The sequence below is a fragment of the Trachemys scripta genome, chromosome 3 (genome assembly GCF_013100865.1).
Source record: "Trachemys scripta elegans isolate TJP31775 chromosome 3, CAS_Tse_1.0, whole genome shotgun sequence".
Taxonomy (NCBI): Eukaryota; Metazoa; Chordata; order Testudines; family Emydidae; genus Trachemys; species Trachemys scripta.
This window is the reverse complement of record NC_048300.1, coordinates 157114122-157248551: the sequence shown is the minus strand read 5'-3', so window position 1 is coordinate 157248551 and position 134430 is coordinate 157114122. Positions and strand designations below refer to the sequence as shown.

The following is a 134430-nucleotide window of genomic DNA, read 5'->3' as shown; positions in this document are numbered from 1 at the left end:
TGTGTGTTGGGGGGTGTGGGGGTGCAGGGCAGAAGGCTGGGTGTGTGTTGGGGTGTGAGGGGTGCAGGGCAGAAGGCTGAGTGGGTGAGGGGGTTCAGGGCAGTGGGATGGGGCTGTGGGGGTGCAGGACAGAAGGCTGGGTGTGTGTTGGGGTGGGGTGGGGGTTCAGGGCAGAGGGCTGGGGTATGTGTGGGGTGCAGGGCAGAAGGCTGTGTGTGTGTGGAGTGGGTCAGGGCAGAGGGCTGGGGTGCTCGGCTCGTGGGGGTGCTCCTGAGTGGCTCAGGGCAGGGGGCTGGAAGGGATATGCCCTGTTCCACCCCCTTCCCCCAGGCTCCGTCCCTACCTCTCTCTGCCTCCTCTACGGAGCTGTTTGCATGCTGCCGCTCTTCCCCCTCTCCCTCGCTAGGGCCATCAGCTGATTGGCCAGGGAGGGAGAGGAGGCGGGGCAGGAAAATACCACGCTGGGGGAAGAAGCGTGGGAGGGGGGAAGCTTGGCTGCTGTAGAACCAAGCTTCTGCCTCCTGCCCCCTCAGGGGAGAGCGGTGGGCGAGGGGGCTGAGTGGGGGTGGGGGCCGGGACCGCGGCAGGGGAGCTGTGTGCCACTCAGAACCGGCTTGCGTGCCGTGTTTGGCACGTGTGCCGTAGGTTGCCAACCCCTGTTCTAGACAGATCACACAGGGCAAATAAGTTAAGGGAAGAAAAGACAGAAGATTTAACATCCTCAAAATCAGTAACAGACTAATTTGATGAATATATCTATTATAGATTCTACATTATTTAGTCTTCCTGTTATAAAGCCATTTTGTCCGCTTCATATGAATTAAATGTGTAAGAAACTTGAACTTCCACAAGGTTCAGCCCCCAACACCAGTGGATCTCAAGTTCTGCACAGATCTCAGGACATCCAAAAGACACGGTCAGAAGTTCTGTGCTTCAACTAGATTTTCTAGTGCTATGATAGTGAAACTCCTGCTACCTGGATAAGATGATACTGACAGGATTTGCATTAATTTACCTGTTAAAGACCTGTGTCTTTGAGGCAGGGATTATGTCATGGAGAAACACCATCCTTCTCGGTGCAGTTTCTCCTACTCTTAGCCCACTCCACAGACTTCTTTCATAAAGCAATTTGAGATCTACTGATAAAAATGCCATATAAGAGCTATTAATTATGATTACCATTATTCTCAGTTTATATATATAGGTATGGTCTAAAAATACTAAAGCTGTCCCTGTTTTTAATGAAGTCACCAATTTCTATTACAATGTTTTCAGATGTCATTCAAAAAAATTAGAGTTTAATAGAAAATGAGACCTATATGACACATTGTAAGTCAATAAAAGTGGAGATTTTTGGAGAAAACCTCTTTAATGAGGGACAAAACTATTGACCTTACGTTAGGACTTTTGGAAAGAAATATCCTCCCAAAGGTCCACATTCTCCTACATCATTGTCAACCACTAAACGGTCAATTCACTTAAAGGCCCAATGGAACAGACAAATCTGTGTTGCATACAGTACTTCTGTCAGACTCCTCCTGTTTTTCAGCATCAATACTACATAGGTGTGACTCACACCACCTTTTAAATTCATGTGAAATATTGATTAGGCATTAATCAGAGCAGTTATATTGTGCCAAAGATCTTGTTATTGCAGCGACAAGATGAATTGTGTTAAAGATTCATACCCCAGTGTTTCAAGCCACTAGGCCTCCTTGATGCCTCAAGCAGTCTTCCAAGTACTATCATAAAGTGAGTGGCCATGTTTATTTGCATATGCATTTTGCATTAAATTTTAAAAAATAACATGTTATTTGGAATGCTAGAATATTTTATTTTTAACTGTGATGCATTTTGGTATAGGGGGGTTGTTTTAGCACTGCGACTGTCCCTGTTACAGTTGGGCTAAAAGTGACGGAGTAGGATTGCCACTAAGTACCTGAGTAATAAAATTTGTAGGTCCAAATTCTCCTCTCACTTTCCACAGGCATGGGAAACTTGCTCCTCAGCATTCTCCTCCAGCCTCGTGGAAGCTCTTCTTGTTGTGGGAGCTCCATGAGGAACTGGATCCGTGGCTAGGGAGCCAGGGAGAGGGCTGGGAGGACAGCGGCTCACCAGGGCATCACTACACTCCAAAACCATAGGGCATACCAAACCAAGCGCAAACTCAGTTTCCAGCCTCCTTCTGAGAATAACCTATAGGGGTCTCTACTTCACTTTAGAGGTTTTTCATTTTCACATCTAGTAGATTATTGCAGAATTCAGTCTTCTGTTAACTGCTTTCTTCTCCCTAACTTAATTACAATGTAATTAACATTACAATGCCTTAACAATGCAAATACAGTAATATCTGCATAAATCTAGATACTGTATAACAAAAACTATATGCAGTTACGAACTATCACAGTCTACAAAACATCTCCTATAAACTTTTCAGAAAGTGACAGAAACACTGTTATATGTTTTCGCAGACTGAAAGTTCTCCAGGAGCCAAATTCATGTTTCAATATTAGACGCAACCCCTTACCAAATAGAGCTAGTCATATAATATTAATGAAAGGTATTTGACAAATTTACTGGTTTTTGTCACATAATTTATTCTCCAGGTGTATTTTGCTCTATTCAAATAGCTCTAAAGTTTATCAGAAATGCTTTGCTGAATATATTATTCAATTGTTGTTCATTGTTTGTATTGCAGTTGTGCCAAGAGGTCCTATTTATGGACTGGAGGGGCCATCTGTACTAGATAATGTATAAAGCTAAGACTATAACCAAACAATGGGCCCTGCTCCAAAGAGTTTACAATCTAACAGATACCTTGGAAACTAATTGAATATCATATCCACCAGCTTCAGTCCCAAATACTGGCAAACATGAGATACCCAGCACATGTTAATAGCTTGTATCACTAAACAAAATCAGGGTTTCACAGATATACAACTTAAACAGAGGCACCATGCCAGGAAAATTCTGGCCTTGGATAGGGGATTCTTGGGAATCACAGTGGGGCTGCAGGTGGACAGGCAGTAAATACATCTGAAACATAAGAAAATTTATTTTTATTCACTTAAGTGTTACACTGGAGGGGGCAGATTTCGATCTGAGAGAGGGGTTTCAATTGTTTCTTCTGTAGCTGCCACTTCAGAATTCAGCTTTCCGTCTCTGAGTCTTAAGTCAATCTTTCAGACCATCATCCGTTGTAGCCAGTTTGCATATTACATTGATCCAAGTGGCAAACAATCGAGGATTTGGACTTTTTACTTTTTATTGATCTGAATATTTTACAAGACATTCTGTGTGGTAGTAAAACAGAGATTACATACAATGTAGTATAAACAAAACTACACAATCCGTAGTCACCAAAAACTCACAGATACAAAATTCTGACTGGTCCCAGAGAAAAAATAAAAGCATTAACAGTAAAGGACATGTAGTCTATTGTCAACTCCTATCTATGACTAAACACTGACGGTGAGATTTTGTGCTGCGCCTCTAAGAGGGGCAGCACAGAATTCACAGTCCGGGACATGCCTGATCCTGGGCTGCTCCAGTAGAGTGGTCCCCAGCATATTTAGACCACCTTGGAAGCTTGTCTATGTTACAGCAGCATCCCCACACTGCTGTGTGAACCACAGTGCTGTTCAGAATCTTATCAGAGCAATGCTGTACATTACGGCCTCACCGCTAACACATCTCTACATTCACCAGTCCTACCCCTGGCATGCCCTTTACACCAGGGCTTACAAATGAGCCCTTGGAAAGCAGCCTTACAGCTGTCTTTGACAATGCCTGCACCAGGGGAACTCCCCCAACCAAATACAGGACATTTAGAATATGCAACACAGCAATGTAAGCCTAGGGTAAGTGGGGCTCAAGACAGCTGACCTACGTCAGGGAACCCTGGTCTTGAGCATCTACCTTGCATTTTAACCCCAGGTTAAGAATTTTCTGATCCATGCTCAAACCTAGGGTTCTGGCATCCACACTGCAGTGCACAGACCTGAGACAAAGTTAACATATCCCAAAGTGCCTAGTGCCCCCTGACCAATGTCGACACTCTAGCCCTAAAAACATGGTGCACTGCAGGAAAATTCTACTGTCCACCCACTTCCCCAACTGTGACAGTGTTACTGATGGGTCTCAGGTGTCCATAAGGAGCACACGAGTACCCTAAAACTGCATAATTAGCTCCACTGGTGGCAGTCTCAGTAGAATGACTGTAGTTTGAGAAGGCTTTACACTGAACTACCATCTAATCTGAGAATTGGGCTCTCCACCTCTAGGCTGAGTCACATTGGCAGAAAAATGCCCCTGTGGACCTGTTCTGAGGATAATCAGGACATCAGTCTCCAGGGCTGTCAAACTATTAAAATGAAACTTTGTAGTTCTTCATTTTTAAAATGGGACGTTCAATGAAAGAGTTTTTGTTTGACTGTGTAGCAGGGTGAGCACCAGCTGCAGCCGGAAGGGATTGGAAAAGCCCTGCAGAGGGCTGGGGCTGGGAGCAAAACCCCAGGTGATTGGGGGAAGTGGCTGCAGATGGGGCCACGCCCCAAACAGACTAACCAGGCCTTATAAGAAGGCCAGGGCAGCCAGAAGCTCATCAGTCTCTCCTCTAGCTGTGGAGGGAGACAAGCCTGGCTGTTGGAAGGTTGAGTGGTACTTGAGAGTGAGGCAGGGCTGGGGAAAAGCCAGAGGAGCAGGGGTGCTCCAGGCTGGTGGCTCCCCAGGCTGTAGGGCCTGGTTTCAGGCCCATAGAGGTACTGGGTGATAGAAGAAGGCAGCAGGTCAAACCCCCCCTTGCCAATGATGAGCGGCATACACTGCAGTCTGCCCCAGGGAATGGGGGCTAGTTGGTGACTGGCAGTAGCCTTACATGGAGGCAAGGTGGGAATAGGGGGTGGGGGTTCCCCTGGTTGGGGAGACCCTGAGACTGAGGGGTTACTGCCAGAGGGGCAGCACCCCAGAGAAAGGGGCACTGGGGTCCTGGGAGGGACATGGGGGGCCAGCAGTAAGGTGGATCACCAGCCTGCAGAGGGTGCTCTGGAAGCTGGATAAGCTAATTCCTGAAAGAGACCAGCAGGTAGCACCGCAGGGTTGAGTCCACTCGCTTACAGGCTGGTTTATTTGTTTTTGAAAATCTAGATTTCAGATGAAAACACACACCTTGGAGGACTTCCAGGACCTGAATCAAGCACACAGGAAAGCAATAGGGCTCAGACCCTAGATCCCAGTTTAACACTGGCTTGGACCTTCCAGTCCTGTAGGGTCCTGGGAGCTCTAGGTTAACACAATTAGTGTGTGGGTGCAAGGAGGATTAGGCTTGAGTCCAAGCTCAAGCCCAGGTTTACACTACTGTGTAGACATACCCCTAGGGACCCTTTATGCTGCACTGATCCTTGTATCTGGTGTAAAGGGGCTGGAGAGGAGATAAGGATCTCACCCTACAGTGTTCTAGTCAGGTAGAAGATAGATTACCTCAGAATTCTAACTGTAACCTGGTGTCAGGCTGTAAGATCCTGTAGGGAAGTGTAGAGCTGAACCGCTACTCATCTTTATCCAGAACAAGTGGATTTCATTAGCTTCATTAAGGAATGGAAAAGGCCAGAGCCCCTCTGAGGCAAAAGAGGGGATACAGAGAGGAGCAGGACTTCTGGCAGAGACAGACCATACTCCTCATTCAGGAGGGTTTGGGACTAAGGCTTGTGAACCTGATCCTGCAATTCTGTGACTGGTCATAGGGGTTTACTAACAAAGTTCTCAGGACCTAGACTGGTAACTACAGTCTTGTCTTAAGGTTTTGTTACTTTAATTATGAATAAAGATTAAACCCAGGAAGGGAGGCTTAAGTTTAGCAGTATCAGCTGCATGGGTAATGTATTTGCTGCCCCTACAGTTTTGGTGTCATCCATAAATATGATCACAGTTGAATTTATGCTAAAAGAAACATCTGACAAAGAAAGAAATGATGCAGACATATAGGATAAAAAGATGTACTCTATATTTTGTAGTTTAATTGGTCCAGTAATAATCCAAATCCTATTACAGTATTTGAATACACTATACATTGTAAGAAGCTTGAAAACTAACAGACACTACACTAATCTATTATGATACCTGCTACTCCCCAAGCCTCTTGGAAGTGCTCCACTCCCCACCAGTGGTCTATGGGTTATTACTTGAGAACCACTGAGACAATAGCAAGTGAAAGAATTTCCATATTTGTTTTTCACTCCTTGGATAACAATAAGGCAACACACAACCCAAAAAATATAAATACACCTGCATGGATAGAATACAATTTACTGTATTGTAAGTTTTTGCTATTTCTCCCAAGAATGAGAGGGCCCCTTAAAACAATCACTATGCTTGTCTACAGGGGGAGTTATTCCTGACTAACTCCATTTGTGGATGGAGAATAATAATAGTGCCAGAATAAGAGTGCCTTATTGCAAATAAACTTAATCCACTTCCAAAGTGGATTCACAGTGGATTAAGTTAATTTGGGATAAAACACTCTTATTGTGGAATATTAGCATCTACACATGGAGATAATCAGGAATAATTAATCTGTTTTAAATTTACACACTATTTTATTCTGGATTAATCTTCACGTGTAGATTATCCCTTTGTTATCTGTATTACAAACCATGTGTCAATTCACTATAATCGGTCTTGTTTCATGAAAGCAGCAATAGCCTCAAACAATGTTATAAGACTATCTGAAAATCGGAAAGTATATTTTTCAAAAATTCACACAGGTTGTGAAAAAGAATATAAACACTATATACATTATAAGAAAAGGAGACATACTTGGTCTCCATTGTGAATGCTCATAGAGTTTAAGGCCAGAAGGGACCACCAAATCATCTAGTCTGATCTTCTGAATATCACAGGTCACCAACACCACCCAGACCAGTACACTAAACCCAAGAACTGAAAATAGACCAAAGTATTACAGCTCACAGAATACTAATCTATTACATGCCACAGGCAGAGAATAGGAGGGACCAAAGTGAATCAATGCCCAAGGTCCCTGCAATGGCAGCGAATTAATTTTTTTATATCCATCTCTTTTTTTTTCTTTTTTTTCTTTTTTTCTGGCCTGATGATCCACAAACTTTGCTGCTTTCTTGCTTCCTCTGCTGCAGTAAAGATACAAGTATTCCTGAAACTATGAGAGATGGAGCTAGATATAATACTATCATAACTTTCCCAATTGCTTTTTAATAATTAAAAGGGAAGGTCTTTTGGCAGTATTTTAAAATAATACTTACCATCCCTTTTTAAAAAAATGCATTTATATCCAATCCAATGCCCATTGAAACCAATGGGAAAATTTCCACTAATCCAATGGATGCTGATCAGAATGTATAAGAGCTAAGTACTGTTATTTTTATTTTATTAACAAGAGTATTATCTAATCAAGTATCACAGTATCTTCATAATGTAGATTCTTTTTCCTTTAAAAAGTACTTAGTAATAATATCCTAGATGGATTGGGCTATACACAAAATTAAAGACAATCATGTCATTTTTTTTTATTCCTTGACCACTCATTCCTAAAGTTTTCTGGCCCTAAAAAGTCTGTATCAACCACTGATTTAAAAGTACTTCCAACATCTGTGTGGTCAAATACAAATCTATATTGATTCAATTACAACAACAAAGGAAGAAGCCATAAATAAAATAACAGTATTAGTTGAGGTGTCCTCTAAGCACTAAAGTTTGGATATTTGGGCAGTAGGCACAAGATGAACCTCTGAATTCTTTTATATATATATATATATATATATGCCATTGCCCTGCCCAAATTTCCACTAATGCAAAGGGAAAAAATATCTCCGGGATAATTATTTCCAAAATGGTCAACTGATAATGTAAAACCATACTCCCAAATTAGAAAAGAGATTTTAAAGATCTCAGTAGATCTATAGCCCCTTCAGGACACCTCCCCAAAATAGAGTGCAGGGAAGGGAGCCCAAGAAAAATCGAGCAGATAATGTAATGCTGCAGTAACAACTCATGCACAGGCCAATAACCAATTTATTCTGGTGGCACTGCAGGGAGCAAATTAAAAAAAAAAAATTCAAAATCCAGGCCACAATTCAGATCTACAAGTGCTTCACTACTGGGTCCCAAGCAGAGAGAAAATAACTTCATCTGAAAACCATCAGGCTGAGGAGAGACAAGGAAAAAGAGAGTGCCAAAGGAGGAAATGAGCTAAAGTTAAATAAATAAACAGACTCTGTCGCTCAGAAATTAAGAGCAGTAGGAGTCTCAAAGCTATTTTCAGTAACCCCTAGTTTAGATATTAATTGTCTCAACAGTGGTTCGCCAGCTCCTCCGCCCAGTACTCAGGACACAACCGCATCGGCTCCTGTTTCCAGCGCACAAGATCAGCAGGATGACGACTCACCGGCTCCTCCCACAGCAGTTGAGCATGGCGACAGCACTCTGGCTCCTCCTCCTCCCAGCACACAAGCTCATCAAGGTGGTGTCACACCAACTTCTTCCAGCATGGAGTCTCAAAGCAGAAACTCATTGGCTCCTATTCCCAACCAGGGCTGCAGACAGGATTTCAGGAGCTCCGACAAGAAGTAAAAGTGGACCCTTCATAGCGGTTCAGCCAGACACTGGAGGATGGGGACAGTGGAAAATGGGCAGGAAGAAGTGACACTTAATAGTGTGTTCTGAACCTAGCAACAGTTGGCAAAGATACTGGAAGAGGAATAGAGGTCTGGGACTAATTTTTTGATTTGTAATGAAAATCCCACAGTGTAGAAGAAAAATTCAAACTGCGTCAATATCTTCAGATTTATGATATTATAAAATACATGCATGCCCTACTGTAGTTCAGAATGGATTATAACTTGTTCCAAAATAATACAAATGTTCTTTATAACCAGATAATAGACACACTGTTTAAGATAATGCCAAAAATAAAACCACGAGGAGCTTCACAGCCCAGACCAAACACCCATCTATACATTTGAGAGAGAGATCTTTAGTCTTCTAGACAGAAGAAGGTTCTTTACTATAATCCAAGGGATCCAGAGAGGTTTGAAACAAGGACAGAGAGTGTTATGATGCAGATAGTGTTAGCCTTCAGAGGGATGGAAAAACAGGGACTCAAGGACCCAGATCTACAGAGACTAGGCACCTAAACCCCAAAGGGGTTCCCTTTCTTGATCCAGGCCAAGGATACTGTTGGGTCAGCAGGGAGTGCTTCTCACAGGAGCTTCTGTTTTTGCCCTAATAAATAAATAAAGGGAGTGGGGGAGAAGAGGGAGCTAAGGCTCACTTTTATCTCTAAGGAGTTGGGAAGAGGCTCAGGTTTCTTTTGGCCTAGATCAGAGGTCGGCAACCTTTCAGAAGTGGTGTGCCGAGTCTTCATTTATTCACTCTAATTTAAGGTTTCACGTGCCAGTAATACATTTTAATGTTTTTAGAAGGTCTCTTTCTATAAGTCTATAATATATAACTAAACTATTGTTGTATGTAAAGTAAATAAGGCTTTTAAAATGTTTAAGAAGCTTCATTTAAAATTAAATTAAAATGCAGAACCCCCCCCCAGACCGGTGGCCAGGACCCGGGCAGCGGGAGTGCCACTGAAAATCATCTTGTGTGCCGCCTTCGGCACGCGTGCCATAGGTTGCCTACCCCTGGCCTAGATGCATGGAGGACCTGGAGCATCTTTTCTCCTCTGGAGATAGTAGGGGTGTGGTTGCCAGTGTGTAAGCATTTTGCCAGGGCAGTTCTCCATATTAGTCCCCAGAGGGTCCTATATGTGATCTGGTGAATTTTAGATTATTTCTTAGAAGGGTGAGAGAGAAAAGGCAAATTACAGTAACCCGAAGACAGATAACATCGCCTGGCAGCACTCAGAGTCCTGTCTAATTTGAAAAAGTGTCCCTTAAACAAAGTTGTGTGTCTTTCTCCACTCCATTTCCCACAGCTTCCCACTCTGTTTTACTTCATGGGAGGAGGTGCAGGGGATAGACACCTGATTCTGCTGGCTGAGGTCATGATCGCCTCTTCAGGCCTCCTTTCTGCTAGTGCCCTGGCTCTACGAAGTTTAGTTGATTCACAAGTCCCAAATATCCCTTTTTTCACTGAACATGAAGAGTCCCTTCCCTTTTTCTCCAGGGACTAGAAAGCAGGTTATGAAGGGGGAGAGGGGCTCCTGCTTCTCTTGATCTGGAGGGCAGTTCTCTTGAGGAAGGGACTGTGGAGGACAAAGATAGCAGCTGCTGCTGCCCACGGTGTCTGACATATCTCCTCTTGCTGGTTTGGAGAGACAGTAGGACAGGGTCTGACAGGAAGTATGTTCCTGCTGTGGGTGCTGTAGCTCCTTGGTAAACATGGTCCCTGCCTTTTAGAATTGACCACCCCCTTTAGCCTGGTCCACTGAATTATGAGTATTCCACTGTGGCTGATCAAAGAGAAGCAGCTGGCAGGCCAGTTTGACTTTGAATCATAGAATCATAGAATATCAGGGTTGGAAGGGACCTCAGGAGGTCATCTAGTCCAACCCCCTGCTCAAAGCAGGACCAATTCCCAACTAAATCATCCCAGCCAGGGCTTTGTCAAGCCGGGCCTTAAAAACCTCCAAGGAAGGAGACTCCACCACCTCCCTAGGTAACGCATTCCAGTGCTTCACCACCCTCCTAGTGAAATAGTGTTTCCTAATATCCAACCTAGACCTCCCCCACTGCAACTTGAGACCATTGCTCCTTGTTCTGTCATCTGCCACCACTGAGAACAGCCGAGCTCCATCCTCTTTGGAACCCCCCTTCAGGTAGTTGAAGGCTGCTATCAAATCCCCCTCATTCTTCTCTTCTGGAGACTAAACAATCCCAGTTCCCTCAGCCTCTCCTCATAAATCATGTGCTCCAGACCCCTAATCATTTTTGTTGCCCTCCGCTGGATTCTTTCCAATTTTTCCACATCCTTCTTGTAGTGTGGGGCCCAAAACTGGACACAGTACTCCAGATGAGGCCTCACCAATGTCGAATAAAGGGGAACGATCACGTTCCTCGATCTACTGGCAATGCCCCTACTTATACAGCCCAAAATGCCGTTAGCCTTTTTGGCAACAAGAGCACACTGTTGACTCATATCCAGCTTCTCGTCCACTGTGACCCCTAGGTCCTTTTCTGCAGAACTGCTACCTAGCCATTTGGTTCCTAGTCTGTAGCAGTGCATGGGATTCTTCCGTCCTAAGTGCAGGACTCTGCACTTGTCCTTGTTGAACCTCATCAGGTTTTTTTTGGCCCAATTCTCTAATTTGTCTAGGTCTCTCTGTATCTGATCCCTACCCTCTAGTGTATCTACCATGCCTCCTAGTTTAGTGTCATCTGCAAACTTGCTGAGAGTGCAATCCACACCATCTTCCAGATCATTAATAAAGATATTAAACAAAACCGGCCCCAGGACCGACCCTTGGGGCACTCCACTTGAAACCGGCTGCCAACTAGACATGGAGCCATTGATCACTACCCGTTGAGCCCGACGATCTAGCCAGCTTTCTATCCACCTTACAGTCCATTCATCCAGCCCATACTTCTTTAACTTGGTGGCAAGAATACTGTGGGAGACCGTATCAAAAGCTTTGCTAAAGTCAAGGAACAACACATCCACTGCTTTCCCCTCATCCACAGAGCCAGTTATCTCATCATAGAAGGCAATTAGATTAGTCAGGCACGACTTCCCCTTGGTGAATCCATGCTGATTGTTCCTGATCACTTTCCTCTCCTCTAAGTGTTTCATAATTGATTCCTTGAGGACCTGCTCCATGATTTTTCCAGGGACTGAGGTGAGGCTGACAGGCCTGTAGTTCCCTGGATCCTCCTCCTTCCCTTTTTTAAAGATGGGCACTACATTAGCGTTTTTCCAGTCATCCGGGACCTCCCCCGATCGCCATGAGTTTTCAAAAATAATGGCCAATGGCTCTGCAATCTCATCCGCCAACTCCTTTAGCACCCTCGGATGCGGTGCATCCGTCCCCATGGAATTGTGCACGTCCAGTTTTTCTAAATAGTCCCAAACCACTTCTTTCTCCACAGAGGGCTGGTCACCTTCTATACTGTGCTACCCAGTGCAGCAGTCTGGGAGCTGACCTTGTTCGTGAAGACAGAGGCAAAAAAGCATTGAGTACATTAGCTTTTTCCACATCCTCGGTCACTAGGTTGCCTCCCTCATTCAGTAAGGGGCCCACACTTTCCTTGACTTTCTTCTTGTTGCTAACATACCTGAAGAAACCCTTCTTGTTACTCTTAACATCTCTTGCTAGCTGCAACTCCAAGTGTGATTTGGCCTTCCTGCTTTCACTCCTGCATGCCTGAGTAATATTTTTATACTCCTCCCTGGTCATGTGTCCAATCTGGATAGGATAGGGAGGGATAGTAGGATTGAGAGGGACCTCTGTCTTTGGAAACCTTAGAGACAGACTTACCCCATAATTCTCTGCAGGATTGTTGTTGACTCCTGGCTTCCCAAGAAATCTGTTAGTGACACATGGGCCAGTGTAAGCTTGGGTGCAGGAAGCATCTGAAATATTGCTTTTAATTTTGAGCATCTCATTCCCAAAAAGATATTGACAAATTGGAGGGAGTTCACAGAAGAGAAACAGTTATTGAAGAACTCATTTACAGTGGAAAAAAACTAACAGAGCTCCATATTTTTTCCTGGCTAAGCAGTGACTAAGGATCAGAGCATATAGTAAATGTTAGGGTCTAAATGTGGAGGAGATAGAGACGTTATTTAGATTGGTTTAAGGGGATATAAATATAAGTAACAGGATGAAGTGAAGAAAGAGAATATTTAGGGTGAATGTCAAAAAAAAATGTCCTGACAGTAAGATGTAATAGGCTGTGAAATGGGATCTCCCAACGAAAGTGCTGAAAGCCCAGTTTATATGACAATGCACTAATAAATTCACTGTAAAGAAGATTCTTGCATATGCAGGGGAATGGACTAGGTGTTCTAATAGGTCTTTTCCATCTTTGACATCTCTGGTTTTCCTTGTAGATAAGTTGAAGATGAAAGAAGATAAAACAACATGCCAGAAGGCTCTGGCTCATGGTGTTAACACCATAGATGAAATATAGGTGAAAAGATGTTTTGCTACCGTGTATATATTGTACATAAACCTGTATGTATTGCATTATTAATGTATATACTTAATCATATTTTTGAAGCAACTTTCTATAAAAATACAAAAATTAAAACTTACTGTCTTAATGTCATATTTTGTTCTTCTGCATTCTCCTTTTACATCTGAATATTTCCTTTCATCAGCCTCTTTCCTTGTTCTCCAAACTCCTCTCATCTATTTGCCGTAGTTCATTCTAAGCCCCAAAGCTAGAGGCCCACAAAATCCATGGCTAGTGGAGGGCTTAGCCTGGATTATAAAGGATCCCTGACCTGAAAGGCCTCCTCAGAGCTGCCTGTGGCTGTGGTGCATTTCCTTTGCTGCCAGCCAGGCTTTTGGACATGGGCAGCAGCAGTTCAGCCAAGGAGCTTTACAACATCTGAAGGCAGTAAGCACAACAGATGGAGTCAAACACAAATAGCTTTCTCTTGGCACAGGCAGATAACAGCCCTGAAAGATGTTGCTACACTCCTGATTATCACTACAAAGGTTTTTTTTTCTCCTGCTGACAATAGCCCACCTTAACTGATGACATTTGTTATAGTTGGTATGGCAACACCGATTTTTTCATGTTCTGTGTGTGTGTGTGTGTGTATGTATATATATATATATATCATCCTACTGTATTTTCCACTGCATGCATCTGATGAAGTGGGTTTTAGCCCACGAAAGCTTATGCTTAAATAAATTTGTTAGTCTCTAAGGTGCCACAAGTACTCCTTGTTCTTTTTACTCCTACAAGGTTATTTCCAGGGGCTCTTCTAATGCAGAAGGCTGGTGGGCAGCAAAGGAAGAGATAATGATGCAATGCAGAGGGAAGAGCGCTGGAGAACTTAGAGGGCAGTGGTGAGAGAGTGAGGATGCTGGGAGAGAGCTGCAGGAATGGGCCAATTCTTGGTTCCACTTTGGGGTTAGGAGAGAACAAAGTAATGTGTGGAGCCAACTCCTTTTCCCTCTCCAAATAAAGGGCCAGAGATACTCCTTTGAACATACACAACTTCATGGTTAGTACATTTTTATTATTCACATTCCTTCATTGTTCCCCTAGTAATAATGATGGGGAAGGGGTACTGGGAATCCAGGGGGGCTTCCTCACTTCACAACAACCCAGATTTACTGATCTTCAGGGCAAACTGAAAGACACATGCATCCTTCTCGCAAGCTTTTCCTGGGGAGCAGGAGGATGATTGACGGAGCGAATGTTACATGCTCATTTCAAGTTATAAAGATGAGGTGACATCACATCGTGGTGTGAAAAGAGGAGGTTCTAGAACCAATCTATATAATAAATGGCAAGTCAACAGGAATGAATGGTAGACAAAGTATTCTGAAGAAATTTGAAAATGTAGTGGCTGAGCTGCTAATGAAAGTATGCTCATATTAAATCATCTTACACTAGCAATGAATTGGGCAGTTGCAAGTATTATAATTATATTTTAAAAGATGTTGGGGTGACTCTGGGAATTACAGACTATTGAGCCTTCAGTAACAGAAAAAATGGTGAAATGATATTTAAATGCAGTTAAATTATGTCGATCTAGGTATTTTATGAGAAAAAAAATGAAAACGTTTTCCCATCTACTATGATTGTTTGAGTATGACAACAAAACTGAATAAAGAAGAACTTCTTGGTATAATTATTTGGCCTTCCAACAAGCCCTTGAGAAAGTTCCTTGCACTAGATGATTAAAAAACTAAATAGTTATGGATTAGAAACAGTCTAAGCGACAGAAAACAAAAAGCAGGCATAGATGGTCAATTTTCATCATGGCAAAAGTTGTTAGCTCTAGGGCCTCCAAGCATTTGCATTAGAACCAATGTTATTTAATATATTCATTCATGATCTGATTAATGGGGTGGCACCAACCTCTCATGAGCACCCCTTCCGGTCAGGTTTGTCTGCAATGACTCCTGTCGGTGGTTTCTCAAGTGGTTTTTCAGTGACTCAGCCCTCCAGCCAAGTCACACATATTGTCTGTATGTGACTCAGAAGAGACCCCTTCCAGGGTGTACAGTCCACTAGGTCCTATCTCAGTACCCCTCGGTTGGTGTCTCTCTAGCCCTTTCCGGACTCAGTCTTTAAGTAGTCCCAGCCCTGGTATGGGGCCGTACTCCCAGGACTTCCTCCCTGGAGACACTACCTTCCTGCGGCCCTCCCCAGGATCAGTTCTTACTCAGTCCTAGCAGCCAGCCAGGAGCTCTCTTGCTCCCCGGTCCCTGCCAGCACTGAGCTGTCCTTGGTCTTGCTGCTCTTTCAGCAACCAGGAACACAGGCCTCTCTCCTTCAGCTCCAGGAAGCAACTGACTGCTCTGGTGCTGCTGCTTCCTTTTAGGTGGCCCTTCTGGTCCCTGACTGGTTGCTCCAGCAGCCCCTTCGATTGGTTGTCACTGAGCAGAGTGCACCCCTGTGAGCCCCACACAGTCCTCATCATACTCCCAAAAGTAACATGTTTAAATATGCCCCCACTTTCCACACAAAGCAACTTATGACAAAAGAGGTTGGTGGCACTGCAGAATATGGAGGCTAATCCTTTTTTACTATGACCTCAATGTGCTCACATATCTTGCCAAAGTCATATTCCATCACCAAACAGCATGAATCAGCAGTTCATGTCATAATAAGTGCAATGTCACTAATTAGCTGTTGTCTGTTACAGTTGTTGATGAAAAGGTTGTTTGAGTACACTCACAGTTAATTCTCAATAACCAAACTTAGCTACATTTATTGTCTAAAGACAAAGCAATAGAATACGAAAATACATACCTTCCTTCTGAGAAGCAATTCTTATCTCACAGCGTGTTCATTTAATGTAACCTATGTAGAGGTGAGGTAAATCAATTTATTTACTAATTCTGTGCTACACAGTTCCTCTCTCTGACACAGTATTTGCACAGAGCATGAATTCTTATCCTTGCAAGAGACTACAGCTGGATTTTCGATAGGAAACTTTCCAAATACTAAAATGGGAAATTATAATAGGATTGACTTTCTTTCTCTTCTTAGGAATCCAGTACGAGTCTTCACCATAAGACAGTTACACACACAGAGAATTAATCATTTCAAATTCCTTTTTATGTACAACACTCCAAATATGAACCATTAAAGCACAGCAGCTACAATGCACCCTAGCTAGACTAACATCACTAACTAGAGATTTGTTATTTTTCCTTTAAAATTAAGACTATAACACAGGACCTAAACCCCCAATATTTATTTATAATACCTTACAAAATCAGTATAGGCTTTGGGCCTTCTGACAATCAGAGATCTGCTTTCACATAGACTCACTCTGGGTATTATATTGACAATTAAATAAAACATTAATTGTACTACATAACCAGTTGTTTCAGCATCAACATTACTGAGCACATGCACAACTTAAAATAAGAAAGAAAAAAACTTTACAATTACTGTACAATTACTGTAGCTCTAGAGGTCCCAGGTTAGATCCTGCCCGCTGACGACTGGGATCTGTCGGTGTTACAAGTGGGGGCTCATCTGGGACCTCTGGAGCTAAATACATGAGCCTCTACTGCATGAGATAAAACCCATATGGTGGTCTTGGTGCCACTAGATGGGACAGAACACCACACCTAGGAGGCGTGTGGGTTACACTTACAAGTTCATTGTTCGGTACATGAACGTGGCAAAGTTGTTGTTAGTGTTCTAGGCACTAGATATTTACGTAAATACATTTTAGAAGTCTAATACAGATATACCCCAATCTAGTACAAGATAAAATGGTCTGACAGAACAATTAATAAGGATGTTGTGTCCGAGATATCAGGAACAAGTGGAGGCATCAAACTGATGTCATGAAAGGCATAAAGTGGTATGTAAGTTGTTTATCCCAGTTGTTTGTCTCGGTCTATAAATGTCAGGGTACCTCGCCTTAAACCCTTGTGTGGCCTAGGGGACAGCAGAGAATCCCGCTGCTGACTGAGCCATTCCTTGCCACTAGGCACTTGTGTTAGTGTACCTGTAACCACAGAGCCAGGACACTAGGACAGTGCCTTGAGGGCAACACAAGTTCCATAACTTGTTGTTTTGTTCTGTACTTTTCTTATCTCTGTTTTGAACACTACGTTCCAAACCAGTCTGGCATAGAGGTACATCCCAACCTGTGCTAGGACACACCATTCATGTATCTTGGCTTTGACAGGCTTTCTATTTTCTAATGCCAAAGCTGACTTCAGCTTTGCAAAGTGTTGTGGGATACCTGGCATGGATGAACAGAACTGTGGAGAGAGCATAATACAATCAGTTAGCATAACTTCCCAACACTTATATATGTGTAATGTATATTAATACTTTGTGCAAAATACCCATTAATATGGTGTATACTACCGCCTAACATGTGTGTTGGCTCACATGGTATTTTTTAAATTCTGTTTTTAGAATTTTACCAGCTAAGGTCCCAATCCTGCAAACACAGGATTTACGTATGTGAACATTCCACTGAAGCCAAGAGGATTACTCATTTGCATAAAATTAAACATACATACATGTCTGCAGGATTGGGGCCTAATTTTTAAAGAGCCTCTCAGAGTTGTGATCAAATATAACTATGAATGAAAAAAGGATGAAAAAACCACAATGTAGATGTAAGTGAGACACAATTATTTGATGCAATAAAACTGGAACAATGTTAGTATTTTATGTAGCTTTTACCATTTGAATTTCTGCAATTAAATTATTACAATAAATATTAAATATTGTATTAAAAGAGCAGGCATATCCTTACCATCCTCAAATGACTGAATTCATAATTAGAAAACAGCTATGCCATCATTTGTATCAATGCAAAAATATCTTTTGTTTCTTTTAATTGAATGATTACAAACTGAAAAAAAGCTGATGAGGTGAGACATCTCCTCCACATATGTCCAGGGTCTCGTCTGTGGTTAGTGTATGTGCAGTACAGGGAAAAACTGGAAAATGGCACACATGCTTTTCTGCAAGAAAAACAGAACTTCCAGGAGAAATTCAAATGGTTCTACCACAGAAACCCTGATTTGTTGTTCTGGAGACTTTTGTTCACATGCTGGAGCATAAATATTGATAACTTCAAAGACCCAGCCAAGGACAAACCTGAATGGATAGCATCTATCAACACTTCGAGAAAGATCCACATAATTTTCAGTTTTGAAATGTGTGCTGAGTGAATTGTTGCTCCCGCAGTGTAATGTGGATCATATAGGTGTGGTAGTAAGTACAAAACATCTTTAGACAAATTCAAGGAACTTGGTAAAAGGAAATTGAAAAAAAGGGCTAAGCATCATGCCATGTCTTCAGTGGCAGCCTACACATTTCTATACAACATCTGTTTACAATCTTGTTCCTCACAGATTGGACTATACAGCCACAAGAAAACATACAAGAGGCTGTGACAGCGTCATAATATGATGGACAGCCATTAAGCTCATATACTGTAAATATTATTTAAGGCATCAAACATGGATCTTGTTCATCCAAATTTCTTTATGAGAACTATACAATACCTGTTTAACTATCAGTTTTTAAAGTAAATATTGTTTATACAACTAACAGTAGTGATTAAGGTATATGTTAGCTATTACATTTTAATATATAGTTAAACAGTAAAAATACAGGACATATGGCATAAGGAGATGATATATTGCTTCAACTACTTAGTTTAAATGAATGTGTACAATATCAGAAGCAGATAATTAATGGACAAATATATAAGCACTTAAGATATTGAAAGACACAAAACCAGAGCACACAATAGTCCCAAGTCTATTCTCAGACACACAGCTGCAATCCCTATTGAATCCAATTGAACTTGTGCATGTGTCAATGAGGAGAGAATTGGGTCCTAGAGGTCATAGGTAAAGAAAGGCCTAAAACTATCATAACACAGCAACCCAGTTTTTACTTTCAGAGGGATAATGCAAATTATAGTAACAGGAAATTTGCTTATTGTCAGATTACCATATGATGTGCTTATACCCTAGAGTCCTTTGCATACAAAACTTCCGTAATAGTAGGATACTACATTGTTGTTTGTCCTTCGAGTGTGAAGATGACCATGACATCATTGGTTGGTTTGGCTTCTGTGAACACGAGTCACTGATCAGGCCAATTTAAGCTTTGAACTGTCTGTGGCACACTGAACAAGAGATGTTGCTATGGGTTACTTGAACAACAGTGGACATGCTGCTGTTGCGAGCTATACGCTGATGGCACTTCTGCTCACCTCAGCAGTTCTCCTCTACTCATAGACTGTAGCTCCAGTATGGATGAGGCTTCACCAGGTAAAACGATGATGAGCAAGATCTTTCCCAAAACTCTGGGTCAATGTTGAAACACCCCAAGGATAACTTGAGGGAGTCCTTGAAACGTTTCTTCTGGCCTTCCAGAGAGTGCTTTAGCTCCTTTAGCTTGCCATAAAAGATCTTCTTTGGCAGTTACTCATCTGACATTCTGGTGACATAGCCTGCATGTCTCATCTGTGATTTCATCAACAGAGTATGGATGCTTCGAATGTCTACTAGTATGAGAACCTAAGTATCTGGAACCTTGTCTTGCCATCTTATTCTCATCAGTTTCCTCAGACAGCCCATATGAAAGTGATTCCATAATATTAGGATACTACATATCGTATATGAAAACCACTCTGAATTATATATATATGTACACACACACACAGTTCTTTTCATTTTTTTCTAAAACAGTTAATTAAATAGTGTTAATATTTGCAAGCAGAAAAATATGTTGCTAGGTTGCTGGTTTGTTCTCAATACAAAATGGCTTTGTACCAGGTACTTTGTCCTTTCCAGAGTTACTGCACAGGGAGGATAGAGAGAAAATTAATCCAGAAAGTTAACAAAAGTTACATGCTGTTTTTTGCAAGTTGAGGTATAATCACATTAGAGATTTACTAAACTTAGGGTGACTAGATGTCCCTATTTTGGGGTCTTTTTCTTATATAGGGTCCTATTACCCCCAACCCCTGTCCCAATTTTTCACATTTGCTGTCTGGTCACCCTAATTAAACTTAATAGTTTATCAATTTGCTTTTTAGCACTTTTAAAGTACTGACACATTTATCAATTAAAATGATGCTATGGGGCTTGTTAAAATGTATACCTCTAAGAACAGTTCCTTTAAAGGTGTCACAGGGTGGCTGGCGCCCTGTGATTGAAATAGGTCCAGTGCCCCTGTCATAAACATACAGCTAAGGGTAGCATAAAATCCCTCCTTTACCTGTAAAGGAAGCTCAAGTAACCTGGTTGGCACCTGACCAAAAGGACCAATGAGGGGAGAAGATACTTTCAAATCTGTGGGGGAAGGTCAGGAGCAGCTCGAGGCACCAGCACAGCAAGCGCGTGCCTGGGGTGTCAAGCCACGGGGGGAGGGGGGCGGTATGCCATTCGCCGTGAGGGCGGCAGTCAGGCAGCCCTTGGCGGCATGCCCATGGGAGGTCCACCAGTCCTGTGGTTTCGGCAGCGGGTACGCCGAAGCCACAGGACCAGCAGATCACCCGCAGAAACGCCGCCGAATCCACGTGACCGCAGATCGCCCGCAGGCATATTGCCGAAGGCTGCCTGACTGCCGTGCTTGGGGCGGCAAAAAACATAGAGCTGCCCCTGGGGAAGGTTTTTGTTTTGTGTTCCTTTGTTCTTTCTGGGTCAGCGAGGAACCAGGGCAGGGAAAATACAGCTCCCTAAGCCATATCTGAACTAAGCATCTAATATTACAGAAATAGTAAGTAATAGCAAGGAAATCGTTTGTTTTAGCTTGTGAATTTTCCCTGTGCTAAGAGGGAGGTTTATCCCTGGTTTTGTAACTTTAAAGTTTTGTCTAGAGGGGAAATCCTCTGTGTTTTGAATCTTTTTGTTACCCTGTAAAGTTATCTTCCATCCTGATTTTACAGAGGTGATTCTTTTATCTTTTTTAAAAAATAAACTTCTTTTAAGAACCTGATTGTTTGTCAGTGTCCTAAAGACCCAGGGGGTTTGATCTGTGCTTACTTTGTAACCAAATGGTTAGGATATTATTCTCAAGCCTCCCCAGGAAAGGGGATGTAGTGGTTTGGGGGGATATTTTGGGGGAGGTAGGGCTCCAAGCGGCCCTCCCTGAATGTTTGTTTAAATCACTTGGTGGTGGCAATGATACCAAGGGCAAGGAAGGAATTTGTGCCTTGGGGAAGTTTTAAACCTAAGCTGGTAGAAATAAGCTTAGGGGTTTTTTCATGCGGGTCCCCACCTCTGTACCCCAGAGTTCATAGTGGGAAGGGAATCCTGACAGCCCCTCTGTCAGAGCAGGTGCTCTCAGTTGAGACAATTAAGGGGGTGTTGCTGCACCTGCTCTATAAGGGGTCAGAGGGAGTTCAGTGAGGATAGGAAGGGGACTGTCCGGAGGGGGGTCTTCTGAAGTGAGGGAACTGAAAGGGTCTCCTGCAGTGGTCCCTGAGGAAGAAACAGTGCCTCAGAAAGGCGTTGTGCTCAGCTGGGTGGAAGATTCTTTTGGGTTTGTTTTAGGGATCTTTGTTGTGTTAATAAAATAAATAAACAACCCAAAGAAGGGTTGTTATTGGAAGGAAGACTGGGTGGAGTTTATTTAACAAATCTTGAAGATAGGGAAAACAGAAGCAGGGTACTGCAGAGGTACCCTGTCACAAGGGGGCACTTGGGCGCTGGCCACTCTGTTACACTAGGATATTAAAAATGGTACTGCACTGTGGTTTAAGTAAACTGATTTTTCAAAAGAATAAAGTATACAATAAGTATTTGGAGGTTGCACTAGATGACCTCTTGCAGTCCCTTTGAGCCCTACATTTCTGTGGTGCTATACATTATATTTGTAATCAGTGTGTGTGGTTCTTACAACTTATGACATTAATTTATAACATCATAATTCATTATACTTCTTGGCTTACATATCCAGTGGAGTGCCAATTCTCACAACAGCCCTGGGCTTGAGATTACTTTAAATATATAAATTCTAACTAAATCCTTTTATTTTGATGAATAATTTTCAGTTTGGGAATGTGTTCTGGTGTTTCTCTCATAATGTAAAGTAGACCATGTAGTAGGGTTACCATGCATCCGGGTTTTCCCGGACGTGACCTCTATTTCGGTCCTCTGATCTCTGTCCGTGTGGATTTTTGAAATATGAGCACATGTCCGTGATTTTTCCTGGCTTGTCCCTTTTCCAACATTGGTTCTGGAAGAACTGCAATTCTGGCGTGCCTTAATAGAGACGTGTGTGTTTGCTGGGCCGCCAGAGAGCAGTGGCTGCTGGGCAAGCGCCCAGCTCTGAAGGCTGCACCACCGCCAGCAGCAGTGCAGAAGTAAAGGTAGCACGGTATTGACTGTTGAGTCGTTGAAAGGAATCCTGCTTGTACAGTACAACTTCAAGCACACATCTTGCAGAGACTTTCATGGCTACTTGATGAACAATCAACCACTGCTGAGAAAGATATGCTTTCCAGAGAAATGTGCATTGGCACAACAGGAAGAAGTACAGCAGAAAATGACTGACTGCATATAAAAATGTACATTAAAATTTGATTTACCTTTATTTTTGAGGCTATTACACTTGTTATTTATAAATGTTAGATATTCAAAGTAGAAAGAAACTGTACAGTAGAAACTTTACCCCTTCTTCAGCCCTGCCCTCCTCCAATGTCCTCTATTTGGGAACTTGAAATACGGTAACCCTACCATATTTGGAAGTAATTACAAAACATCTTTATTAGAATTTAAGGAAATTGTTAAAAGGAATATGTCACACTTTGAGGGAGGGGATCTTACTTACAGTTTTCAACCAGAGATGGTCCACAATATAAATATCCACTATGTATCTGAAAACCAATTGCCTTTGTGTGTATGTGTATAATCTGCTCAAGCAGTTGTATCTAAATATTCAGGTTGGGTATCTGAAACTCATACTAACTTGACAGGTACTGGATTAAATATCACCTCGTTGTGACACAGCAACTACTATTATAGAGGAGGGGGGAAAAACAGACATAGGAAGAAAGGCTCTTTTCCACAATAAATATGGTGTGTGGTTTTCAATGCAGAATTAGCCCAGGGTAATTAGAAACCTTTGCGTGCTACTGCTAACTCGCATTGACATTTGGATTCCCTCCTCTCCCGCCCCCACACACAGAGAGAAGATATCTACCATTGTAGAATCACCTTTTCAGTTTTGTTCTTTTTTCCAAAATTGGATCAGTAAATCAAACTCTGATTGGATATCACTCTGCAGTTTGGGCCTCACCTAAAGTCACTGACTTTAGTGGGCTTTGGATCAGGCATTTAGCAGCATATCACATTCATCTTGCACTTCAGTTAAGAGAGAAAGCATTGCAAGGTCATTACTGGTTATGAATTACCCAAGGAGTCATTCAGTCAGATGGAGGGTGAAGTTCTACCTCGTAGTCAATACCTCCTGTTGGAGCAAGATTAGTGCTCATAAACACCAAAGTTTACTTTGTGTGTAAGAGTAACCACCAATGCAATAGGGTGAAACAGGAGGTCAGGACAGTAGGACTAGGAGAAGTAGAACAATTTAACAAAGCATTTTAATAAGCAGCAACAGTACACACCTAAAAGGAAATAGATAATAAAATGCCTATACTAACAATTAGTATTAACTGTCATCCTGTTTCTGTAGTTTCAATAACAATAGCTGATTTTGTAAACAAACACTTCATTCATAAATATTTACAAAATCTTAAAATTCCTACCTAAAACTCTCCTTTGCCATGATGCCTATAAAACACTTGACAACAGATAGCAAGCTGGTGTGCTGATATTGCAGCCTATCATCTAACCAATATTATCCCTGTTTCCTTGTACTCTCCCATAATAAATAATAATAATGTCTTTCTGTATCCATCTGTTTTCTCTTTTATTATACTTAGATTGTAAACAGTTTTGGGACAAGGACTATCTTTTTGTTCTGTGTTTGTACAGCACCTAGTCCTGGTCCATAAATGGGTTCTTAGGCACTACCACAATACCATTCATACTTTCACAGGTTTGTTTACAATTATTAATATATAAGATTCAAGTTCTTTGGATTTTTTTCCTTAACTTTATAGATTATACTTACAAACTGCTGACAATAACATGTAGTATTCATTGACCAGTGACAAAAATATATATATTCATTCACTGTAGAAAAGTCTCCCCTCCAATTTCCTCAGATGTGGGCAATAATGATTATCACAGGTACAGAGCTAGCTTTACCTCTGACCCCTTCTCTACTATCTCTGACTGCACCCACTCACGTCTGACTTCATGCCTTTGCCTTTCCTGGGGTGAAATGCTACAATTCTCCCACTCTTAGACCAGGTCCTGGGTTACAGTACGCAATGGATCAACTGTGTTTACTCCAACAGGTTCAACTGATTTGAATACCTGTGATTCATCCATTTGGGAGCTTGTGAACAGTGATAAATACAATGACCCAAAGCAGTCTTCTTAAAACAAGGTATAATTCAATCTTAACAGTAGGAACAAGGGATAACAAAAGAGAAACAACACATAATCTATATGCACATCTCCCTTACCCGAGGCTTACCATCCTCCTGGAAACCTAGGAAAGCCTAGTTCTTTTAGACCCCACATGGCTGTTTGTGTCTGTCAGTTTGTTCGCCACAACTAGCTCCCAAACAACAGCCTCCCCTCTGGATATTGTAAATATTTATATTTATATTTTCATCTGTTGGTTCCCTGCATCTGAAAAACAAGCTGTGTAACTTGGCTAGAATAGCTCAGGCACTGTCTCTTAATCTCCCCCTTCCTCCCCTCCCCCCAGTAGTGTTTACCTGGAGGTGTCTTACGTGGAGCCATTGTCTTACCTTTCTGCTTTTTTCCCCCAACAGCCGCTAATAAACTAATTCAACATATTCATACAGTAAACATTCCTTTAATTAGCTTATATGCAGTATTCATAAATTATTACAGAGCAGCTCCAGGACCTTTGCAAAGATGACCCTGGAATTTTTTTGGAAAAATTGAGGTTTTGGATTCTTTTTCCAAAAGAGGGGTTCCCTTCTTTATTTCATCTTCTTAAAATTCACAGTTACAATTACAAATTCACAATAGTTCACTTTTGGGTAAGTCCCATGCTGCAGCATGCCCAATGATTCCCATGATGCACTGCCTCTCATCTCCAAGACAGGATATTGTGGTAATCACAGGAGATGCAGTCTGACCAGGAAATTTAACCTATAGAGGATGCATCCGAAGAAGTGGGCTGTAGTCCACGAAAGCTTATGCTCTAATAAATTTGTTAGTCTCTAAGGTGCCACAAGTACTCCTGTTCTTCTTTTTGCGGATACAGACTAACACGGCTGCTACTCTGAAACCTATAGAGGATGGGGACAAGCAGCAATTCCGAGAATATTTTTGTTTTGCCCCAAATATTTTTGTATTTGAATTTTCACTTAAGCATTGAAATTTGTGATGGAAAATTTTGACAAAAACATTTTTTCCATTTTCTTCAACATTTTCAATAGAATAGCTGTGTGCTAATTGGGCCGCATGCGTCCCACAGGCCAGGGGTTGAGAACCGCTGGTCTAGACATAACAAATCCTAAATCTTGGCAGGGGGTTAGACTAGATGACTGGTGCGATCCTTTCTAATCCTATGGATCTAGGATCTGCATCTGTGAAGCTTCAGTGGTGTGTGGAGCAATTGTGGAAACATCGCCATGGATTCTGAGTTTGGTAGAATAATAGTGGGGAACAGAAAGTCTGTGCAGGCCACAAAGTGAAATTTTACCTAAAGAGAATGGGACAGAGCCAGAGAACTAAGCAAAAGGGAAGCATCTATGGCTACACTAGAGAGCTTGTTACATCCTGCAGCGGCACCAACAGCTAAGAGCTCTGGACAGGTTCTGACTTCGGATGCACGTCTTACCTTATTCGGTGCACCTCTGGGCTAGGTTAATACACCTCACGGGGCAGGGTAGTCTGATGCACCTGCCCACTCACATTGTGATGTCTATGCTGTACACACCTAGGCGACGAGGCTGTCAGGTGGGTGTCTGCGCTCGCTGGGAGAGCAGATCCCCGCCCACGTGTCTCACGGAGCTGGCAGCGCCCGCCCAGCAGGGAGGCAGGATGCTCCCAGCCGCGGCTTGGCACCTGCCTCTTCCCGTGTAACACGTTATGAAAGGAAAAGTCCCAGCAGCAGTGAAGAGGGCCGGGCCGGGCCGGGGGGAGGCTGCTTGGAGCCCTAGCTGCGAGTGGCTGATAGCGCCGCGTCGCGGTTCCCGCATGCCATCCCTGCTGAGAACCACACTGACAGCCGCCGCTCCGGCGTGGGGATGCGCTGGGAACTACAACTCCCAGCGGGCAGCGCGGGTCTCCGCTGCCCGGAGTTCGGAGGAAGCGGAGCGCGCGCTGGCCGACGCTCACGCGGAGGTGCTGCCTGCTGGGGTGTATGGGCCGCTTGGGAGCCGAGGCGCGCGCGGGCTGGCAGCTAAGGGAGCTGATGCGTCCGGCGGCGGGGCGGGCCCTGACAGCGCTACGGTTCCGTGGTGAGCCTCGGTTTAAGGGGCCTGTGATCTCTCTATGAGCTTTGGCTGCTGCAAAGTCCCCTGTGGTTGTAGCACAGCAACCACTGGCCTCCCCGTGTCTGTGCTGCTCAGCTGTGGGCAGGGCCTGGTGGTCAGCAGCCAAGTGCATCCGTAGCATTACGGTGAGAGGGTCCGTCCGGCATTATGAACTCTCGGGCAGTTTCTTAGCAACCTGCCCTTGTCACTAGTTTGGGGTCTCTTTAACTGGCAGCTAGGGCAGTGAAAGGCTCATGCTTTTCTTTGCCACTGCTGCTCCTCTCCCCTTCTTCCCTCTGCTTATCCTCCCATTAAGCATGTTAGCTGCTTTGATGAAACTGGAATGGAACTATTGATGCCTTGTTATTTTGTGTCACATCGTATTGTTTCCTCTGTCCCCCCTAGACTAATACGTTCTTGCAGGTAAGAGAATGTTAAATACAAACTCAACTATAGCTGTCTAATACTGCAGTGCGCTGGCTAATCTGTACCTCTGTTCTGTTAGTATCAAAGCTGCTCACCTATGTGACCCAGGCCTGTACTGCTAAAAGCGTATAGAGAAATTTTCCTTTAGCTCAACTGGTCAGGTCCTGTATTTTTGGAGGAAGAGCAGCTATCCCAAGTTAATCACTGTTGCCATAAAGTTCACAATCTCTGTGGTCATACTGACAAACATGAAGTTCCTAGCTAGCTTTCAACTTGTTATAACTTGGGTCTTGTAGGATGCATCGATACTATAAAATTTGATACCTGTATTGTAGCAAGGATGCAATTGCACTGATGCTGTTGCTAGTAGAGATAGAGCTCTGTCTTCTGTACCACCGTGTTATGAAAACATGACTGAGCGAGTTTTCATAACATGGTAGTAGAAATGCCTGAGCCCTGTCTGTAATAGAGCTTACAGCATTGCTATCACTGGGAATACAGGTACCAGTAACTTTTTCTTGTGTAGAAAAGGCCATATTTTACACAGTTCTCGGAAGATGCAGATATTAATAGTCACTGAGTTCAAATTTTAGTTCAAAGAATGTCTTTTCTCCTGTTCACTTGCTGCTTTCTATTTTTGTTGTTTATCTTTAATTACCACTTAACAATGTGAAGTGTTCGTTTTTGTTTTGGGATACAGATTGGATGGGGGGGAGAGCTATTCAAAATGGTATAGAACTGCATGGTTATACATTGAGGAAAATGAAGTCAATGATGAAGCATATTTTGGTTTATTTTTGTCCAGATAATGGAGTCTCTCAGCTCTGCTAAGGCTCGTAAGTGTGAATCAGCAATGCAGGATGAAAGTGAAGATGACATTGAGTTTATCTGTGTAAGTAGAGGTTGGCTCAATAACTATAGATACTTTTGCTAGTTAAATATATAAAATGTTTTAAGGTTTGAATATGCAATGTTGATGATCTCTACTATATGTTAAATAAAATATTGGTGTCATTTTAAAAACTCAAATTTTCAAAGCAGAAGAAAATAGTTTAGTTTTCACTTTAAAAAAGTAGCTTAATTCTCAACCTGAGCTGACATGCCTGTGTCAAGAGAATCTGTATTAAAAAGGGGTTTGGATTTGAGGCCCTAGTCCTACAATGACATTGGTCTGGGTGAGCAGGGGTGACTTCAGTGGGCTCTGCTGAGACACAGTGAGCCTTTGCACACCTCATTACAGGTTGGGGCCCTAATGAATTACGCATCTCAGCTAGAGCTGAATAGGAGAGTCGCAGAACAAAGCTAGTTTTTGTCAGACACGCATATGGATAGACTGTGGGTCATATTCTGATACCCTTAATACAGTAGAATGGCATATTACTGCAAGAGTAATCCACTGAAGTCAATGAGACTACTTGTGAAGTAAGGTGTGCAGCTCATTGTGTAATGGCACCAGAATCTCCCCCGTGTTACCTGATAGAAATAAGAGAGACAAATAGGAATAGAAGCCTAATAGCAGTTTAGTTAGGATGTGGAGTACTATTTAACCCACACAGTGCAGAATGGATTATAGAATGCTGTTGTGTGGCTTCTGACTCTGAATCCTTCCTGTGACATCAGATTTTGTACAGGGGCCCAACTGTGCCACAATAACTGGTTTTCTGATTATATAAAAGGCAGGACCTGTGTTAGGGGGTAGCAAGCAGGGCAGTTGACTGGGACTCCATGCTACAGGGGGCCCTGCAAAGCTACATTGCTCAGGCTTTGGCTTTAGCCCCGGGTGGTGGAGCTCAGGGCCCTGGGCTTCAACCCCATACAGTGGGGTGATGGCTTTCTGCCCTAGGCCCAAGTGAGTCTAATGCTGGCCCTGCTTGGCAGGCCCCCTGAAACCTGCGTGCGGCCCCCTAGGAGGCCCTGGACCCGTGGTTGAGAACCACTGATGTAGTTTGTGTGTGCATATTACTTAAGGCTGTCAGAGCCTGACTACAACTTTAAGAAACATGCATTGCTAAAGTTATGAGGAAAGTGGGACATGTATAATACTACATGGCAGTGGGCCTCAATCCTTTGTCAATGAAGCAATGCTATGATGGAAGGAAATATGGAAGAATGGAGGGACAACTTTCCTTTACAGGAGAACAACTTATGACCAGTCTTGCGTGCACACAATAAGGAAATAGAGTACAGATTTGGGTATGCAGTAGATTCAAGGACTGTGTGAGGAAACTCTAAGTAAAATAGTAATCCCCACAACATTATAAAATAGATAGTGTAGATCAGCGGTTCTCAACCCCCCCATTTTTGAGGTTGCCAGGGTTGACTTAGACTTGCTGGGGTCCGGGACCAAAGCCTAAGCCTGAACCTTACTGCCTGGGCCCAAAGCCAAAGCCCGAGGACTTCAGCCTGGGGTGGTGGGGCTCAGATTACAGGCTCCCTGCCTGGGGCTGCAGCCCTTGGGGTTTGGCCTCTTTCCTCCCCCCCCCACCACTGCCTGGGGTGGTGGGGCTTGGGCTTTGGCCCCCCCTACCTGGTGGGGCAGCAGGGCTCAGGTGAGCTTGGGTTTTGATCCCCCCCAGGGGTTGTAATTTTTGTTGTCAGAAGGGGGTCGCAGTGCAATGAAGTTTGAGAACCCCTGGTGTAGATTTTAATGAGTCTGCTCTTTAGTGACCCTTGTCCTCACTTGTTTGAGGACAAGCGTCACTAAAGAGCAGACTCATTAAAATCTGTGCACCCAGTAATGATGTTTGGTACTGAAGGAAGCTGTAACTCGGAGCAGACAGGCAGGGACTGAGGTACCACACTAGGTGTCTTCTGTAGAGAGTGAACATTCTTTTTTGCCTGTGCTGTTACCCCTTGCCAGCTTTAGAAGTCACAGAAAGGGTAATGGTTGTGGGGAGCCTTGAGTCCCAACAGCTTGGTGGGAAGATTGGATAGTGTCCATGGATTTTAGTTCAGTTTGATCTTAAAGTACAAGGGGTTTGGTGCTGCAACTGATAAACACAGCAACAGATGAGGCATGTGAAACCTGGACAACTGCTAAAGTGAGAGGGTCTCTCTGTCATCACTTCCCCTTTTCCTCCTTATTAGTTAGGGTTGCCAACTTTCTAATCCCTGAAAACTGAACAGCCCTGCCCCGCTCCTTTCCCTGAGGCCACACCCCCTACTCTGCCTCTTCCTCTGAGGCCCTGTTGCTCACTCTCCATCCCCGCCTCTGTTGCTCGCTCCCCCATTCCCCTGGAACTCACCTGCTGTCTGCAGAGCAGGGCTGGGAGGAGCTGATGCAAAACCTCCCCACCAGTCCAACTGGGACATGGCAGTGGTCAGTCTCCAGTACAAGGGGCTGGGGTGAGGAAATTGGAGCACAGCGGGCGGGGTGGTCCCTGGAGCAAGGGACTGGGGTGGGGAAATCGGGGCACAGCAGGGCGGGGTTGAGAAATGAGGGCACAGCAGGTGGGGGTCTGTCCCTGGAGCGAGAGGCTGGGGTGGGGAAATCAGGGCACAGTGGGGCAGAGGGGGGCATCAGTCCCTGGAGCAGGGAGTGGGGAAATTAGGGCACAGCGGCGTGTATGTGAGGATTGGTCCCTGGAGCAAGGGGTCGGGTGGGGAAATTGGGGCACAGAGGGGCGGAGGGGGGCAGGTGGTGGAGACAGGTTACACACACTCACACACACGTCCTGGGTGGCATTGGTACGTACTTTGGAGCCCTGTCTGGGAGCCAGGCATTTCTCTCTGTCAGGCTGGGGGTGCGGGAAGAGCAGCAGCTGCTAAGCAGAGGTGCTCCTCCAGGCTCCAGCAGCAGCTGCTGCTGCTCTTCCTGGCCACCTCCCCCCCTAGTGGCAGAGGCCAGTTACTGACACTGCCAGTTTCCCTTTTCAACTGGACATTCCAGTCAAAAACCAGATACCTGGGAATTAGTGCAACACCTTTCTTCCTGCCTTTCTCCCAGAGAGGGCAAGCGCTATTAGCTGTGAGAAAAGCATTTACTTTCCCTTTACACAAAAGTGATGGATCAAAGACTTTAACCTGGGCCCACTCTCCAGCAACGGGCCCAGGTTTCACATACCTAATCTGCATTTGTGCTCACCCTCTCCTGCTTGAGCATTCACAAGCTGATAAATAAAAAGTCCTCTGCCCCCAATTTATGTATTGTTCTTTTCTTTCTAAAATAGGCTATCAGCTTGGTAAGCAGGCGTTGAGCTGTCTGCAGGTGCTTCTTTCTCCTGCTCCAGTCACCATCAGTAGGTGCTCAGGCAAACCTTGTTCTCTATCAGGAAATGACGGACAGCTTCACAAACTCCAAACTTGATCTAAAAACTAAATAGTCAATTGGAAAATAAGTTTAAAAAAAAACCCAAAACCCCATTTGGGGTTAATTTTAAAAGGACTGTAGAATATGAAAAATAGGGGTGGTGACAGCAATCCTTTTAAAATATAGCATGTTATCCTGTATTTTCATTGGACTTGACTTAGATTGGCTGCTCATCAGAGACTTAATTTACAATGTGTAAATGTGGCGTTGACTCCTGCTGAATAGATGTAAAGTACTTTAGAAGTTGCAAGCACAGTTTCTGAAATCCTACTGTATGCATTTGTGTGGAAACTCTTCCTACTGCCCAGGGCACTGAACTAATTGATTTAAATCAAAGCAATTTAAATCACCAATTTAAATCATAATTTAAATCAGCAAGTAGGGAACCTCGATTTAAATAACTGATTTTTGAATCTTGTTTTTCATATGTACTTTATTTTTTTGTTTTGTTTTTGTTTCTGAAGTTTCAAAGAAACATTGAACTGGTGGAAGTCACTGGCTGAGCTCCTGGAACCAGAGTTTGTTGAAGTACAAAACGAGCCTTTAACAGCAGTAATCCCATCTGCATGTGCAGAGAGACGTTTTCTTCATTTCAGTTTGTTCAGCTAGTTCAGTTCAATGACTAATTCATTCAAAATTAAGAAACCAATTGGGAATTGAAGATGTAGGAACACTTGTTTTCCTCTTCCAAGCTATGAATAAAAAAGAGTGTGAGAAGATGAGATACACTAGTTTTAAAAATTTGAAGGACCCAAAGCAACCAGTTCAGTTATCTACAGATAATCCATCCTTTGCTTAATAAATCATTATCTTGAGCAAAACAAGTTTTGCATTTAAATGTTTAACTATTAATTTATATTGTTAATTAAATATTTAAACATTTAGTATTTTTATTTAAATAATTTTAATAATTATAGTGTGTTCAGGCTTTAGTACACATGGTAATAATTTCAAATTTAATTTTTAAATAGACTTTTAAAAAGATAATGTATTTAGTTTAAATTAAAAAAATCTGATTTCAATAAAAACATCCCACTTTTATTTTTGTATTCATTGATTTTTACCCACTCCGGTATAAAAAAAATTACAACCTTGCCCACTCCTCTCTTCTGGACAGTCACCAGTCTTTTGTAAATAGACCTGAATCCTGGGCCCCTGGTGCTTCTAAGCTACCCCAGGGTCTGGTAGTTACCGGTCACTGTTCCTAGCTCTGGGTGTCTCAGGTGCAATCCCAGGTGTAGACCCCATATCTGACACCCTTCTTGGGCAGTGGGACCCTGTGATCTGGCTGCCTTAGGTCTCCAAATTAGTGCCCTAGCCGCCCATAGGCCTGCAGTTGCTTAGGCATGTTCCTCCAGAGTCATCCTGGCTGTGGAAGCTCTGGTTTCTTAAACTCATCTAGCAAAGGAATTTCTTAACCAAAGACACTTTACTATTAATAAAGCATATTAAAGAGTTACTGATCTTGGAAAACAACAAAATCTTGAAGGTACACCCTTCCTTAGTCTAGTCTCATCCCTCCTGTGAATCCTGGGTTTGATCAGCGTTTTTAGACTAGGTAGCTCTTCCTTGTGTCCTGAGGCTGGCCGTCATGCATGTTGTGATGGTCTGGCCCCTTGCTCCGAGAAACACCCCTCTTTTTAAACAGTCTCTGTCCCTTTTTGCCCATGCGTTTCAGCTTGCGGAGAATCATTCAAAGTCCGTGGCTCTACAGGTAGAAAACCCACTGTTCGACTAGGGAAAGTCATTCAACGCTGATGGCCCTTGATGGTGCTCTCATTGTAAGACCTCTCTGAGGTATCCCATGCCTTAGCATGAGCAGGATAGGGGCTACAATAGCTTTGTCACAACCAAGTTAGTTTTTTCAATGCAAACTGGATGTCTTAATCCAACATGGAAGTTACGATGCAAAGTGAAGGGCACCATTAAGGTTACAATTAAAAATGTTGTTCACAGAACAAAATGGAGTTGAAACTTTGACTTAGACATATCCCCAGTCTCTTTCACATTGTTCACTCTGCTTACAGCAAATAATGAAGTGCAGTTTGATTTGTGAAGGTTTTGTTTTGTTTTTCTTTTCAGTTGATGAAACAATTTATATCTAAATTCTTGAAAAAGGAATAAAAAACTTTGGACTCCTCTTAAGGGCTTCTTGACAAAAACGATCTTTGCAAAGGGTAAACACAGTAAACAAAAAAATTACATAGCTTAATTATTCCATCTTCTAGGATCCTATCTGTTTCATCTTTGCCTTTCAGTTTAGAAGTTCTTTGAGCAAGTAGAGCCCTTGGTTTGGTGGTGATCCTGCAAGGACTTATGAACATGTTTAATTTTCTAAATACTCCTATGAAGCTCAGCTTAAAGTTGAGCTTGTGTGTCAGTCTTGGCAGGATTGTAGCCTTTGCATCTTGTGCAGCACCATGTATAATTAACATCCATGGACATTTCTATAAAATCAACTATACGACATTAAATTATGACATCGTATGATCCTATCTGAAAGAAATTGTCTAAATTTGTACAGTGCATACTGTAACTCTTCTGTGGAGAGTTGGGTTCTCTCCCTTTCTTTCTTTCTTTGCTCACCACTATGGTAATTGGAACTGAAGTATTGAATCTGAATGAAAACTCGGGAAGACAGAATTCATAGAATTTACACGGCGGTTTTCCAGAATCACAGGAAACTTGTGTGCTCCAGAACAAACAGTGAGATTGACATTGCTCTTCTCTTTCAAATTCCTCCTCAAGCTTCGTTAACTTAATTGAGCCATCTTGTAGTGACCTCTACTCATGTCTTCTGAACTGGCTGATTTTTCTTCTCCAGTGAGATTTTTCAAAAGCACAGTGTGAGGCACCCAACTCTTGTTGACAGTCAATGGGAATTGAGGTCTAACTGCCACTTGGGCCTTTGAAAATCTCCCCCTCAAAAAATAATACATTAGAACAAAAATAAAGAGGAACTAACAGGGAGTATACCTCACAAAAGAGAATTTGTTCTGTAACAATTCCTCTTTGTTCCGTAACTATTATTTATCTCTTACAGTGCTATGTCTAATTCTGACTGTCAGTTTCTCTGAGCAAGAAATTATCTTCATTTGTCTGTAAAGCATCATGCATGCTTATTGTGTTGTAGAACTAATGAATTAATTCATGAACACAGTTTGAACGGCAAAGTAAAATAGGTTATTCAGGATGGAATATTCTTTTAAAAATGGAACTCTATCCCAAATCATGCTAATAGGATAGTGACATAAAGAACCTGCAAACACTCACTTCTAAGAATAGTCCTACTGGACTCGGTGTTTATAAGATGGGAAACTACGAATATGAAGAATGAATAGCCAAAATATATAAAGACAATTATTTCTTTAAAAAGTACGTCAAGTAGTAGGTCCTTGAGAGTTAGTGGATCTGCTAAGTTAGGGGTCCTCAATTTCTTTCCCCCCACCCCTCCAAAATAACCCAGTGGTCTGTGAAACAGTTGTGGAGAGGTGGCTGGCTAGATGGTATTGGACCTCCTCTTTGTTTCCATCTGCTATGTCACTTTAGAAAATGTAATGTAATTAGAAATGAAAATACATTACTAACTCTGTTCTTCCAAGTAAACAGTTTCCGGTAATTTCTACAGCTTGACTACAAAATCTCAGCCAGATTCTAAATCTCGGAAACAAGGAGTGATAGTCTTGCAGACACTCCTGTGGAGGTAAGGAGTCAAGTGCAAGACTTGGAAGATGATCAAGAAAAGCAGTGAGACCTGCTGATGTGTTCATAAAGAAAATGGCTGCCTTCCCATGAGACCTTGAGCATTTGGAGCATTATTCATATTCTTAGAATATAATTACAGATATTGTATATTTTCCCCAGGGAAAAGATGCAGACAATTTTTTTTATTAGTAAATGGCTTCCCAGGATCTAAAGATGGACATACAACACATGGTTCTACCACATATCAAAATCTAGCTGCTTGCTGAAGTACCTTTCATTTATTTTCAAAGGCTATCTTTCCTATCCATTTGAATCACTGTGTACTGAATAGACAAACTCTCAAGTATTTGTCTTTCTGGATTTAAGTTGCACCACATGGATGCTGAGGAAATCTTTGGTGCTGGGCGGAGCAAACTCTGGACTAAAACTGCCATTTTTATTCCTGACCAAACTCTGACAAGTACTTGGATTTTGTATTTACTACCCTAGAGAAAGCAGAAACACTACTAGATGCATCTATCCACAATCCAAGCTAGTCAGTTTGAAGAAATAGACTTGAACTAAATAGGAAATCTTCTTTTGCTATAAAATGGTGAGCACAAATAATCCAATGGCAGTTTTGTAGTTTAACACTTGATTTTCAGTATACTTATAAAGTTTATCCTTGAAAAATAAGCATATGTCACAGATGCAAACTCTGTTCATGGATGTCAAAATTCAGTTCAATTCTATATTTATTTTGTTGTATATGTGTTTATAACTATATTCATAGCACAGTTAGGTTTTAGCATAAACTGGCACATGCTGTTTCTGAGGCATCAATTTGATGACGTACGTAAATGCATACATAGATACATTTTCCAAAAGGTTTGAAAAATTAATAGACACCTGCTAGCCAGAGGCTGATACAAAATGGGAGGGACAGATGCGCAGATCTGAGGTTTTAGGGGAATGATGATGTGAAGCCCAACCCCACTATCCCAAAAGCTTCTTGAAAAGGAGGTTCCCCGGAGTTCTTAGAGGCTGATCCAGGCTGCATCTTTCTCACCACCTTCTGGCTAAGCAAAGTGCAGCTGAGTTTTTTTTTCACTAATAAGATTCTGAATAGTAGCAGTGAAACTAATTAGTTTTTTGTTAATTAAATTCTAATGTTCTGGGACAAGCTATGAATTGCTACAGACACACTATAGCTGCCTGGAGACTGAAAAGACAATCTTGCATCATTTCAGATTTAGAAGCTCTAGACACTTTTAAAAAAATGATTATAGATTCTGCAGAAATTAATGTTTGATGTGCTACATATATAGGTTTACTTATCCTATTCTGGCCTGATTCAAACAATATGGGATACTGTAAACCACCGTATGTATGTCTGTTATTCAGAAGGTCAGACTACGTCATCATAATGGTCCTTTTCCCTTAAAATCTATTAACGTTTTGTCACAACAAGGAAGACTTAAGCTCTAGACTTAACTTTGAATGACCTTTTTTTAAACAATGGCATACTACCTTTATTTATTTTGTTCCTGCATTGTACTTTGGAAATTTGTTCCTGTCCCCATCGTTAGTTCACTTATAGAATTCCTTGGCAGTCTGCCTTTATGTGCTGGTTTGTGTTATGCTGATGTTGTGCTGACTCACAATGGCATGTCAGTTTTCTTTATGGGATAGAGATCTACCACGATGGGCAATCGGCAAGTGAATTCTTTCTAGAATCCTCACTAATAACGTACTGGTGTCCCATCCAATTCCTTCTTACATCTGATAAAGATTTAATAAAACAAATGAAGAAAACTCTTTCTATTCATTAGCTTATGTAATGCCTTTTGTGTACATAGACATATGTCAGGGTACAGGTCATGTAGACAGAAGTAATATATAGTGCATATTATGTATGAAAAAACTATTGGGGGGGCAACTGTGTGATACTATTTCCAGTGTTAAGTGTTAACAGTCTTTAATGCTTAAGAAGGAATCTGTGGTAATGCTTCGTTCCCTGAGTGTTGAACTCTTAACTTTTCTGATACAAGCATTTGTTTTGTGGGCTGAGCATCACTTTGTATAGTGAGATCTAGTATTCCATCTCTTGATAATAGACTGATGCCTAAGTACAGTTGGAGAAATAGGGTGGGATATTTGTTTCACTGACGTGGTATTCGTTAAAGCATGTGAACGTGGTAAACCAAAAACCAATGAAAAGGAAAGTAACAGAAAGTTGGGTGGTGAGGGCACGAACAGAGAGAATGGTAAATAAAATGAACAATTTCAAGCTGATTACTTGACTTTTATATACAGAAGAAGCAATGGAGAAGAGGAAGACCAAGAGAGAATTGTGGGCTGCAGGATGCTAAGTAAAAAGATTTTATCACAGCATGTGTTTGAGAAACCCATTAATAGCATTTCTGAACACACCATGAAATGACTGGCCAGTGTATCCATATATTTGTGATATACTAGATCCCAATATATTAGTGTATAGAAATTTAACTTCAAGAAAAACAGCCATGCTTTTTTAAACCTCTTTTAGGAAGGGCCTTCAAGACCTGTGCTTGATTGCATTGACCTTGTCAGTAGTGATGATGAAGAACCTAGCAGCAGCTCTAATGTTCATGTGAGTATGTTATAATATTTCATTCTTGGACATTATCAGTTTCTTTATGTAGAATTTTAATAGTTTAGACTCAGTGTTGGTGTATAAACCAAAGCAAACATGTGTAAGGTGACTTGCAGTCACAGCAGGGCTGGCTCTAGGCACCAGCAAAACAAACTGGTGGTTGGGGCGGCACATTTTAGGGGCGGCATTCTGGCGCGGGCCATGCCGCCCCTAAAAATGTGCCCCGGCCGCCCTAACTCACCTCCGCTGCTGTCACTCGCGCGCCGCTGCTCGCCCTCCCTCCCAGGTTTGAGAGCCTGGGAGGGAGCGGGAGACCCCCAGTGGCTGCGGCGCACGTGCTGCTTCTCCCTCTCCCTCCCTGCTAGGCTTGAGAGCCTGGGGGGAGGAGGCAGGGCTGGGGATTTGGGGAAGGGGCAGAGTTGAGGCGGGGCCGGGGGTGGGGTAAGAAAAAACGGGGTGGGGGAGCGCGGCCAAAATTGTTTTCACTTGGGGCGGCAAAAATCCTAGAGCCGGCCCTGAGTCACAGCTGTCTTTTGTGGATTTAATAAATACTAATCTTTGGGATGTCGTTACACCCTCAACTAACTGCAGGAGTATTGTGAATCACATTAATTTTAGTAGCTTGGGCTAATATGTGGTCATTCCCTATATGAAAATGTTTTTACTCCATAGTCCAGACTGCAATATTTTCTCCTGACTGGTTGTAGGCCCAGTATGCTGGTGCTGTGCAAATAAAAATACTGTGTTTTCTGTAACTCATTCATAGAACCCCATTGTAAAGCAACCTGATCTGTCCTTCCCCCATGGTTGCTGATATTTTCTTTCTTTAAAAAGAGGTGCTGCTTATTTGGATTGTTTAATTTGCTAGTTTAAAAACAAACAGGAAAAAATCCATTTTTTTTGTGCTTTATCTAAATTTCCTTTGCCATCATGACTACTGTTCCAAGATGGAATAAATCCCATCTTTCCATACGTAATTGCTTGATTTATTCAACTGGTCCACAGTCCAGTTTTTGCAGCATCAATCCCTTATATGGGAATATTTTGTCAAACCCTCAAGTATGACATTTAACAAACCGAACAGGAAGTAAAAATTGATTATAAGGATGAACCTTTTGTTAGCAAAAGTGTATTAGTGTTATCAGTAATAAGGAAGGGAAGCTTAGAAAAAGTACAAGAAAAGGCTTTGCTGAAAAGTGATGTTTTTTCTCAGTGTGAAGATGGTCTCTCTAATGTGGAAATTGTTTTCCTTCAATTCATATTCAGCTTGACAGCTGAGTTGGGGCACCTACTCTCTATGGGGAGGTCATGGTTGATTGGCTTTGATCTTCTGTTTGAGTGCTTAGTCAAGGAGCAAAGCGAGGCCTCATCTATACTTAAAAATTAGATCAACCTAGCTATGTTGCTCAGGGCTGTGAAAAATGTCATGCCTTGAGCACTGTAGTTAGGTTGACTTAATCCTCAGTGTGACTAGATCAATGCAGGAATTCTTCCATCAACCTAGCTGCCACATCTCAGAGACGTAGATTAACTACATAGATGGAAAAACCCTTTCTGTTCATGTAGCAATCATCTATACTACTACAATGGCACAGTTGCAGAGCTGTGGCTATGCCGCCCAACCAGTTGTAATGTAGACATATCCTGAGATACTGAAATCTTCATCTACGTCTCCGTAGAAACTGAGTAGATGGTATGTTTGAGAGACAGGAGGGCAAGTCCATTAGCACAAGCCGCATGAATAACTGAAACAGATCCAAAAATTCTAAATACACTGTAGCTTCTGGCTCAGATTGACGTATTTTGGTGAAGTACTTTGTAGAACTGTAACATACTGTGAATCTCATTTGAATGTATTTTAGGCAAGGCGTTTAAGTAACATGCTGTAAAGAGGATGAAATGTTGTGAAGTCTACATCCATAAAAGACTTTGAACATGCAAATTTATTATTTGTGTAAATAAAAATATTACTAGGGGAAAGGAAAATGGTTGTACTGTAACAGATTCTAATGCTAAATTGTCCTTAAACTTTAATACATTTCAGTTTCAGCACTTAAGTTTACAATTTAGTACATTACACTTTTGGAAAATGTTTATGCGCAGTGGGTAAAATGTTCTTCTGCTTGGTTTTTTGAATGGGAATAACTTTTTATCCTCAGTTTTATTCCTACAGATGTTTCAGTGCTGCATTCCCAAAATGCACAGACAAATTATGCCTAAAAAATATCGTAGGTTAGACATGGTGGATGAGGTAATACCTTTTATTGGACCAACTTCTGCAGGTGAAAGACAAGCATTTGAGAACTCTTCTTCAGGTCTGGGAAAGGTACTCAGAGTGTTATAGCTAAATACAAGGTGGAACCTACAATTAAGCATAAGGAGTTAACATAGGTTGCAAGAGACTATTCAAGATGAAGTGTGCAATTAACACCTTTGCAGTCACATGACAAAGGATAGTTAGTGGATTATGGCTTGTCGTAATGAGAAACAAAATGGTGTCTCTATTCAGTCCATGGCTTTTAGTGTCTACAAAGTTATGAATTTCAGCTCCCAAGCTCATCTTTTGAACGTGTTGTGCAGGTTTCCTTTTGTGATGAGGACTCAGAGGTCAGATACAGAGTGATCCTTGTGTGAAAAGTGCTTGCTCGTGGGTGACAGGGTATTTTTGTCTTTTATCATTTTTCTGTGAGAGTGCATTTCAGAGCATAGTGATTGTCTTGTTTCACTCACATAATCGTTGTTCGGGCATTTGATGCCTTGGATAAGGTACACCACATGTTGTGCTAGGCATGTGTAGGTCCGAGGGATATTGAAAGATGTGTTTTGCGGGGTGTTGATCATCCTAATGGTGGAGATACATCTGCAAGTTTTGCATCTGTTGGTCTGACAGGGTCTGGTGCTGCTTTGAGTTGGTATGTTCTGGTCTGTGGGGAGCTTGCTTCTGCTGATGACTTTGGCAAGGTTGTTTGAAAGTCAGAAGAGGGGGGTTGGGAAGGTTTTTTTTTTTTTTTTTTTTTCAGTATGTGAACCCCACTAAGTTGGGGTTGTATTTGTTAGATGATACCCTATAGAGGTTCCAGTGTGGGGTGATTGGTGACAACTGGTGTTTTGCAGTTGGTGGGATTTTTTTTCTGTATTGAAGTAGGTTCTCTTGGGGTATCTGGGTAGCCCATTCCATGATACAGTCTACTCCTCTGGTGGAGTGCCCTTGTTTGGTGATGGTGGTTTTGAGTATGTCAAGATGTATATCCCAGACTTTCAGCGTGGAGCCTATTCTGTGATATCTGAGTGCCTGGCTGTAGACAACAAATTTCTTGGTGTGCCTGGGGTGGTTACTGGATCTGTGGGGGCAAGTGTGGTGATCCATGTAGAAGGGAGCTTTTGGCCCCTTACTGAAACTTAGCGGGGCTTTTTGGTTGGACCTCTCCCAATACCAGGAGCAAGGAGAAGGGCCAAAGAGGAATCAGGATCTTGAGACTGACAGGTCCCCAGGACCAGTGGAGAGAGGCCAGCATTCCAAGTCAGCTGGATGGAGAGGGTAGGCAAGCCAATGAGGGAGTCAAGAGCCCAGGGCCTGTCCTCGGTGTGAGCTGGGGCTGCCAGGGCAGAGTAAGGCAGAGCCAAGGAGAGCATAACAGGCCGGAGCCAGAGCTGCAGCCCAGAGCAGAACCAGGGAGGGTACAACAGCCAGAGGAGCAGCCCAGAGCCGGGGAACCAGAGCAGCAACCGAAGATGAAGCAGCATTGGAGTGATAGTACTGGTTGAGTCTCTTGCTCTTGCAGCAGGTTTGTGTGTACTTGTGTAGTGGGGGAGGAGGAGACAGGCCCTTTCCCAAAGTCTGCTGAGAGGACATAAGTGCCAGACCCAGAGGGGAGTGTGGCCTGACTGGAGGCCAGAACCGAAGGTGGAGAACAGGTTCTTTCACAGAGCCCAAACCCATCCTGGGTGAGTGCCACACCAGCAGCGTCACAGCAGCACATCCAGGTCCAGGAAGAGGACACCAGACTTGTAAATTTGTTGTTAATGTAAAGTCTATTGCATTTTAGAGACTGCTGCATTGAATCTTACCCAAGCCATTTCCTTGCAGTGCTTACGCTGTGATGTGCTCTTTAATCCCCAGAGAGATGGTTTTTGGTGTAAATACATTGTGTATATATGTTTAAGTGAATTGCAGTGTGTGACCAGGGTCCTGGGGGGGCGGGAGGGATACTGAGAATGCTCAATTAAGGCAAACTGCAAAGAATGGGACAGACAATCCCTCAAAACTGGTGGTTATTTTAATACTTAAATTCACCAAGCCAGCGACCAAACAGCTTCTACAGTACTTTACTGATTACACAGCTCCCAGAACAAAGCAACTCAGCTTTGGGCACCCACCCAGACAGCCAAGTCAAATATGATGGAGATTATTGAAACTCTTGTTAATCAGATGAAAAGTTCCACCAATCCCAAGGGATTGGACACACTACCTCCCAGGTTAATGAATACTTCACATTTTACCCATATACATGCTTACAGCCAATTTTTATTAATTAAACTAAAATGTATTAAAGAAGAAAAGAGGGAGAATATTGGTTAAAAAATCATTAAGCATACAGACATAAGTACAGTTCTCAGATCAGTTTCATAGTAGCGATGCTGAGCTTTGGAGTTGCAAAGAGGTCTTAGAATTAAGTCCTAGGGTTGCCAACTTTGGTTAGACAAATTCCTGGAGATTTCATCACATGACATAATCTTTAATTAAAGATTCGTCTTTAATTCTTGGACACTCCAGGACAATCCTGGAGGGTTGGCAACCGTAGTTAGTCCAGAGGTTTAGTCCAATACCAGAGTGATCCAAATGAAGTTGGAGACCTTGGTTTTGCAACTCATGCTCCCCCTGATGAAGCATAAACAGATTTGAGATGAAAGGAACAGGTCCCAAGAGTCCTTTATACAGTTCCTGGGCAGCACAGAGTCCTTGGGTGAACAATAGGCTTTTGAAGTAATCTCCTGTTTCCTAAACATCACTGGTAATTAACTACATGGATTAACATAAGGTAGTTATCCATTAAGCAGTTTATAGACAGTTTACCACAAATTTTAAAAAGACATATAGACAATAACATTATTTCACCCAAGTTTCATCTAAATGTTAATATTTCCTTTTGATCTTTGAATTAACAGAATACAGCTCTAGACAGGAACTGTTTGGTTACATTGTTAACCTTTACTACAATTACTATGTTTATCTATATCTTGTTAGTCTGTCTGTTAAAGAATTTTAAGATAATGCAAGTTTACATTTTAAAGCTCTAACCTATTTAACATGGAATGGCCCTAATTACTATTCACATACTTTCCTAACATGTCTTTAAAGGTTGAATCTGGGTCAATTAGTCTGTAAGTTGCTTAACTCTTTCTGGCCATGTGTCACACACTGATTATGGGTTAAAAGGGTAACAAGTGAGTAGGGGCATCCTCGTCCCCGCTCAGAGTTGCCCATGGAGAAACTGGGGTAAACACCCAGCAACTCCTGGGCTCTGCCCTTCCTGTGTGGTGCGAGTCCTACTCACACGGGGGCTGAGAGGGAAAGTCAGGGTGGGTGGGTATGAGGATAAAGTTAATTGGGGCAGAGACTCAGATCTTTTGGTCACTCGATTCAGCTGGGGTACTGTGCAAATAGAGAAATTCCCCTACTATGGCGGAACAAATCCCCCACTTACATGTGGAATTCTTGTATATAGTCTGTAGGGTTCCATTGTTGAAGCTGAACTTAGTGTCCAGGAAGTTGATGCTGGTGTGGGGGTGCTCTAGAGAGTTGGATGGATGGTGGTTGTTGAAGATGTGGTGGAAATATATGAGGGAGTTTAGGTCATCTCTCCAGAGGATAACTTTATTAGAGCATAAGCTTTCGTGGACGACAGCCCACTTCTTCGGATGCATCCGAAGAAGTGGGCTGTCGTCCACGAAAGCTTATGCTCTAATAAATTTGTTAGTCTCTAAGGTGCCACAAGTACTCCTGTTCTTTTTGCGGATACAGACTAACACGGCTGCTACTCTGAAACATCTCCAGAGGATGGAAATCTCATTGATGTATCTGTCATATCATTGGTTTAGTGATGCATATTTCCAGAAATTCTTCCTCAGTGTGGCCCATGAAGAGGCTGGCTCATCAGGGAGCCATTCAAAATCCATGGCTGTTCCCAGGGTTTAGACAAAGTGTTTGTTGTTGAATATAAAGTTGTTATGGGTGAGGATGAAATGGCGATGTTTGCGGTGGATATAGGAGTGTTGTCCATTATCTTGTAGGTATTTGAGGCAGGCAGCAATGCTGTCCCAGAGGGAGGTATTGGTGTATAGGGAAGTGACGTCCATGGTGCAAGTATGGTTTTTTGAAGGAGGTTGTTAATGTTGCGGCTTTTCTGGAGGAAGTTGGTTGTGTCCTGGAGGAAATTGGCCTTTTGTGTGGTGAGTGGTTTGAGGATGGTTTCTGAGAGTCCTGATATTCCTACAGTGTGACTGCTGTGGTCAGATATGGTGGGTCTTCCTGGGTTCCCTTGTTTGGGTGTCTTGGGACGTAGAAAGGTCCTTGGGGCGGGTTCGTTGGGGGCAGAGGGGGGTGAGGTTGTAAAGCAGAGGTCTCAAACACGTGGCCCGCGGGGCTATTTCCTGTGGCACGCGCCCCTCCTCCCCCTCCGGCCTACCTCCAGGCCAGGGGTGGGCAAACTACACCCGTGGGATTGCCCCCCTCGAGCCCCGCGCCAGCTGGCATCACGTCCTTGTGGCCGAGGGGGAGGGAGGGGGAGAAGCAGAGGGTTCCATCCGTGTGTTGCCCTGGCTTCCAGGCACTCCCCCCCCCCTTCCCCCACCCCCCGCAACTCCCATTGGCCGGGAACGGGGAACCGCGGCCAATGAGAGTTTCAGGGGAGGTACCTGGAGGCGCGGCAAGCAGCGTGCGGAGCCCTGCGTCCCCCTCCTCCAGGGGCCGCAGGGACATGGTTCTAGCTACTTCCCGGAGTGGAGTGGGGCCGGGGCCGGCAGCCTGCCCTGGCTCCGGTCCCAGTGTGCGCCACTGCTACCCTGGAGCCCGAAGCCCTCCTGCACCCTGCCCCCCAACTCCCTGCCCTGAACCCCCTGCTGCACCCCACACCCCTTCTGCACCTCAATTCACTGCCCTGAGCCCGCTGCCTGCATCCCAACCCCCTGCCCTGAGCCCCCTGCCATATCCCACACCCCTCCTGCACCCCAACTCCCTGCCCTGAGCCCCTTGCTGCATCTCACACCGCTTCTGTACCCTGAGCCCCCTTCCTGCACCCCAACCCCCTGCTGCACCTCAACTCCCTGCCCTGAGCCCCCGCCACACCCCTCATGCACCTCTGGGGGCAGGGAGGGGATGGAGTTAGGGTGGGGACTTCAGGGAAAGGGGTTGGAATGGGGGAAGGGGTGGGAAGAGGCGGGGCCTCATGGAAGGGGTGGAGTGGGAGCAGGGCTGGGGGCAGCGAGGGGTGTGTGTGTCAGTGATGCGGCCCTCGGGCCAATGAACTAGCCATCATGTGGCCCTTAGGGTCATTTGAGTTTGAGACCCCGTTGTAGAGTTTCTCCTGAAGTTGTTGGGGAAGGATTTGATGATACCCTTAAATTCCTCTGTGAATAGTGGTGTGGCATCTTCTCTGAGGTTTTTATTAGTAGGTGGTGTCCAGAGAGTTTTGGACCAACCACAAAAAGATATTACCTCATCCACCTTGTGTCTCTGAAATCTTGGGACCAAAATGATTACAACACTCCATGAAACATATAGATACTATCTTATTTTTGGACAAGTAACGTTTAAACTAGCTCTCTAAAATCCCTTACAATTCCTCTTATTGCCGAGCTGAAGGCAAAAGTACCTACTTGCTTCTATGAATGATTTTCACCTTGAAATGGGAAGCATTTACTTCAAGTTCCTGATTTGCTTTAGTCTTTGTTGTTAGTTTTTTTACCAGTATAATGAAGTAAAAAGATGAAGGAATTGACCTCTTAAGGAGAAGCAAGAGAATCTGTTGCCTCTTCACTGTATAACATCTGTACTTCTGGTCCTGGCTGACTTCATTCTACTGGGGTATTGGCAACAGTGCTCTCAAGCTAAAATTGCCACTGGTTGGAAACTACTGTCCTTTCCAGTGCTCTGGCCAGTTTAGGGGAGGGCAAGCATCACCAATACTAATTTGGGGTAAACTCTTTCTTTTACAGAAATTACAGGTGCTCCTAAGTTGATAAGACCAGTCACAAGGTAGCTCACAGAAACTTAAATTGGTGCATCCGCACTGAATTATGTCCTTGTGCCTGGATACCACCTCCGTGTGACTGCGCTTGTTATACCTTTTTACTCTCTGGAGATTACAAAATAACAATTTGCTTTTTAATTGTAGAGAAATGTAAAGCGTAAAGACCACATTGACTATCAGAAGGAAAGGGTTGCTTCAACCCTGGACCGCCTAGCACGCCACGTGGAGGTAGAGAAACAACAAAAAGAAGAGAAAAACAAAGCTTTCAAGGTACAGTGGATATTTTGTTTTAATAGAGACATTTGCTGCACAGTTTGAGTCCCAAGTGTGTGTTCCATATTTATCTATTAAATATTTTAAAGAGACTTAAAAGTATATTTTACTTTTGGAAATAGATCAGTCTGTGAGATTGGTATATTTGGGAGACTAGCAACTGGAGTCTTTTGTTCTTAGGTCATTGGTAAGTACAGCACAACTTGGTAGAATCCAAAGTCCTTGGCTGTTCGGTGGCCTTTGAGTAATTAATCTCAGTCCAGTTCTTCATGCGCAACTGTCAACTTCGCACACTTTTGGCATACTCAGCAGAGAAATCTGGATATAAATGAGCATGGAGATAAAGACTGTCATCACAAAAATGTTTTGACAGAAGAAGAAAAATACTGAATGGTGGTTTGACCTAACTTTACATTACCAAATTGATTTTGCCAAGGACTACAAGTTGTATGAAGTTGTCTTTAGGGGATATAGGCTAATGTTTTATCAATTAATGAATTAATCTTGGTATCAGGCAATATTTTCTGATGATTAAACTGGAACAGACTTTTCCAAATTTGCAGTTTCAAGCAGACATCAAAGGCCATGGATTTGTCTGATTCAACAGACTTTATGCATTATTCACTATTTTTTTTTAAAACATTTCTAAAAAGGACAATTCTAGAGTGTTACCTTCCATAATGCATTCTTTCTTTCTAATCTAGTTTGAACATATTAATAGCTTTCTCCTGTAGGTAACTGAATTATAATAATTAGAGATGTGCGAAAAATTAAGATTGTCAGATATGGTCAGGAGGACTGGATTCTACTTCTATCGTAGACTTTAAGGTCAGAAGGGACCATTATGATCGTCTAGTCTGACCTCCTGCACAACACAGGCCACAGAATCTCGCCCACCCACTCCTGTATCAAACCCCTAACTTGTGTCTGAGCTATTGAAGTCCTCAAATCGTGGTTTAAAGACTTCAAGGTGCAGAGAATCCTCCAGCAAGTGACCCGTGCCCCATGCTGCAGAGGAAGGTGAAAAAAACCCAGGGCCTCTGCCAATCTGCCCTGGAGGAAAATTCCTTCCCGACCCCAAATATGACGATCAGCTAAACCCTGAGCATGTGGGCAAGACTCACCAGCCAGACGCCCAGGAAAGAATTCTCTGTAGTAACTCAGATCCCACCCCATCTAACATCCCATCACAGGCCACTGGGCATATTTACTGCTAATAGTCAAAGATCAATTAATTGCCAAAATTAGGCCATCCCATCGTACCATCCCATCGTACCATCCCCTCCATAAACTTATCAAGCTTAGTCTTGAAGCCAGATATGTCTTTTGCCCCCACTGGCTCCTTGGACGGCTGTTCCAGAACTTCACTCCTCTGATGGTTCGAAACCTTCATCTAATTTCAAGTCTAAACTTCCTGATGGCCAGTTTATATCCATTTGTTCTTGTGTCCACATTGGTACTGAGTTTAAATAATTCCTCCCCCCCTCACCCCCCGGTATTTATCCCTCTGATATATTTATAGAGAGCAATCATATCTCCCCTCAGCCTTCTTTTGGTTAGGCTAAACAAGCCAAGTTCTTTGAGTCTCCTTTCATAAGACAGGTTTTCCATTCCTCGGATCATCCTAGTTGTCCTTCTCTGTACCCATTCCAGTTTGAATTCATCCTTCTTAAACATGGGAGATGAGAACTGCACACAGTATTCCAGATGAGGTCTTACCAGTGCCTTGTATAACGATACTAACACCTCCTTATCTCTACTGGAAATAACTTGCCTGATGCATTCCAAGACTGCATTAGCTTTTTTCACAGCCATATCACATTGGCAGCTCATAGTCATCCTGTGATCAACCAATACTCCGAGGTCCTTCTCCTCCTCTGTTAGTTCCAACTGATGCATCCCCAATTTATAACAAAAATTCTTGTTATTAATCCCTAAATGCATGACCTTGCACTTTTCACTATTAAATTTCATCCTATTACTATTACTCCAGTTTACAAGATCATCCAGATCTTCCTGTGTGATATCCCGGTCCTTCTCTGTATTGGCAATAACTTCCAGCTTTGTGTCATCCGCAAACTTTATTAGCACATGACCACTTTTTGTGCCAAGGTCAGTAATAAAAAGATTAAATAAGATTGATCCCAAAACCAATCCCTGAGGAATTCCACTAGTACCCTCCCTCCAGCCTGACAGTTGACCTTTCAGTATGACCCGTTTTAGTCTCCCCTTTAACCAGTTCCTTATCCATCTTTCAATTTTCATATTGGGCCCCATCTTTTCCAATTTAACTAATAATTCCCCATGTGGAACCATATCAAATGCCTTACTGAAATCGAGGTAAATTAGATCCACTGCATTTCCTTTGTCTAAGAAATCTGTTACCTTCTCAAAGAAGGTGATCAGGTTGGTTTGGCACAATCTACCTTTTGTAAACCCATGTTGTATTTTGTCCCAATTATCATTGACCTCAATGTCCTTAACTACTTTCTCCTTCAAAATTTTTTCCAAGACCTTGCATACTACAGATGTCAAACTAACAGGCCTGTAGTTACCTGGATCACGTTTTTTCCCCTTTCCTTAAAAATAGGAACTATGTTAGCAATTTTCCAGTCATAGGGTACAACCCTGAGTTTACAGATTCATTAAAAATTCTTGCTAATGGGCTTGCAATTTCATGTGCCAGTTCCTTTAATATTCTTGGATGAAGATTATCTAGGCCCCCCGATTTAGTCCCATTAAGCTGTTTGAGTTTGGCTTCTACCTCAGATGTGGGAATATCTACCTCCATAGCCTCGTTCCCATTTGTCATCCTACCATTATCCCTAAGCTCTTCATTAGCCTCATTAAAGACTGAGGCAAAATATTTGTTTAGATATTGGGCCATGCCTAGATTATCCTTAATCTCCACTCCATCCTCAGTGTTTAGCGGTCCCACTTTTTCTTTCTTTGTTTTCTTCTTATTTATGTGGCTATAGAACCTTTTACTATTGGTATTCCTTTTGCAAGGTCCACTCTACATGGTTTTTGGCCTTTCTCACTTTATCCCTACATGTTCTGACCTCAATAAGGTAGCTTTCCTTGCTGATCACTTCCATCTTCCACTCCTTGTAGCTTTCTGCTTTTTCTTAATCACCTCTCTGAGATGCTTGCTTATCCAGCTTGGTCTACAATTCCTGCCTATGATTTTTTTTCTCCTTTCTTGGGATGCAGGCTTCTGTTAGTTTCTACAACTTTGACTTGAAGTAATTCCAGGCCTCCTCCTGCCTTTAGATCCACAAGTTGTTCAGTCCAATCCACTTCCCTAACTAATTTCCTTAATTTTTTAAAGTTAGCCCTTTTGAAATTAAAAACCCTAGTCACAGATCTATTTTTGTTTATCCTTCCATTTGGTTTTAACTGAATTAGCTCATGATCGTTCGAATCAAGGTTGTCCCCTACAACAATTTCTTCTATGAGGTCCTCACTACTCACCAAAACCAAATCTAAAATGGCATCCCCTCTTGTTGGTTCAGCATCTACTTGGTGAAGGAATCCCTCAGCTGTTGCTTCCAGGAAAATCTGAGCCCTATTATTATTATTACTAGCATTTGTCCTCTAGTCTATTCTGGGAAGTTAAAGTCTCCCATGATCACACAATTCCCATTAGTATTTACGTCATTAAAAAGATTAAAGAGGTCTCTATCCATATCTAAATCAGATCCCAGTGGTCTATAGCACACCCCAAGCACTATCCCAGGGGAGGCACTAGTAGCTTTCTTCCCCAATGTGATTTTTGCCCATACAGACTCTTATCCATTCCATCACTTCTTATTTCTTTACAGTCTACCTCATCATTGATATACAATGCTACTCCACAACCTTTTGCCTTTATTTCTGTCTTTTCTAAATAGCACATACCCTTCAATACCTGTACTCCAGTCATGACTACTATTCCACCATGTTTCTGTTATCCCTATAATATCTGGTTTCACTTCCTGCACCAGTAACTCTAGTTCCTCCATTTTGTTACCTAGGCTGCTCGCATTGGTGTACAAACATCTTAATTTTTGCTGTTTGGCTTCACTCACATTCTTTACCCTATTAGGCGCAGACATTCTACCACCAGTATCACCTATTAGACCGGTATCTACACTACCCTTCCTCCTTATGTCCATTCCCCTACCCACAGCTGTATCCTTTCTTACTTTGTTTTCTTCCCTCTCAATGTTAAAATCCGGCGTGGAGATTACATCTCCCAACCATCTCCCCCCAATTCCTAGTTTAAAGCTCTCTTAATCAGTTGTGCCAGCCTCCTTCCTAGAAGTCTATTTCCCTCCCTCCTCAGGTGAAGTCCATCCCGAGAGAACAGTCCTCTGTCCATGAATGCCTCCCAGTGGCCATACATCCCAAAGCCCTCCTTATAGCACCACTGCCTGAGACATCTGTTGATCATCATCATCTTGTCACACCTTTGTTGCCCTTCTCTAGGAACAGGCAGAATCCTACTGAAGATCACCTGAGCCTCGATTTCCTTAAGCGTCTTCCCCAGCCTGGCATAGTCTGCCTTGATACGTTCCAGCGAGAATCTAGCCGTATCATTTGTTCCCACATGAAGGACAATCAGTGGATTCTTTCCCGCTCCCATTAGGCTCCTCTTCAGCCTCAGGTCCACATCCCGTATCTTAGCACCCGGAAGACAGCACACCCTTCTGTTCTCTGGATCAGCTCTGGTTACAAGCCTGTCTATCCTTCTCAGTAAGGAGTCCCCAATCACGTAGACCTGCCTTTTCCTGTTCATGGTGTGATTCTCTGGTCTATCCCCTGTTCCCTCTGGCTGCAAGTCCTCTCGATTCCTATTTTCCCTTGCAATCCTCTGCAACCCATCCTGTATCCTCCTGGGGCTCATATTTGGTGGTGTTATCTCCATTGACTCTACCCCTCTTCCTGTAGGACCAGCTACTCTTCTCTCACCTTCAGTGACCACCTGCTGTGCCCCTTCTTCATTTTCCAACTCCAGAAACCTGTTCCTGAGCTCTATTTCTCCTTTACTAGCCCGTCTTTTCATCTGTCTGGTTCTCTTAGTCACATGCCTCAACTGTCCACTTTCCTCACCCAGCAGTCTCCCCTCAGAGTTCTTTGGTCTTGCTTCCATCTGCAAGTCTGAGCTTTTCCCTTCAGCCTCCTCGTGTCTTTGCTCCATCACCTGCTCGAACCCCCTTCTAAACTCAACCAGAGTTTCCACCTGCATCTCCAATCCTTGGATCTTTTCTTCCATCAGCTCTATCAGGCGGCACTTCATGCAGACGAAACTCTTTTCAGGTACCCGCTCCAGGTTCATGCCACAGCTTCCACATCCAGTCATCTTCATTGTGTTTTCCACTGCTGGGGTCACTACCACTGCTGCCTCTGTATCTGTCATAGCCTTCCAACCTAAATCCTTTAAGTCCGGGAAACACCAACCAAACCAAAACACCACCACCCACAGCAAAACAAACCCCCAATGAGCACCAAAACACTGCCAGACCACCACACACTCCCTTCACTAGCCTGTCTGTTCCTCTGCCTGCCTCTCTTAGTCTTCCCCCAAACTCCCACTCAAACTCCTCTGTTTACAGTTCTGTTTGCTGGCTCCTGTGCCGCTGCAGCTGTCTGTGTTACTTGTGTGAATTTGGAAGTCACTTAAAGTCTATGCCTCCATTTTGTCATCTGTAAAATGCAGATAGTGATGTTTATCTGTCTTTGTAAAGCAATGAGAGGGCTATAGATGAACAGCATTATATTAATCTTAAATATTATTCGGTTGCACAACTTCTCTCCTCATTCATCTCTTATGGGTAATGCCACCCACCTGTGGAATTCAGAGATGATCCACTGATGGAGGCCCCAGACCTAAACCCACTCTTCAGCTCACACCATCAGATTTTCTGTCTCGCAGGGGTAGAACAAGTTAGCAGTTCAGTTTCTACTATCCATCTTGTTTTGTAACTTTAATTTGTATTTTTGTGTGTGTGTGGTAGTAACTTCATTTCCCTCTCCTGAGGTAAGGAATCACTGGAGTAGTGGGGCTCTAACTCTTGGGGTTTCCCTGGCACCTCTTGATTTGAATCCCTCTATCCCCTACCACAGCCGTAGAGAAGCCCTGCAGATGTTGAGCAGAGTCCAAGAGGTGCTTAGGCAGCGTTTCAGGTTCCTCCGAGAACAGGGTCTGCCCTGCTGCCACAAGCAGTCAACCTTTGCTCTGCCAGGGCATGAAGTGTGGGAAAGCGACCTCTGTTTGCTGCCACAAGCCACCAGTCTTTGTTCTGTCAGGGCTTTGAGTTGAAAAGGCGCACTGGGATTTGGCAGTCTCTCAAAGCCACGACTCCACTGTGGGAAGTTGGATCAGGAACCTGAGGATTCCCACAGAGGAGAACCCCTCACAGCCTGCTCAGCGGTAAGTTTGACAAACTCCAGAGACTTCAGATCCCAAAAAGATAAAAGTAAGGCAGCAGTTCATATTGCTAATGAGAGAGTGGATAAAAATCAAGGTTTAAATTCTTTCTTCTTTGCCTTCCCACCCTGAGGGAGTGTTTGCTGGGGCTTTTCTAGTCACAGATTCTCCCTGACAGTGCTTTGTAGCAGGCACACCATGCCAGCCTGACCTTGGAGCTTGTCTGTACATGGAGATAAGCCTGTTACTGGAGCTGGTTAGAAAATGCTAATTCGTCAAAAGTGAAACGTTTCACAGAAATGAATCAACTTCAGTGAAACTTGATTTAGGGAAAAAAAATGCAATGGAGCTTTCCAGTAAAGTTAAATAAATAAATAAAAAAAATTAATGGAGATATCCTACCTCCTAGAACTGGAAGGGACCCTGAAAGGTCATTGAGTCCAGCCCCCTGCCTTCACTAGCAGGACCAAGTACTGATTTTGCTCCAGATCCCTAAGTGGGCCCCCTCAAGGATTGAACTCACAACCCTGGGTTTAGCAGGCCAATGCTCAAACCACTGAGCTATCCTCCCCCCTAAAGTTAAAATATTCTGTTGTGGAATTTTTTGGTAATGTAATATATCAATTCTCTACTTTGAAATGGCATTTTATAGATTCATAGATTCTAGGACTGGAAGGGACCTCGAGAGGTCATAGAGTCCAGTCCCCTGCCCTCATGGCAGGACCAAATACTGTCTAGACCATCCCAGATAGACATTTATCTAACCTACTCTTAAATATCTCCAGAGATGGAGATTCCACAACCTCCCTAGGCAATTTGTTCCAGTGTTTAACCACCCTGACAGTTAGGAACTTTTTCCTAATGTCCAACCTAAACCTCCCTTGCTGCAGTTTAAGCCCATTGCTTCTTGTTCTATCCTTAGAAGCTAAAATGAACAAGTTTTCTCCCTCCTCCTTATGACACTCTTTTAGATATCTGAAAACTATCATGTCCCCTCTCATTCTTCTCTTTTCCAAACTAAACAAACCCAATTCTTTCAGCCTTCCTTCATAGGTCATGTTCTCAAGACCTTTAATCATTCTTGTTGCTCTTCTCTCGACCCTCTCCAATTTCTCCACATCTTTCTTGAAATGCGGTGCCCAGAACTGGACACAATACTCCAGCTGAGGCCTAACCAGAGCAGAGTAGAGCGGAAGAATGACTTCTCGTGTCTTGCTCACAACACATCTGTTACTTTACATTTTAAAGTAAAAAATCAGAACAAAATGTTTCTATTTTCTCAAAACAATGTTTCAATCAACAGAAACAATTTTATTTCCTGAGAAATTTAGAAATTTTTTATTTTGTTACGGAATGGGGGGAAAAGTGAAATTGTGGAATTTCCTACAAAACAGAAAATCCAGTTCCTGCCCAGCTCTTTCTGTTGCTCCTATGATGCCCTGCACCAGGCTGCAGTATAATCGGAATTGTACTTCCCTATAGCCCCTCACTGTGCCAGGGAAAGGAGCTCAGAATCTGAAAGGCAGAAAGGGGGGGAGAGGTCGTCTTTCTACAGCCCTCTCCTTCTCCATGCGCTGCCTCCACATGAAAGCCTAAGGAATACTTCAGGCAGTCTATGACCAGAAGAGAGGCACATGGAAACTCCATTCCCCATGCAGCTACACTATCCGGTGCAGTAATTGCTTCCGGTGTTCAAAATGGCTCCTGCTTTATGGAGTGATGCCCCAAGTAATATTAGGTCACTCCTAATATACTTACATGCCAAGCTGGAGGAGAATAAATGTATTTTTTCAGGCTCCTGGGGCTATTTAGCAGGCTATTCTCACAACTGAGGTGTTTGTCCCAGCACTCCTCCTTGGTTGAGTGGTCCCCAGGCCAGCATGTTACCTCCCCCTGTAAACATCCAGGAGAAGTACGATAGAATCTCAGAGTTATGAAAACCAGTGTTATGAACTGACCAGTCAACCACACACCTCAATTGTAACTGGAAGTATGCAATCACGCAGCAGTGATGAAAAGGGGAAAAAAAAGCAAATACTGTACAGCACATTTTTCTTCTGCACAGTAAAGTTTCAAAGTTGTATGAATGTTCCGTCATAAAAATTTGAAAGAACAGCCATAACGTTTTCTTCAGTTACGAACAACCTCCGTTCCTGAGGTGTTCATAACTCAGGTTTGCTGTACCTTATGCACTCCCCCAACCAAAAAGAAAAAAAACCAACAAAAATCCCAACCCTAACACACAAACCCACCAAAACAAAAATTGTAGGACTTTTCCAGGACAGGAGACCAGTGGCTTACAAGGAGCTCATTAATATTAATAAAACATATTCCCCTTCAAATTTTATAGGATACATGGTTTCCCATAGACTTTGGGGATATCATTAAATCTAAATGAGGTCTTCTGGTTAAAACTAATGTTAAACTAAAATGTTGCATTTAAAAAATGAAATTCCATAAATTTTGGGAACCTAAGATTGGTGAAGCAGTAGCTCCACCATTGAAATACAGCCACATCTTCAGAAGAGGACTTGCTTCCAAAAGATCCCCGGAACCATCAAAATGTGGACACACTGCACAGCAATTTCAAAGCCTCGGCTATAGCCATTCAGTCCAAAAGTTTTTCCTGTACTTCATTAAAGAGAACCTATTGCATGACACATAAATGGCTCATTGTGTGGGGGTCTGATCCTTGCTTGAAGTGAGATGTCTTGAGTTCTGTCCTGATGAGACTAATTTGAGACAAGATCAGTGGCTCAGAACTCTGTCTACAAGGAATCACACCCAGGAATACCAATTAATCATCATAAGTAGATACCTTACGCATCTAAATTTGCAGGCAAAGAACTGTTCTGGGAAACATTAGAGAATTAGCAGCTGAGATTGCTGAGGTGCCTTGATGCTCCCTTTCAAAGCCAGCATAGCCATCCATTGGTTGCTGCCAGCACCAAGACTATCAAAGAAGAAACTGTTTCCCTAGCAAAGAGAAAAATCTGAAGCAGAAGCTTCCAAGGAATTATTTTCCCAAATCAACAAAATCCTCAGGCTGACAAAGACAAAATCATCCTTTTTGTGTACAAGACTTTTCCTTTGAATCGACCCTCTAAATGCATTCTGCTGTTAGTAGAAACAGCAAGGCTCCAGTCACAAGTTACATGTCTATATCCATTCAAGGCCCACATCCCCAAAAGCGCCCTCTCCAAAGAAACAGATTCATTCATAACTGGCCAGATGCTAGAAGGGGTTCATATCTACCAGCTGTTCAAAATCAAGAGGAACTTTTTGATCCCAGTGCAAAGAATTACTCACCTAGGGGTCGAGATAGGCATGATTCTTTCCATACTTTTACCACCATAGTAAAGGTATACAGAGATCCAAACCTTCATCACATTAGTCACTTGCTGGCAGTGGTCATCTATATCTAATTATCTCCAGTTCTAGGATTGCTGGTGTCATGCAGCAGTACCATCTCTTAAATGGTGTTTCTCAAAATCTGCCTCCTGAAATTCCTTATGAGGACAGAGAACCACACACATGATCCAGTGCAAAATTAGATGTCATTCTCATAGTTTCATAGATTCTAAGGCCAGAAGGGACAATTGGGATAATCTGTTCTGTTCTTACATCATGTATAACACAGGTCATAGAACTTCCCTGAAATATTCCTGTTTGAACTAGAACATTTCTTTGAGCAAAATATCTAATCTTGATTTAAAAAATGCCAGTGACAGAGTATGCACTATGACCCTTGGTAAAATGTTCCAGTGATTGATTACCCTCACTATTAAAAAGGTGCATCTTATTTCCAGACTGAATTTGTCTAGTTTCAACTTCTAGCCATTGGCTCTTGTGATACCTTTGTCTGCTAGACTGAAGAGCCAGTTATCAAATTTGTACATCATGTAGATGCTTATAGACTCTGATGAAGTCCTTAATATTTTCTTTATTAAGCTAAATAGATTGAGCTCCTTGAGTCTATCACTCTTGGGCATATTAACTAATCCTTTAGTCATTCTCGTGGCTTTTCTCAGATCACACCTGAATGTCCCTTTGTGGGCAGGTAAGTACAAACATGATGAAAGCTAACCCATGTTCACTTTAAACTCCTGCATATTGTCTATGGAAGCCAGCGTCACAGTGTGGGGAGCATAGTGAGGGCTGGTCTACACTGAAAACTTATCTGCATAGTTACATTTTTCAGGGGTGTGAAAAACCCACATTGCTATGTCAACCTAACCCCTGGTATACAGTGCTACGTTGATGGAAGAATTCTTCCATTTATCTAGCTATCGCCTCTTGGGCAGGTGGGATGGGAGTGATGGGAGTACCTGTGCCTTTGTAGCATTTTAAGTGTAGACACACCCTAAAAGGCAGATTTCCAGATACAGAGTGCACATCCTTTTAGTTCAGTTCAACTGCTCTGTGGTATGTTTGAACAAAAAGATAGGCATGGCCATATGGAATTGGACCAGCAGTCCATGATGTCCCGTATCCTGTCTGATGTTGTCCAGGACCAGATGCTTCAGAAGAAGGTTCAAGAATCCATGTAGCAGGAAGTTATGGTGGTCCCCAGGGAAGTCTCTTCCTACCTCCCAATAGAGGTTGGCTTATGATTGAGGCATGCATGTTTATATCCCTTCCAAAACTAGGGAGTAATCAGAGGCCAAAGCTTTACAATGGCAAAGGAAATAATGTCCTGGGTGGAGAAGAATTTGCTGCATTTCAAGACAGTTTCACATAAAGGACAGAGGAAAAAGGAGACTTGAAGTCATCGTCATCCTCTTACTCACCTTTACTGGCCCAGAAGGCTCTTTAGATTTGATAGGAAAAACAAGGAACCCCCACTGTGTCTGTGGAAAAGACAAAATCTCTCAAAGCACAGCCTCCATCTGGACTAGAACTCCCCACCATTAACAGCCTGGGCATTGGAAAAGAAGTGTAATTCAGCAGGGATTCTCCATTAGCGTCACTGATACACTTTGCTATCCAGAATTTAACCAGTAAATTTCATTCCTTGATCTGGTCAAGTTTACATCTCTGGTCCCAGAGGATAGAACGCTCTTTGGGGCAGGGACTGTATCTTTGTTTGTACACTGCCCAACACAGTAAGGCCCTGACTTCTAGATACTATGGTAATACAAACATAATCATGTTTTGGTGATCTCAACTAACTATAGTTTTTCCGGTACTGATGACTGGAGTACTACAACCATGCACCATAGAAACATGGGTATGAGACCTAGCAGTGTTCTTTGGCAGGCACATTGGACTCCCCATCTAAATATCGTCAGATGGCAAGATTAATCAGAGTGATAGGTTAGACAAGCCTGTGGCAGGCTCTTCTAGCCTCTGTTACCTCGTAAAGACAGGTTTTGGAATTCCTCTATCAATACAAGAACCACACTGCTGCTGTTGTGAGTTAAAGACTATAATTATAGCAGCTCCAGAAACCTTTTCGTCCAAGTTCTTTCCATAATTTCTGGGAAATAATTCTCCCATCATTTTGTTCTAATCCTTGGCTTTTCTTTGGAAGGGTGTGGTATAAATTGGTATTTCTGGAGCTCTAAAGATCTCGATCATATGAATTTTACACACCAGTTGTACCCTGTTCATCTCATTCTATCCAAAATGCCATGGCCTTACAGTCTAAAAGTTGCTGTGGGCAAGAATGTTAAAATCCTGCACTAGTTGACATGATAGACATTTGGGAAACTATTCGTGCAGTAGGAATCATAGGTCCCACTATGAGGTCTCTAATGGTTTGGGGGGGAATATATGAGCCTCAACTGAGGAAAGTTTGCAACGTTTGTTTCTGTTGCTCTGCAGAAGCGTCCTTTGGTAGAAAGGTGCTAGTGGGCTGGTTCCCACAATATTCCTTAAATTAAAAATCTCTTGTTTTATGTAGGACAATTGTGCCTGTTATTCTCTTGTAATTATTAAAACTCCATATTCTTTCCCTCCCCCACTACTTCTGTGAGTCACTGCTTTCCGTTAGTGATGAATGAGGAGAGAAGCTGTGCAGTGGAATGAGGCATTTCTTACCTGATCATTTTCTGCTAGCATGCTCTGATCTCATTCAACCTACCCTTGTAGTCTGGGAAATGACCAGAATATAATTGAACAAATTGAAATTTTTTCTAAAGGTGACATGGACACACAATTGCCTAAAGGTTAATTAATATAGGGTATCACATTGTTGTCTTAAGACTAAGAATTGGTTGCTTGAGAGTTAATACAGCTTTGAAGAACTCTTTTTTTTTTGGTGGCCTGAGCTGAAAAGTGGGACTCTAGTTCTGGAGCCTCTAGCAACAGTGTTGGACTGCCTCCTAATTCCACAGGTAGGGGGCATTACCTATTAATGATGAATGAGGAGAGAAGCTGCTAACAGAATTGTCAGGTAAGAAATTTCTCATTATGGTTATGACAAATTATCCTACCAGTGCAGGATTATTTGCTCCAATATATTTTCTAGTATGTTGTCCAGTCTAGTTTTAAAAATCTCCAGGGATATGGTTTCCATGACTTCATAGGGGAGAATATGCTACAGCGTCATAGGCTTTCTCTGCATGAGAAAGTTGCATTATGTAATTAAGCTGTTTGTGAATCCACACTGCTGTGTGTGCATCAATTTAAGCTACTTTGCCTGTGAAGCACTGTTTCCATGCTGTGCTGCTCTATGGTGATGTGTGTGTGTGTGTTGCATTGTGGGTAGATACCTCAGCAGCAGAGTGTCTACTGCTGGTGTAAAGTTCTCTGCATTCAAAGTAACTTTCTCAGAAGATTGAGGAATATGTATTAAAGCCCAGGGTAACTGTGGGATTTGAAGTCAAAAGTCCTCACAATCCCTTCCCACTGTGTCCAAAAAAATTGCTTGGTTCTTGCTAGTCCTTGCCATTTTCCAACATTTGTCAGACAGCATGGAATTTGCTGAATTGTATAATGGGGAATACTTGAACCTTTTATGACGAGACTAATGTGAGTTTTTTCGAAGCTATTGAAATGTTTGAAAATTATCTACAAGTTTGGAAGCCAACATTTCCAGACTTCTCATGAAAAGGAAGCATTTGTTGATAATACTCGAACAAAACCAACCAGAAGAACCTCCACCCTTCAAAAGATACTGCAGGATATCCAAGGTGCTCATGGTACAGGCATATACTTTCTTTACAAGTCCAAGGGTGCTTATAAGGAAGCGACCACATAATATATTTCTTTAAAATATACATATAATAGAAACAGCCACTGGTGCAACACCTGATCCTGGTGTGGAGTGTGGGATACAAGAGCTACCTTAACACACAGCCTGTTACATGCACCATTCCAATGCTTGGTATGTTTTCAATAACCGATTTTTGCATTACAAGTACATACCCTCAGTTGCATTTTATAACCAGTATAAACTCAGATGTCTTTTTATCTATGATTAATGTATTGAATCCTGTAAATCCCATGTCTGCTCAGGGCAATGTCCAAATTGTGATGATATGCCTTGGCCAGTGAGAAATTACGATAAACAGGATTTTGATGTGATGTGTGTTTTACCATATGTTTCCAGCTGCTTTCATGCCATTTTGTGCCTGGCTACATGGTGTTTGTGAGGGGTGGGGAACCTAATCAGTTTGGGGGTGTAGTGGATAATGGTGATGAGAGTGGTTGTTCTTGTTTTGTTTTAGAGACCAATCTATTGGGGAGGGGGAAGGATGGAGGCAGGGAAAATAGCGACTGAGAGCAACTCTAAGGGAGGTGCTCAAGGATGGATATTTCTGCCCTTTCCTGTAGCTAAATTCACCTGATTATAAAGGTATGGCATTACACAGTCAGCGTCTAGAACGGGGTAGGCAACCTATGGCACGCGTGCCAAAGACAGCACACGAGCTGATTTTCAGTGGCACTCACACTGCCCGGGTCCTGGCCACTGGTCCGGGGGGCTCTGCATTTTAATTTAATTTTAAATGAAGCTTCTTAAACGTTTTTAAAACCTTATTTGCTTTACATACAACAATAGTTTAGTTATATATTATAGACTTATAGAAAGAGACCTTCTAAAAACGTTAAAATGTATTACTGGCACGCAAAACCTTAAATTAGAATGAATAAATGAAGACTCGGCATAACACTTGTGAAAGGTTGCTGACCCCTGATCTAGAAGAAGATGCCCGGGACCCGTCAAAACCCAGACCAATGGGGCATATTGATTAAAATTACATTTACAAGATGAGTTCCCCTCATCAGCATTGTCTGTTGCTGCTGAGCTGTCTGATGTCTCAAGGAGGTCCTAGTTATTTAGGGGACTTGACATCCTCTCTGGTCCAGGGGCTGTTCAGACCCCTATCATTCCGGCTTGCTTGCAGCCCCCAATGAGACTGTGCAGTATAACCAGGGATTAGTGGTGCCCTTCTAGGCAAAATCGTATCCTGCTCTTCAGAATAGACCCATGTAATGTGTGCTGCCAAAGGTAGCATTCCTTTCTATTACGAAGGTTTTTGTCACAGCTCCTTGGCTTTGCTTCAGCACAGGAAATTGTCCTGGGAGTAACCAAGTTCTTCATTTGTTGTGATGGCTGCAATTAAATCTTCGTGCTTTTGGAGCGAGAAGTCTGGATGTGCTCCTCTCCCAAGAGGACAAGAGTCCTGGACCTCTCTATAGGATTGCACAGAAACACAAACCTTAGTAGTGGCAGCAGCTTCAGGACCTGAGCTCTTGCACCAAAAAGCAAGTCCAAAATAGAGACTTTTGGACTCTCGTATGTGTCATTTAAATAAAAGGGGGACATCTGGTCCAGATTACCTTGAAGCAATGGAGTACAGACAGGTGACCAGACAGATCACTTCAGATCTGAACCAATGCAATATCGTATAGCAATGAGGAAGACTAAATTAATCAGTGTAGTTATATCAAAATCCATATTGCTTTTACACTAACATTGCTCCCGCAAAAATAGAGGTAAGTGGATTCAAAAGGAGTGGAGGGGAAATGTTTCCAGTGCAACTTTTTGGTGTAAACAGCCTCAGGCGTTTGATGCCAGGAAGATTCTCCTAACAGTTACCAACAGCCTGAGTTTTCCTTTTTTCCTTCTTTCTTATATCCTAGTTAGTTATACCCCCTATGCAGCCCCAAATAATTCTGCTCTCTCCTTGGTGTTTACACCTTTCAAATAATTGTAGCTGTAATTATATCACCGAAGAAGAGCAGTATACTGTCACTAGGTTATTTATACATTTTACTTTTCTTCTCCTCGGTAGAGCACTCCGACACCATGATATGGGTGTTCTATAAAAACCTAAATAGGAAATTCCATAGCAGGATTATATTCCGTCATTATTGACACCTGCAGTATATTCGCTTACCTTAGATAATTTTCTTCGCTAAGAACAGTGAAATGGAGTTTTTGGAGAAATTAAGATCAGACGTCAAATTGAGAGTTTCATAACTAACATGTCTGTCTCACAAAAGAAATGAAGGTCATTTGAAGTCACAAGTTCTCTATAATGGATTTTAGGTGAGAAAATTCCGTATGGTGAGTGCACCACAGATGGTGGCGGTGTCGATAGATGATGGAAAGGTTGGCAGTCAAATTGAGATGGTTTTTCCTGTATTCAGTAGCCAATAATGAATGAGTGTGTCAGATTTCAAGAGCGTACCTCACTGGGGACATGGAAATTAACCATAAGTCATTCACTTAACTTGGTATGAGCACCTATATTCTATTGTATAATTGTCAGTGGAATGTATCTATTCTAGGCTTCTCTTTGTAAATCAGAAACTTTCATCCACATTTGAGTACTGAGTGTTAACTAGAGCTAATTCAATGTATCTAATCAGAATAAATTCATTGTCTTTTTATCTAATCTGTTCACCCTTTAGGAAAAAGTGGACTCCCAGCATGCTCACGGATTGCAGGAGCTGGAATTTATCCGGGGACATAGTGACACAGAAGCAGCAAGATTGTGTGTAGACCAGTGGCTAAAAATGCCAGGTATTTAATTAGAAAGGGTGGGAATTTAAAATACGGCATTCACAACTGTTGAACAGCGAATACTCATAAGAGCAATGAACATTGCTCCAGTAATATGAAGTCAAATAACTATCAGCAACATGCGTTTTACACCACTTTTATTTCCGTCAATATTGGTTATTTTTAAATGTTACATTACACAATAAATCATCCAGTAATTGCATTAACAATGTCAGCAATGAACATATACTTGACTCCCTAGAGATTCTCCAATACCAATTTTGTGCAGTGTGGCATTTAAAATTTCTCACACAGTGGTTGCTATAAAAATTCTCTCAAATTCTTTTGCAACCAATTAACTTTAATATGATATTCCCAGTGGTAAGAATAGTGCAGTTAACATAGCTACTTGCAAAGGCAGAATTGTTGCATGGAAAACTTTATATTGTGTGACTGTCACTAGTAGGAGAAATATTTGTCTCTATATAAATGTAAGTGTTGGTAAGTACACTTCAGACACAAGGAAGTTCAAAGGAGATTTCAAAGAGCAACACTACTAAATCATATGGCGTAAATTGAATAGAGGTTAGCTTTATACAGTGTACAAATCACATTTTTCTCATAACAATTAAAAACTGTAAAACTGATCTTCTAAGTAGTGGGATTAAAAAAACCCTAAAGAGATCAAACTTCCTCTTGTGCAGCTTGGCTACTTTGTATTGTATTGCCAGTATAATCTGGTCCTTGGATATTTGATTTAAAAAAAAATGTCTTCTGAAATATAATCAAAATTGTATGTACTTAGGTATTTTGTTCTACCATGTAGGTCTCAAACCAGGCACCATTAACATGGGAAGAAAAGCTGTGCCCCACAGAACCGGCCAAACACCAATCAACAGCAATCCCATTTTATGTCCTGTAATGCACTGCAACAGAAAGTTTGATAATGGTCATCTTCTGTTAGGTCACCTGAAAAGGTAAGGCCATTTATCGTAGATCAGAATAAAAAGCACCACTGAGCCGTCGGAATTCTAGGGCACTGTGCTTTATGTTGCATCAAATTTCTGTCATCCTGCCCTGTAATCCCAATGTTCCTTGGGGAGAGAGGATGTCAGTGTGTTATTACAGATATTTTGCAGACTTGATGCAAGGAACTTTCCAATATTTCTTTCTGCAGTTGTATTCAAATTCAAAATGGGTGTTTCTTCCCCTGATTAAGCAGTTCTGTTTTTTCCCTCTCCAATTGGCCATTAAAATGGCTGGCTAACCTAGTGAGGAGGGCTTTAAACTAGGTTCACCGGGGGAAGGAGACCAAAGCCCTGAGGTAAGTGGGGAAATGGGATCCTGGGAGGAAGCACAAGCAGGAGAGCGCAAGACGGGAGGACTCCTGTCTCATGCTGAGAAAGAAGGACGATCATTGAGTTATCTTAAGTGCCTATACACAAATGCAAGAAGCCTGGGAAACAAGCAGGGAGAACTGGAAGTCCTGGCACAGTCAGGGAACTATGATGTGATTGGAATAACAGAGACTTGGTGGGATAACTCACATGACTGGAGTACTGTCATAGATGGATATAAACTGTTCAGGAAGGACAGGCAGGGCAGAAAAGGTGGGGGAGTTGCGTTGTATGTAAGAGAGGAGTATGACTGCTCAGAGCTCCGGTATGATACTGCAGAAAAACCTGAGAGTCTCTGGATAAAGTTGAGAAGTGGGAGCAACAAGGGTGATGTTGTGGTGGGAGTCTGCTATAGACCACCAGACCAGGGGGATGAGGTGGACGAGGCTTTCTTCTGGCAACTAGCAGAAGTTGCTAGATCGCAGGCCCTGGTTCTCATGGGAGACTTTAATCACCCTGATATCTGCTGGGAGAGCAATACAGCGGTGCACAGGCAATCCAGGAAATTTTTGGAAAGTGTAGGGGACAATTTCCTGGTGCAAGTGCTGGAGGAACCAACTAGGGGCAAAGCTTTTCTTGACCTGCTGCTCACAAATAGGGAAGAACTAGTAGGGGAAGCAAAAGTGGATGGGAACCTGGGAGGCAGTGACCATGAGATGGTCGAGTTCAGGATCCTGACACAAGGAAGAAAGGAGAGCAGCAGAATACGGACCCTGGACTTCAGAAAAGCAGACTTTGACTCCCTCAGGGAACAGATGGGCAGGATCCCCTGGGAGAATAACATGAAGGGCAAAGGGGTCCAGGAGAGCTGGCTGTATTTTAAAGAATCCTTATTGAGGTTGCAGGAACAAACCATCCCGATGTGTAGAAAGAATAGTAAATATGGCAGGCGACCAGCTTGGCTAAACAGTGAAATCCTTGCTGATCTTAAACGCAAAAAAGAGGCTTATAAGAAGTGGAAGATTGGACAAATGACCAGGGAGGAGTATAAAAATATTGCTCAGGCGTGCAGGAGTGAAATCAGGAAGGCCAAATCACACTTGGAGTTGCAGTTAGCAAGAGATGTTAAGAGTAACAAGAAGGGTTTCTTCAGGTATGTTAGCAACAAGAAGAAAATCAAGGAAAGTGTGGGCCCCTTACTGAATGAGGGAGGCAACCTAGTGACCGAGGATGTGGAAAAAGCGAATGTACTCAATGATTTTTTTGCCTCTGTCTTCACGCACAAGGTCAGCTCCCAGATTGCTGCACTGGGCAGTACAGCATGGGGAGAAGGTGACCAACCCTCTGTGGAGAAAGAAGTGGTTCGGGACTATTTAGAAAAACTGGACGTGCACAAGTCCATGGGGCCGGATGCACTGCATCCGAGGGTGCTAAAGGAGTTGGCGGGTGAGATTGCAGAGCCATTAGCCATTATTTTTGAAAACTCATGGCGATCGGGGGAGGTCCCAGATGACTGGAAAAAGGCTAATGTAGTGCCCATCTTTAAAAAAGGGAAGAAGGAGGATCCGGGGAACTACAGGCCAGTCAGCCTCACCTCAGTCCCTGGAAAAATCATGGAGCAGGTCCTCAAGGAATCAATTATGAAACATTTAGAGGAGAGGAAAGTGATCAGGAACAGTCAGCATGGATTCACGAAGGGGAAGTCGTGCCTGACTAATCTAATTGCCTTCTATGATGAGATAACTGGCTCTGTGGATGAGGGGAAAGCAGTGGATGTGTTATTTCTTGACTTTAGCAAAGCTTTTGATACTGTCTCCCACAGTATTCTTGCCACCAAGTTAAAGAAGTATGGGCTGGATGAATGGACTGTAAGGTGGATAGAAAGCTGGCTAGATCGTCGGGCTCAACGGGTAGTGATCAATGGCTCCATGTCTAGTTGGCAGCCGGTTTCAAGTGGAGTGCCCCAAGGGTCGGTCCTGGGGCCGGTTTTGTTTAATATTTTTATTAATGATCTGGAGAATGGTGTGGACTGCACTCTCAGCAAGTTTGCAGATGACACTAAACTAGGAGGCGTGGTAGATACACTAGAGGGTAGGGATCGGATACAGAGGGACCTAGACAAATTAGAGGATTGGGCAGAAAAAAACCTGATGAGGTTCAACAAGGACAAGTGCAGAGTCCTGCACTTAGGACGGAAGAATCCCATGCACTGCTACAGACTAGGGACCGAATGGCTAGGTAGCAGTTCTGCTGAAAAGGACCTAGGGGTCACAGTGGACGAGAAGCTGGATATGAGTCAACAGTGTGCTCTTGTTGCCAAGAAGGCTAACGGCATTTTGGGCTGTATAAGTAGGGGCATTGCCAGCAGATCGAGGAACGTGATCGTTCCCCTTTATTCGACATTGGTGAGGCCTCATCTGGAATACTGTGTCCAGTTTTGGGCCCCACACTACAAGAAGGATGTGGAAAAATTGGAAAGAGTCCAGCGGAGGGCAACAAAAATGATTAGGGGTCTGGAGCACATGACTTATGAGGAGAGGCTGAGAGAACTGGGATTGTTTAGTCTCCAGAAGAGAAGAATGAGGGGGGATTTGATAGCAGCCTTCAACTACCTGAAGGGGGGTTCCAAAGAGGATGGAGCTCGGCTGTTCTCAGTGGTGGCAGATGACAGAACAAGGAGCAATGGTCTCAAGTTGCAGTGGGGGAGGTCCAGGTTGGATATCAGGAAAAACTATTTCACTAGGAGGGTGGTGAAACACTGGAATGCGTTACCTAGGGAGGTGGTGGAGTCTCCTTCCTTGGAGGTTTTTAAGGCCCGGCTTGACAAAGCCCTGGCTGGGATGATTTAGCTGGGAATTGGTCCTGCTTTGAGCAGAGGGTTGGACTAGATGACCTCTTGAGGTCCCTTCCAACTCTGATATTCTATGATTCTATGATTCTATGAAAATGAAGATACTTCCATTGTGACCACATCTTTGACAAATATTTGAATTGACATGGCCAATATTAAATGAAGCTATATATTAAATAGTCTTGTCATGTTCACTGCTTTAATGGAAAGTCGTCAGTGTTGGACTATGGTTTTGCCTGATTCTTCAAATGTTACATTACACAATAAGTCTTTTCTCTCAAAACCCCCTGTTATATTACTTACAGAGTGGGCTAATTATGTTGGGAATTTTTTCTTTATAGGTTTGATCATTCTCCATGTGACCCAGCAATTACACTACGTGGACCTCCAACTAATGCTGTTGCCTGTGTGGTATGCTGCAAAAGATTTGTCACCTCACAGCAGTATAGTGATCACCTTTTATCTAAGGCAAGAACTCATGGATAGGTATTCACCTGACTGAATATTATGTAGCTACAGATAATCTTGCATTTTAACCTACCTTTACCCCGGGTTCACTGAACCTTCCTAACTTACAGAATTTTTATTGTGATGGTGTCTCTTAGAGTTCAAATTATCCTGAAAACATTTCTATAAATATTGCCATAAAACTTAATTGTTAAGTTGTGATTTGCATTCCAAGTATGGTGTGAAAGTTGGTTCACCTGTCTTGAAACCTTCCTTCCCGCACCATCTCTCCTGATGCTGGCAGTACAGACTAGTGGGGGAAGGGGAAGAAGCAGACTCCTAAAAAGGAGGGAAAACAACAGAAAAGAGAAGCAACTATGGTGATTCTGATATTATCTATCCTTACTCCACTGATATCTCCATGGACCACCACTAATTGACCTTTGTATCCCACTAGATTGGGCCTTGAATTCAGTTTGGTCTGCGGAATGAAGGAATTCCAAAGAATTCATTAGTATTAATTTATTACTGAATGTAAGTCAATTGGCTTGGTACATGAGGAAAAACTAAGCAAGTCATTTGTCCCAGTCTTTCTCCCACACTCATTTTATTGATTTATTCATATCATAGCACTCAAGAGCCCTAGTCATGGATCAGGAGCCGTTTGTGCTAGGTACTGTACAAACAGAAAAAACAGTCCAGCACAGGGAAGGGGGGGTGTGACTCAGCAGCAGAGTGAACAGTGTGAAGGTGCCAAAGGTCATGTTAGTTCCACAATATTTTATTTTTTAGGAGGGGATCAGAAAAATGGAAAAGGAAGGGCAGGGGAGGAGAGGAGAAGGGGACATGTGCAGAGTAAAGCTGAGGTGAGGTGACTGCGAGGGAGGGGAGGGTTGGAGCCAAGAGCCCGTCAACACAGGTTAAAGGAACGTCCAGTCAAAACTGGAGAAAGCTGGAGAAAGTTCTCCAAGGAACAACAGTCCTGGCTTTGGCTGATTTTTGCCCCTGCCAGCTAGAGACATTGCCCATTGTTACGAAGCAGTTCTGTCTTTCGCCTGGATGGCCCTTGCTCTGTTCCAAAAGTAGGGTCTTCAGCTAAATGTAAGAAAATCCATGTTGATTCCATAAAGAAGATAAAGGGGCTTCTTTGGACACTTCGATAGACAGGGACTATCTTCTCTTAGGTTTGTAATCTTGTCAGATTTGGTACAGACAATTCAGGGGAGTCCTCAGACCACTGTAAGGAAATGTCTTCAGCTCCTGGGACACATGACCCACGTGCGAGGGTACAAGTCTGCTGCTTTTTGGCTCAGAATGATCTATTCTTCTGTCAAAGATATTTTGGACAGACATGCGACAGTTCTTCTACAGGTGAGGAACTCCCTGGCTTGGTGGAAATATCAACTCAACATCTGTGCAGGTGTTCCCTTCTGGCGCCCAACTCCATCACTAACTTGAACAACAGACACATCACTGTTGGGGTGGGGAGCTCATCTCAGTGCTCTCATGACTTAGGGCAGATGGACAACTCAGGACATCTCCACATGTTTGAGCTCAGGGCTATCAGGAACAACTGTCTCCATTTCCACCTCAATCAGGCGAATCAATCAGGGTCACGACAGACAACATATCCTGCGTGTTGTGCATCAGAAACAGGGAGGAGATTGCCCTCTCTGTGCACCGAAGCTATGGAACTGGTGCATAGCTCATCAGATCCAAATTTCAGCAGTCTACCTCCCAGGCATTCAGAATACCACAGCTAGTGTTCTCAGAAGGCACTTCTCACAGGACTACAAATTGGACCGAGGCTCAAGTCCTTCAAAGAGCGGGGGGGTCTACCGGAGTTGGGTCTCTATGCAACCTCCAGGAACAAGAAGTGTCCTCTTTCTGGCTCAAGAGAAGGTCTGAGCTGCTGTTTTTGTGGGGGGTTCCTTCTGTCCTGGAAGCAGAGTGTGTTCTTTGCATTCACTCCGACTCTGCTTATAGATCCAACCTAGCTGAGACAAGCGTGATACCCTTACCTGCTTCACCTTTGTATACATCCACTTCTCAAGACCACTGCTTATCACCTCTCAAAGGATTTGGGTCACATGCTTCACCCCAATCTAGCAGTTCTCCAGCGTTGGGTGTGGTTCCTTGATAGTTTGCAGGGTTAAAATCCTCTTCCGTTGAGGAAGTGCAACAGGAGTTATTGAATGCTAGAAAGAATTCAGCCCGTATTACTTCCCTTCAGAAACAGGAGATTCTCCCATTCATGCTGTCATTGCCACTTCCTGCCTGGATCTATGCCTCTTTCAGTCATCCTGGATTATCTGAAGAAATCGGGTTATTAGCTCAATTAAGGTCCGTTTGGCTGTAATATCAGCCTTTCATCTGATGTAGAGGGGTTTTCCATATTTGTTCATCCTGTATCGTCTAGGTTTGTTAAGGATGTCAGGAACTCTACCACCAGACTAGAGACCCCACCCTGATCTGGGACCTCAACCTGGCACTCAACTACCTGTTATTAAACATCCATTCAAACGTATGGCAACGTGCTCTCTACTCCATTTGTCTATGAAGACAGCATTTTCAATAGCCATCATGTCAGCTGTAGAGTTAGGGAGATTAGTGGCTTGATTCCAGTTTTCCACCCCCTCCTCCCTTGTACAGAATGATTCAAAAATAATGCTGCTTTATGGCCACATCCTACATTATTACCTAAGGCTCTCTCGGAGTTCCACCCTAACCAATTATTCATCTACCAGTGTTTTTCCTGAAGCCACACAACTCTGCAGGAGTCCAGTTTTCGTACCCTGGATGTTAGAAGAGTGCTGGCCTTCTACTTGGATAAGACTAAGTAATTTCGAATGTCACCCAGGCTGTTCATCTCCTTTGCAAATAGATCCAAGGAAGCCACAATTTCTGCTCAGACTTTTGAGACAGTTATCTTGATGTATTACCACTTATTTTGAGTCCGCCGGCGTTCTTCTTTCTCTAAGCGTAATAGCATGTTGTATCAAGTCACAAACAACATCCACAGCATTACTTAAGAATGTACCAAAACTTGGCCAAATTATGATCCTTCAGATTTTTTTCTACTATTCTAGATGCCAGTTGCACAGGCATGCTTTGCTCAGGTTTGCAGGGACTGAACAAGATTTTCCTTGTTCCTCCCAACCACCTAGAATCATTGTGATGCCAGATACAGGAACTGAAACTGGGGAGACGCTCTCTCTTGTCCACGCAGTGCCCCCTGTTGCCTAGGCAGCATGCAGTGGTAGCAGCTTGATGCGAATCTAGAGCGGTGAGGGAAAGGGGTTGCCTGTGCAACCTTAATTTGGCCCCCGTATCTTGTGCATTTTGATACTCCCTTTAATTACGTGATCAGAAGCCCTGCCTCATTCAGTGCACAGAATGGATGGAGCTCAGGGAGTAAATCTGGGTTGTGTAGTGAATGAGTTTTTTTGTAGAATTCCTCTTTCATTTGTTGCAAAAGTTGGAAGATGTGTAGTGAATGAGGCAAGGGATTCTGGGACGAGACAGGGTGGTCTTGTGGTTTATGCAGATTCATGCTACCTGGGAGAATTGGATTTTTTCCCCTGTCTCTGCCACACCAAAGTTTTCATAGGGTGGCCACTAATTGTGTGGTCCTTATTTTTTGAGTGACCAACATTCTGGGGCCAGTTTAGAAGAAATGCCCATCATGCCAACTAAATTAAAGGGAGCTGTACCTTAAATATATAAAGCACTATAAAAATGCTAAGTTGTGAAAAATCAAGCTCTGTGCATCTCAAAGTGAGCACCCAAAATTAGTTGTAATTTCTGACAATTTTGTCTTTAAACTCTGTGCCTTAGTACCCCACCCCATCTGTGGAATGGAAATAATATCTTCCTACCTCACAAGGATTTCTTGAGGGCAAATTCATTAATGTTAGTGAAACATTCATAGTTAATGAGTGCCATGGAAAAGACCATGAGGAAATTAATAATTCTGTAGTGAGTACTAAGTTTGAATAGTGTGCAATAAAAATTGAACAAGGATAAAACAAAATTTTGTATAGCTTTCAGAGAACACCCTCTATCCTGTGCACTGAATGTTGTAGAGGTCCGGGGGGAGGGGGGGAGGAGGAAATAATATGATCATGTAATTAGAGACTATTATAATCCACAATGGGACAGAATTAAGGTTGAATGACCAACCTTAATTCTGGTACACCTCTACCCCGATATAACGCGGTCCTTGGGAGCCAAAAAATCTCACCACCTTATAGGTGAGACCACGTTATATTGGGTTCAGGCCGGTACGGCGGACTGGACCATCTTCCCTGGCTGTGATTTAAAGGGCCCGGTGCTCCAGCGGCTGCGGAGAGCCCCGGTCCCTTTAAATCACCGCCGGAGCTCTGACAGCCAGGCTCGGGCGGTGATTTAAAGGGCCCAGGGCGCCACACGAATTTGGATATAACGCGGTAAAGCAGCAGGGCTTGGGTGGCGCTTTAAAAGGTCCGGGGCTCCTCGCTGCTTTACCGCATTATATCCGAATTCGTGTTATATCGGGTCGCATTCTATCGGGGTAGAGGTGTACTTCCTACCTTTTTGAATGCTTGAGTTTGCAACCGTAACTTTCTTTCACCATAAATTTTTTTTTTAATATAAATCGTATACTATTTACACAATAATATGACTTTACAAAAAAAAGTAAAGTCAAAGCAAACTTTTAACTCATTGCCCCCTGAAATTTCCATTGAATTAGTAATCTCACTTGGACTGTAGTATGGTGATTATAACTCTGTCCCAAGTTTTTTTAGAAAGTCTAATAAAAATATAAAGAATCTCTAATATGCATTAAAATGCGTGTGTTTGTTAAATGCAAAATAAATATTTTTATAATTAGGTTGATTCTTTTACTAACCAGATTTGTTTTATTTTTCAGATAGATGATGATGATGATGATGGGCATAAAAGAAATCTTCCTCCACAGCTTATTCAGTGCTTTGCATGTCCATACTGCTTCCTCCTTTTCAGCATAAGAGATGAATGCCTGCAACATATGTCTGGAAAGAATCACTTCCTTCAGGTTTTTAAATTGAGTGGTATGTTGTAATTTGAATGTAGCATCTTTTAGGTCCTTTTGATAATGCATCTATGACATGTGAGAGAATGTGTTTTCAGCTGTGAATTAAAGAAAAAACGTGTATTTCTTTTAGGATGTCTGAAATTGGGGAAAAGATACACAAACTATGTAGATGTACCAGGTTATCTTCATTTGAGATTAATGTTTTGTTAATATGTTGTTATATTCTGACAGAGATTGTATAAAAAGGCGTTTTAGAATTCCATATTTCTGTGTGTCTCCCTGATTCCCATATCAAATTTGCTCCATTTTTCATATATATAAAAACTAGCAGACCTTCCAAAATAAGGCTGGGCTCTAAAAGTCAAGTTGGATTTTGTCCTAGTCACACACCACCAGTAACAAAGTTTAGCAGGCCATATCAGACCCTCAGTGATATCTGTGAAACTCCATTGTCTTAGGTAGACGTGCGTAGGTGTAAAGATTGGAACTTAGGCATGAGTTATGTTGATGCACAAGAAATTATTCGGTTGTCCATTCAATGTGAGCTGTGTTGGTTTCAGAGTTCTAAAACAAGGAACAAATAGTAAACACGTATTTTGTGACAAAAGTAAATGAATAAGATTCTGAATACACACATGGAGAGTTGACTAGTTGAATAAGAAGTAACCATATTAGTATAGTTATTTTTCATGGTAGAACTGCACTTTAAGGTTCATATGGTCATAAGGAATCCATTGTGATTTGATACAGTCACCTGTTATATAATCTTACCACTCAACAATGAAGCTGTTGACTGACCCCTCATATGTATTCTAAATCTAATGGGCCATTGGAAATTAATAGCCTGTTTGAGGCCCATGAGAGCGGCAGTTGTTTATCACCTCTGAAAATCACGCCACCCATCTTCAAATCTGTTTTTTTACTGTTCTTTAACTGCCATGAAAAGACCAATAATGTAAAGAGGAGACCATATCCTTCATCAGATACAATCCAACTTTAAACATTTCTATACATAAATAGTTAAATACTCAGCTTCCTTCTTTGAATTTATATATCTTTGTAGTTAATAATAGCAATATTGGCCTCCATGCCAGGCAGTTAATGCTTCTGGGCCTGGCCTCAGCTGCCAGGAAATGCTCTTCCCATTGGTTGTTACTACTTAAATATGTGAAAGGTGAACTGCAAGGGGGAAAAACCATCGCCTTTGTTGCCTCTTTGATGTATAATGATGGCCACAAAGATTTTCATAAACTATTCCTACTCGTTTTATATTATTTTCATTCTGTATGCCAGCAACATGTTAGACTTTGTACACATACCCACCAATCCTCCTGCCTCATAACATTTAAAATCTAAGAAGGAAATACTATGAAAGATGGGAAAGATGGGAGAGATGGAGACAATCAAAACATGTAAAAGCTTGTTAAATGTATTATGGCGTATTTTTTTTTCTTACACATTATATTCCTTTTTTAGTTAAAATGCATTAATAAGAGCAGGAGGAGAGTTGATAAGGCCTTTGATGATAGCAGCAAGAAGCTTGAATTTGAAAAGGGTTGGAGAGGGAGCAAGTGGTAGAATTTAAATGGGACGAGGTGACATGGTCATAATGATTGGCAAGGAACGTATTGTTAATAGCTGTGTTCTACGAGATAAAATACTACATGTTGACTTTGAAATATGTGGCTTCATTTTATCCCATCTCATATTGCAGGTGAAACTGGAACACCACTTCCTTTATCTTTCCCATCTTATGCAAAGAAACTTCTTATAGCTTTATGTAAAGAGGTCCCATTCCAAGTGAAGTGCACATCCTGCCACCAGAAGTTACGTTCGCATATGGAGCTAACAGCTCACTTCAGGTTTGTGAGAGTCTATTGTCTATATACAATGAACTTGACTGCATAGATATGTATTGTTTCTCTGAGGTTTTTAAATACCTAGTAGCCCAGTACAGTAGTTAGGCATCAAACGCCTCACAAGTTCCACCTTTTTCCTCATTTTCCCCAGATAATTGAATGGGGTGATGGTGGATTGTATTTCAGTCACTGCTAATGCCTGGGGTGAGGCAGGGAGCACCATAGGGCCATTGAAATGCTGTAAGTATTTGAGGTTGTGATTCTAATAGTTTTAGATCTGGAAAACACATACTCTATTTTCAAAATGGGTCAAAAGCTAAGTGGTGTTATGTATAATTTAAATTAAAATCATGCATCAGAGGGGTAGCTGTGTTAGTCTGAATCTGTAAAAAACAACAGAGGGTCCTGTGGCACCTTTAAGACTAACAGAATCATAAAATCATATATATATAATACCACAATCTTACTAGGTGCTTTACTGAGTAATACGGATTCCCAGCCAGAGAGCATACACAAGATACAGGTAAAAGATGGGACAGTCTTTCAAGAAAGGAGAAGCAAAAGAGGGTTATTGGTGAGGGAGAAGTGGGGGAAAAAAAGTGTTCCTGGAAAAGTGGGTTTTAAGGAGGGGACTTGTTTGACAGCAAATGAAAGGCTGTTCGAAGCACAGAGGGTGGCATAGCTGAAGTCATGAAAGAGAGCAAGGGAGCAGTAAGAGGATTTGAAAGAGCCTAAGGAACACATGGAGCAGGAGGAAAGGAGAACAGTATACCATTCTCAAGCCTATTGAGGCATTAAAAATGTATGAGATGCTTTTAAAGTACCCACTAGATGTGGAATATTCAGTGGGCACCTTTCTGTATGTACCACATTTCAATACTGATGTAATATAAATAGTAAATGATATCAATTTTTTAAAAGTCTGGGGGCATTTATCTGAATGAGCACTTAGTTTTCTATAATGGGTAGTGACTTTTACAAAAATAACTGGTAGGCATTGTACAGTTTGACAAGCTACTGGGCCTGTTAATATGCATTTAAAAAGGGCAGTATTTCTCTATGCAGTGTAGTTGTATCTATGCCATTTCCAGGATATTAGAGAGACTAGATGCGTGAGGTAATATTTTTTACTGGACCAAATTCTGATGGTGATTGAGACAAGCTTTTGAGCCACACAGAGCTCTTCTTCAGGTCCGGGAAAGATTTTCCCAGCATCATCCTCAAAGGAAACCTGCACAACGCTTTCAAAAGATGAGTCTTGGAGCTTAAATTCATTACTTTGCTAGACACTAAAAATCATGGACTGAAGAAAGGCACTGGATTTATGGCTTATGAACAATTTGTAACCAACCCCTACTTTTGTGCTATGACTGTAGAAATGTTAACAGGCCACTCTACCTTGAATGGTCCCTTAGAACAGTGGTTCTCAGCCAGGTGTATGTGTACCCCTGGAGGTATGCAGAGGTCTTCCAGGGAGTACATCAACTCATCTAGATATTTGCCTAGTTTAACAACAGAATACATAAAAAGCATTGGCAAAGTCAGTAAAAACTAAAATTTCATACAGACAATGAATTGTTTATACTGCTTATATACTATATGCTGAAATATAAGTACAATATTTATATTCAAATTGATTTATTTTATAATTATTTGGTAAAATGAGAAAGTAAGCAATTTGTCAGTAATAGTGTGCTGTGACACTTTTGTATTTTTATATCTGATTTTGTAAGTCAGTAGTTTTTAAGTGAGGTGAAACTTAGGGGTATGCAAGACAAAACAGACTCCTGAAAGGGGTACAGTAGTCTGGAAAGGTTGAGAGCCACTGCCTTAGCGTATGAGCTAACTGTGTATGCCAGTGGTTCCCAAACTTGTTCCACCGCTTGTGCAGGGAAAGCCCCTGGCGGGCCGGGCCGGTTTGTTTACCTGCCGCGGCCCCAGGTTTGGCCAGTGGCGGCTCCCAGTGGCCGTGGTTCGCTGCTCCAGGCCAGTGGGAGCTGCTGGAAGCGGCATGGGCCAAGGGACGTACTGGCATTTTGCTGTGAAACTGGGAGTACCTTTCCCAGACCTGGAGAAGAGCTCTGTGTGGCTCGAAAGCTTCTCTCTCGCCAACATAAGTTGGTCCAATAAAAGATATTATCTCACCCACTCTCTAGTATTTCCTTAGTAATTTATGTAGTTAGTGGTGGGAGATGTCTGTGGAGTATTTTAAAGGATCACTTTGTAGGTACATCTGTAAAGTTTGGAATATTTAAACCTGTGAATGTCATTTTTATATCCAATTTAGAACTCGTTGTCGTAATGCTGGTCCTGTATCACTGTCGGAAAAGAGCATCTCCCAGGTTGCAGAAATATTTAAAGCAAGAGGTCACTGTCAAAACTGTGACAAACTCTTTGTAGATGAAAGCCAGATCAACCAGCATAGCCATGCAACTCAACACAAAGTTAAAATTATTACCACAATGGAAGAATCCATCTTGATGTTTTGCCATATTAATGAAAGAAATAAAAACCCATCTCAGTTGAGGCAGATTATAAATCAGTCAAGATCTTCACTCCTTAAGAGACCACTGACTTTGAGTGAGCCTGTCTGTGAAAATGAGTCTGCCATTTCAAAAAGGAAAAAAGATTTAGAAGAAAAAAATCAAGAGGCTGGAGTAAGCCTACATCAAGACAATACAGGCAAAATAAAAGCCTGGTTCTGTGAATGCCTTCTGAAGTTTTCAACTGAAGAGTCAGTTGAAAAGCACATTTTGTCAGCAAATAGAATCTGTCACAAGTGTGCTGTATGTGGGAAGCTTGCTGAAAACTCAAGCATCATCCGTCTGCATATGAGTCGGTTCCACGGAGGAGCACACTTAACTAACTTCATTTTCTGGTGCCGGGCATGCAATACAGACCTACTGAGAGAAGAGAACATTATGGCACATGTGACTGAATTTCATGGTGGACATTCTTACTATTATGAACAGGAAGCTCTAGAGAACGAACCTCTGGCATCTTCTTCTGACACACTGTGCAATATCTCCATTAAATGGAAAGAGCGTCTTCCTAGCCCTGTGGATCAGTCCCTTGAGAGAAGTCCTATTTTAGGAAAATGGCAATGCTGCATTTGTGAGGAAATGTTTGAGTCTGAAGACAGCGTTAAACAACATTGTATGTCTTTAGGAAGCCATCAGTTTCACAGGTATTGCTGTGGCTTGTGCAAAAAGCATTTTCACAAAGTGGAAACACTATACCGACACTGCCAAGGGCAGCACAGCCAAGAGATACAGGTTAAATATTTTTGTGGCCTTTGTGGTGATCTTTTTTTCGATGTTGAGGAAGAATTTCTAATCCACTATAAGGGTTTCCATAGCACAGATTACATGTTCGTGTCTGAAGAGTCAATAAAAAATAAAGACGACATTACACTATTAGAAAAAGGTGACTTTCTAACCTGCGGCTGCCGGGAAGAGTACATGTCCAGAATAAACAGAAAGGAAGATCACCGGAATTGTCAGAAAACCCTACTGGAAAAAGGCAATCTGTGGTTTCGCTGCTGCTTCTGTTCAGCAACGGCCCAAAATTTCACAGACTTGAATGACCATCTCAGCAAAAGTCACACCCCAAGGAAAAGCCATGAAGAGATGTATGTTGTGAGATGTGGTGCATGCAACAAAAATTTCCATGATATTGTGAGTGCCCATCAACATTATCATGATAAACACTGCTTCTTGCAAAAGCCTGATATAACACATTTTGGATCAGAATCAGAAAGCAAAGTCTTCAACTTTACAGCCAGTGGTGCTTGTGTGGACAAGAAGCCTGATAAACTAAAGTTTCCAGCAAATGTAACTAAAGTTAAAAAAAGGTCAGAATCTCCTTCTCTAAAGAGAGAAGAAGATAGAAGGAAAGAAAGAAGTGAGAATAAAGCGTGTTCTGAAGAACCTGGTGAAGAAGGTATGTAGAAATTATGGCTTTAGTTCGTTTTTTAATGCACAATAGGAAAAAATTACAGTTGTAATATGCTCGTATAGAAATTGTTCAACAGAACACGTCAATATACCATGCGCCTATATCCAGTCTGTACATATGAAATAATGAAAACTCAGTTATATGTTTAAAGTTGTAATTTTAGTGAGTTTCTTGTGCCAGATCCCAAGAACTAAAGTTGAACTTTTTATTATTAAATGCTTTATAAAATCTGTTTCTTGTTTGTACCATGCAAATAATTTACCAAGACTCTGTGAACCATGCTTACCATGGAATTCTGTACTGACCACAGGAATTAGCTGGAACTGGACAGCAGTCTTCAGATGTTGCTCTTCCTCTTTTTCTCCTCTCAATCACCCTTTCTATGAAGGGAGAAGACACTCCAGTAGTAGGTAAAGTCAAAGCTAGGGAAAATCACATGGAAGCTGTGAGAACCACATAGCAAGAGGGGGTAGCTTTTGACTCCAAAATGTATGTCATTCAGGAAAAGCATTCCTTCTATCCAACCTGAGTGTACATAAGCAGCCACTTATAACCTGCATTACTACTCTACCCTGCCTACTATTAAGTGGTGTTTTAAAATGAGCAAACAGCTGGTGTCCCTGTGGAAGATGCCCTTGGAGAGACTTGGGCCCAGAATCACTCATTATCAGATAAAAAGGGACTTGGGAACACTTGGTATCACTTAAAAATTCCCTGTCATCATGAAAATACCAACAGTAAAGGGATCCAAACAGATTCCTATCAAAACCCTCCCTTTGGATAAGGCAAATGGTTGCAACGTGGAGTCCTCACAGGAAATAGAAGTCCTTGGAAGACCAGGGTGGGTAAAGAAAGGTCTCCTATGAGAATACAAAGTGTGTGTGTGTACGTATGTAAGAGAGATTTTTCTATTTTCTTTATGCGTGTGTGTGTGTGTGTGTGTGTGTTTTCACTCACTCTCACACGCACATGCACTCACATACAGTGATGCTGGGTATCACAGCCTATTATTAAGGTTGCCTCATGCTTTCTATTATAAGACTGGTTTCATTTGCTTATAACTTTTGCCAGACTATAATCATTTTCACTGAAATTTTCTGTACAGGTTGTGTGCCTCAGGCTGAATTTTTCTGATAAATTATTCTGTAACTATTTCCGAGAATGAAGCTAGAGAAAAGTAGTTTGTGGCCATATTAAAAAATTCTGGCAACCTTTTATTTAAAATGCCCCCATGTTTTTGAGCAGAGACTTGAAATGTAGCCAAGGGGTGGCCTTTTTGTCAGGACTATGCCTTTTTCCGTCCCCATGAAAATCTATCCAAATTTAGCCAATTTATAAGCCATTGCACATGCTCAGTCGACACTTGATACTGGGTCAGAGCTAAAATCCCCAGAGATTATTTGCACCGAGCATGCTCCAGCACAGAGCTGAAGAGGGATGAGCAGGACTTTCCCTTAAAAAGCAGCATTTCCTGGCTGCTCCAGTCCATGATGAGTCCATGTCCTGGCACTTGAACTAAGAGCAGGAGACTCCCCTGCTGGATCCATGCAGCGTGGAGGAGGAAGTCACCTGACTCAAATGCAGAGAGGACAAGAGCTGGATCTGAGGATGATCTAGTAAACGAGACAAGAAGCCTCTGGGGGAGAGAAGACTGATACTGGGAGCCAGGGAGTGAAATATAGGGATGGAAGACCATGATTGGATGAAGAACAAGGGGAAATTTGGGACTGGCTGGGCAAGAAGGCTGGAACTAGGAACCAGTGGGGTGAAACACAAGCAAGATAGGTCTGATAAGGAGCCATAGTGTGGAGTGGTAGCTGGGACTGGCTGGGCTAAGAGATTGGAACAAGTACACAGTGGGAGTGGGGGACGCTGAAACTGGATGAAGAGTTTATGGAGGGAGACTGGGACTGGAAGCCAGTGGGGACTGTGAACATGGGTATGGCAGTGAGTCAGGGAAGAGAGAGATCAGATGAGAAGCCAGGATAGGTGACTTGGGACTGGCTGGGCAAGGAGAGAGGGAGGAGAACAAAAAGATCTGGATGTTGGTGGGGACTGGGTGTGGTGTGGCAAGGATACTGGGATGCAGAGTCCAGATGCTGAAACTAGGATGGGATGGGCAGGAGACTGGGCCTGTGATGGGAAACCTAAGGAGTAACTAGGTGAGGAGACAGGGTCTGAGACAAGCAGCCAGGGGTGGGAAGAAACAGGACTGGGACAGGAACAAGTTGGAGGGGACTAGGCAGAAAGAGGAATAAGGGAAAGAGGTGTAAGAGCTTAAGGGAAAGAGATATAAGAGTCTGTGCCCCCTGGAGCACACTCCCCTGCAGAGCCTGGCGTGGAATCCAAGATTCCAGAGTTTCTCCTTTCCTCAGCTTGTCTAGCAAATATCAGTAAAACCTGTTGGCAAAGTCTGTGTCATCTCCCTCTAGTAGCTGATCCACATAGAGAATAAAAACCTACTACAGCTGTCAGTTATTCTGTTAACTTATGTGGCAGAAGTCTGTGCAGTGGATTTTAAGGTTCCAACCTGATGGCCCATGTGGGTGTCATGATGAAGCTACATGATGGAATTTGGTTTTGCAGGTTTTTAATTAGCTTTTTGTGGGTGATTTCCTATGTTAAAGGGCATTATTAAGGTTGCAAAGTTAAGCACTGAAACATTAGGAAATGCTAGAATAAAGGGTTGGTCCACACTGGGGCGGGGGATCAATCTAGGAAACGCAACTTCAGCTACGAGAATAGCGTAGCTGAAGTCGACGTTTCCTAGATCGAACTAAGTGTACTTACTGCGGGTCCATGCTGCGCAGGCAAGCTCCCCCGTCGACAGCTCTTCCTCCTCTCGGTGAGCAGGAGTTCCGCAGTCAAAGGGGGAGCGCTTCTGAGATCGATTTATCGCGTCCAGATGAGACGCAATAAATCGATCCCAGAAGATCGATCTCTACCCACCGAATCAGGTGTGTAGTGTGGACCTAGCCTAAGGCTATTGTAATCTTTATTGGGCCCGCTTGTATGTATTCGTTATGATAAGGTTCTTTATTATATGATCATGCACTGTGCTTGACTTTCCAATCTTAATAATGATCCTTTAACATAGTTTTTTGTATGTAATAACTTAACACAGCTTACATTATATTAACTGCGTGGGTTTTTCTTTGCCCGCTAAAATGCACATTCTGTAAATGCATGTTAGATATTTTGTTATAATATGACCAACACTCCCTGTTCATATGCCATGTCTTTGCTGATCATGGAGTTGGCCTGTTGTTAAAAAATTAACTTTGTTTTAATGTGTTGTGTTGTAAATTCTAAAACTAAATTGAATGATCAACAGCTTCAATGTCTTGTAGAAAGTTTGATAGAGCATAAAAAGGGCATATTTTATGCTTCGTGAACACAGTTCCATCTTGAACTAATAGTTATTACATGCATGAAATATAGAGTCCTGAGTGTGGTTCTCTGCCTAGTAAATTTACAGATTACTAAAAGTTACCTCAAGTGGTTACAAAAAAATTGCTATGAAAATAATTACATTTGGTGATCATACTATATGTTATAGTTTTAAGAGTTATTGCTTAGAATTTCTTACAGAATTGCAAATTATGTGGATTTCTTTTGAAAGCACAAATGAGTTTGGAGATGTACAGGTTGAATAAAAACAGAGGTAAATTTTAAAATATATATTCTTATCCATTTGAAGACAGTGAACTGCCAGATTTTGACTATCTGCGCACCATGACTCACATCGTGCTGGTGGACTTAGACAACTGGGGAAGGTTTTTCATTCATCTGCCAGCCAACCTGAACCAAGGGACATTTGTCTGGGGCTTTCAAGGTAAAAATTATCTAAGAAAATAGCACGGAGGGCTTAACAGAAACCCATATAAATACACTAAAAGCATCCTAGAGTGATACCGGGCAAAGAACAGGATCCTTGTTGTAGTCCAAAGTGGACCTTCTATTGCATCAACATGGTGTTTACAAGGCAGCCACCTATAGAAAACTAAGATGATGGGTTCTAAAATACTAACACACAAACCCATTTAATAAAGAGCATTGCGACCTGTTAGCTAGAGAACTTCCTTAAGAGAAAACATAAATGTTAGCTAACCCTCTCATACTGGAAGTTTGACTTCTGTGTATGACTTAAATGTGTAGCTGAGAGCTGTGAAAGGAATGATAAAGAAAGTGGTTTGTGCGATCCCTCTTGGCCATTTTCACAATTCACACTTACCAATAAGGGATCTCTTGACTCACAGCATTGCGTACTTGTAACTTTGTAACTTATTTAAAATATTAAAACTTTTCTTGTACGCAAGCTGGTGATTGTGAAAACTCCAGAATGTGTGGATTTATGTGAGACATAAACTAATATCCGATAGATACTCCAATTCTATTAGGCATATGTTGAAACAGACTGTACATATTATATAGTAAGTATAGTGAGATCCCTTATTTGAATAATGTATCTAATATATTAATATTTTCTTGTGGAAACCTCTGATAATGACCCTCAGATAAGTTGTGTTAAACGCTTTTTGTGTTGGGAGGCAGCCTTTGACACAAGATGTATCTATTTATACGTATGGTAACTATATTCAGACTTTCTTCACTTCTGATCCTGAGAAGATAACTCTTACAAAAACTAACATTAGAGGCACCATACAGATACAGTTTACCCCATATATCAACCTCTTTTTAGAAATATAGAATGGTATTTAGTTTTATACAATGTTTAGTCAAGAAATAAGATGTTCCATTTTTCAAACCTATTCATTTGTTTTGTCATTTTCCTCTCCTTGAACAGTTTGACTGCTGTTGCTTATGATGATGTGGTGGCATGCATCTTTTATTCTTTGTTGTTTAGGAGGACACAGCAATTGGAAGCCTCCAGAACAGTGCAAAATCTTTAATTACCTTAATAAGATTGGATGTTTCTTCCTTCATCCACGCTGTGGTACCAGAAGAGAAGCAGCAGACTTTGCACTCTGCATGCATGTAAGTCATTGCTCTATCTATTTTTGTGGTTTGTGTTTTTGTTGGTGATAAGGTGCATGGGGATGGTATATTTGTGTACAGTAAAGTACATTATAAAACAGTCATGATGAAAATTGCCATAATAAAACTTCAGATGACAAGAACAGATAGTGGATCTGACCAGAGAAAAAGGGAAATGGTTTATAAATATAATGTGTTTATATAATTATATATATATATAAACACAACTCCTTCTGCAGAGGAGTTTTCTGTTTCAAAAGGCTATCTGGTAACGGAACGTTTAGTTTAACGTCTCCCTCACCCCCACATAGGCTGGCCGTCTGGATGAGCACCTGCCCAAACAAATTCCTTTCACCATTCTCTCTGGAGACAAAAGCTTTCTAGAACTGGAGGACCAGTTTAAGAAGACTCAGCGGACAGCTCATATCCTAAACCCTCATGACATCGATGGAGATATGATGTGTGCCTTACTAAACAGCATTTCAGATACTACAAAAGGTAGTACATAAACAATTAGTAGAATCCAAACAATAAAAGAAAGACATCACTGCTGATAGCAATGGCTATACTGTTACCCGTAGTGTTTCTTTAGTTAGCGTCCTTATTTAATGAATTGATCTACAGCTAAAATTGCATTTTTTACTAATATGATTCTTAGCTGGGAGGCATGAACAATGAGGAAAGAAATAGTTCAACATATTCTAGAGATTGGAATTATGGACAGAAAATAAAATGAGATTCAGCTTGGAAAAACACACACACTAATACATCTGGAGGGAAATGGTCTGGATAACAGATGGACTGGTAACACTGCCTATTATTAAGGTTGCCCAATGCTTCCCATTATAAGACCCTGTTTTCAGTTGCATATTACTTTGCCAAACTTTAACCATTTGGGCTTACATTGTACATTCTGGGTGTAGGCTGCAGGCAGAATACTTCTGGAATATTTCAGCTGAAACAATTCAGCTGTTTGCAAGAATAAAACTAGGGGGAAATATTTTACCTGTGTTTTTAAAAACAAACAAACAAACAAAAAAAAAAAAAGAGTTCTTGAGATCTTTTCTTTGAAATGCTTTTGGCAGAGACTTTAAATTTGGCCGGGGAGTGGATGTTGTGGTTAGGAATGTGCCTTTAGCTGTCCATGTGAAAATCCACCCAAATTTGGCCAAGTTATAAGCCTTTGAAAAAATCTCAGTTGGCACATGGTCAGTAGACTTTTATCACCTACAGGTTCCAAAGATTCACTTGGTCCTCTCACAGCGCTAGTGCTGAACTGAATGCACATGCAGCGTTCCCACTGAGGGATTAGGAATGCTTTCTCTAGTCCAGGGCTATGAAGGCTCAGAAGGACTTTAACTGTAATTGCTACTCTTAGCTCCTCTGGGTCAGGGTGGGGACTGGGGCACTGGAAATGACAGAGCCTTTCTCTCCTTTGCTCTGTGACCTCCTGTTAACATTCATGGAACAGGAATCTATCCGATTTGAATGCAGAGGGGACAAATGTGGACCAATGTGAAGGCGTAGAAGATTGGGACAAGGAGCCTTGTGAGACATGGATTAGAAGGGAAGAGAGAAACTGGGAGGTTGGAGCGGGAACCTGGTACTGGTTGGTGAGGGGAGTCAGGGACTCATTGAGCGTTTTAAACTGGGACTAGGAGCCTGTGGGCAGGGGGGATCTGTCGCCCAGGGGTTCTCAAACTGGGGGTCGGGACCCCTCAGGGGGTCGCAAGGTTATTACATGGGGGGGCCGCGAGCTGTCAGCCTCCACCCCAAATCCCTCTTTACCTCCAGCATTTATATTATATTAAAAAGTGTTTTTAATGTATAAGGGGGGTCGCACTCAGAGGCTTGCTATGTGAAAGGGGTCACCAGTACAAAGTCTGAGAACCCCTGCTGTAGCCAGTTGTCTGTGGAGGAGGAAATACAGAGATCAGACAAAGAGCTGGCAAGAGGTGGGTAACTGCGACTCACTGATCAAAGACTGGGAAAAGGAGCCAGGGAGGGGTGAGGTGGAAGACTGAGATTGGATGAGGAGCCAAAGGAGTGAGGCTGGGGTGGGGAGGAGACTGATAGGACATGCTTGTGCAACTTCAGTTGGAGAATAGATCTGGGGTGTTTTGTTTTAATGGACCTACCTTACCAAGCAATCCAGATAGTTGTATATGAATGCCCTGCCACAACTCCACTAATCTTTGTCTTGCTGAAATTTTATCAGCAGTGATTTTATATTTACTTCCAGATCATTAATGAAAATGTGGCATAGCATTGGGTCTAACGCAGATCCCGGTGCAGCTTCAATAGAAACACCCACATTCAGTGATGATTCCCCATTGACTTTTTTGAGCTGTGTCAGTTATCCAATTCCTAATCCATTTAATGTGTGCTTTGTTGCTATTGTATATTGTTAACTTAATCAGAATGTCTTAAAAAAGTCTAAATTTATTCCCTCTACACTGTAACCTTGATCGACCAAACTTGTAATCTCATCAAAGAATGAAATTGGGTTTGTTTGGCAAGATCAATTTTTTTTTTCCGTAAAATAATGTTGACTGGCATTAATTACATTCCTCTCCATTAATTCTTTATTAATCAAATCCAGTATCGGCTTTTTCATTATTTTGCTCAGGATTGATGTGAGGTTAGCCCACCTACTTACAAGAGTCATCCCAACTTGCCCTTTTTGAACATTGACACATTTGAACATTCCAGCATTCTGGAATTCCTCTGGTATTCCAAGATGTATTAAAAATTAACATCAGTAAATCAGAGATCTCCTCAGCCATCTCTTCTGACTCTTGGGTACAAGCTATCAGTACCTGCTTATTTTAAAATGTTTACCTCTAATAGATGTTGTCTAATGGACTAGAAAGTACTTCATCCTCATGTAATACAGGTACATCATCCTGCTTCTTTTCAACTACAAAACAGAAATATTTATCGAACATTTCTGCGTCTTCTCATCATTATTAATGATTTTATTGTCTTCCTCTAATAATGGTTCTATACCATTGCTATGATTTCTTTTGTTCATAGCAATGTACTTTTAAAAACAGCTTATTGGCCTTAGCCCTGCAAGCCAGAGATATTTGCCCTGACGTCTTGAGCTTCCTTTCTGAATATTTTTGCAGTTCAAAACAGTTGATATAAATGAGAAGTTATCTTCCCTTTTTTTCCATTTGTTATTAAATATTCCTTTATTTCTAATTGCTGCCTTCACTTTGCTACTGAACCAGGATGGGCTTTTAGCCAAAGTTGTTCTCTTGGTTGTGGAATTTTGGCTCTTTGACCCTCTAATAAACTCTCCTTAGATAATTCCATTTTCATTCAGAGTTTTCTGTCTAAGTTTTTCCTCCCAGTTAAAACAAGGTAGCAATAAACACCAACAAGAAAACCCTCTCATGCTGTAACAATGTCTAGTTGGTGCAGGAGGATTCCTATTAATCAGCTATGTCTGTCAGTCTACAGAGACATCTGGTGGCTGAACTGGGGTATTGCTGAAGTAATGAGGTTTTTGTGTGTGTGTGTGTGATGTTTTGAGAAGAAACAGCCGTGGACTCACGAATACATTTGTCCCACGCCTCCTTTCTCCGAGGCCCCATATTTCAATACCCAGTGACATTGCTTCCCCTTGGAACAGCCACAGCGGGTAGGGTTGTATCACAGGAGATAAACATTTTGAGGAGAGGTGCATCAATGGGGACGGTGGCTAAAAAGGAGAGAACAAATGTGGTGCCAACTTTCTTTTTCATTTGTCTTTATAATTAACTTTTTGGCACTAATAGTAGGGATTTCCAACAATGCTTAGCAACAGAAAGTCTTGCTAACTAACTTCAGAACATCCAGTTTAATCAAGTCAAACACCTACAGTTTTCTAGAAAATCTTCTTGTGACTTATAATTTCTCTTTCAAACATGAAAAAAATCTTTTAATAACTGAGCTGGATTATTAAGACACTACTACAAAAATATTCTCATTCCGTTCCTTTGATTGTGTATTAAACAATTTGCATAATTATAGAGGAGTAACACAACTAAGAATAATAGTCTCAATGTGTGTTGTAATTCTATAACCCTGTTATAAACTTGTTCAAATAATTGAACCCACAAGGAATATTATGCATCCAAAGTAACCTGAGTATTTTTCATACAGTAATGTCTTTGTTGTCCTGCTCAAGTGTAGCTGTTTAAAGTGTTTATTGATGTAAGTAATAGAGTTCTACCTTCCTAAGTTTGGGCTGTTGGTATTTTTTAATGATCTTGTTTTTCATCAGCCTGGGTTAGCAACTGCCAAAGCAGATTTTCCTTGAAGGGCGGGGAGTTGAGGGAAACAAAGGATGTGTTGGCTCATGAAAACGCTTAAATACTAAAGAAGGCAATAAAAAGACTGAAGGCCTTTGTCCTTCAGATAGCTCTGCAGCTTCATCTCCTGCATTTCGAAACCTAGAAAATGCTGTGGGGAGTTTGAAAACTGTTGTCAAAAAAATATACTGTAATTGTCTTGAAATAACGAGTTAAATATAGGGAATTAGTTAAATATTTTCAAAAGGTTTAATGACGTTGGGAGAGGGTGCTCTCCCTTTAGAGGTCTGAACTATCCCTGTTTAAATACCTTTTCTCTAAAGGTTGAGTGATGTGTAATCGATCCACACTTCTGGATTCATGTCCATCATATGACTTTTTTTATTATTTGTTAAAAATAACTCATGTTGTGCGGTAATGTCCATTGCACTCACGGGGCAAGATATATTCCCTGCTCCAGAGAACACAATCTGTTTAAACATTTCTAGCATGTAGATGCTGTGTACATAAATTAGGAAACACTGGTTTAGATACAAAAGTGTAAAAAAACAAAAACTCTTCCCCCCCCAACCCCTCCCCCCAAAAAACTTCTTCCCTTCCTTATCTTATAACGCTTCCTAAGTTAAGTAAGTCTCAGTAACTCTTCTAGGAGGAAGGGCTGCTTCACCTACATTATCGATGGAAGGCCTGTTAGGGAAAGCTGGAATGTCATTGCTGCGGTAACGTTATCCAGGCTGCTAAAGGGTTACAGCTGCTCAGTGCTTCTATTCTTGGGAGCTCTGGTGTTATCAGCACTAGCAGATAGTGCATGCTGCTAATTCAGCAGACCTCAGTGTTACTCGTAAAGGAAGACCATAGGCATAGTTTGGTGACAGAAGCACTTGGCCAACACACGCAGTCCCAGCATCACATAGAAGCTACAAGTACACTAACACATGAGTGCCCGTGGCAAGGAGGAGCTTAGCAGTGGGAATTTCTGCTGTCCCCTCGGCCTTACAAAAAGTTAAGGCGCGAGGTACCCTGACATTTATAGATTGAGACAAACAACTTATGTACTGTACTACCTTAGGTGTACTTACTTAGGTACTGTATTACCTTCATGACATCTGCTTTTTACCTCCCCTTGTACCTTGCTCCAGATATCTCGGGCAAAACATCCTTATTCATCACTTCTGTCAAACCCTCTTATCTTCTGTTAGGTCAGGATATACCTGTGCTAATCTTTTGGAATGTGTTCACATGCATACCCAGTATCTGTTGCTTCTTAGGAGTGCCTCTGTTTTATCAATGCTAGCAGTACCCTTGTCAAATTCATGTATCAAACCGTGAACTTGTAAGAATCTGCTTTAATACGTGGCCTGATTTTGGTTCACAGCATGGCCTGACTTTGACTATGGTTCAGGCCTCAGGTCTTGCACCAGGTCTCGTGCTTCATGCGCGCGCTCTCTCTCTCCCTCTCTACCTGTCCTAGGTAAAAAGACATGTATTGCCATGTGAAGGCAACTAGATTGATGCTCATCCTAATCTTTAGGATTCCAGCCTTTTTGATTAATCCAGTTTTCATGTCCCTGTTGATCTCAGCTGCTTGTAGTGGGATTTCTAGAGAATGAAACCATTACTGAGATATCTTGACTCTTGCCCATGAGAAAACAGGATGCTCAATGGACCTGGAGGTTGATGGAGAACAAGTGTAGCACATGAATGCTTATGTGATATTTGTCAGTCTTCTCTGCTTAGTTCTACACACAGCAGCTTGCCTTCTAAGTGAAGTTGCTGCATGACCTTCTGTAAAATAGGAGTTCATGGCAACAGCAGGTGCTCAGGTCTGGGATTGTAAAACGGCAGTAAGCGTTGTGTAGAAGCCAGCTATACAGAAAAAATTCTCTGGTCAGACTCTGAGGATAGATGATGTCTCTTAGTTGTGGTGTCAGAGCAGTAGCAGGCAATCAGACAAACTTTCTGTGCTGCATTTATTCCAGTTAAGGGTAAATTTTCTCCCATTGGTAGTCCAGTCTGTCACCTGCCTTCATTTGTGTTAAATAATTGGGGGTGATGGGGTTTGCAAGAGAAGGGTATTACTGCTGCTATTATTTTTATTATTATTATTTGTATTACCATAGTATGTAGAAGCCCTAGTCATGGACCAGTACCCTGTTTTGCTTGGCACTACACAGACACAGAATAAAGACAGTCCTTGCCCTAAAGAGCTTTCAATCTATGAATAAGACGAGGCAACAGATGGATACAGACAGATGGGGGGAGTACAAGGGCATGTCTACACTACAAAATTGTGTTGACCTACGTTAGGTCAGCATACAGCCACTGCAGCACTTAAGTTGCTTTTGCACATCCATGCTCTGCTCTTTATGGTGCGCCAGGAGCATTTGTACCAATTGTACTGTCAGTGTGGGGCATTGAGGTATGACTTCTGAAAGCTAGTAACAGTTGATGTAAGCAATGCAGCGTTTACACTGCTGCTGCATCAACCTAACTACATCAACATTGACTCTACACCTCTTGTGGAGGTGGAGTTAAGTCAGTGTAGTGGGGCAAGTTACATCTGTGGGAGCGAAATTTTAGTGTAGACACTTACGTGGGTGGGTCGAGGTAAGCTGCCTTGCGACAACCTAACTCTAGTGTAGACCAGGCCCAAGGAACAAGAAGACATTATTTGTCAGCGTGATAGACTGTGATCTCTGCACACTAGCAGCTGTGACAAAGTTCCTCCTCTATCTTGGTAGGTCCTGCACTTATTGGCGGATTTTCTTGCCTCAGAGATTCACCATGTGGGTTGGGGAACAGTCCAGAGACCTTCCCCTCTGGAAGATCCAACAGTCCAGGTCAATTGGGAGGTTTGGGGGGAACCCAAGCCCGCCCTCTACTCTGGGTTCCAGCCCAGGGCCCTGTGGACTGCAGCTGTCTATAGTGCCTCCTGTAACAGCTGCATGACAGCTACAACTCCCTGGGCTACTTCCCCATGGCCTCCTCCAAACACCTTCCTTATTCTCACCACAGGACCTTCCTCCTGGTGTCTGATAACGCTTGTACTCCTCAGTCCTCCAGCAGCACACCCTCTCACTCTCAGCTCCTTGCGCCTCTTGCTCCCCGCTCCTCACACTCACACCACAAACTTAAGTGAGCTCCTTTTAAAACCCAGGTGCCCTGATCAGCCTGCCTTAATTGATTCTAGAAGCTTCTTCTTAATTGGCTCCAGGTGTTCTAATTAGCCTGCCTGCCTTAATTGGTTCTAGCAGGTTCCTGATTACTCTAGTGCAACCCCTGCTCTGGTCACTCAGGGAACAGAAAACTACTCATCCAGTGACCAGTATATTTGCCCTCTACCAGACTCCTGTACCGCACTGGTCTGGGTCTGTCACACAGCCTAACCGCTGACAAGTTTTTGTAGAACAATAATGAGGTTGTTTTATGGGGTCTCTTCCCAAATGTCAGGGATAGCAAGGAAAAAGCATAACGGTGTTTTGTTTGAAAATTTATCAAGTGAGCAGTAGAGGCTGGCATCATGGGCCATCTGAAGGCAGGAGTCAACATTTTGTTACTGCATTGAGAAAGAATATGTAGGGTGGGGATAGGCTGTGATGAAAGCCTTGAAAGCTAAGACACATTTAGGTCTTCTGATTAGTTTTTAATAAATAAACCCAGATAAAACACCCCAGTACAAAAAATAAATTGGTGTTTATACAATACATACTAGGAAAACACTGAAAATGGTTACTTGTATCTAAGGACTTGTCTGCACAGAGCAGTGGTGCGGATTGCAGGGATAATTGCTAAAGTGCACTAATGTGTTCATTAATTGATCCATGTAGACTCTGCCGGTGTGCTCTAAAGGTTCCCTAATGTGCTACTTTAAAGTGCACTAAGTTTGAAACAGTATATACTATGAGTAATGTATGAAATATACATTATTCATTACGGTATATACAAAGAGAGCCCCCCAAAAACTCAATATTTGGATACTACATAAAACTCAAAAATTGCTAAAAATAACCCTCTCAAAAGGAAATTAATAACCCCCCCCCAAAAAACAGAAGCTGGCATTAATTTGCAATAAGGAAGGGGGAGCTCGTTGGAGGGATGTGAAGAAAGGAGTGACATGGTCAAAGCAATAGAATAGGAGATTGATCTTCGCAGCAGCATTCTGAATGAATATGAGCGGCTCAAGACTGCATTTGTTAAGAACAGAGAAAAGGATGTTACATTACATTAATTGAGATTATGAGCATCTACATGAAAACTTTAAATGGGTGGTTCCATAGGAAAGCCTGTATCTTAGAGATGTTGTACAGAAAGCACCTGCAAGATTTAGACATAGCCTGGATGTGAAGACCTAAAGGTTCGAGTCAAAAATGATACTTTGGTTACAGGCCAGAGTGACAGACCTGATAGTAGTGGTCCCACAGAAAAGAGATGGTTTGGGAGGGATTCAAGGGAAAGATTGAACACTGTTGCACTTGAGCTGACAAGTAGACATTCACAAAAAAAGTCAAAGGGAAAGGCAGCTGAGATTTTAATTTGGACAGAGGGAGACGGGACTGGAGAAGAGAGGTACATCTGCAGGTAGTCAGCATAGAGATGGTAGTTTGGATTTGTGAGTAGAGGGTAGAGGGAGAGGAGAAGGGGAGCAAGCATAGAGAGCCCTGTGAAGCCCCCATAGAAAGTTGAAGGGGGTGTGGAGAATCCACTGAAGGAGCAATTAAAGAGGAGAACTAGGGGAGGACAGCATCACAGAAGTGAAGGAAGGACAAGATTCCAATAAAAGGAACATGATCGAGGAGAAGGCAGATGGGGAGGTAGTCAAAGAGGCAAGTGGGGTCAAGTGTTGGGTTTTTAAGATGGAAGAGGTTAAAGCATGCTTGTATTGTGAAGGGAAAGATCCAAAGGAGAGCAAGAGATTAAGGAGAAGAATAAGGGAGGAGATGATGGGATGGGGTCACTGGAAAAGTGGGGAAGGATTAGAGGAGGAGAGCAGATGAGAAACTTATGAATATGTGACAGGAGAAGGAAGAGTTGTAGGAGAGAATAGGGGAAGGAAAGGCAAGCTAAGGTGATGGGAAAGGTTACATTTGAAGAAATTGGTGTGAGAGCCTGTGCAGAGAGAGAAGTAGTCAAAGGTTTGTGGAGTGAGTCAAGGTGATAAAAAGGCAGCTGGGATTGCAGGCATGGGCTTCAATTGGAGAAGTAGCAGTTTTCGTTAAGAAGATGGTAGAATTGAAGGAAAAGAAAACAATTTTGTAGTGGAGGTGGTTAGCCTGGTCATGGGATTTTCACCAGAGTTAATTTTCAGCATGAGGCAGGACTGAAGGAAGCACGTGTTGGGGGTGAGCCAGGACTGGGATTTGGCAAGGAGGACTTTGCAATGGGAGAGAAGGGCAAAAGAGTCAAGGATGGAGGAGAGTGAAGCATGGAGAGAATCACCAACCATATCAGTGGAAGAGAGGGTAGGGAGGAGATGTGCTGAAAGCAGAGGAGAAGTTATCAATGCTGATGGACTGGCAGGTTGTGGAAAGGCCAAGGTTTTGGGTGGGAGGTGCTGCTGGGTGATGCTAAAAAAGACTAGCTGATGGTGGGAACTACAAAGGGGTAACGGTAACTAGGAAGGGGATGTGGAGCCAGTGGGGGAGTGATATGGATGTTCTAATGCAGAAGAAGGGTGTGGTGAGAGCCATGGGTGTGTGGTAGATGGACAAGATTAAAAAAACACTGCAGTGGGGGTTACGAACGGCAGATGGTGCTGGTGTACTAACATGTCAGTGCTCTGGTATCTCAGCTAGACTACATTCTCCACCAGGGAGTTCTGAAATCTGAGTAGTTAAGGATGAACTAACCTGTTTGATTCCTCCTTCAGACAGCAGGGTGGGAACATCTCGATTTCTGAGCTCCCTACTTATCTAGAAGCTACCTTCCTGTTCGCTACAACTTCCTGTTGTCCTCCACATCTGCCTTCCTCCAGCAAGAACTTGGCAGCACGTGAGGGGATACGAAGTGGGGGAGATGAGCAGTAGTGTCACTCAGAGGGAGTAGATACAGTACAGTGCAGTGAATTGATAGATGTAATTTACTTGACAGAGTGCACTGGAGAGGATTGAGGGCCTTAATGTAAGGCCTACCCAGCCAAGGAAGCATGTGATGTCTCCTAGGCTGTGCATCCCCAGTGGTGTGGGGAGCAGCAGAGTTTGCTAAGCGTATCTCTCTTTGAGATCAGTTTTGATTGATAAAGGTAATTAGTGTTGACATACATAGACTTCTGTAAGGCATTGGACTTGGTACTTCACAACATTTTGATTAAACAAAACTGAAATATAAAACTAGCATGGCGCACACTAAATGGATTAAAAAGTGGCTTATTGATAGGTCTCAAAATATAATTGTAAATGGGATCATCATACAGTAGTTCTGTTTCCAGTGGGTTCCCACATAGCTTGGCATTATGCTATTTTACATTGTTATCAGTAATCTGAAAGAAAACATAAAATCAATCACTGATAAAGTTTGCAGATAACACAAAAATTGGGGGAGTGGTAAATAATGAAGAGAATCACTGATTCAAAGCAATCTGGGTTGCTTGGTAAACTTGGTGCAAGCAAACAATATGTGTTTCAATACAGCTAAATGTAAATGTATACATCTAGGAACAAAGAACATACGCCATATTTACAGGAGGGGGGGCTCTATCCTGGAAAGCAGGGACTTTGAAAAAGATTTGGGGGTTGTGGTGAATAATCAACTAAACATGAGTTCCCAGTGCGACGCTGTGGCCAAAAGAGCTAATGCGATCCTGGAATGCATAGACGGGAATCTTGAGTAAGAGGAGAGAAGTTATTTTACCTGTTTTTGTCACTGGTATGACTGCTGCTGGAGTATTGTGTCCGGTTTTGGTACCTACAATTCAAGAAGGATGTTGGTGAATTGAAGAGGGCTCAGAGAAGAGCCACAAGAATGATTGAATGATTAGAAAACATGCCTTACAGTGATAGACTCAAAGAACGCAATATGTTTAGCTTGACAAAGGGAAGGTTAAAGGGTGACTTGATTACACTCTACAACTGTGGTTCCCAAACTTTAACAACCTGTGAACCCCTTTCACTAAAATGTCAAGTCTGGCGAACCCCCTCCTAAAAATGAATATTTCCAGGGATTTTCTCCTTTATCTGAGTATAAATTATAAAAGCAGTGATCTTGGAAATATAAAATTTTGATTTTATGACATGCTTACTACACACTATTTCTTATTTATTATTTATCATTACAGTATTTTTATTACATTATGAAAACAGCAACAGTCTCCCAAGATCTCACTTTCGTAGCTTGTATCACTTTGAAAAAGCCTGTTGTAAGACAAGGCTCCTATGTTTCATCAAGGAGTATCAGATGTGAAACAGCATGAAGGTATTTAAGAAGCCAACTCAGAGTTCCTCCTACACAAGCGTTCAGGTCTTGAGCAGTCCAGGCAAACAACGCACGTTACAACAAAGCTTAAACTTGTTCTTCATCATAATTTAAAAAACAACACTAGCTGCCTATTTAATTTTAAAAACAGCAAAAGATATCCACCTCCCTTTCTATTTCTTATAAGGAGGCTTGAAGTTTAAATGTCCTCAGTGTGATAGAAATGCTTGCTTTGATCTGCTTAGCTCTTGGAAGTCCAGGGACTCCGGGATGCTGGCCCTGTGCTGCCCAGCATCCCTAAGGAGAGCTCTATCTGCCATTAGGAAATTTTTTCCCTGAGAACCCCCTGTAACATTTTGTGAACCCCCAGGAGTTCACAAACCCCAATTTGGGAACCACTGTTCTACAAGTACCAACATAGGGAACAAATATTTAATAATGGGCTCTTCAATCTAGCAGAGAAAGGTATAACATGATCCAATGGCTGGAAGCTGAAGCTAGACAAATTCAGACTGGAAATAAGGCATACATTTTTAACAGTGAAAGTAATTAACCATTGAACAATTTACCAAGGGTCGTGGTAGATTCTCCATCACTGACAATTTTTAAACCAAGATTTTCTAAAAGGTAAGCTCTGGGAATCATTTTGGGGGAGTTTTCTGGCCTGCGTTATACAGGAGGTCAGACTAGATCATCAGAACAGTCCCTTTGAACTTTGGCATGTGCATATTTAAAATAAGACACACACAGGATGTTCCTGAATTTCTCAAGTTAAACTTCCTCATCAGCAAGGTATCATTTGCCCATCAGCTTTTGAGGAAGAAAATAGTAATGGCACTACAGTGTATTTATCAAGGCATGAGATGGATTCTTTATTGTTAGAAGCCTTTATATCAAGACTGAACTATGGCCTAGTTCAGTTGCAAATTACTGGGCTCAGTGCAGGCAATAGTGAATGAAATATGGCCTGTATTATACCAGGAAGTCAGAATGGTTCCTTCTGGCCTTAAAATCTTGGAATCCATGGAACTAACTGTCATTTCCTTTTCTCTGACAAGTGATGAGCTCCATTCTGCAATTTTGTCTTGTGCCCCATGGAAGGCTTTTTTTTTTTTCTTTTCATACTTAGTAGTTGTTTCCTACCTACTGCTATTCTTTGATGTCTTTCTAATACAAAGAACTCTCCATTCCTTCTGTTCATGGGATAAACTCATTCAGTCTGTCTCAGGATTTTCTCTGTGATGACCTTTCAGAATCTGCACTTTCCCATGCCTGTTCTTTACCAGATACCTGACTCAACAGCTTTAACCCCTGCATTAGCTATGCTTGGAAAAAGCCCTTTGCAATTTATTTGCACCAGGAAAAACACAATTTGAGGTCAGTGCCAGGATATCCCTGAGAGCCACCAGTTCCTAGGCAAAGCACCTTAGATGTGTCCTGGCCTCCTCAGAAGCTGACTATAGGCCTCGTAGATTTGAAAGGATCAAATGGCTGCCCTGCTGGGAGGTGGAATCCTGCACCAGAACAGTCTACTTCCATGCAGTTCAGCACCATAGTGCTGGTTAGATGTCTTGCAACTTCAGATAATCAGAGATCATGTCAGAGATGCTTCAAGGAATCTCTGGGAATGACAGAGTTTAACATGTCCCATGTCACATTTGACTCTGATTTGGAGATTAGGTTGGGTTTCTTCCACTAAACTGGAGATCACCTCGCACATCTTGACTGTCCTCAACCTGTGCCAGTTTCTTAGAGCTTTGCAGACACCATTGACGTGTCATAGTCAATGTGTCAAACCAAGTTAAGAATACCATGTGACTGGTATGTGCTCTATAGAATGTGTCTCTTGTGGCTCATGTAACTGTATGGGTGCTGAATGCACTGAGAAGTTGAGGTACACCTCAACTGGTGCTGGAAGCTTACCTGCCATGGGTTTGCCATTTGTTTTGGAGCAGCCTATTGTTTCCTTGAAGTAGCCTGGATTAGTAATCGTGCCAAGATACTTGATGCATTTGGGTCTAGATTTCTCCTCCCCCCCACCCCCACATAGTTCAACAATTTATACCAGGAGGAACATTTGAGAGACTATTTGCAGAATGTGTGAGAATCACAATGAGCCTATTTTACAAAGACAGATGGGGAACTACTGATTTGCTCCCAGAGAATACAAGTTTTACTGACGCTATCTTGTGCCAGCGAGGACTTCATAAGGAAGGCCTTGCCTACATGGGAAAGATTTTTTTCGGTATAATCTAAGGTGTGAATTTAAACCAACATAGGTACACCAGTATAGCCCCCAATGTGGACACACTTATTCTGATACGAGTGGCGTTATTTGGTTTAGTTTGCTGCTTGGGAAGGGGTTTAAGTTAAACTAAGCTAAAAGCCACTTTTATACCAAAATGAGTGTCCTTGTAGGGCAGTATAACTAAATGGGTATAACTAGTCAAGCTTTCTCATGTAGACAAGTTCTAAATGTGCCATGTCCAAACAAATCCACAGATGAACCCTGTCTCTCCTTAGCATGACCCAATTCATATTCCAGAATATAATCCTGTGCCTGCAAATACCAATGCACAACCGGTGCATTCACCTAGCCTTGATAACTTGTCATTTAAGATGGACTTAACAGGACAGCATTAGGCGCTTGACATCAGACACTGTTACCAGGCCAGTGGGCAGCACATATGAATGGGAGTAGTCCAAGCACCACCACCTCCTCTATTGCAACTGATCATCAATAAAACCCATCTAGTCACTGATTCTGCAGCATTCCTCTGAAAGAAGTGAATTTCTCATTTGCCCAAGGGAAGGCCATGGAAAGCCAGGATTTTGCAAAGATTAGCCATGATCTGGTACTACCAGTGGATTGCCACTCCAGCACAAGAACTAAAGGCTTTTCCTTCTGGGGTGGAATGGTAGCTATGACTCCACTGCCAGCCCCATTAAGCCTACTCTTTTAGCTAGTATCTAAAGGGGACCACTGAATCCCTACCCACCTGAACCATTTTGTGGTATCACTGGTACTGCTCCATGCTCCTTTGTCCTAAATGTAGGTCACCAGTCTGAAATCTTTGGCTTCACCCGTACATAGGGCCCTACCAAATTCACGGCCATGAAAAACGCGTCACAAAATCTGGGCTTTTGCATGCTTTTACCCTATGCTATACAGATTTCATGGGGGAGACCAGAGTTTCTCAAACTGGGGGTCCTGACACACAAGGAAGTTGAAGGGGTATCGTGGTATTGCAACCCTTACTTCTGCGCTGCCTTCAGAGCTGGGCTGCTGGAGAGCGGCAGATGTTGGCCAGGCACCCAGCTCTGAAGGCAGCACCCCACCAAGTAGAAGTAAGGGTGGCAATACCATACCATATCATGCCACCCTTACTTCTGCGCTGCTGCCTTCAGAGCTAGGTGGCTGGAGAGTGGTGGCTGCTGACTGAGGGCCCAGCTCTACAGGCAGCAGTGCAAAAGTAAGGGTGACAGTACCATTCTTGCCATCCTTACTTCTGCGCTGCTGCTGCTGGCGGCTTTGCCTTCAGAGCTTGGCTCTCAACCAGCAGCCGCCACTCTCCAGCTGCCCAGTTCTGAAGGCAGTGCCACAGCGACCCCTACAATTACAACACCGTGAAATTTCAGATTTAAATAGCTGAAATCAAGAAATTTACAACTTTTAAAATCCTATGATGGTGAAATTGACCAAAATGGACCATAAATTGGCCCTATTGTACACCAAGATTTTGTGTCAAGTTTCCCAAGCAAAATCCACCCTCTCTTACACACACACAAAAGCTATCCTAAAGCAATTTTGATTTGAAATAGAAGATGTTGATCTAGTAGTTACACTTATGTTCCTCACTCGTGAACCAAGGCCTTCAGCATCTCAATTCTAATGTAACACTCATCCTAAGAACTGAAGAGGGAAATTGAGTCCACTCTTTCAGATGCCAAAAACATTGAATAGGTAAGGATGTAATGCAGTCTGAGAGAGAAGAGTTGTTTGGTAAACGAGAAGCCACTATAGCAAGGGTGGGCAAACTTTTGGTCCAAGGGCCACATTGCAGTTGCAAAACTGTATGGAGGGCCGGGTAGGGAAGGCTGTGCCTCCCCAAACAGTCCCCTCCCACTTACCGCCCCCTCACTGTCCCCCTCAGAACCTCCCACCCATCCAACTCCCCCTGCTCCTTGTCCCCTAACCGCCCCCTACCAGGACCCCCGCCCCTAACCACCCCCTGGGGCCCCACCCCCTATCCACACCTCTGCCCCCTGACAGGCCATGGGACCCCACGCCTATCCAACCCCCCTTATTCCCCATCCTCTCACAGGCCCCCCAGAACCTCTGCCCCATCCAACCGCTCCCTGTCCCCTGACTTCCCCCCGGGACCCCCAGCCCTTATTCAATGGCCCTGGCCCCGACCCCCTTACCATGCCGCTCAGAGCAGCATGTCTGGCAGCTGCGCCGCCAGGCCAGAGCTAGACACGCTGCTGCTCTGCTCGGCATGAGCTCGCAGCCCTGCCACCCAGAGCGCTGCCCGCACAGCGGCATGTCTGCAGGGGAGGGGCCGGGAGCTCAAGGGCTGGGCAGGATGGTCCCATGGGCCAGATGTGGCCCGCAGGCCGTAGTTTGCCTACCTCTGCACTATAGAGTTTGCAATGCCTCCTATGTGTCTAGCTCTGATTTATAAAGAATTTAATGAGTTTCTCAGGAATGGGCTGTACTTTGGGTAGTTGTTCTTGACCCCCACCTAGAAATATTCTGGATCCTTTCCAGGGCTACCTATTAAGTCTGCCAAGTGGCTTGAGCAAGAGACCTTCCATCCCCAAGTACCTGATACATAAATGCAGCAAAGTATTTCAGCCATTTTTCTCCTGATCCAGGTCGGTCAAAGCCACTGTTCCTAATTAGGAAAGGGTCATCCATGTTGCTATTCAAACCAGGTATATGATGATATATGTGTTAGACACTCAGGGTCAGATTTTAAAAGGTGCACATATACTCCTGAATTCCCAAATTAGGAATAAAAACACCTACAGTGCATGTGCAAATTGGAGGTTATGTGCATAGAACCTTTCCTAACTGTGCTTAGCTAAACTCAACCACTTTTCATAGTGTAAATGCAGGATAACACTTTGCTCCATTTTAGCAGATTGAGTTATAATAGTCTACAGTTCAAAATCACTGGGAAACAGAGGCAGCAAACATCATGCTTAACCAGCATGTGCTTATATATGCATGTCTAGTCTATTCAGTCCATTGTGCTCAATTTTTTATAGTACAGTTTGCAGTGAATATGATAAGTATTTAAATAAATGAATATAGAAAAACATGGAGAATATAGCACACAATACTATGTACAGTTCCTGTGTTTGCTTTTCTTTAGCTTGCTAGAAACATTGCTTAAAAGAAAATGAAAAAGTAAGCAGTTTGAAATTTTTGGGAGAAAGAAGGGGCACATGTTGAAAATGAACTTTCTATGATTTTCTGAGTCACCCAACTTAAATGCATATTAGTGGGGTTTACCAGAGAAATGTGTATTATTAATCTTTAAATCATAACAAGTGGATGAGAGTTCAAAACATGCTACAGGCTTAGTGAAAAAAGATTTATTTCTCAGAAGCACTATATAATGTGTGTTTGATTTGTGTATTTAAGTTTCAGACAGTGAAGAGGAGGATGATATTAAAACAATGCAAATGAGTTTACAAGAAACAAAGAAACAGGAAGGTAGTCTTAATTTTCACTTTTCTTCTGTGTTTGTGAGAGTACCTTTTGTTAGAGAATGCACAAGAAACTAAATTGTAACTTAATTTTATGTGACAAATGTCCTATAAAGAATACTGTCCAAAATATTCTAAGTATCTGCTTTTGCTTTATTGAGCATTCATGAGTAGTGAGTACTGTGTTGAGGTATAAAGAAAAAATTCCATGCCAGCCAGAAAAGTATGTGTTAGGCTCAGAATCTGTTTCCACTGATTTACATAGGCATAAGTCAGTTCAGGGTTAGTTGCTATATCTCAGCTCGGCACTCTAGTCTCCTGAAGGGGAGCTGTAAACTCTCACACAGTTAAACATGAACAGGTTAAGTTAATATATCTTACCTATTGGTAAATAATTCTGATATTTTCCCTATCATGCTTATTGTTCATCCCATGCTGTACTTTACTTATTCATTTACTGATGTACTGTCAAAATACTATGTTGCATAAAAGTTTGGTACATGTAAGTTGGGGGCAAGAAGATTGAAAGTTAAAACAACACAGTAACACAAGACAGCTTTGTAATTGAGACTTGAACAAAGCCAAGATGTAATTGAATCTAATGTACACATAGTTTAATTAGATTTACCAGATATTACCGAGTGTTGTTACTAAAGTCTAACTTGGTCAGCATTCTAGACTTGTTTTTAAAAATACTTATATTATCATCACTTATTTAAATGTATATGGAGTTCTAGGAGGCAGTTGGTTGTAAAGCTGGTTCTCCTCTTAATTTAGTTCCAGAATGTGTGTGTTCATTCTGCACTTTGTTGCTCATTGGTTATGTACTGTTTCCCTTTGAGAAACTAGGGGCTTGTGTAAATGGCCGGTTAGTGCACAGCAAGCCAGGGTACAACTCTACAGCGCACCAGCTTGCTGTGCAGTAACTCACTATGTAGGCACTGCTACAGTGCACTGGAAGTCCCAGCACAGCTTAGCGTACTTCACGGGCATAGAGTCGTACCCTGGCTTGCCATGTAGACAATACTTAAGAGCAACATAAAATTGTTGGGAAAATGATTGTGAATCTTAGAGATGTGATAGAACAAGAAATAGGCTCTTTTTATTTAAACAGATTGTAAAATCCCCTGAAGAGTGATTTTGTTTTCCTATAGTCAACAATTCTTTATTTGTAGGGCACATTATAAAGAATGACAAGTAAACCCTGATCATTCTCAGTCATTTTTCTAGTAAGTCTGACCCGTTCACCTAGTGGCTGCTTGTAGATGTTGACTAGGACCAGGGAGAGAAATGATCCTTGTGGGATTCCACAAGTGAGGGGCCTAGTAGTGGAGGTACAGTTTTCCATCAGTACCCATTTTAGCACATTGACCGGGACCCCAGCTACCTTTCTCAGATGAGACTGCAGTATCATATGGGTGACGATGTTGAGTGCTGCAGGGAGGATGAGAGTGGATGTCTGTCCTCTATCCATTGACAACAGGAGATCATCCATCAATGACACTAACGCAGTTTCAGCTCCATGGCCTGGTCTGACTCTCTATTGTGCTGGGTCTAGGATATTAGATGTAGTTAGAACCTGAACCTGACTGAATAAAAATTAAAATATTTTAACCCTGTATTATAGTAATTCAAATTCCTCTTTTTTGTGGCAATACTCAGATTTCCATCGCTGAAAAATTATTCAACCTTCATCCCATTTTTTATGTGCTTGTGAATCTGACTGTGGCCTTCTTAAACAGAGGAGAAATTAAATGGTCATTTAATTTATTAACCTATGATCTTAACAAGTACTAAAACTGCCTTGGGTTACCACAAGCACAGTTTTTCTGTTAGTGAATTTTGTGGTGCAGTGGCAGCATTGGAGACCAATGCCTTCTCCTTATCCAAATCACAGGCTACAGGAATGTAAGTTCTTCTTCAAGTTCTTGCTCATGTCGATTCCATTCGAGGTGTGCGTGTTCATGTGCTTGGTTGTCAGAGATTTTTGCCTTACAGTATCCATAGGGCCAGCTGTGGTGCCCCCTTGAGTGCCGCACTCATGTGTCGGTATATCAGGCGCCACCAGCCCTACGCCCTCTCAGTTCCTTCTTACCGCCTGTGGTGATTAGTCGGAGCGCCTTTCCTTGCATAGCAAGGGCTAGCGGTTTCATCTTTTCTGACTTCAAGCCTTAGGGCCTTGTAAATAGCTTGTTTATAGTAGTTATGTTAAGTAGTTAGACGTTAGAGTCCCAGCGGGGACTTTGCCCCAGGCGGGGCATGCCCTGGTCTCCGGGGTTTAAGCCCTGTGCAGACTGTAACAGGCCTATGCCTGTAAGTGACACCCACAGCAGGTGCCTCAAGTGCTTGGGGGAATCGCACGTGAAGGACAAGTGTCGTATTTGTAAAAATTTTCGACCCAGGACTTGGAAAGAGTGGGATATTCATTTGTGGGCTCTCCTCATGGAGGCTGCCCTTCGTCCAGTTTCCGAGCTGTCCCGCCAAGACTCACCTAATACCTTGGCCTCGGTGAGCAGTGCACCCTCGTCACCGGGCTCCGCCCGTCACCGCTCCCGATAACCGGAGCCCAAAAAGAAAACAAAGCATGGCTCCCCAGCCCCGGGCAAGAAGGGCAATGGGACATTGGGCAAATGATCCAGTTTGGGCTGCACGGGCACTCTGGAGCCATGTGTACATACCTCCCCAAATGGGGTTCTTAATCCCTTAAAAGATCCACCATTGATTCCCAGGAGTGGTAGGGGACCCAAATTCTTGACAGCATCGATGCCTTCCCTAGCTTCCCTGGCACAAAGAGAGCAGAGGCCTCCACTGCACTGCCAGCACCCCACGTACCACAGAAAACGGCAAAGGCTGCCTACAAGGGTAAGCCAGCTGCTAAGACCCCCTCAGGGGACAGTGGAGCTCCATTTATCACCCAAGACAAGGCAGCGCTCTCCTCCTCCATGCCGCAGATCTCTGGAGTCACAGCCCAGATCCTCTGGGGCTCACCCTCGGTCACCAGCACCGTGATCGCAGTCCCCACCAACTCGACGCGGATCACCTAGGAGGAGGCGCCTGTCCCATACTACCGGCACCATTCACCGTCCTGCTGGTCATCCTCTCAGAGCAGATCTCAGTCGCCTGCCCCGTGGGAGTGCTCCCTGTCGTGACGCGGGTCCCCCTGGCACCGGTCCGCTCAATACCGGCACCAGTTCCCTTACTTCAGGCACTGGTCTCCAGCATCAACGGTCACCAGGCAGACACAGGCGTTGACCGCCCTGTCGTGGTCACCGGAAGGGGATTCTTCTGGCACAGAAGGGCAGTTCAGCCCCTTGACCAGACTCCACCAGCACGATTGGACACCCGAGGCTGCATTGACATCAGCGCTGCCTTGGCAGCCCTGCCAGTGACCAGCGCAGTGGTCTTATTGGAGTGCCTAGGACGTGCTGGTCACGACAATGCCCCCTTCGCACCACTCATCTGCCAGTGCCTCGGAGCAACAGTTGGCAGCACCGATGGCACCAGGCTCAGTGCATGAGTCACGTTCGGAGGTCGGGGTAGAGGAGACTGAACCCACCCCTAAACCTCCCTCTCGCATGGGGGATGATGCTCCGGGGCCTCCCACAGTGGTACAGTCATCATCTTCATCCCCGGACAAGGCAGTTGTGGGACCCTTGAGGGCCAGCCCACTGGGCGATTTTAAAGAATACCAGGCCATGCTTTGACAGGTGGCCAAGAACTTGGGCCTAGAGGTGGAGGAGATGGCCGAGAAGGCGGACACCTTGTTCAACATCCTCTCAATCTCTACCCCTGCCTGTGTTGCACTACCAGTGCATGATAGGGTCCTCAAAATTGCCAGTGCCCTCCGGCAAACCCCATCGTTCATCCCTCCCACCTCCAAAAGGGCTGAAAAGAAGTACTTTCTCCCAGCCAAAGGGTTTGAGTATCTTTATACCCACCCACCTCCAGGCTTGCTGGTTGTCTCTGTAGGCAACAGAAAAGACAAGACTAGCTCAACTCCCAAAAATAGAGAGGCCAAAAGACTGGACCTTTTCGGGAGAAAAATGTATTCCACTGCCAGCCTGCAGTTCTGGGTAGCGAACTATCAGGCCTTCTTGGCAGATACAATTGTAACTTATGAGACTCCCTCCGTAAATTCAAGGAGTCCCTCCCTCAGGGTTTGGCCCAAGAATTTGGCACTGTGGTAGAGGAGAGCACCATGATGGCTAGGTGCTTCCTCCAAATGGCATGGGATGCATCGGACTCAGTAGCTAGGGTGATCATGTTAGTGGTGGTTATGAGGCACAACTTCTTTCTTCAAACTGCCGGCCTTTCCCAATAGAGGCAGACCTCGATCCAGGACCTCCCATTCGATGGGAATGGACTCTTCTCTGAACAGATGGATGCGAGGCTGCATGGGTTAAAGGACACTTAGGCCACCCTTCGCTCACTGGGCATGCATACTCTGCAATCTGAATGGAAGCAATTCCAGCTGCCCCCGCTGCGAAGGCTTTGGCAGCCTCGTCAGGGGTCTGCAAAGAGAAGGGATAAAGACACGAGTTTTAGTCATCACCGCCTTTCCTCTTCCCACTCACCCACGCAGCCCAGCCTGGCAAAGCATCCTGGGGTCTAGAAGCACACATTTTGAAGGTGTGCTCGAGAGCAACATCCCAGTCAATTTTCCGGATCCACCTTGTTCTTTCCTCGACTGTCTACATCCCTAGCATTCGACCTGGTCGCTGGTCACCTCGGACTGCTGGGTGCTGGACATAGTATCTCGGGGCTATACCCTACAATTTTGGGCCGCCCCTCTTTCCCACCACCCATCTTCCCCATCCCTTTTCAGGGACGATTCCTGTGAGCAACTCCTCGTTTAAGAGGTAGAGAACCTCCTGCGCCTGGGGGCGATGGAGGAAGTCCCTCAGGATATGAAAGGAAAAGAGTTCTATTCCCGCTACTTCCTAATCCCAAAGGCAAAAGGGAGCCTCAAACCCATCCTGGACCTGTGTCGCCTCAACAAGTCTCTCAGAAAGTTGAAGTTTCTCATGGTCTCCCTGGCCTCCATCATCCCCTCCCTGGATCTGGGAGACTGGTACGCTGCCCTCAACTTAAAGGACGCTTATTTCCATATTCTCAGGTCACAGATGCTTCCTCCGTTTCATAGTGGGCGGGTGCCATTTTCAATTCACAGCACTACCCTTTGGCCTCTCATTGGCTCCAAGGGTGTTCACAAAATGTATGGTGCCAGTGGCTGCTTACCTGAGACATCGAGGGGTCCAGGTCTTCCCATATCTTGACGACTGTCTCATCAAAGGCAGGTCTCAGGAGCAAGTGCAGAGGAGCCTTGATCTGCCGCAACCTGGGCCTGTTAATAAATGAGAAAAAATCCACCTTAACACCCGTCCAGCGAATAGAGTTCCTTGGGGTGGTTTTCGACTCCACATGAGACAGAGCCTTCCTTCCGGAAGCTCATTTTCAGGCCATGTCAGACCTGATCTCCCTTGTAAAGAACCATCCATTCACCATGGGTCACACCTGCCTGCGGCTATTGGGCCACATGGCCACGTGTACATATGTGGTCAGCCATACTCGGCTCCATCTCCGGCCCCTGCAAGGTGGCTGGCATCGGTCTACATCCCCAATAGGCCATGACCTAGATTGGGTAGTCAGGGTACCGGACCACATCAGGCTGAATTGGTGGTTGGAGCACAGGTCGGTGTTGGAGGGAGTCCTCTTTGCAACCACATCCCTGACCCTGGTCTCCGATGCTTCGGACCTGGGCTGGGGAGCCCACCTGGGCAAGCTTGAGCACCTAGGGCCACTGGTTGTGGGACGATCTGGCCTCCATGACAACGTCAGCTTGCTCAGAGTGGTTCACTTGGCCTGCTAGGCTTTTTTGCCCCATCTGAAGGGCAAGGTGGTGCAGGTCCTGAGGGACAACACTGCCACTTTATTGCATCAACAGGCAGGGCGGTGCCAGGTCTTCGGCCCTTTGTCAAGAAGCTCTCTGCCTTTGGGATTTTTGTGTGCGCCATGCCATTCATTTAATAGCTGCACAACTGACTGGAACCAGGAACGTGCTGGCAGACCACCTCAGCAGGACTTTCTCATCTCGCCACGCTCCATTCGGAGGTGGTCAGCATAATCTTCCAGAAGTGGGGGATTCTCCAGGTGGACCTGTTCATGTCCAGACAGAACAGAAAATGCAACGTGTTCTGTTCAATCTGGGGAATAGACAGGGGACTCCCTGTTACATGCCTTTCTCATTCTATGGTTGGGGGCACTGATGTACGCCTCCCCGCCAGTGCTGTTGATTCACAGGGTCCTGATGAAGATCAAGCAAGATAGGGCAAGAGTTATTCTAATAGCCTCCACGTGGCCTAGTCAGCGCTGGTTCGGCACGTTGAGCCTTTTGGTAGCTGCTGTGCTGCAGTTGCCTCTCTGGCTGGATCTGCTGTCACAGAACCACAGCAGCCTTTTACATCTGAACCTGGCAGCGCTGCACTTGATGGCTTGGCTACTGCATGGCTAAGCGTGGACGAACGGGCATGCTCGGCCTGTGTCCAGCAGGTCTTGCTGGGTAGCAGGAAACCCTCCACCAGAAAGACTTATTTGGCCAAATGGAAAAGATTCACATTTTGGGCCTCGGAATGGCATATTCGGGCTGAGCAGGAGATCCTGGATTATCTGCTGCACCTAAAAGTCTAAGGTTTGTCCCTGTCATGGATCGAGGTCCCCCTGGCTGCTATCTCAGCTTTCCATCCTCCATTCCAAGGCAGGTCCATCTTCGCTCACGACACGATGGCACGGTTTTTGAAAGGTCTGCAGCGTTTCTACACACATGTCTGGGATCCTGTCCCTCCTCCCCAGCACCTGAATCTCATGCTGTTGAGACTCATGGGGTCTCTGCTTCTCTCCTGGAAGGTCTCATTCTTGGTCACGATATCATCAGCCCGTAAGGTGTCCGAGATCAAGGTTCTTACTTCGGAGCCATCCTATACGGTCCTCTACGAGGATACGGTCCAAGTGCGACTACACCCAGCTTTTCTGCCCAAGGTCATTTCCCAATTTTGTACTGGCCAGGACATATACTTACCAGTCTTCTAGCCTAATGCATCAGATGAGGAGTGCAGGCTACACACTCTGGACGTCAGGAGGGCTCTGGCCTTCTACATAGATAGACCAAAGTCCGTAAGTCAGCGCAGTGGTTTGTTGTGGTGGCAGACAGAATGAAAGGTTGCCCAGTGTCTGATCAGAGGATTTTGTCCTGGATCACAATCTGCATTCGCTACTGCTGTGAGCTGGTGAAAGTGCCTCCGCCAGCAATCGTGAAGGCACACTCGACTAGGGCACAAACGTTGTCAGCGGCCTTCCTGGTACAGGTACCAATCCAAGAGATCTGTAGGGCCGCTACCTGGTCATCTGTCCACATGTTCACGTCTCATTATGCGCTTCCCAACAAGCTCCAGACGATGCTGGCTTTGGCAGAGCAGTGCTGCAAGCTGCAAGACTGTGAACTCCGAGCCCACCTCCATTGATACTGCTTATGAGTCATCTAGAATGGAATCAACCTGAACAAGCACTCGAAGAAGGAAAAAACGGTTACCCACCTGTTTTGTAACTCTTGTTCTTCGAGATGTGCTGCTCATGTCCATTCCATTACCCGCCCTCCTGCCCCCCCTGTTGGGGCTGTCAGCAAGAAGGAGTGAGAGGCCATAGGGCTGGCGACACCTGATATACTGACACATGAGTGAGGCACTCAAGGGGGCGCCACAGTTTGTCCTATGGATACCACTAAGGCAAAAATCTCCGACCGCGCACATGGGCGTGCGCTCACCTAGAATGGAATGGACGTGAGCAACACCTCTCGAAGAACAACAGTTATGAAAAAAGTGGGTAACCATTTTTTTCCTCATTCTGCCCTTCCAATGTGTTTCAGTTCCCAGCATTAAGAGCAAGAGAGTTAGTTCAGTCTCCATCCCCACTCATTCCTGTGCTTCTCTAATGAGGCTTGTAACAACGGTGCCGACTAAGATTATATGTCTTGTGATTACAATACTTGTTGACTAAGAACTGGTCAGATCAAAGCTTGTCTGTTTTATGGATCTTCGAATTTTTAAAAAAGTATTTCCTTTTCTAGTTTCCTCTCTGTACACTTTAAGTCTGATGTCATTATAACACATACCAAGATAGTTATATTTGTACTTGTCACCTTAACTAAAGATGTCCTGACATGAGGATTAGTGTGATCCAGTGAAAGTCTTTCTCATATTTTGGAATTATGAATAGATAGCATGAGGCATAACAAGAAAATGATGCATCTTCTAGTTTGCTCACCTTTTTGTACTCTATCCTTGATTGACAATGATTGCACACAACAATTTTAAAGCTGTAACGTCAGTTGCGTAGTATTAACATAAGTATATACATTATTTGTTGGCTGCCAACCACAATTTGAAACTCTAATCTTTTTTACTTAGAGGAAGATGTGGAATTACAAGAAGCTATCAAACGAAGCCTGGAGGAAATGTAAATGAAGATACTCCTGTATGCAAATAGCATGCTATCAAAGCTGCTTACAGAAGTGGAAGCTTGTTCATCCATTAACAAAGGGTCAGAAAATACTGCTTTGAAAATGTGTTTATTCCTTTAATGGTTAAACTTGTAATTATTATATTGCTGATTGTTTCATGCAACTAAATTGACAAATGGAGCTTATGGATGTATGTCTCGCAACATCCTCTATATGACAAAGGAAAATAAATTGCTAAAAGCCTTACACATTCCTTTTCTAATGATTCATGACTGACTTTAAGTTCAGTTCTTGTTCTAATCTAGGCATGTAACTTGAGGTAGGCTGATCTTATACATGTTGTGGTGTCTTTAAAGGGTTGTTCATTTAATTCTTCCATTGTAAAAATTTCATTGTCTCATTTTACTTTTTCAGTGTACCCTTTGCAACAGATAAAAATAGTAAACCTCAGTTAATCTCAGACCACCTTGCCTTACTGATAATTTTATAAAGAGAAGCTTAGTCTCCAGGCCTGCAATTTATGATTCATGGGCTCACCCCTATGCCTGCACAAAGCTTTACTCCACATGAGCACAGAGGTATTGCCCACAAGTTGTAAATTGCAGGATCGGTGTCCTAGAATGTACAGTTGTTTACTGCTATCTTTACTTTTAATTTTTTATGAATGTGCATATTTTAATTTGAGTATGAGAGCTTATGTTAGTTGGTTTAAAAATCTCATCAGCTGTATACCCTGTCTTGTTTAAGGCTGAAGCAAAGTTTGTAAATAAAAACACTGAAGCAAAAATTGTTTGCTTGCAAAATCCCTCTTTATTTGCGGTACAAGTGAAATAATTTAAGCAGGCAAGTCCTTCCTGTATTCCATCCTCTTTATAATATGTATTTGTTGGTTTTTAAAGAGGTGGTGTTTCAATATTTGACTATAATTAAAAAGGTTAATTTTTTTGTATGCTGTCTTTAATTTTTTAAGAAAAATGCCTTTAGCTTTCCCTTCTCAAGCTTTTCGATCCCCTTTCCTCCACAAAAAAATACCTGTGCATGCCAGCTGGATTTGCCTAGTTTATCTAGCTTCTGTTGATTGTAGATGTAGAGGAAGGAAAGTTTAGTGAAATAAAATACCATCTCCGCATTTTATTTTTGCATAAGCACTTGGCAGCTTGTCTGTAACTGGTGTAACTCTAAGTACTGGTACATCATACACAGAAATACCTGTTCTCTAAAAATGAGCCAGATGTATTAAAAAGGAACACAAAATTTTACTGACTGTAAACCCTTACAAAAAGTAAAAATAACACACAGCTGTAATTGCTTAAACTTCAGAAACATGCTATGAAATAGTGATATGGATTTCAGTGTTTGATATCTGATATCCCTGTTGCAAATAAAGCTGACCTGAAGCCACTCATCTAGAGTATCTAGTGAGGAATCTCACAGCTCTTTAACAATCATAGGAGTAGCTGAAAGATGCAACTCATTTGAATCCTGGTAAACAGTTTGGAAAGGGCTTTCACAGCTGTTGGGGGAAAACAATTATCTGAACGTGACAGTAGTGTAAGTAAAACATTGCTACTCCATTAGCCCTGATGCTAGGAAAGCAGAGGTAAGATTTATTTTACTGTAGTCACATTTAAATCTGCACCTGCAGCTCCCATCTGAGGGAAGTGCCACTTGAGTCTTGAAGCTGGTTCCAGACACTGCTCTTCAACCTCCTGAACACCAAACTCAGTCACCAGAAGAACAAATGGTCTTGCTAAACAAGCTTTCACAATAAAATACATTCAAAGGAGGTCTTTCATCCTAAAGAGCTTTCCAAACTAAAAAGATAATGGTTTGTAAAATTATTTTAGGCTGAAAGTCCCATTCTAATCATAGTGTATTTCTGATTATCCAGATAACATGGGGGGGGGGGGACAGATTTTATTTGGATAATCAGGAGTTCAGAGAATCAACGGGGCAAGAGACATTCAGCAGAAGGGGGCCTCTCTCCTGGCGAGGGATTCGTCATCCTTCTCCTTGCATTCCTGCCTGGGGTGTCTGCTCTGCCCCATTCACTCAGTCCCATGACAGCACGGCTGCAGAGGGCTCCCTACACTGCTGCAGGGCCAGTGACACCTCATCCTTGTGGGCCAAAAGAGAGACCCTGGCCAGGACTCTGTTGTGCCCCACCAGGATTACAACCTTCTCTGTACATTGCATCTGTGGGGTTGGCATCATTGGCAGCACAGGGAGCCCGCTGCAGCTCTGCTGTCACGGCCCCCTCTCGCACTCCTGTGACAGCAGGGCTGCAGAGGGCTTCCTGTACTGCTGTAGGAGTCATTCAGCAGCAAGGTGGCCTCCCCTGCAGGCGCTCTTCCTCTTCCTCCTCAAATTCCTGACCAGGGGTCTCTGCTCTGTTGTCCAAAGTTCCATGTTATCTGAATCCCTTCCTTTCCCCCCAGCATGAGATACATGAGGGACAAGGAAGGGATTCGGATATGAGATACATTTGGGTTTCAGATACATGGGAGTATACTGCATAGAGTATTATTATGAAAGCTTACTTCAGCTGAGGCACTTTGTTCTTCTGGGCCGTAGCGATGGGTAAGCCTAAGTACATAAGCTGTTTATTCCTCTCTAGAGTCGGGTACCTTGGTTTCAGAGCAGCTGCCAACTTGCATTTTTTATCCCTCACATCAGCAAATGCTGCAGTAAATATAAAGACTGACCATACCTGTTTGCCTATGATCTATGAGTAGGTAAGTGCTATTATCCTCATTTTACAGATGGGACCTAAGACACAGAAAGGTTAAGTGACTTGTCCAGGGTCACACAGAATACTTGTAGCATAGTTGGCAATTGAACCCTCTTATGTCAACTCCTAGGCTAGTGTCCTAACCACGGGACAGTCTTTCCTCTCATTAGCTGCATGTGGTTCTATTCTCTACCTAGTCAATTAGGCTCTAATAATGAGGGCAGCCATGTATGTTATAAAGAATGTCGAAGTATAGCTATCCTGATTTCTGCCCATGGTTTCCAGGATCTCTAAACAGTTCTCGACTGCCTGACTCATCCAAAGTTTTCTCAGTTACTGCATCCTTCAGCATAATCTTCCTGCTCTTCCAGTCTCACAAGTATGGAGTCTCAAAACAACAAAATGTGTGTGTCCAGATTATTCACTTTCATATCAAGGGACTCTGCTTTATTCTCCAATCAGAACAAGGTGTTCTATAATCTATCTGATTCCGAATTTATTGCTCCTAGCAGATTGATAAATCTTAGCTGGCTGACTCAGACTCAGTGCAGCCATGCTACATTGAAGGGTCTGGATCTGCAATTGTGGTGGCAATTCATGTGGTGAAAGAATTTTGACTGCCCCTTTCCCTTTGTAACATAAAGCAGTACAAGTGACTTGTTCATTAAACATTTATTTACAAGATTGTTAGAATTCATTTTTCACCCCTTCAGAATACTTGTAATAAGTCATTTTGTCTGCTTTTTCACATAGCTATTTAAAAGGAAAAACTCCCCCACTCTGCCTTGCCAATTCCTACCTTTCATTTTAATGTTGTAACATTCAAATAGGCCTTCCAATGTAATGTTATTGTAGCATTTGCATAGATACGATATATAATATCCAAAAGAAATTAGTGACTCCAGAGGTTTTGCAAACCCACATTTGCTCTGGTGAGTATTAACTTAGTTCTATGACTTCAAAATCCCTGCCACTGGTTCTTTACCTTTTGATGCTCAATTTTTGTTTGTGGCAGACTTTTCTTTGCTCATATGCATTTCTCTGTCTGCCAGGTACAAAGAGAAAATAAGAGGCCAAATAAGTCAGCATAATTGTTATGAAACTTGTTATGGCCACTAAAGTTTGATCCCTTTCTGGCTGCTTTTGTAAAGATTAAACTAAGATCACTGCCTCTCCTCTGTGGATTTTTTTAACTGTGAATTATTTGCCTCGTATGTAATAGCTGTATAGACTAGGTAACAAACAGGGTTATTTGTATCAACTTCTTAATGCTCAGAAATAAGTACTATAGCTACCTATAGGGGTCAGATTCTTTTGGAGTCTGAGGAAACTTCTGTAGATGGGTCTGTGTGGTAAACATTGTGTGACATGTAGGCCCTTATAATCTTTACCAAATATGGTTAAGTTTACAGAACTAATGAGGTCACAACATACTTTCTCTCATAAAGGAAAGTCTTCCATCATCCTTGCATGCTATCTGAGAGATATTTACAATAACTGCTACTCTGTTTTACAATTCATTTAACATAGAAACAAAACAGATGGAGCTGAACCTGAAATTAAGGCCCTTTTACACTAAGAGCATCTCTACATGAATAGTTACTGCACATTTACCACAAATCTACCCCACAGATGCGGGCAGTGCAGTAACTATTGGTGTGGACCTCGCTGATGTGCACTAACAGTTCCTTAGCATGCTTTGATCTGTCCTGTTTCAAATTGGGTTCAGTTAAAGCACACTAAGGAACTTCTACGTCAGCAGTCTCTATGTGGACATGCAGTGCGTGGCATGCTGGTGCGAGGTAGATTGAAACCCCAGCATGCCACGAACTAACTTCATATAGACAACCTCTAAGTTAATCAAGAGAGTCTGTTCTTGATCTACCTTGTATCTACTTTTCAAAGATTCATAGATTCTAGGACTGGAAGGGACCTTGAGAGGTCATCGAGTCCAGTCCCCTGCTCGCATGGCAGGACCAAATATTGTCTAGACCATCCCTGATAGACATTTATCTAACCTACTCTTAAATATCTCCAGAGATGGAGATTCCACATCCTCCCTAGGCAATTTATTCCAGTGTTTAACCACCCTGACAGGAACTTTTTCCTAATGTCCAACCTAGACCTTCCTTGCTGCAGTTTAAGCCCATTGCTTCTTGTTCTATCCTTAGAGGCTAAGGTGAACAAGTTTTCTCCCTCCTCCTTATGACACCCTTTTAGATACCTGAAAACTGCTATCATGTCCCCTCTCATTCTTCTCTTTTCCAAACTAAACAAACCCAATTCTTTCAGCCTTCCTTCATAGGTCATGTTCTCAAGACCTTTAATCATTCTTGTTGCTCTTCTCTGGACCCTTTCCAATTTCTCCACATCTTTCTTGAAATGCGGTGCCCAGAACTGGACACAATACTCCAGTTGAGGCCTAACCAGTGCAGGGTAGAGCGGTAGAATGACATCTTGTGTCTTGCTCACAACACACCTGTTAATACATCCTAGAATCATGTTTGCTTTTTTTGCAACAGCATCACACTGTTGACTCATATTTAGCTTGTGGTCTGCCGTACTCCTTCCTAGACAGTCTCTTCCCATTCTATATGTGTGAAACTGATTTTTCCTTCCTAAGTGGAGCACTTTGCATTTGTCTTTGTTAAACTTCATCCTGTTTACCTAAGACCATTTCTCCAATTTGTCCAGATCATTTTGAATTACGACCCTGTCCTCCAAAGCAGTTGCAATCCCTCCCAGTTTGGTATTATCTGCAAACTTAATAAGCGTACTTTCTATGCCAATATCTAAGTCGTTAATGAAGATATTGAACAGAGCCGGTCCCAAAACAGACCCCTGTGGAACCCCATTTGTTATGCCTTTCCAACAGGATTGGGAAACATTAATAACGACTCTCTGAGTATGGTTATCCAGCCAGTTATGCACCCACCTTATAGTAGCCCCATCTAAATTGTATTTGCCTAGTTTATCGATAAGAATATCATGCAAGACCGTGTCAAATGCCTTACTAAAGTCTAGGTATACCACATCCACAGCTTCTCCCTTATCCACAAGACTCGTTATCATATCAAAAAAAGCTATCAGATTGGTTTGACATGATTTATTCTTTACAAATCCATGCTGGCTATTCCCTATCACCTTACTACCTTCCAAGTGTTTGCAGATGATTTCCTTAATTACTTGCTTCATTATCTTCCCTGGCACAGAAGTTAAACTAACTGGTCTGTAGTTTCCTGGGTTGTTTCTATTTCCCTTTTTATAGATGGGCACTATATTTGCCCTTTTCCAGTCTTCTGGAATCTCTCCCGTCTCCCATGATTTTCCAAAGATAATAGCTAGAGGCTCAGTTACCTCCTCTATTAGCTCCTTGAGTATTCTAGGATGCATTTCATCAGGTCCTGGTGACTTGCAGGCATCTAACTTTTCTAAGTGATTTTTAACTTGTTCTTTTTTTATTTTATCTGCTAAACCTACCCCCTTTCCATTAGCATTCCTTCAGACTTCTCGGTGAAGACTGAAACAAAGAAGTCATTAAGCATCTCTGCCGTTTCCTGTTACTGTTTCTCCCTCTTCACTGAGCAGTGGGCCTACCCTGTTTTTGGTCTTCCTCTTGCTTCTAATGTATTGATAAAAAGTTTTCTTGTTTCCCTTTATTCCCGTAGCTAGTTTGAGCTCATTTTGTGCCTTTGCCTTTCTAATCTTGCCCCTGCATTCCTGTGTTGTTTGCCTATATTCATTCTTTGTAATCCGTCCTAGTTTTCAGTTTTTATATGACTCCTTTTTATTTTTTAGATCATGCAAGATCTCGTGGTTAAGCCAAGGTGGTCTTTTGCCACATTTTCTATCTTTCCTAACCAGCGGAATAGCTTGCTTTTGGGCCCTTAATAGTGTCCCTTTGAGAAACTGCCAACTCTCCTCAGTTGTTTTTCCTCTCAATCTTGATTCCCATGGGCCCTTACCTATGAGCTCTCTGAGCTTACCAAAATCCACCTTCCTGAAATCCATTGTCTCTATTTTCCTGTTCTCCCTTCTACCCTTCCTTAGAATTGCAAACTCTATGATTTCATGATCACTTTCACCCAAGCTGCCTTCTACTTTCAAATTCTCAACGAGTTCCCCCCTATTTGTTAAAATCAAGTCTAGAACAGCTTCCCCCCAGTAGCTTTTTCAACCTTCTGAAATAAAAAGTTGTCTGCAATGCAGTCCAAGAATTTGTTGGATAGTCTGTGCCCTGCTGTGTTATTTTCCCAACATATATTTGGATAGTTGAAGTCCCCCATCACCACCAAATCTTGGGCTTTTCCTTGACATCTTTGAACTGACTCTAGTTTTCTTAAATATTTCTTGCAGGAATTAAAATACAGTTATAACATCCTGGTCAGATCCAGTGGTGAAGCTGTGAGAAAATGTTGTGTTTTGTACTAGTTTGGCAGTCTATGGACAATAAGAGAGCACTCAAAGAAGATAAGGCCATTGCCATTGCAGAGAAACTAAATGAATTCTTTACATCAGTCTTCATTGCAGAGGGTGTGAGGGAGATTCCCACACTTGGGCCATTCTGTTTAGGTGACAAATCTGAGGAACCATCCCACATTGAAGTGTCAATAGAAGAGGTTTTGGAACAAATTTATTACTTATTACTATTTATCAGTCATCCAAGGAATTCAAATATGAAAATGCATGTAACTTATTTAAATCTGCTTCTGTACCTGATGACTGGAGGCTATCTAATGTGACACCAATTTTTTAAAAAGGCTCCAGAGGCAAACCTGGCAATTAGATTATTAACCTAACTTCAGTACCTGGCAAATTGGCTGAAACTATAGTATAGAACAGAATTATAAGACACAGAGATAAACATGATTTGTTGGGGAAGAATCAGCATGGCTTTTGTAAAGGGAAATCATGCCTCACCCATCTACTAGAATTCTTGGGGGAGAGGGGGTCACAGTGAATGTAATGTACTTGGACTTTCAGAAAGCCTTTGACAAGTTCCCTCACCAAAGGCTCATAAGCAAAGTAAGTAGTCATGGGATAGGAGGGAAGGTCCTTTCATGGATCAGTAACTGGTTAAAAGATAGGAAACAAAGGGTAAGAATAAATGGTCAGTTTTCAGAATGGAGAGAGTTAAATTGTGGTGTCCCCCAGTACTGGGACCTGTGCTGTTCAACATATTCATAAATTATCTGGAAAAAGAGATAAACAGTGAGGTGGCAAAATTTGCAGATGCTATAAAATTACTCAAGATCATGAAGTCCAAAACACACTGCAAAGAGTTACAAAGGGATCTCATTAAACTGGGTGACTGGGCAAAAAATGGCAGATGAAATTCAATGTTGATAAATGCAAAGTAATGCACATTGGAAAATATAATCCCAACTGTACATACAAAATGATAGGGTCTAAATTAGCTGTCACCACTCAAGAAAGAGATCTTGGACTCAATGGGGATAGTTCTGTGAAAACAACCGCTCAATGTATAGTGGCAGTCAAAAAAAGCGAACAATGTTAGGAACCATTAGGAAATGGATAGAAGACAGAAAATATCATAATACCACTATATACATCTGGTGCACCCACACCTGGAATACTGTTTGCCATTCAGGTCACCCTATCTTAAAAAAGATACATTAGAAAAGGAAAAGGTACAGAGAAGGGGAACAAAAATTATTAAGGGTGTGGAACAGCTTCCCAATGGGAAGCAATTAAAAAGACTGGGACTTTTCAATTTGGAAAAGGGATGACTAAAATGGGATATCATAGAGGTCTTAAAATTGTGACTTGTGGTGTAGAAAGTGAATAAGGAAGTGTTATTTACTCCTTCACATAACATAACCACCAGGGGTCACTCAAATTAATAGGCAGCAGGTAAAACAAACGAAAGGAAGTACTACTTCACACAACACACAATCAACCTATGGAACTCATTGCCAGGGGATGGTGTGAAGGCCAAAACTGTAACAAGGTTAAAAAAAGAACTAGATAAGTTCATGGAAGATAGGTACATCAATGGTGATTAGCCAAGATGGATAGGAATGCAACCCCATGCTCTGAATTCCCTTAGTTTCTGATTGCTAGAAGCTTGGAGTGGAGGATGGGATGGATCACTCAACGATTGCCTGTTCTGTTCATTCCTTCTGAAGTGCCTGGTATTGGCCACTGTTGGAAGACTGGATACTGGGCTACTCAATATGGCTGTTCTTATGTTCTTAATCGGTATGTGTGCAAAATGAGTGTAACTTACATTCTCAGTGGACAGAAGGAGACTGTCAAAATAACAAAAGAGGTTGGAAAAACAATAAAGAGGGTGTAAAAAATATCCTCTGTAAGTTGCTTTCCTTGCTACATCATTTCCTTGGAGTTCTGCAATGCACTGTGCTTGGGGGGCTACATCTTAAATCTATCTGGCAAATGCAGCTGGTGCAGAATTCAGCAGCTCCATTGTTACTCAGCATGTCATTTTGCTGTACACATAGAACCTGTGCTCCATGATCTGAACTGGCTGCCTATTGGTTTTTGGACTGATTTTAAGGTTGGTTTGTCATATAAAGGACTATAGGACTTGGGACAACTGAGATACTGCCTCTTTCCTCATGAGGCAGGGCCACGGTTGTGATCAGGGCAGGCATCTGAACTGAAATTCCATTGGTGGTAAAAAAAAAAAAAAAAAAAGGCTGCTGGTATTTACCGCTAGAGCCCCACATCTGTGGAGCTCACCATTCCCCTTGACCCTAGTCTGCAACAGTTGGAGTTTAACCTTTAGGGCACATGACTGGTGGGGAGTTGGGAGACCACTGAGGACTCCAACAAGGGTTTGGTGGAGACGGAGATTGTGGTTATATTTACTCTACTAAAGTAGTGCTCTCAGAGAGTTAATTGAGTTTGTTATGTATGAGTTGTATTTTAAGTGTGTGTGTCAAAGGCACCTACCACCTGGGATGAGCGCTCTTTTATTTAGTTAGTACAAATCTCAATAAGTAAGTAGCAGAAAAGAGGAGACAAAGAGTCTTAGTGGTCCTATTGTATATAGAAAACTAGGACAATTTAATTTAATTTAACATAGGACAAAAAGTAGTGAAATAAATGTCTCAATAATTTAACTTTAAATCAAGACAGCTTGGGACACGATGTCTTTCTGAATGGACAAGCCTGAGAGAACAGTTATTTTGGCTCATTTTACTGTGAATACTGAAAACATCACCCATATGCAACACAAGACCCATTGATTGAATGCCAAAAGTTGGTCTGGCAGGGAATGCTAAGTAGTATTTGCTCAAATCTGCTTTTAGTAATGATTAGATGGGTTCCCCTACTGATAGCTTTGTTTTCAAGCCCTTGTTGCCCTAGATATTCCATAGACATAAAGTGATGGCAAATGAGCCCTGTCTGTGGCTTGAGCTACCAGCACCACTGGTACTGTAGGAACCCAAGTGTACAAACTGGTCTTTGCAAGTTAGTTTCCTCAGTCAATATTAATTTACTACAAGTGGTTTTCCCTGATTCCTGACCACTTCAGCTGCCACCTGTCATGTAAGTGCCGCAGTGGAGCTAAATTATGGCTGTGTGGAGTATGGTGTAATAATAGGCAGCAGGTTTGAAACAAACCAAAGGAAGTATTTCTTCACACAACACATGGTCAACCTGTGGAACTCTTTGCCAGAGGATGTTGTGAAGGCCACAATTATAACAAGGTTCAAAAAAGAACTAGATAAATTCATGGAGGACAGGTCCATCAATGGCTATTAGCCAGGATGGGTAGGGATGGTGTCTCTAGCCTCTGTTTGCCAGAAGCTGGGAATGGGTGATGGGCTGGATCATTTGATGATTTCCTGTTCTGTTCGTTCCCTCTGGGGCACCTGACATTGGCCACTGTCGGAAGATAGGATACTGGGCTAGATGGGGCTTTGGTCTGACCCAGTATGGCCGTTCTTATGACCTACAAATATTAATCCATACTCTCTCTGTGAAGTAGATAAGCACTTTACAGATGGGGAAACTCAGAGAAGTTAAATCAAAGTCTCAGAGTTTACCAGTGGTGTAGCTGGGATTAGGACTCAGGATTACTGGCTCCCAATCTACCAAACTATGCATGCTACTACATAATAGCTTTTTCTTTAAGGATGGTGGCTTTCCCAAGCCCTTGGACTGAAATATTTAGTAATAATAATGCTTCTCCTTTGTGGCTAACCAACAGGGTGACATGACCCTTAAGAATTAGAATCAGAAAGACTTATTATGTCAATAAAAGTGCTTCCAGCCAGTATAAAGTCTGTTTCTGGAGTACAGTTTGAGATTGTTTCTTGGATGGCACCAAACAAGTCTGGTGCTTTTCTTTCTTTCTTCTCCCTCCAAGCTTCCTCTCTTGCATCAGAATTGGAGGTTTTTTAAGTCTTTCTCCCTCCGCCCCCCCCCTCCCCTTCCCTCCCCCCCCCCCCCCCCTTTCTTTCTCCTCTGCTCCTTCCTACTCCTCCTGGTGTTTCCTCTTTTTGTTTCTCCTTTTGGCGGGTTTTTTTTTTTTTTTTTTATCTCCAGAACTCATTCAGGTTCTTGGTAAAATAATTTAAAATTGGTCTGGGAAGGCCAGTATGTTATTGTGAAGATAGCTTCCCCTCTCTAGTCCTGACTCAGCCCAACACAAGCAGCAAAGGTTTTAGGGATGTCACTAAAAGCCTTATACTACTCTGCATCAAATTCTGGTCCATGAGCAGAATTCCCACTGACTTCAGTGGGACCAGGATTTGGCCCTTTTATGTCTGGTTCTTGCTGCTTCAGGCATGGAGGTGAGTAGAGATAGCAAGAGCAGAGTTGAGAAGCTTCTGCGCTGAAGCTAAGGGGAAGAGAGCTTTTGGGGCAGTGGGATGAGTCTCTGTCCCATCTCCTTTGGTGGGGTGACTCTCTGGCTCATTTCTCAGGGGGAGTTTGTCTCAGTGGGTCACTGAGGAGGAGTTGGCTGGGACTGCGGGGGAGGCAACAGCCTCCTCTTTTGGCAATGTGTTGTGTCAACTTGACCTGGCTGCCTCTGGGCCTCGGGAGGGAGCTAAGAGGGAGCTGAAGTGCTTAGTGCAGAGAACATTTTGTAGGGTAAGCAGCAAGAGGACTGTGCATTAAGATGTGTTAGAGTCAGGACTAATGCTAGCTGGACAAAGAGGTACCTGCAATGGCAGAAAGAGCTTCAACTGAGCAGACAGAGATATGCTGCCCTCACCTTAGTAATAATCACCAGACACCTTGCTTCCCACCCCTTCCTGGGGCAGTAACTGCAGAGGATAGTGAGCTCTATGTTTCTGCTGCAGACAGGGCTCAAAGTGGAAACTGCTGCTTTCACAGGGGGTAAAATGTGTTGTCCCTTTTGGGGGCTGGAGGGATCCTCCAGGACTAGGGAATGTGGGACAGTCTTCACGTTGTGCACCAGTGCAGTGAGTCTGGCTCCTCACACTCCCACACCCCACACACACTAGCAGAGGGACCAGTCTGTCCCAGGGCTTAATTTGTGCCAGGGCTTACCAGGGCTGAGCCCCGGCATCTCTAGGCTTGGTAATTCATAGTCACAGAATCTCTGGGCTTGATACAGAGTCTGAATGAGCTCTCCCCTGATATCTAGTGATGAGCTGTGGAAGAGGACTTCAGGAACTGATCTCATTTGCATGGGCACACCTAGGTGTTCATTAGCATGATGGAATTGCTTGCCCAAATTATCACTTTTGGCAGGTGTTGGATCCCACCTCCTTGTTATTGGGGCAGGAGTAATAAAGGGCTGTTATCCTTGTTGTGTGAATCAAGGGCAACAGAATTGTACTTCGCATACCCTGATTGAAAGACTCACCCTCAACTAAATGGTACTTGCTAGGCAGGGGACATGGGTTCCAAAAGCTAGGGGGAGAGATGCCCGTATCAGGGTTTCAGGCACCATTTGATTTTTCTTCTCTTCACTGCATAATAAAAGAGCTAATTTAGATTCAATTAAGAGTTTTATTACACACTTCAGAGCTGAAATATCTGATATCTAGGTCTAAGCATTAGATGTGCTTTGGGATAGTCTCTCTAATACAAGAGACTGCCTAGTGTGTACTGCAACAGTGGTGAGGCTCCTCCATTAACAACTGAAATCACTGAGAGCTGCGTTAAGTGGTGGGACCTGAAGACATTCTGGTGGGTTGGCAATTGGCTGGCGGAGAGGACTGGAGCAGAGCCCAACAGAGAGCGTGGCAATTGGCCTTTGGCCAGCAGGGTGGCTGGTGAAGAGGCATGGAGTGTCAATCAGGCAGCTGGCAAAGAGGAGTGGCGAGCAAGTGCCCGGGTAGCGGAGTGAATAAAATGCCTTGGTACACCCCTCCACCCAGGGTGGGAGGTCAACTCTGCAGATGCACTGCTGAAGTTTGGGTCTGCACTGACCAAGGACAATAACTGTGAGTGGGGTGCAGAGAAGGGATGGGCACGTTAAAGAGAATTTTGGTTGCTGGACTTAAGAACCTGAAAGAAAAGAATACTGTCCAACTTCCTTGGGGGTTTGGCTTTTGTTCATGGTTTCTGTTTATGAACCCTGTTTGTGGTGTTTTCCCAAATTAATGCTAAGTTACTTCCCTCCTTTTATACATTTTTTTTTTTGGATACACTCAGACTCTGTGCTTGTGAGAGAGGAAGTATTGCCTCTTAGGGTATGTCTATACTACCTGCCGGATCGGTGGGCAGCAATTGATCCAGCGGGGGTCAATTTATCGCATCCAGTCTAGACGCAATAAATCAAGCCCTGAGCGCTCTCATGTCGACTCCTGTGCTCCACCGCCACGAGAGGTGCAGGCAGAGTTGACAGGGGAGCGGCAGCAGTCGACTCACCACATTGAAGACACCATGGTGAGTAGGTCTAAGTACGTTGACTTCAGCTACATTATTCATGTACCTGAAGCTGCGTAACTTAGATCGATTTCCTTCCCTCCCAGTGTAGACCAGGCCCTAGAGACGCCCAGGAGGTGGTGTGTAATTTTCTCAAGTCAGTGGGTGGGAGCTCGAGCCACTTTTGTGTTGTATTGTTGGAAAGGAACCCCTAGATACTGAACCCTGCCCTTGTTACTACCCTCTCTGACTGACAGAAGGGTTACAAATTTGAAAAAAATTGCTTGAGCCCCAGCACCTCTTTCATTGTAAATTAAGCACTGGTCTGCCCCACTCTCTCTGCTGCAGAAGCAGCAGCAAGGCGAAGCTATATCTGCCCTCCCCATAGTGCATTGCTGGGTTAGAGCTCATCCCCTGGAGTGAGTCTCTGCCTGGTCACAAGAGCAGGGAGTGGGATTATCCTCTGTCACCCAGGGGGTAGAACAGGAGTACTTGTGGCACCTTAGAGACTAACAAATTTATTAGAGCATAAGCTTTCGTGGACTACAGCCCACTTCTTCGGCTGCATATAGAATGGAACATATATTGAGGAGATATATATACACAAGGCACTGCATATATATATATATATGCAAGGCACTGCATTTAGCCGTATGGAGTGGAAATCCATCAACCTCATGAAAAAACTCGTACAGAAGTGTGTATATATATCTCCTCAATATATGTTCCATTCTATATGCATCCGAAGAAGTGGGCTGTAGTCCACGAAAGCTTATGCTCTAATAAATTTGTTAGTCTCTAAGGTGCCACAAGTACTCCTGTTCTTCTTTTTGCGGATACAGACTAACACGGCTGCTACTCTGAAACAAGGGGGTAGAGTTATTCCAGGGGGACAATGGATGAATCCCTCTAGCAGGGTACCTGCCCTGTGCTTCTACAGGAGGCCGCGTGGAGAGTCTGTCACTTTCCCCAGCAGAATGAGTCTGCCCCATGGCGGGGGAGTGGTGCTATGTGCCATACCCCTGCCAGGCCCCACAGGGTGTGGATGCGGTGGAGGGGCGACTCTGAGTCTGTGTCTCCCATCCCCCTGGCAGGGAGCACTCAGGCAACCCCCATGAGGTGACTGGCTAGCTGTTCACATCACTGGGGTGTGAGGGGCGAGTCTCTGCCACATCTCCCCGTGGTGGGGGCGGGGAGGGCGAGTCTCCGCCCCATCCCTGTGAGGGGTTGCCCCAGTGGGGCAAGCGCGGGGGGCAGGCGGCGGCCAGTTTCCTCCTTCGGCGCTGCGCGGGGTCTGCTCTGGGGGGAGCGGGAGGCGGAGTCGCAGCCGCCGCAGCCCCGGCTCCTCAGGCCCGGGAGCGCCATGGCCCAGGCCAGGATCAGCGCTAAGGCCAGCGAGGGACAGCCGGCGGGGCAGCTCCGCGGGCGCTTCTTCCGCTCCACCTCCATGGCCGACTGCTCCAGCCGCCTGCTGCAGAACCTGGACCAGCTGGAGCTCAGGTACGGCGCGGCTGCGCTCGGGGGTCTGGCAGTGCAGAGGGGGTTGGGGGCGCCTGCTAGTGGTGCGGCAGGGTATGTGGGGGGAGGTGTCCTGGTGCTGCAGGGTATGGGGGGGGGGCGTCCTGGTAGGGGGGGGGGGGATTGGGGGGGGGGGGGGGAAGGCGTCCTGCTAGTGCGCAGGGCATTTTTGGAGCGGTCTTGGTAATGCGGCAGTAGGGACTGTTGAAGTGTGTTTCTGCAATTGGAGAAGAACCTGGCTAGACAAGTGCTCAGCCAACGGTGTGTGTGTGTGTGTGTGTGCGCGCGCGCGCGCACTGGAAGCCTTAGCAGGTTGATGCTGTTGCTGATTTCTTCTCTCCCATCTGTGCGTCTATTCCTGCACCGGACTTGAATGAAAAAGAAGTTTGCTGCTGCTGCTGGGATTTAAACAGGCTGTGAGTGAAGAGCACAGCTGCTTCCACTGAAGTGCTGGGAGGGGCTGGGGACGGGGAGGTCTGGGGGAAAGACCTATATATAGTTTCCAGGCTCATAGAGGTAGGAAGACACAGTTGTCATTAGAGACTCTGTGTTCACACTTCTTACTGAACACAGCGTATTTGAATGTTGAAGGGTTAGGCAGCAGGGGAGCTATTTGCTTTATAAGGGGAGCTCTATTTTCCTTAGAGAATCATGTTTCACAGAAGGTACAATAATCCAGTGGAGCCAGGATGCCATTTCAGGTTTACGTAGGAGGGGGCAAGTTTAACTGATTGCAAGGGCTAGTTAGGCACCAGAAAACTCTAGGATTGTGGTGTTTTTTTTGTTTTTTGTTTTTTGTTTAGATAATTTAGAAATTAGCTGTCAGGAGCACAGTATCTAATTCCTATGTAAAGAAAAAAATATACAAACACTAGTTAAAGCCATATTTTAAATGTATATGTACAGCAAGATATTCCCAATCCTGGAGGTATCAGTTTTGGAACCTTAACAAAGATATCAGAAACATAAGTTTGATACTTTGTACACTAGCTTTAGTGGAGAGAAATAAAAATAAGTAGCATCTGCTTAAAATCTGTGTACTTTCTCTAACAGACACACTCTGTGTTGCTGCCATTACCTACTCTATTTTAGTCAATTGTTGTTCACTAAAAACATATTTACTTGAACATATGTGATTAATTTTTTTTCTCTTTATTTTGGCATATATGTTCATAGGCACTGACTCCGTGGGGCTCTGGCGTGCAGGAGGCTGTGGGGGAGGAGCGAGGACGCGGTGCGCTCGGGGGAGGTGGCAGAATGGGGCGGGAAGAGGTGGAGCAGGGGTGGGAAGAGGCAGGGCGGGTTATGGTCTTAAGGGAAGGGGTGGAGTGGGGGCGGGGCCTGAGGCAGAGCTGGGGGTCGAGCATCCCCCTGACACAGTGGAAAGTCGGCGCCTGTGTATATGTTTACCAGTCACAATCATGTATGTGACCCACTAACATTTGGCTCTATCATTACTCTTAAGATCAGACTTGGAACTGCATTTATTTTCTTATGAACTTCGTTATTTTATGGATATAACTAAAATACAATTTGAAAATAAGTGACCATCTGCACAGTGTCTAAAGTTATATGTTTAGCTAATTGTTTTTAAACTGGCAAAGCTAAGGTGAGTACAAGCTAAATTTACGTTCTAGAAGGATACTATTATTTGATTGCACCATTTTAAATAAAGAATGACAAAGCACAATATGGTAATAAAAGTAATAAAGCTAATTACTGCGCCAAGACAAGTTAGGTATTTTAGAACTCACTATTCAAATAATTAAATTTAAGCATAAGAGAGAAATAAAATTATAAAATTCACAGGCCAGTCAAAAAACTAAAATAACAGTACTGCAATCCTTAATGAACGTTGAAAGAATAATATTACAGAGATTATATGTGCATTTCAATGGAAGTACCAAGAAGTAACATCAACAATAATAATACAAGAATGTGTGAAGGGGAACGTGTATGTGAGTGCACTGTCGCTTTAAGTCAAACACTTAGGAGCCTGAAGGCTTGTTCAGTTCATCCCTAGCTCAGTGGAGACTGGGTACATGGGTGGGAAGATGGGGACACCTTGACACCAGGGCCAGCTCTAGCTTTTTTGCTGCCCAAGCAGCAAAAAAAAGTGCCGTGCCGCCCCCCGCCGAGCGCTGCCGGAACCCCCCCCCCCCCCCCCCCCCCCCCGGCCCCCCCCCCCCCGCCGAGCCCCGGGCCGCCCCCCCCCCCGCCGAGCTCCGCGCCACCAGAGCCCGCTGAGCGCCGCTGGAACCTCCCCCCCCGCATTGGGCTCCATTGGTAGAAGTCATTTAGATGTGCTAGCTTGGCCTTCAAGGAATTGTTCCACCCAGAAAATTGGATATTTATTTCTACAGACCTGGAGCTTTTCCATTGCCATGACTTCCTTTTCCTCCAAAAAAGCTCATCTGCATCTATATATAGGTCATGGTATTCTGGTGGCCATAACTAAGTGAATTCAGAGCTCTCTAAATACTTGTATTGCAAGTATATTTTTAATATAAAGTCAGACTCACATTCCCTACAGTACTCTATTGCTTCCCTTAAAGTGTGTCTCTGTCCTGCTGAAACTACAGGGGAACTTTTTTTCTTAAACAGGTGTTTATTAAGTAGGGTACCTGAGAACAGAAACACAGAGATGTTAAATGGTTCATCATATTAAATTGCAAAAGCTTCACTTTGTGTTGCTGCATTGTGTTTATCACGGTTTCAAAAGAGGCTGCACAGTGAAACACACAAAACCTATCAACAATTACTAACCAATTTAAAAGCTTACATATAACTTTGCTGCATAACCTTTATATATGAGCAAGTCAAATAAGTCAAAATGCTTTAAAATACAGATAGGTGTTACAACTCCAGTAAAAAAGCAAGTCAAATTACTCAAAAGTGCTGACTGGCCTATCTGTTCCATGGGGGAAAGTTGTGGTCAGATAAGTGGCATGTACTAGAGCAGGGGTGGGCAAATTACGGGCTGGGGGCCGCATCTGGCCCTTCAGACATTTAATCTGGTCCTCAAGCTCCCGCCAGGGAGCGGGGTCGCGGGCTTGCCGGCTTGCCCTGCTCTGCGTGTGCTGTGGCTCCCGGAAGCAGTGGCATGTCCCCCCTCTAGCCGCGCCTCCGCATAGGAGCCAGAGGGGGGACATGCCACTGCTTCCAGGAGCTGCTTGAGGTAAACACTGCCAGGATCCTTCACCCTTGACCCCCTCCTGTGCCCCAACTCCCTGATCCAGCCCTGATTCCCTTCCCGCTCTCCAAACCCCTCAGTCCCAGCCCAGAGCACTCTCAACCCTCATGCTCAGCCCCATCTCAGAACCCGCACCCCCAGCCAGAACCCCCACCCCAACCCCCTGCCCCAGACTGGAGCCCCCTCCTGCACCCTGAACTCCTCATTTCTGGCCCCACCTCACAGCCCACACCCCCAGCCTTAGCCAACACCCCCTTCCGCACCCCAGTCCCCAATTTTGTGAGCATTCATGGCCTGCCATACAATTTCCATACCCAGATGTGGCCCTCAGACCAAAAAGTTTGGCCACCCCTGTACTAGAGGAAGACACTGCACTTGCTTTCAATCACTTGTAGGCCAAGTAAAAAGCAGAAATAAGGAGAACTGGGTTTTTTATGTAGTGTTCTTAATTGATATTCTAAACAATGAATAAATTGGAAGTCAGAGTGCAAGATACAGAAAGAAAAACATTATATCACCGTTGTAGCTAGGAGAATTTTTCTTGAAGTTATTAATCAACATCAAAGCCCAAACACATATGTACCTGTTTGACATTACACATGTGGGACTATTCACGTGCATAAATTTTTAACAAGTGCATAAGTATTTGCAGGATTGGGGGCCCAAGTTACCTTGCTGAAAATACTAGCAGGATATGGGGGAACAATGGGTGAAATTCAGAATAAAATCCATGACTTCTCAAACAAGAGAATACAAAATGAAACACTTGACATCAGATGGTAGTGAAGTGAAGTGTTTTGACTCAGCTCTCTGAAAAACTAACTGGTATATAATATATGGAGATATACCTATCTCATAGAGCTGGAAGGGACCTCAAAAGGTCATTGAGTCCAGCCCCCTGCCTTCACTAGCAGGACCAAGTACTGATTTTTGCTCCAGATCCCTAAGTGGCCCCCTCAAGGGCTGAACTCACAACCCAGGTTTAGCAGGCCAATGCTCAAACCACTGAGCTATCCCTACCCCCAAACTAGTGCTCTAGGTGAGGTTTGAACTCACAACTTCAGCATCACTCCACACAGCACTGCTCTATAAGTACTGTGCACTAACCCATTGCACCACTGGAGCCCATGAATTATTATTATTTATTTATTTATTGGTTTGTGAGCTTTCTCTTTTCCTTGTCCTCTCTCATTCTTCCCAATACTTGGCTCTTGAATCCCTGAGCCACTAAATCTATAGGTATTATTGCAATCTAAATAATGTACTTATATTTTAATTTACATTCTGTAGTGTTGTGAAAAACTGATATTTGAATAAGTGATAAATGATCATGGAATATACAAGTAAGTGGAATAATATGATTGTGTGTGTGTGTGTGTATATATATATATATATATGATATTCCAGATGTACACAGCTAAGTATGCTAGAAAGATTTCTTTCGTATTGGCCCTGGTTACATGTAAGATTGAGGACCCTCCCACTTGCAAGCAGTCCTTTTCTCCATCCTTCTGTCTCCCTTTTTGAACCTCTTTCCCAGACACATTCACGCCCTTCTCTTCCAAGTTGAGTATGAAAGTCGGTGCACTTGTTACGTAAATTGAGATGCTGCTATTTCCACTGCATTGAAGAAATTAGCTGTTCCTTGTGTTCAAATGAATTTTCACAGGTTTTGATGTCCCGTCCTTTCACTAATGCAGGATGGGAATTTCATCATAAAAAGTACAGGGAGCCAAGTGAATTTTTAATCCATTTAATATGTTCTATGTTAGTTTTATGTTTGCAGTGTTGTTGTAGCAGTTTTGGTCCCAGGATATTTGAGAGAGAAGATGGGTAAGGTAATATCTTCTTCAGGTCAGAAAAGTTCTGTGTAGCTCAAAAGCTTGTCTCTTTCATCAACAGAAGTTGGTCCAATAGAAGTTATTATCTCACCCACCTTGTGTCTCATATTAATTTTATATTGTTTTAGTTCTTTTTTAATCAAAATGTTGTGTGGAACCAAATCAAGTGCCTTAAAGAAGTCTAAGTATATTATGTCAACACTATTACCTGTATCAACCAAACTTGTAATCTCATAAAAAAAATATTGTTAGTTTGACAGGATCTATTTTCCATAAACCCATGTTGATTTGCATTAATTACCCTCCTTTAATTCTTTATTAATCAAGTCCCATATATTCTTTCTTAAACAATTCCCGTATCAACAGTTCCATTATCTTGTCCAGAATCGATGTAAGACTGACAGGCCTGTACTTAATTGTGCCATTCCAGATTAATAGCTCTGGAGACTGAAGTCCTCCGTTTATCTAAAGAATAAATGCATGACCAGCAACAGCAGTGTACCATGTTGAATATCACAACATGTCTCAGTCCTGACCCCAAGAGGTCACCTCTCGGGCGAGAGGGCCATGAATTACTCTGCAGGGCCATGCATTCCTTGCACTTTGCAGATAATGCAACAACAACAACAAAAAATCTCGCTGACCAGTGCCACTTTGTGGCGATGCAACATATTGTAGTAGACACAAATGTCTAGAGTAGCCACCGAACAGCAATTATTGCAAATAAAATAATTCTTAATTCTGGTTATCAGATTTTACATAAGATATTAACACTTATCAAGGCATTACTTTTTAAAGGGCATTTTTATCAACTGCATATTACGAGATGTTTATATTTATCCTCAAAAAGAACAGGAGTACTTGTGGCACCTTAGAGACTAACAAATTTATTAGAGCATAAGCTTTCGTGGACTACAGCCCACTTCAGAAGTGCCACAAGTACTCCTGTTCTTTTTGCAGATACAGACTAACACGGCTGCTACTCTGAAACCTATATTTATCCTGTTGCTCCACAAAATCTTGCTAAACTAAGCTGTCAGCTTCTAATCACATAACAATCACTCAGTATTTTAAAAGGTAACAGAGGGTCCTGTTTCAGAGTAACATCTTGCATCTGAAGAAGTGAGGTTCTTACCCACGAAAGCTTATGCTCCCAATACTTCTGTTAGTCCTAAAGGTGCCACAGGACCCTCTGTTACTTTTTACAGATTCAGACTAACACGGCTACCCCTCTGATACTTGTCAATATTTTAAGGAAGTGGTATTTTAAAAATCCTCTTTAGAATTATACTGATTCAAGATGCATCTCTGTAATGCAGTTCACTGTTTTTCAATGTCAGATGGTAGGACCTGATCCAAAACCCACTGACATAATTGAAAAGGATCCCATTGACTTTGATGGAATTGGATCAGGCCCTTATTGAGTGTGTTGAATCAATGTATGCGTGCAATTGAATTACTATAAAAATAATCTGTTAAAAACTCCAAATTTCTTAATTTTAGTTTCAAGTTTCCAAGGGGAACAACAGTGAAGGGATACTTTTTTTAAAAAATTCTGAAAAATACTTTAACCAATGTTTTTTAAAAAAAGGCATAGTTATTTAATATAATCATTAAAACAGCCTCGCAAAAGTGCCATAAAAATGTAACCAACTCAGATAAAAAATCAATTCACCTGCTTTATTACTATCTTTATTATTATAATGAAAATGAGTCACTTTACAATACTTTCCTCATCCCTCCAAAAATCCACGCCTTTGTCAAGAATTTGTATTAAATTATTTTCCCCTCACTAGTTACAATAAGTATGTCTTAAACGTAAGCTTTCACTTACAATTATTAGGCTTGTATCTAAATATTTCTGCATTTTCATCATAGCAGGATTATTTTATTATTGTTCCTCTTAAGAGTGAAAAAAAATCTAAATGAACTTTGCTTATTCCTTTATCTAAGCTTCCTTTTTTCCACCCATTTTTTGCTCTCAACTCATTTTCTGGCTGAAATCTTTTGGGGCAGTGATGTTAGATGCATGTTTATCTCCGAGCCTACCATAAATGCCTTCATCTTGGAATTCGCTGTACAGGAGACTTAAAAAAATAAAGTGTTTGTTTAATACCATCACCAATTTCCACACTGTATTGGATACAAATAGACAATCCCTGCCCTGAAGAGCTTACAGTTCTCCCAGTGTATACTCACATAGGGGTGCTGGAACAATTTGTATAGGGGAGGTGCTGAGTGCCTTTGAGCAAAACTGTAAACCCTGTATATGATGAAACCCACTTCAAGCCAGAGGGTGCAACAGCACCCCTAGTTCCAGCCCCTATGTACTCCCATCCAGATCGAATTCATCAGCTGCACAGTGGTCCTGGGAATAATGTTGAAAAATTGCTTTTTTTGAGTACGCTTCTTTTGATAGACAGTATCATAGTCCTGCCTCCCTCCCCCAAACACACACACAACCTAGCTTTCATTTAGAAAGATGTAAAAAGAGTGATTCGTAGATCATCTTCTAGTACTATGACAGGTTTATCAAGACAAATATACTTAGATGTCTTGTGTGTTAGAAAAGTTGTACTGTTTTAACTAAACTTAAATTTAAAATTGATTAAATGCAGATCAAACCCTTTTTGAGCAAAGGTTAAACCAATTTAAATGTATCTGCATTAGGGGTTGTACTGATTTAACTCAATTTTAAATCACTTGAGTTAAATCAGTGTAACTTTAACTGCAGACACATATAAATAGTGAATAGTGATCACCACCTTGTGGCTACAATCTGTAATGCTCTAGAGTACAAAGTATTTTGACTGCCTGGTAGATTCCATCAGAAAGAGAGAATGAGCCATGTTCTGACTGCGCTTGGTACTATATTTAATGAACACTGGGATAGATGAGAAAAATTTGTCAGTAAAATTACAACTAAAGGTTGATTAAAAATCAGCAGTAGGACTGGAATGCCACAAATGTATAGCAGTTAAGACAATGTAGTGGTGTACTTTTAGTACAACGCTCTGCAACCTCAGAGATGTAAGGCCAGGAAACATCAGGGATTTAATTTCATAGCTGAAGTTCCTAGACTGGGAGATCTGTAGAAATAGTGTATTTGATCTCTCTTGGAAAGGCATGTATCATGTTGCTATTAAGTAATCCTCCCAGCATCCTCTCCCCAGGCATTGTCTGCCTTTAGTTGAAAGGGTGGGTCGAAATGAAGTTAGGTTCAAGAGTAGTGTGGGAATATACATGGGAGGCCATTTTAATCCCCCCACCCAATAAAAAAAATCAGAACAAATAAAAACTTAGACTTGGAGGGAAAGAAGACAGAAAAATTACAGCCACATGTTTGTGCACAATGGACTATGTAAAGGGAATTTGGTCAAGATATTATTGGAACCTGAATGGATACTCAGTGCCATGAAGCAAAATCTATCTTTCTACCTTTGCCACCTTTGGTTGAGATGGAAGAATTAGAAATAGAAAGCAGTTACATAAGGGGGAAAGTAAAAGAACCTGTCCCTATTGTACTTGTGTGGTCATTTATGCAGAGCTAGGTGGCACAAGCAATCCTCCCCCTTTGTTGTATTCTATCATAAATTACTTTGTATTTATTTTCCAGGGGATAGGAAATTTTTTAGGTAAAAATATTAATGGTATTGGCACTCTGGTTGTAACTAATATCCAAGTGAACGTCAGAGAGAATAGATCACATTTTTTCACCATGTTTAATAAACATTTCAGGATAGGTGGATTCTCTTGGTTTTTACAGAGAGTTTCATAGACACTATGAAACAGACCTCAATTTGGGAATTGTCTAAAGTTTCTGCATTATCGATTGGAAGAGTCTAGAACTGTCAACAGACTCATGTAATGGTCATCATATGACAGGTGGGGGAACTGGGAAAACAGAGTTTGTATCATTATTGCACAATCCTAGCAGCCAGTTAAATCTCAGCAAACCCTCTACTCCAGTGGTGGGCAGTCTGAGGGCCACACACGGCCCGTCAGGGTAATCTGCTGGTAGCCTCCAGACAGTTTGTTTACGTTTGTACTGCCGCCCGCAGCTCCCAGTGGCCGTGGTTCGCCGTTCCCGGCCAATAGTATATACAGGAAGCGGCACAGGCAGGGACAGGGACATGCTATCCGCCGCTTCCTGCAGCTCCCATTGGCCGGGAACAGCGAACTGCGGCCTGGGAGCTGCGGGCAGCTGTGCAAATGTAAACAAACTGTCTGGCGGCCACTAGCGGATAACCCTGATGGGCCGCAGGTTGCCCACTACTGCTCTTAACCATGACATTAATATTACTCAGGCAAGTGCAGAAACTGGAGGATTGAGCGGTGAAAAGTTTATCTTTTGGCACTAATCTCCAGTGCTAATGATTTTCCTACTGTGCATTTTCTGTCTATTTGTGTCGTTCCTCAATTACTTTAATCAATTCCAAACCCCTAACCTTCAGGGCATGGTGAAAGAATGGGAAATTAACTGAAGGATTGAAACCCAGGTTTCCAGTATAGTATTTCCAAATCTGAAGGCCAGATCAAGCTCTCTAGTACACAGCAAAAGGGGGAGGGGAGAATAAAGGAGCACAAATAATGGCCAGATATGACTAAACATAGAGCGCAGAGAGCAAAGCTTATATGACATGCTCGTCCCCCAAATAGAAGGATGTTACACATTTTGTGTGTAGTATGATGAATGGGATCAGAGAAAGAGGGTCAGGTTTCTGGAGGAACCTAGTTTGCTGCATTACCTGGAGTTTAGGAATGTGAGTTGTTGCCTAAACTGCTACTGGACAAATACAGGCTTCTATACATTTCCTACAATTGCTTGCCTTCTGCATCACCGACTGCTATGGAAACAGTGATTGTGGAGGCAGTGTGTAGAGCTGGCGTGCAAACACTCAGTGCAGCATGCTCACCTATTAAAGTGTGTTATCCAGAAGGAAATTTCATCTAAAGTTAATACCAAGCTGAACAGCATTAACTTTGGCTCTATAGTTTCTTTCTCCTTTTTGAGAGGGGTGAGGGGTTGGTTGGTGTATTTCTGTAGCTGAGATACCAAGGGCTACATTATTCATGAGAGCGCCATGCTATGATTGACAGTGACTCCACATTGATGCCCTGAGAACTGCGGAGGATCCAAGATGCCCCAGGAATCCTTATGTTCCATGCAGCTGCTAACTCCTTATCCCCTTAGTACCCTGGGGATTTCTGCACAGGAAATTGCA

General features: G+C 42.9%; 3 protein-coding genes across 5 annotated transcripts in view; all 3 read left to right on the top strand.

The window, feature by feature from the left end:
• BEND6 (BEN domain containing 6) overlaps positions 1-9407 on the top strand; it is a 43341-nt gene extending 33934 nt beyond the window's left edge. For both annotated transcript variants that reach the window (XM_034766292.1, XM_034766293.1), the window contains exon 9: positions 8331-9407. In XM_034766292.1, coding sequence (XP_034622183.1) covers positions 8331-8604 — 274 coding nt within the window. In that variant the 3' untranslated portion in view covers positions 8605-9407. The remainder of the gene's footprint in view (positions 1-8330) is intronic.
• A 17120-nt stretch (positions 9408-26527) lies between these two features.
• On the top strand, positions 26528-110033 carry LOC117875207 (E3 SUMO-protein ligase ZNF451-like). Of its 2 annotated transcripts, XM_034766255.1 has the most exons (15): positions 26528-26685; positions 27932-28018; positions 37668-37751; positions 46148-46273; positions 62553-62664; positions 63470-63620; positions 67173-67299; positions 72191-72350; positions 74049-74196; positions 76481-78135; positions 81851-81985; positions 83018-83148; positions 83460-83646; positions 100510-100581; positions 109034-110033. In XM_034766255.1, exons 2-15 carry the CDS (start codon positions 27935-27937, stop codon positions 109084-109086), a joined length of 3225 nt encoding a protein of 1074 aa, XP_034622146.1. In that variant the 5' UTR covers positions 26528-26685; positions 27932-27934; the 3' UTR covers positions 109087-110033. The 2 variants fall into 2 exon arrangements, with proteins under 2 accessions (XP_034622146.1, XP_034622147.1); XM_034766256.1 differs by lacking the exons at positions 26528-26685; positions 27932-28018; positions 37668-37751; positions 46148-46273 and adding an exon at positions 59021-59085.
• A 13803-nt stretch (positions 110034-123836) lies between these two features.
• The window catches only part of BAG2 (BAG cochaperone 2), a 15060-nt gene continuing 4466 nt past the window's right edge, over positions 123837-134430 (top strand). Inside the window, exon 1 of the mRNA XM_034766254.1 lies at positions 123837-124153. Within this exon, the coding sequence (XP_034622145.1) occupies positions 124017-124153 (137 nt within the window). The 5' untranslated portion in view covers positions 123837-124016. The remainder of the gene's footprint in view (positions 124154-134430) is intronic.

Coding starts and splice junctions, on each gene's coding strand:
- LOC117875207 (XM_034766255.1), top strand. CDS start 27,935: ATGGAGTCTCTCAGCTCTGCTAAGGCTCGTAAGTGTGAATCAGCAATG. Junction 83,149..83,459: donor ACTTTGCACTCTGCATGCAT/GTAAGTCATTGC, acceptor ACCCCCACATAG/GCTGGCCGTCTGGATGAGCA. Junction 83,647..100,509: donor CATTTCAGATACTACAAAAG/GTAGTACATAAA, acceptor TGTGTATTTAAG/TTTCAGACAGTGAAGAGGAG.